Raw genomic sequence first — 142,475 nt, forward strand, 5'->3', positions numbered from 1 at the left:
GTGCCGGCACATTCGCTTAGTCCTGCTAGACATCCGGGAGTCTGCTCCGGTAAGCCGGGGGGGGGGGGGCAGAGGAGGACAGTGGCAGCATATTCCGGGGGGGGGGGGACAGTGGCAGCATATTCCTGGGGGGGGAGGACAGTCGCAGCATATTCCGGGGGGGGGAGGAGGACAGTGGCAGCATATTCCGGGGGGGGGGGGAGGACAGTGGCAGCATATTCCGGGGGGGGGGGGGACAGTGGCAGCATATTCCGGGGGGGGAGGACAGTGGCAGCATATTCCGGGGGGGGGGACAGTGGCAGCATATCTCGGGGAGGGATGACAGTGGCAGCATATCTCGGGGGGAGGACAGTGGCAGCATATCTCGGGGAGGGAGGACAGTGGCAGCATATCTCGGGGGGAGGACAGTGGTAGCATATCTCGGGGGGGGAGGAGGACAGTGGCAGCATATCTCGGGGGGGAGGAGGACAGTGGCAGCATATCTCGGGGAGAGAGGACAGTGGCAGCATATCTCGGGGGGGAGAAAGAGTGGCAGCATGTTTTTTTGGTGCTTTTTTAAAGAAAAAAACTTTTTCTTTAAAAAAGCAGCAAACTTTTAGGGTGCGGCCTATATACGGGGGCAGCCTATATACGAGCCAATATGGTACATATCATATCCCTGATCATAAATGGAGTTTCTGCAAATAGTGCAGGAGAGGGGCCCCCACCTTGCCTCCTGCATCATCCAGCTCAAGAAGTATTGTATTAATTCTGTGCATTGAAGAAACATACATAACACTGCCCCATGTATGCAGCAAGAGGGGGACTCTTGCCATTTGGGACCCTGGGGCAAATGCCCCATTTGCCCTGTTAACCCTGGCTTGCCCCCTGGGCTGAATGGTGCCAGCCCTCATCTGACAGAGTGGGACAATGACGGTCTGTCTGTTGGAGTAAACAGATTATTATTATTGCTATTAATTTCAAGTAAGATAAACTCACATTCACAGCCAACTCATTAACATTATCATTTCCATTATTGTTTCTGTTGCACAAAACAATCAACAAAATATTATGTTTCATTTTTTAATGCCAAAACCGCATGTGATTCATTTCTACCTCTCAAAGAGTCAATTATTTAGCCTTTTTTTTTCTTGTTCGTATTTCCTTCATAAACAAAGTAATTACTAGAAGCAATTTTCTAACCTTTTTTTCAAGATATTGCTTAGGCTGTACACTTTTTTAATTTTGAAATTTGTGGTTGTGTAATATATATAATTAAATATTTTAATGTGCCCGCTAACATAATATGACTTAATAACAGATATATATATAACATTGGGGTTTGCATATCGAAGTAAACAGATTACTTATAATTATTATTATTATTAACATAATTTGCAAGTATGGTAAACTCATTGTACAAAAAGCTGAGAAAATCCAAAATTTTGTTTAATTCCACATTTATTGAAATTTGCATTATATTCCAGGCCACAGGGTAGTGAAAGGCCCTAGGTTGTGCCTCTTGTTTTTTCTTTCTCCTATGAAAGGAATCTTTGGGGCGCGTGGAGCAATCGCCAAGTAGCTCTTGTGCACCTCGTAGGATCCGGGTCCTGGTGTTTTCCCAATTTTAATCCAATCACTTCTCCCTGTCGCACCTGTCGCACCAGCTTCCCGGCTGTAAAGGGGTCCTGCATGATTTTTGGGTTGAAAGTCTACATGTGGCCCCATGAATTTAGGACATTGCACCGGGTAAATCTTCCTGCCCTTTTCAAGAAAAGTCCATTCTTCAAAGGTTATGTTTGTTTTAGCCACGTGGAGCAGGGATTTTTCAACCGGAGGGCGAAAAGCCAGTTGGGGAAACCTTTTTTTTGTTGCCATGATGCAGATCACAGAACAGGATGATAATCTGTGTTCACCTTCACAGGGCTGACACTTGGCTAGAGAGTGAAGGTAGACTGCATTGTATGACATCACTAGGTCTCTCATGATGGTGTCTCCAGCTGTTACATCACCTCTGGGACAAACAGATCTTTTTTTTTTTTTAATTATAAACTGTTTTAAACCTATTTTTGCATCCCTATAAATGGGAGTTTCTGATAAAAATCTAACTTTATCTAGAACTGAAAGAGTCAAGAAATAAGTTATCTCTGTCATAGACAAAATAGTTACTAGAACTGATTTTACAACCTTTTTTTAATATATTGCTCAGGCATTTTTTAAATATTAAAACTTGTGGTTGTGTAATTACAATCCACCTCTAACATACATATGTTGTAATAATGCCATGTACATTGTAACTGGCCATTTCATATATCTTCAGTCTAGGAAGATTCCATACACTCTTTAAACACAAGATGAAGAATGCTGCACCACTACTGCACCCTGCTGAGCTCTCACCTCCCATGGGCACATAGAAAGGAAAAGAGCTGGTTCTGTTACCCTGCAGGTGAAAGTCCTAGGCACCAGGGTGCAATATCTGGAGTTCCTGTTGACCTTTCAGCCTAAGGTCCATGAATGGGTGGATGAAACTCATATGTCCAGTGCCTGATCAATATACAAAGAATTTGACTACCGAAATGAAAGGCATATTTGATTACTAAAGAAAGCTTGTTGCATATGTTGATGAAGAGACTAAGCAAAGCAGGTGCAAGCAAACCTTAGCACCATTACTGCATCTGCGGCATCAACATTCTCCAGGGGATCTGTTAACCTAATGCTGTAGTCACTGTCTGATCTGATATTAGGTCTCGGTGTCATTGTTCTGCTGGGTTTAATGTACAAGATCTAGAGATGCAACTGTGTAGCTGCTTTAAGGTATCAACACGGAGCCAGATCTCATATGCTCACAATATTCTGTCCATGTTCTATAGGATATTAATATAACACAAAGCTTGGAAAATACAATTCAGCACAACAGACTAAAGGGAATTAATGCTAGTGCTGGTCTGTTGGTTTGCTAAAAGGCATTTTGTGATGGCAACATTTTGTCTAAAACAGGTCATGACTTTATCAATTACACTAATGGAAAAAATCTGCTTAAGGTCTCTATGCATACCCCCATCATTTCATCCAAATCACAATAGCTATGGTGGAGATGGACAGGTCCTAGAGGTTGGTGGGTTGGTGGCCCCATTGTTAATCTGCCCCGTGTGTGGTGCATTCTTTTCTCTCTTATTGTTACACCTTTCCACAGGCTGGTGCTTAGAGGATTTTTTAATAAAGCATTGCTATTGCTGTCTCCCGACAAACGCATAAACTCAATTGAATATCACAGGAGCAAAAAGCTTTAGTGACTGGTGTGAATGCCCGGAAGAATTGGACATTTTGTTCTGGGAGTTCTATTGCTGTGCTCCTGCGTTTGTGCTTTGAGTGTGATCGCTTGAACAGATTTAGCGACGCTGAGGTTTCAGTAAGAGTGTGAGGGTGGCTGGCAGCAGTGTACCCTCTGCACCTGTCCAGCATTAATCTTGAGCCCATAGCCTTCAGGTTCATCCTTTTACAAATTCACTTCAGAAATATCAATGGATGCAGGAGGCATGTTTTTATTCATGTCATCTGATCAAGTTTCTGATCAGTTTAACAACCTGTTCTCCTAACAGTTTGCTTGCTTTACGCCAGGTACATTTACAAAAACAAATCTTAGAATTACATGACTGAACAGCTGCCCTGAGACTAACAAATGAAAAATTGAGATAATCCTCTTCGGGGATTCACTCTTCCTACCTTTATAACCACAAACATGTCGTTGACAATCCTCCCAGGGGTCCCACACCTTCTCTGATCCCAGCAGGTCCAATGCGACCTTGACTACAAAGGTTCTCCAAGCTGCTGTACTCAAGAGAAACTGAGGACAATGAGAGAAGCTCTGAAATCATAGGCTAGTAGTCAATTTTCTGACAGGACTAATCAAGGAGCACCCAGAAGTTTCTAAAAGGTATTGCTTTGATAGAACTCAGGGCTTGGTGTTTTCTTCATATCCTAAAGTGAATTTTGTTTGCAATACATTGTCAAATTACAGATCTCATTTCCACATATTGTGTATTTTTTGTATTTGACCATCGAAAGGGCTCATGTCGGGTTGTAAGTTTGTGACTTAATTGTTACCAATATAGTAAAAAACATATGTGGGTGACATATCTTAAAATCACTAACATGCTAACATGTCTGTCATATTTCTTCAATCATATTGTGCAGAATATTAACTTATACAATTCTGTAAAATAAGGATGACATCGTAAGGAACTTATCGTAAAATGTAAGTAAATCAACAAATAAAAAATCTGTGATCTGATATTTAACACCAGCATTGCTCGATGTATCCTCTTAAAAATACTTTTTTCTAATACACTAGCAAGGCACACACCACAACGCCCATGTAGCACATACCTAAAGGAGCTATCCAATAAATTCAGTAATTTACAAAAAGCAAGCTTTTTGTACCGGTATATGTTTTTTTTTCTTGTTATATACTTCAGGTTCTAAAGATTTGACATTTAACAGGAAAGACAAAGCTGCGATGAATTGTGGATTGCCTACCGGTGTGTTTGAGTCACCTAGTTATTTGATGCAGCTCAGCACACCAAGCAATAGACCGGATCAAAGATATGAAGTTATAATGGAGTTTGGAGAACAATACGTAGAGTTTCTTTAAACTCGAAGGTTGTAAATTGAAGGCTTATTGAGAATAGGCTAAACCTATTTTCGGAACATGGCAAGAGTTAGAGTGGCAAAATAAGATGTGCATCTCAGAAGAAGAAATTTATTTAGTAGATGTAAATTGCATTTGGTTCATGCAGCGAGTTACTGACTTAAAGGCAGCTCTGTACTCCTGAAGCTGTATTAAAAAAAAAAACATTTCTAGCATGTTATCTCGATACAGCATTTTTGGTAGTAGTGGGAATGTTTCAACAAGTTTTGAAACTTAAGGAGGATATATATATATATAAATATTATAAATATGTTTAAGTCCCAGTTTTATGAATCACTAAACCATAATGCTAAATAAATGTAAAAAAAACATAAGATGAAAGCAAGAAAACACCAATGACTGATTAAGATTTAAGTCTTTATGTCCGGAAAACCACGCAGAATAGGTGGGTCAGATGGTTCTTAGCTGTAGTCAAATTCTATGTTTCTAGGTAACTGGTACTCTTAATTGGTTATACATCCTCAAAATCTGTGCACTGCTGTGTGATTTTCATTTTTTTTTGGCAAATTTGCCAATATGCGTACTTACCTTTTTCCATGTATTATTTAAAAATTGCTATAGTTTACTGTAAGTAGCATGCAAAGTGTTTGGTGGCTACCACATACCATAATTAAGGGTTGGCCCCTACTCTTCACCATGGATGTGAATGTCACCAGGCCATAGTCCAAGAAGCATGGAGCTCCTAAATCTCACTCTTCAATTGACTAGCTCAGTCTTTCACTAGACTACCAATAAAAGCCCCCCTAGACCCCTCCAAAGTCTCAACACAGCTATGGAAGCTCTAAAAGATAATTATAGGGAACATCCTCCTGGCATGAAGCTCTTCGGGGATTAGCTAGAGTATAGCCCCACAGAAGATCTGTTTCCATTGAAGCAACTTGCAGCTCTGAAAACAACCAACGAAAACCTCAGAAACAGGATATTTAATGAATTTGTAATATTCATCATTTTAACATCTGACCAGCATAATTTTTTGAATCTAAACTGTCATCTTTTTATGAACTAATCCCTTAAAATGTGGTTTATTTATTAAAGATTGAGTTGAGGGTAAATTATGTGGAGTAGTTACACAGCTGATAACATTAACAGTTCATTAAGAAGTGCATCACTTTAACCCTGCTTAATCCACAGTTCATGGTGTAAAATGAAGCTCATTGTTGTTTTGTGAATAAACGCTAAAAGTAAAGGCTACAAAAGTCTCATGATTGCTCGGTTTATTTAAAGTTGTACCAATACAGAACAAAAATGCAAGACTATCACAGCAAAGCCATTTTCAGATAACAGACATGAAATGAGTATTGGTTTTTTATGTGCTTTGAACTATACTTTTATTTTAATCCACAAATATATCATATTTCTGTGATATTTTGTGAATCCTGATACAGTATTATATTTTTTTGTTGTTAATCCAGAATAGGTTGATGTGCACCGATGTTCCTCTGATTATGCATGCATAATTAACATGGTTAAAGGGGAGATGAATGAAGTTTTTATAGGTAGGAATTTTCCATTTCTTGTGTTATTCTAAGTAGAGTATATAGTAAAGTGCTTGAAATCTATTTTGTACAGCTATAAATACTACCTCTCTCTTTTGGGCAAGTCCAATGGAATTCAGTGAACATTAAGATGGTGATAAACATTTAGAACTTCATATCAAGTGCCATGTACCATCGGATAATCATGTATTTGTACTTCTTGACCATAACATTGCTATATTATAAGATATCAGGAAGTCTGCTCCTTGTTGGGGTTATTTGGAGTCACATAGAAGAGCCACTCCCCTCAAGGTCCAATGGTCAGGGACTACTGTGGTTTTTAAATACAAAGAGAAAATGTATGTGAGGTCTGTCCTCCGAGGCTTCTTGTACACAGGGCAGGAATAAAGGTTTCCCAGCTGTTTCTTAGGGTCTGCGGGGGTCATGGTGCTCACAGCGTAGACATGGACTACAGGCAAATTTGTGAACAGAACCTAGGAAGAAGAATGTCACAATATTACATCATTTACAAAAGGTCAGGTGACATTTTAGCATCATGTTTTATATTGCTCATCATTTCACATTTGAACATACAGATACCTACTAAACATACTGCTTCTGGTTCATCGCTTACTGACCTGAGCTGGCCACAAGATCTGACTGACCTAAATGAGCTGTGATTTTACATATTTCAAAGGTTCTTTGAGCCCCCTAAAATGTGCTGCTTGTACTTTGATGTCTTAGGGAGCCTCTAAATATATGTCCCTATTGACAGACCGGCCCCATTCTTGAAAATGAGCACTGTAAATACACAAATCTTTGATGATGTGTGGTTTTGAGATTACTGATATTTTCTCAGATTCCAATGGTTTTCAGGATTCCAGTAGTACGTATATCCATACCTGGGAACCTCTAGGGTTGACACAGAGTCTCTAGGTGAAGCTCTACTTCTCTGGATCTCAGGTCAGGGGAATAGCATTTGGCCACGCCCACTCTCCACCCACAAAAGGATGCCTGGGGCTATCCTCATCCCTATAGATGGCTACCCCCACTCTTATATGTGGCTAGCCTTGGCCCCTCATGAAGCCACTCACTCAGAGAAGGGATAGCTCTGAGGAGCCTACCCTAGGTAGTTCCCGGGTTATGCATATATCCTGTATGAATATATCTGACTGCTGCGAAAACAAAATGTGTTTTATTATAAAACATTATGTACTGAAATCTAACAGTGGATTATGCACCAATGTATTTAAAGCTTAAGGAAAACATAGGAAGTTTTCAGTAAATCTGAATAGCAGAAAACGTTATGCCACTATATGATCAGCCTGGTTTGGTGCCTTTTATATCCTGTAAGCAGGGCTGATTAACGGCAGAGCACACGGAGCAATTGCTCCAGGGCCCCGGCAATCTGACATGTCTATACTTCTTATCTGTCCCATGAAGCGGCAATCTGATTGTGTCTCTGATGTGCGGCAATCATCCTCCCCCACTGACTCTGTGCGCAGAGAAGTAATGCCATTTCCAGGTGTGCAGCACAGCAAGGGAGCTACAGGAGGGACGTGAAGGATATTCAAGATACTGTTTATATATATATATATATATATATATATATATAGATAAATATACACACAGTATATGTATATGAGTGTATAACTATATGTGTGTGTGCGTATATACTGTATGTGTGTCTGTGTGTATGTGGGGGAGGGCAGAATAGAAAGAATATGAAAAATATACAAGCCAGACAAGCAAGAGAGAAGAAAAAAGCGAGGGATGGCAAAAGAAATTGCTAAAAAAGGGAGGAAAGAATTGAACAGAAGGAAAAAAACGCAAGAGGCAGCAAACAGGGAAAAATAATTTGCTAAATGCAGGAAATCGAGACAAGGGGCCCGTTGCTCTGTAATTGCGCCACATCCAAAAGCTCCTTAATCTGTCTTTGCCTATAAGGAATGTGCTATTGAATATTTATCCTTGATTACAGGCAATGTCTGGCACCTCTAATGGAATTGGTATTTTTATGAGTATAAGTATAGGCATATCTTGGAACTCTCTGGGTTTTTGCCCGGAGAATCCGGGTGAAGCACGGCTTCTCTGAGTCACTGCAGAAAATCTTCTGGGTTTCGCTGAGGTCCGCCCACTCCCCGCCCACTTCCCCTCCTACCACTTATCATTTTTGTGCATTTAGGGCTAGCCTTGCATGCAATGTCAGCGGTCCTGCCAATGATGTCGGCAGCCCCATCTAGTGATGTCTAGATCCGCCCACTTGCAGCCCAACAGTAAGGGCTCAGGGTAGTCTGTATGTTCTTAGGTATGAGTATCGATCTTCATAGAAAAAGCAGTTCCAATTACTCCAACAACACTAAGCAACACGGTTAATTACAATATAATTATAAATATTAAAATTGCCAAAAGAGTCAATTATTTCTGTATGCTGACAAGTTGGCCACAGCCAGCTAGGGGTGTTTGAGACATATCTTGATTAAAATCTCAATAATGGGATATGTGGATGAAAGACAAAAATCAATTGTTTCATCAACTCCATCTCCTTTGAATGATTTTGCTGCTACTGAATATAGATTTGTTTTTTTGATCCATCGCAACACAAAGTTTCAGAAACAGACCAAGCAATGAATGAGAGTAAATCAGGGGCAATAATGCGATTCAGCCATAAATTAAGATGACCTTCTTCTTGAACAAAATAACACATGTATTGTGTCTAATCCTAACACCAACAGTTCCCCTCAATTGATGTTAACGTAAGGTGGTAAGGTGGTCACCAGTTGGGACATATAGTATAAGTCTTTACCTCTGGGCTATCACCCAACCAACTCACCCCAAGTGAAAAGACCAACAGGTAGACCAAAGCTCCAAAGCCACTCACTGATCAAGTATAAGAAGTGCTTATATCAGCCACTCCGATCACTGGACTCTTTACTCAAATATAAACTCTACAGCCACTCCTCAACTATCCGGGGAAAGATTGACAAGAACTGTTCCAAGCAATTGTAGCCATGTGTGAGTTTTCTGCTTTCCTTCATACACATAAAATTTGAGAAAACATCCAAATTGTGAGAAATCCAGAGACACACAAAACCATATGTATAATAGAAAATACAATGAGAACCATTTACAGAATTGAGTCTTTTGTTTTAATCTGAAAAGAACGTATTAGGCAATTTCAAAGAAACAGCTACAGATCGGATGCATCATTTATGGAAGCCTTAGGTGTGAACGATACAGCCCTGTTCCATGTGGCCATTGAATAAATCTCAGCCCAAGCACTGTCTGGGCATGTCATTTCAAACTGACAGTGCTGAATGAATAGAAAGCGAAAATAACAAAGTTTAAGCATACACGGAGTGATTTGTAGTCAGTGATCCTTCCTAAATAAAAAAAAAAAGGAAATCTCCTTTCTTTTGCCGCAGCTTAGTTATAAGAGGTACATTCTCAGGGCATTTTACTGACAGTACTGCACAGGGCCGGCCCAAGACTTAATGCTGCCTGGGGCGAAGTTTAAAATGCCGCCCTCCCCCTGCCGACGCCGGGGGGGGGCAGCATTTTAAACTTCGCCGACGCCATTATCTACCCTCCCCCTTTGTACTTACCGTTAAACAGTCCAGCGGCGAGTCTCTCTGCTCTGCCACGGTGCCGGCTTGTAATGCTGAGTGCTGGAAATTGACGTCACTTCCGGCGCTCAGCATTACAAGCCGGCACCGAGACAAAGCTAGAGGGCTCGCAGAGGAGAGAGAGGGGCGCCGAGCGGGTAAGCGAAAACCACTCGGCGCCCCTCTCTCTCCTCTGCCTCAAAAAAAAACAACAAAAAAAAACCGTGCGGGGCGGCAAAGTGCCGCCCCTTCAAAAGTGCCGCCTGGGGCAATTGCCCCACTTGGCTCCATTGTAGGGCCGGCCCTGGTACTGCAAGTCATCATATCAATCCTCTCCCCTTATTTAAGCCATACGGGCTACAGAGGCATATTCACATGCCAGGGGCTTTCTAAAGACGGCCAACCCAAGGCTCTTCAAATTATAGCGATTTTATAATCATGGCAACCAAATGGTTAGAACAATGAGCCTTGTGCAAACCATCGCTTGTCTGTAACATAATATGGTTTAAATTAATGCCAGTGAGATGCTCGGATATCATAATTGAATATAAAGAAGTCAACTCCAGGCTGTCTGACCCTTTGAGCATATATATTTACAAGAGGTCATAATCTAAAACAAGAGGATCAGAGGCATAGATGGCACGTAATTAAGGCTTAGATAAGCGGAACTGCCTCCCAGCAGTGGTAGACGCTAATTCAGTAAGGGAATTTTAACATGAATGGGACAGGTGTAAAGGACTGAGTAAAGTTTGAGTTTTTACATCAGGAAAAATGTTCAGACTAGATGGGTCGAATGGTCAAATGTTATTTTTCTATGTAAAAATCCTGAACCATATCCATAGGGATATATAGATAGATAAAATTGTATTTATAAAAAATATATAAGCTTGTAGTAAGTGGGTAGAAAATTCTTTCACAAGATAGCCCATATGTGTTCCAGCTGATTCCTCTAATCCCTTTAACTAGACAATTGGCACAAGTACTTAGCATAATACGGCTTCATAAAACTAGTTATAGTAATACCAGCAGGGACAGAATGAATATTCTCACAATAGCTACGATATAGTTTAGTTTCTATCTATGGCATAGATTAAATAAGTAGCAGTAGAATGGTAGAATTTTAATTATCATGGTTTTGTCGTAACAGGGAAAATCATTCAGGCTGGGCAAACTTAAATGTCCCCCCATAATTTTTAGCAGACATTACAGGGTATATGGTACTAAACGTTGTGTCCACCGGCTGGTGTAAGTGTGAGGATAATAATGCGGAATTGATTGTTTTGTTCCAATTCCTGCTGGTAACTAAAGAGCATAATGTTCACACGGCATGGTTAGAAGACTCATGACATCTGTGTATATATGTTTTACTTATGTCTCATCATGTCACTCATTCCTTCTCAAGCAAATAATTCTTGCACCTAAAACAGTGATGTGCAGTCTCTACCACAAGTGAAGAAATGGCTGGGGGGATGTAAAAATTATTGTGCTATTTCAAACACAGAGTATGGTTCATCTAGGATGGGCTGACCTTTAGGAGGGCTACCCATACCAAATGATTCTCATCTCATTAAGTGATGCACAAAGTTTAAAGTGCATGGTAAAAATATCCTGAAACTGACTAATTAACAACAGCTTAGAGTCAGACTTGCACAGGCGTGTTATCCAACTGTTAGTGTGTTCAGGCTCTTCACCAAAAAATGTTTCCAAGGGGATCTGATTGAAAATATGAAACAGTTCACAGCTGCTCTACTTTAGTCTAACTATAAAACTACTATTTTACGTCTTGGCTTTTATCCTGCAAATCCTAGAGTGTGACATTTTAGTGATGGTCTTCTTTATCTACACATGGGACCAGAACTTTAAATAGGCACAACTTGTCTGATGTCACCAGTATCCTTCTGGTTAGTGACTAGGTATTTAGAAAGGACAATTTTGTTTACCAGGCCTGAATGGTTAGTGGATATGCTGACATGGCATGACGTAATCAGACATGAACTGCGCATAGTAAAATAAACGTTTTCAATGACAAATGCTCTTTACAGAGCATTTTATTAACACTGTATGACATTGTCATAGAAATCTAGATATACAGAATCTGATGGAGCATCTATTATGTATATTTCTCCTGTTGAAAGAAGGTAGGTAGCAGCCCATTGGTTCATGGCTCGACTGATAGACATTGACCCCCACAGCATGTTTATCAGCCCCATTCTGCTCCAGCTATCGTTGAACAAAATTACAAAACTTTCTTCTTCAATATAGCAATCTACCCTACAAAGCCTTTTGCATGCAGCTAAAATATGGACAAAGGTTAAAAAACCTTCAGCTCATCAGAAACAAAAAGAGCGCTGTGCAATAACTTTATGGCTACTAAACTAAACACATAAACTATATATATATATATATGTTCAATACACTACAGTTTTTGAGGCTCAGTATCTGGATATATGCACAATTGTTTATGATTTTGGAGATTTCCCTTTAAAATCCAATCCCATTTATTTTGTTACCTTAGGGGAAGATTCCATGAGCTTTGTGTTTCTGCGATCCCAACCAGCACCATCAAGAAAAAGCCCATAAATGTATACGCCACCGACATCAGCAGGAGGGGGGGCATTAACATCTTCTTTCATCATTCTTGTGACATCATTATGTAAAATGACACTGTCTAACGCCCAGCCTTTGGATAGGTTCATCCGAGTTGTTTCCTGTCTCATGGCTGTCAAAAAGCCCTGTGAAAAAAACCCATAGATAATGGATAAGTTAAAGGCAATGGCTTCAATGCATTTTTAAACCAGCTGCATTATAGTAAACATTAAATCCTTTCGGCATATACCCTATAGCCAAGAAACAAGGCTGCTATAGGACTGGTCAGTTTAGCCCACATTATCTGCCCTGGATCCCATTGATCTGGTAGATCTAAAGCCATGTTGAATATACGTAAATTATCCCGCTCTTTTATGAAACATCTCCTCTCTACTTAGGGCTGCTTAAGACTACCATGATCCAGGAAGGAATATTTTTGGCCCCTCTGAACTAGAATTCTTAGAGGTTCTAAAAGAAGTCTTTAAACAGATTTATTCTGAGTTTTGGATGGAATGAAGACACTCTAATTCCACCCCAAGATCTTTGCTGACTTTTTACAATGCTTAACATGGAGAAAGAGAACTAATGTGCACCACCTAAGGCATTCATGGCATTAATGACTTCAAAGATATTTTAATTGCTGAAACAACTTGCTATATGTGAGCCCCAGGTTTTTGTCTAGCTATTCTCTTCCTGTAGACTGCAGACAGTGCAAAATAAACACAACGCTGCATGGCATGTGCCAGTGTGTGTAAGACTACGGCTTGCTAGGAACAAGTAGTTCCAGAGACAAAGAACGGTGGGATTGAAGTGTATGTGAAATATTAGTAGTATGTAAATTATCTTACTTGGGGATTAAAAAATCCTGTCATCCAGAACTGATTAGGTCGGCCTTCAAATAACCAGCTTCGGAACTGCTGGTTCCTTTCCAGCAGCTCGGTAAACCAAAACCCCAAGGTGGCTGACTCCCAGGAAATCTTATACCACAGCTTTGGAATCCTGGCATCATACATGTTATCCAGAGCATCTCGTAAATCCTCAGACATAATGATGGTACCTGAAAGGAGCAAAAATTCAGTATTAAATAAAATACTGTGGATTCCCTATGTCATTGTTTCCTGGCAGCAAGCATTTTACTCAAAAATGCACTTAGTAGCAATATACCACATTCAAGGGCATTTTCGTTATAAAAAAAATACTGCAGGACCCTATGAGCAAATATACATATGATCCCTCTGATACATCTGAGCACGGCTCCAGTGCATACCAATAGATGACCCTTATAGAGTATTATATTAGGAGGAGAGTGTTTTATATGCTGCCCTGAATTACACTAAATAAAAAAATACCATAGGGGATGAATGGCTGGAAATACATGTAGGGGTGATGTTGTGTATATATATCTTCCATATGTTCCAATGTTCTGGTCTTTTCTCTAAAGACCAGATTCCGCTGTAAGCTTATTTGTGTGAGGTTGGACCCATAGCAGTCTTTGAACATGACTGAGGATCAGATGTCGGCCGTGGGTGTTGCAATGTGGCCTGAGAGTGAAATGCGCTGATATAAATACAGAGGAGATTTACAGCTACACAGGCCTGAAAATCTCAAAGCGGCTAGTAAACAAACATCAGCACACATGAGAGATCAGTGAGTTATACAGAACCCTGTATGACTCAAACCAGGCACAGCTCACAGTCATGTCTAAATAACCCAGTTCCAGTAGATGGGACACGTGGTCGATTTCCAGCAGGCTCCCTTTAGTATGCGTGACATAATTGCATGATTAGTGTACAGGATCAATTAGTGCAAGCAAGGACTCCATAAACTTCTCTCATATCACAGAATTCACCTCTAAGTACAGCGAGCAGATTGTAAAGGACATAGTTGGTTTGGATCTGGTGGTCCTTTAGCACTTATTAAAACTACAGCTTTCATTCATCCTCAACTAGCAACTAGTTACTATGTGAATCTGGCAGAAGAATAAACATTTACCACTGACAATTCAGGACGATGGCAGAGATAACATGATAATGACACCTCTGGGAGAAGTATCTAAGGTATATGCTGTTAAACAATTGTTTGTTAAATGACACATAACTAGGAGAAAAGAGGTATCAATTAGATTTCTGTTTGGACAGCATTTTATAAACATATATAAACTGCACATTGGATAAACGTCATTGTTTTGAACATTTTCTGATTTCTCTTTATTTTTATACTAGTATTGTACATCATAGCAACATAGCAAGAAAAATCAAATAGAGAGAAATAGGAATTGAGTATGGATGGTCATGAGGACCAAACTACTGAAAGAGCTTTTGCACCAGCTCGGCTGTAATTGACATTCCTCCACTCTCGAAGAGACAAGGCTGGGGTCCAGCAGTAGTTTTCATTTTTGGTGAGGCAGCTGGCAAGATATGGTTATATATTAAAATGGCTAGCTCTTAACATTGGTGCTTACATTTACTGCATGAAAATGAGGGGTCTATTTGTGTAAACACTTATTTTCCTTTCCAGAATGAAAGGACGTGGATTCAAATCCCATCCATCATATCTCTCATGGGAGTCTGTAGAAGCCAAATGCAAAAAGAGGGAAGATCGACTGAAAAAGCAAATGTATTTTTAAAATCCTGTTAAAGTCTGACCTTCGCAGGCTTCCATAGCTATGACGCTCTGCTTGAATGTGCATCTGTTAGCTGCTGATGCACATTTGAAGCAACTGTGAATTCTATCATGAAAGCAGCCTGTCAGTGAGTGTAGTTTGAGTCATGGTAATGGAACGAGGCCACTCAATGCAGTTTAACACAAGTGTAACAAACAACACAAGTAAATGCATTGATTAAATCCACGCCTAAGAGCATCATCACTCTCTAAATGTTAGTTATAGTATATAAAATGGATATATGCCTTTGAAGAATAGACTAGGGGCATGACTGAGCCCCGATCTTCTTTCCATTGTCATCAATTACACATTATTTGCTCCTCTCATTTTAAGTTCCCACAGAAAATAAACCGTGTAGAGGTTAAGTATAAAAAGTAACCCTGGTGCAAAGTCTGAAAAAGTGGTGTTATCACCATAGCAATCAGTGCAATGGCCCTGTGATCTTTGGTTGCAATGGTCATTAGACCACTTTTCAAGCTTGCGCCAGATGCACTTTGTTTGATACATCTGTGCTACAAAAATAAAAACAATGCCTTGGTAAATGGTGGAAGAAAACATCAAAGATCAGAAAAACAGGTCATCGGACAGACAAGCAAAAACACATTTTGATGAGGGGAACAATTTTACATCTAACCAAGTAGAGCATGACAGGGGTGCAGCAATTATGGAGCCAAGTACATACTCAATACTTTGAGTGTACAAACCTGAAAGTAAAATAAAAAAAACGATATATTCAATATTAAACAAATGTCTCCTCATTGTCCTCGCTCCTCACTTCCATTCCATCTTACTTAATTTACCTTTCACATTGCATAATTTCTTAAACTTTCCTCCTGATGAATGAAATTTAGGAAGGGTACTGCTTACCCTCTTACCTCTGCCTGCAGGCGCCCTGTTTTTGGGGTTAGCATTATTGCGAATAATCACTTTTATGGATATTATTTACTCAGTCGTGTTTACGGAGATCACCCAAGGACATGCACTGCACTTCTTTGACCATATGAAAATGTACTTAAGGTGAACATATTTTAACAGATTAGATTACACTACGAATGTAGGGACACACAAACAAACATTTATTGTTATGTGTGGCTAACAGGTGTCAATGTACGGAGTCACGTCAGAATAATTCACATAACTACAAAGATCAGAGGAATCTCTAGGTTTTTTGAGGATCCTTAAGTAAAAATATGTACAAATAAACACAGGACTAGACAAGAGAGACTCCAAGAGTACCATTACACTGGACAAACCTCCATCAGCATATCTAACTTATACTGCCCACAATGGTGGTTTAGAATCAGAATGTGAGGCAATAATTATCTCCACGAGAGAACCATTTACCTAATGAAGAAATGTAGTTTTTTCAATTTCCATAGAAAACATTGGTGTATTTAAGTGCTGGCGTGCAAAATGTTTCCACGTCAACTTGGCCAGGAAGCTTGAATGCTCAATGGGGACCTCACAGTACCTGGTCCTTTCTTTGGCCTTTTCCAACAGAGCAAAAACCATTGGCAAGTGGTGCTGGGAAAAAAGGTCCTAAACCCAGTGGCATATTTAGGCCTAAACTGACTAGGTCTAGGTTGACTAGGCCTAGGGCAGCAGGTTAAGGGGGGGTCCTGCTATAAAACACGGAGGCAGATCAACCTCTTGGGTGTTCAAGCGCCCCGATGTCAGAGATTGCCATAGTGATCATTAGAAAATAAGATAGATGCTTAAATAGCGTACCAAGTTTTAGCTCACATGTGCAAACAAAAATCTCTATCAGCATATAGTAACATAGTAACATAGTTCATAAGGTTGAAAAAAGACCAAAGTCCATCAAGTTCAACCTATATACATATTGTGTCCCTACTGTGTTGATCCAGAGGAAGGCAAAAAACCCTTATGAAGCAGATGCCAATTGCCCCATTCCAGGGGGAAAATTCCTTCCCGACTCCAAATATGGCAATCAGAATAAATCCCTGGATCAACGTTCTGTCCCTATTAATCTAATATCCATAACTTGTAATATTATTGCTTTCAAGAAACACGTCCAGGCTCCTTTTGAACTCTTTTATTGAGTTTACCATCACCACTTCCTCTGGCAGAGAGTTCCATAATCTCACCGCTCTTACTGTAAAGAACCCCCGTCTGTGCTGGTGTAGAAACCTTCTTTCCTCCAGCCGTAGAGGATGTCCCCTTGTTATAGATACAGTCCTGGGTATAAATAGGTCCTGGGAGTGATCTCTGTACTGTCCCCTTATATATTTATACATAGTTATTAAGCCGTCTTTTTTCCAAACTAAATAACCCCAATTCTGATAATCTTTCTGGGTACTGTAGTCCTCCCATTCCCCTTATTACTCTGGTTGCCCGTCTTTGAACCCTCTCCAGCTCCACTATATCTTTCTTGTACACTGGTGCCCAGTACTGTACACAGTATTCCATGTGTGGTCTGACTAGTGACTTGTACAGGGGTAGAATTATTTCCTTGTCGTGGGCATCTATGCCCCTTTTGATGCACCCCATGATTTTATTTGCCTTAGCAGCAGCTGCCTGACACTGGTCGCTAATGTCTCCCATGTCTGGGGTTGTTAATTCCATTTTGTTTGCCTAGCAATTTGGTTGTGAACTGCCTTCGTTAGTATACTAATGAAGATTACCCTAAATCAGGATTCACTATGATTTAAGATTTGTTTGTTCTTGGTTAAAAACTTGGTCTTTCTACATATTTTCTTCCTATGCAAAAAGATCTTCCCAGGTGGGGATTCATTCTGTACACACTTTAATAAATACACAAGTCGATTTGTTTTGCAAAATGAACTCTGCTATAATCCCATGGAACATATCTGCCTGATTATTCCATAATTTTAATATGTATGAGCCACCCATACAGACGTTACACCATCCAAAAGGATACTAAAGTTAAGAATACAGACAGCCGAAATGTAGTGAGAGAGCTCACCAGGGCAATAAATGGTAAGAAATTTCAAAATACAGAGGTGAGAAAAGTAGAATTTGGTTTAAGGAAATAATAATAATTAAATCGGTGGTTTCATCTTAAACATGAATTTTCATGTTTTTCAGTACAAAAATCGATCAGCAAATAAAAGCCTATGTGCCCTTTTTGTTCACAAAGTTTGTATGAACTGAAACAGAGAGCCATCTGCTTGCTAGCAGACCGGTTGGCTGGTACTTTGGCAGAATTTAGATAGCTAAGAAAATCAGCAGATTACCATATGCTCCAGCTGTTCTAAACAGTCACCATTTCCCCACCCGTTACAGCTAATCCATCTAAGCTTTCGTGTAGGAGGCAGAGGAATGAAGGGATCCTCTCCAAGAAAGCTCTTTGCTCTATGCATTGGCAGTGTTGTGCTCAGCAGACATTAAGAGGGTAGACTGAAGCATCTTTACATGCAGTCAAAAAGTAACGCAGGTCATCTCAAAAGCTATAGCACCATATTACACTGTGATGGAGAAGATTAGGTAGATAGCAACACATGCTTGCAACTCTCAAAATCAAATGGCAAAAGGTTATCCTGCTTTCATATCAGGCACATGCTAATATTTGAGTAGAAGATGGATTGTTGGTTTTAAATGCCTTTTTATGAATTCCCTTACCATCGTCCTGTAATAAACAGGCAGTGCTGCAGACTAAAGCTCTATCTTTTCATCCCCATCAAAATCAATCAGTCGTTAAAGTGAGATAACACTACTGCCATAAGACTGTCTCAAACTCTGATTGCTAAGTCTCCTGATCTTCCGCATTTGTGGACTTTCTCTGCTGAAGTAACAGAACTGACTAAACAGATTTAATCTATGTATGCAAGTTACAGCAGCTGTCTTACATTAAGTACTATTTATACAAGTTAGCATGAGCTTTATCCAAGTTTATTTTCTCAAGGTAACCATGAACTATCTAGGTCTCTTCTTCAGGCATATTATACTGTACTATATACCTAAAGAAGAGACCTAGCTTGCAATACAGGGAAATTTGTGAAATTTAGAGTACCACAAGTAAGCACTACAATGCAACTGTGTACACATTTCCTGTTCCCTCAGAAGTGCATGTTGGCCAAAGAGCTCCCTTAGGTCTTAGGGTCCTCTTTAAAAAGGGGTCTGTAACAGCCATCATTGTGCCCGTCCCTGAAAGCACAACCTGTTTTGGACCGAAGTATGCTACTTCATTTTTAAATTCTTCAGTGGAACGGTTACTCAATGAAAAGAATCTAGCATGAGTTACAAAGAATGTTTATAATGGTAGACGCAAGAATAGGTGTGCCCACCATGTAAGCATTCTGTTACTAAATAAGGTTCGATGCTTTCACTAAGCTAAAGCTGAAATCCTTTGAGAATAAAAAGACCTGGCAGCTGGACTGCTCCTTGAAGCTAAACCGTTCCAGCAGACAAGCCTGTGCAGTGGCACTAGCTCCATCCCCACCATATATTAACAGCTGCTCATTTTGGCTAACATTATGGTAATATCTTTGGGCCGTGTGGAAATGATCTGTATGTTTTCGATATTCATCAATCAAAATAAAACATGCTTATATGTGTATGGTCACGTCTGAAATGAGTCCTGCTATAAATCCAAAATGCACTTTTAGGATTCTAGGGAGACACATGGACAATGTGTGCCACTTTTTCTTTCCTTACCAATTGTAACATTATATTCAAAAATAACCACATTTTCATAAGTGTATTTTATTTTGGGGGCTGTACTCTGGTGGAGGTCTTTGTTCACTTTGGTTTACCCAGGGGGCCAGGGTGACATAGCAGGGCCAGCCATATTTCTATCCTGATGGGATCTCACAGATGCGCTTAGGCTTTCTAGATAATGCATTGTGTGCAATGTATAAAGTCAGTGGTGATTTAAGCCTATCTTGAGGGAAGAATGCTACAGACCCTTCCATAGAGTAAATGGGCTGGTTACAGGGAAAATATTTGATCTTCATTTAATTAAACAATGTTGAAAACACTTCATCCTTTCCACAGTGGACTTGACTTTGACCACCATTTAACAAAATGCAAAGTGAGTGAACAGAAGAAGAATTAATCAAAGATTGCATTTTGTTAAAAGATAGAAATAAACTATTAACATGTCTATTTTTTTTTAAATCACACCTGACTAAAACTTTTGCACAGCACCGTATTTAATTCCTTGACATATTTGGACGCCTGCTTGCAGTGACCAGGAGAAACAAGTAGGTACCACCATCCTTTCTACAAACTAGAGTCAACCTTCTGTGTTAGCAAACATGATAACATTCGGCATTCAATGTTTCTTTTTTTCAGCCTGGAACGAAGCAAATATTGACAGCACAGACCTTGACAGTTTCATCTGCAATACAGCAATCACCAAGCCACACACATTTGTCAAACAGTTACCGCCATCATTTCAACTTCAGTTATGACTGCGCAATTAGATTTCTTACTATAAAGAACATCGATCACAGCATCTTTTCAACAACTCATTACAACGCTGATAGATTTCTGTTTTGTTTACAGGACAGATTCATTTTGAAATCATAAGCATATTATCCTAAATAGAGTTTTACATCTATCTGTTAGATTGGCTGTTTTATACATGGGAGAAAACACGTAATTATGCTCAGATTTACATTTACATTATATGTCCGATATTTAGGAAATCTGAGGTTATTTGAAAACAAGATATTCTTTGCAGTCAGTGGTTAGAGGTGCTGTTCCCCTTGCTTGCTGAATTTAACACTCTTGTAGACCCCCAACATTTCAGGTGTCCGATTTGGGAGACTTGTGTTGGGGGTGTAGATAGAGGTGGCTGTAGGCATGGTCAGACCCAACAGACGTATTTGGAAATGGAAGTAGACATGCCCACGGCAGAACCGCTGCCCACCATACTGAAGAGCGACCTTGCGGCACTTGGTTTCAATAAGTATTTGTTTTTATCTTGTTAAATTTCGTCTCATTTGTATTTTGTGCCGGGAACACTTATTTGTCAGGCGACACAAAACCAGTATATTGCTGTATAAACAGTAAAGGTATCTCAAACGTTTCTGTGTTGTTTTTATGTGATAAAAGAGGAACATAGGCTGTACATACAGCTATGTTAACTATGAAACAGCTATGCCACATATCTCTGCTTTCCTAAGTAAAATGTCTTAAAAGCAAATACTACCAAACCATTTACACAGATAAAAACCCCACATACGTGTTATGGGTGCCCTTAGTACATCGATTATGCCAAACCCTGTGTATTAGATTGGTAGAGTATGTCATTTAAGGTGAAATGTTTGTCTGATGCTCAGTGTAATGTCTGTAAGCTTCATCGTATAGACATAAAATGTGGTTTCTGCGTCCTATATGTAAAGCACACGGCTCTCTCTCCACTCATGGCATGTCTTCGATGTTTACATGTTCTGACACCTTTGATATATCTAAACATTTCTCTGTGCTTTACATTATAAGTGCATGACAGGTAACTTCCATTTTATTAAAGAAAGCTAATAAATAGTAAAGAATACTAGCAAAGTACTAAACTACATTCTACATACATACATACATACTATGATTACCTATATATTTGGACACTGTTGTAACAATTAACCAATTATAGTCCCATTAAATACCGCACAGCCATTTACGTTATGGTAACTCAAGGCAACGTTAAGGAAACAAACAAAGCTTAACGGCTCTGGCAGTAGTAAGTACAAAGCAGGAGAGAATGTAACAGCTGCCGTATACATGCTGTACTGCATGACTAATACATGCCCAACTATGCACGCTAACACGCTTACTGTGAATATAAAAAGACTTAAAGGTTGCCATGTTCCTTAAATAACTGTGGATTTTTTTATGGCATACCACTGCAAACATAGCAAGCATCATGTAGCTGTCTCCATGTACAAACAGCAGCTATGCCTAGATAGTGCTGGATTCCTCATAATGCACACTAAACATTAGGGGGTGTCTTACTCCCATCTATCCTATAAGAATAGATGATCAAATCGATTATAATACCAGGACTGGTTTAAAGCAAAATAACGTCCTAAAAATGAGACACAATTATGTAATGTGCATAATTAAAATAATCTTGGTAGTCTAGCCTATATGTTTAATAGCACTAAACATTTATGTACTATTTTTAATTACTAACTATAAATTATTCTTATGATGCCACAGTTTTCTACCTCTATAAGTCCTCTATAGTGATCTGGTGTGTAGTATAGTGAGGTAGACGGGCTAGGAGAAACCTACAAGCAGAGCGCGCACCTTTGGATATTAGGTATGGGAAGAGTGGTCAGGGCTGTGCCATTCAGAAGAGAATGTGTTTTTTTTGGGGGGGGGGTACGGGGTCCCTAGCAACTTAAGACAGTAAATAACTTTATAAAGGTCTTTTTCATCTTTTAATAATGTACATTCTTTTAATAATTTTTGCTATTTAGAGTATTTTTAAAAAGTGATCCTGGTATAAAGTTTGGACAATGGCTTTATTACTAATGTCAGCAGGGATATTGCATTGGCTGTTATAATGACAAGAGCGCTTTTATGTGAACATTTAGATCTTGAATCTTAACCTACAGTAGTATTTAAATACGATTAAAAAAGGGCAGACTGGATGAGCCAATTGGTTCTCTTCCATTCTTTGATCACTACCTTTGTCTGCATGTAGCTGTTAATACAGCTACCACTAACCATTAATTACACTAATACAGGTTCCCTATTTTGAAGAAACCAAGTATACGATGATAGCAACTTGTAGACGTTACTCTAAAACAACTTGTTCTGAAAAAAACCCAGAACAACAGCTGTCTACAAAAATGAATCTATTTGAGGTGAAATAAGATGTTTGGCATAGTGACAACAGAAAGTGTTCAGACGGTTCTGAGTGTTCCAGCAGGTACTATTTTATGGGCTTAATGGATTTTGTGGTACACTCTTCCCACCTCCTGGGAAGTAAATATGAAGCCAATCTACAATTTGTCTTTACTGCTTCAAAATTTCTGCAGACAGATTGTGAAAATAGAAAAATACTAAACAGGATAAAAAATATAAAGTTACAACAGGATCTGAAAAAAAAAGGTTCAGCTAGCACATGTTAACGTTCTAAATTCATCCTTTTGTAGGACATCTAGCGAGGTACTGCGTGCTATGGAACCTGAGCTGGCTTCGTAAAGTACTTCATATTGTAAATGGACCATATCTCCCATTGTTTCATTATTCCAATAATTTTCAGCAATTGTTAATAAACTCTTCTTGCCTTTAGCTGCTGTTTTATGCAGGGGTGTTACCAGAGGACCAAACCTCAAAGTTCCTAGTCAGAGATTTACCTAGAGTATTTGGCACCCGGGGCAGATCCTATATTTGGCACCCCCCCCAAGTAACTCACATACACACACATACTAACACACACTTACACACACACATTCATTCTCACATACAAACATTTACACACATATGCTCGCACACTTACATAAACACTTCCATGCTCACTTATACATGCCCATGCTCACACACATACACATCCATGCTCACATATACACTTCCTTGTTCCTATACACTTACACATCAATGTTCATACACACTTCCATGCTCACGTGCACTTGCATTCACACATATATCCATCCATGCCCACACACACACACATTCATTTTCACATGTAGAGCACCATCAGATTCTGTAGCAATATTTGGATATCCCAGGACTGGCATCTCAATTAAATCTCCATTAAAAGGTTATTAACTAAACTATTTTCAAGCAAGGCTGCACTGAATTATTGACCTGTCTGTGGTCATTAAGACATGATGTTAAAATCCACTCCCTTAACAGATTCTGAATTCCCACCAAGCACAGGTATTAGTAAGTATTATGTCAGAGCAGAGTGACATATATGGGAAAGGCTGAATTTGAATGACGGATGTCTTTTTTCAGCCTATGTAACTACGTAACTATGTAACATAACCTTTCCTATGTCTATAGGGTCTATGGAAATCTATTAATACATATAAGGCAGTTTTGTGTGAAATGCTGCTACAAATACTTCTCTTTTTTATGGTTCCAAGGCAGTTGACTCTTAAAACAGGGGAAAGGCACATTCATAGAGGTAGAGGTACCTCTGCCCAGAAAAAAACCCACAATATTACTTACCATCAATTGCCAGCTTCAGATCAGTAAGTGTACTCCTGACGCGTGCAATCACTCGTTGCATGCGATCAATTTCTTGGCGTAGAAATATGTTCATTGGCTGTATAGGACCCATCTTTTGAAGTCGTGCTTTCACCTGTCATAAGAAGAGGAGTAAACAGACATGTTTTTTTAAATATTTTCAGTTAAATATTAGTAATCTATGTTTTTCTTAAATTCATACAATGTGTATTTTAAAAAATAGGTACCACGTCAAATTTTCATTAGTCCTTTCAGATTCAAATCTATTTTCAAGAAGGCTGCTTGAGAGTCCAGAATCATAACATTCTTAAAAAATCTCTGCATGCCACGTGCAAGCTGAGTAGGATGCGTTCACAACAAAAGGAAAGTCCTCATGTTTGAGCAGGCAAGGCTCCTTCTCAATCTCCGACACTCTTTAAGAGCCAGGTTAATACTGGTCATTATCAGCTACCTTTCTACATAGTCTTCAATGTGCCCTAGTCAGCCAATAGAATTATGTTCATACAAATATACTTTTTATCACCTCATTATGGTTTCCATATGGTTCTGTGATTATTTTTGTTATTTGTTCGTTTAGTTGTCATTGACAGGCACAAATGCACGAAACAGTCTTCCAGAAGATTGGGTGATAAGTGGACTAGCGAAGAAATCCAATAATTAAACGCATAGGCAGAAAACAGTGGGGACAGACGCTAGCCGTGCCAACTGGCTTCTTGGGACATTGGACTATAAACACATTCTAATTGAATTTCAAAAGCAGCTTTTTAAAATATGTTAAATCAAGCAGGTTTGTACTCATTTGGGTGAAGTCCAAATTATGTTGCGTTTATTACTCTGCTGATCTGCATTTGAATTGTCCTTCTCCTTGTTCTTTATGAAATGCAGACTGTTCCTGCCAGTGATGAACAGCTACTTTCTGTCTTCATAATAGGACTTGATTTTAATTACTTCACCCTACCTTCACAGTTTGCTTTTCTTCATTCTCTGCATCTAACTATATCCCAAATTTTCAAATCATGTAATCTTTTTTACAGAAATAGATTTTATTCATATACCGTAATTTGTCTCAACATTCAAGACAAGTTGGATCAGGGAACTCCCAAAACATCCGTTTGGGGTGTAGCGCATACAACTGATTAATGAATCTAATTAATTTACAATTTCCCACATAGTAATAAAATAGGTTTGTTATTACTAAGTTTGATCATATTTACTTAACAATACATGTCTTATATGAGGGCTTTTTGAGATAAAATACGTTTTAAATCATTTTGCCACCATGATCCCCATCCTGCTGGCTATGAAAACTGTATTTATTGTCATATTATAATACGCAATACGGGCTGCAAAATATAAAAAATATATATATATATTTTCCAAACATAACACAATAACAGTGGGTGGCGATGTCACGAATTACCAAAGTGTGAAAAAAGCATTACAAATTATAAAGCCATAAAATCTAGAAAATAGAGAAATGAACAGCATGTTCTGCACTTGATACATTATCGCAAAAATCAGTATATATATACTGTATCATGTTGTATCTGAACATATTGAGTTGTCTGCCATGTTGCTGATCCAAGAGGTATATGATGTGTCTGAAAAGGCTTATGCAAATATAGTAAGTAAAATGTAACCTCAGACAGCAAAACTATAAACCCTTATACATGTATTCTGAGACCCCATGCATGGTAGACTGCTGGACACAGACACACAACAAGATCACAATGCAGTAACTTACCTCATGGGGAATGTAGTCCTCTGGCAATTTCTCAAGCATTTCATTGGCAAGGCGCTGGACAATGGTCTCTCGTGTCTCTCCTGCACCCCCTCCGCTGTCCTTGGGCTGGATATTAACTATTGTGCTTAAGGTCTCATTAGCCATGTTTGTTTGGTAGGTGATGTCTGCATTTGAATGCAATCCAAATACCTTCAAAATGTAAAAATGTATTTTAAATTAAAAAAAAATGACGTATGACCCTGAGGTTTGACAAACAGGAGAGTTCAGGTCCATGTATTATTGGACACAGCCCACATTAAGTACTAAATTCAAAGATTAGAGGACAGAGGTAAGACTCAAGCTGTTGTTGATGTATCACCGCTATAATCATCAGTACATAGGGTAGCAGAGAATTATGAGAGTTGCAGGTCAACAAGTGTTTTGGAGCAGCCGGTGGACCCTCAAAGAGCTCATTTTGGAAGTAAGCTTAAGCTGAAATCATTTTAGCCAATATAAATCTGAACCAAGCCCGATTTCTTGTAAAATCAGATTCCCCAAAGCAATACTAAATAAGCAACCAATTTTGTCAAAATACCTGCGGAATGTAGTGATTTTCTCAAATTGACCTTCACTTTTCTAACAGTCCCTTTAAACAAAACACATATCCCATAGACATTTTAGGTTTGTGCTCAAGGAGGTTATACAGTATATATCATTACCTCAGGTGTGTCTACCAAAGGCAGCTGCTCTATGTACTGGAGGAAGTCATCTACTGTTTTGCCTTTGGGAATGCCATAGCCTTGGTAAAAGCAGAATTTATCAGAAAACATATGATCTCCAAACCACACTCTGGAAAAGGTGTTGAGCAATGTCTTATCTAGGTCATCTGTCACACGACCACCATACTGGACTTCTCCCAACATATAACGCAGGCAGTTCCAGTTCACAGGACGTTTCGTGCCGATATCATCCAAATGGTTCTGAACAAACTGCACGCTAGCGGCAAAATCGGCCTGGTTAAACTCGTATGGAATGTTCCAGCCTAATGGACCAAACTTCCTCCTCTCCTAAAAGGCAAGTGCAAGAATACATATTTGAATTAGAAAGGAGTTTGTTCTTGAAAAGTAGAAAAAAAATAAAGTGCTACCAATCTTGGCATCTGCGGAGGTGTATAGGACCTTATGTAGCGTGAGTGCCCAAGAGGGGGAACTAATATTCACTTTTGGGAGCACTTGCAACACTGCATGTGTTGCATGTAAGCCAACAGAACCACAGACTATATTCCCCTTCAAGTGAAGCACTGATTAATAGAATTTTCAACACAATTTAAGAGATGTAAAAACATTTTTAATTGTTAAAGGGGCAGTAAAACATATAGTCACCTGCACAGTTGTGTGGAGAAATCCTACTGCGTAGAGCAGTGGTTTCCATTGTGTCATGTTGGTTACATCTAGTAGTTCCTGTGACACTCCAGAATAGGTCCGTTTCAATCCTGCTTTCACACCTACAAAAGAAAATAAAAGAAATTATAAAGAAAGAATAAAATTGAATATCCTTGTTGCATTCCATTATGTAATCCCTTAACACAGGTTTATTTCCTTAGAATACCAATAAAACATTCTGAATAATCTAAGACCACCTCAATCTACTGAATCTTTTGTTCCTGTCAAACACAGATTTTACAAAGCGTTATAACCATGGACTAAAAAAAGGCAAACATTTACATTTACTCTGCTCTCTAATTAAAAGAGGAATGTTTTAGAAAATGTGAATGAATCAGATATACGGTAAATATTATCAGCTGCATCAACATACCCGGGAACTCTCTAGGTTTGACTTAGAGTCTCCTTGTAAATCATTGTTTCCCTGGGTCTCTGGGTTTTCCCGGCAGAGGGAGTGGGATTTAGCCATGCCTATCCCCCCACCCCCCACCTAGTATTGAGCCCTACACAGCTAACCCAACCCATACAGGGCTAGCCCCACCCACACAACAGATAATCCTGCCCCCTCACAAAGCCACTCCCCCAGATCAACAAGTGCTCTGGCTAGCTTGCCCTGGGAAGTTGCCAGATATGTACATCAAGCTAGAATGCATTTAAAAAAATGTCAGAATCAAGTTAAAAAGTAAAAAATACCACAAAACTACTGCTATTTTCTATGGAGTAAACTACATTCAGTTCCAATGTGTAGGTTCTCCTGATAAAAATATATGTTCACTAATTGCCTTTTAATGTCTGGAAATGGGCTTGTGTGCTGATCTCAGTCACATAAGATGTGTTTAACTGTAGTGTAAAACAGGATTTGTGTTATTTTTCAACATAGCATGTTGTGCCCTGTGTTTGTTGCATGCTTGAATAAATAGAACTGATTTTACATCAGCTATTCTTTGTTTGTTTGTGATTTTTGCTATGAAATTGCCAGCTGTCAGACCTTATTTACAACAGAGCTCATCTGAGCCGGCGATCAAGGTGCCCCAAATTTCTTTTATATAAAACTATGTGGAGCAATCACAGTTGCTGAATGTTCATGCTGGTAGCTACATGTTTAGCCCTGTTCACCATGATTGAATCAACACAATTAGGGACCACTGTGACCCATGAAAAGAAGAAATCATTTTCCCCATAACACATCATCATCATCACTCCTACCAGCAAAATCACAAAGCATAGGTTTGCTCTAAGCCCAGGGTAGCTAGATTTAAAGCAATAATTTCAGGGTCACACATTTTAGACGTGCTTTCTTTATATTTTACATTGATTACATGGCCCTGCGGTCACCAAAGAGATTATTTTGTATCACTAATAAACGATTTGGATAATTCCAACTAATGCAAACGGAGCAAGGGGTCACCTTTTTTGAAGTTCATTTTTTTTTCACAGTAGCTTTTCACTCAACATATTTTTTTTCCTTTTAGATATTTCTGGATGATTCTGCTTACTGTTTAAAGTAGAGTTGGTTGGTAAAATGCAACAACAAGAGTGCGAGACTGGCTCAGCTAAGATCTGATGGCACTTTAACATCACAGCCCACCAAAGTCTCAAAAGCTCCATCAACATTTCAGATGAGTCCAACCAACAAGAGTGATACAAAGCAAGCTGCCACTGCACAAGGAAACAGCAACCCAGATGCACAATTCTGCCTTTACTAAGCCTCCACAATGAAGTGCGGTTGATATCCTGGTAGGTACAGTGAGCAAGGAGGTCCACGTTTGGACTTACCTTGACACCTGATGAGACCCTCAAGGGAAAAATACAATTACAAAAGGTCAAAAGCAGCTCAGTCGAGCTGACAACTTCAAAAGTCTCAAGGTCTGTTCATTTTGAAGCCTTGCAGGAATGGACAAAACCCACAACCCAAGACCAGGTTACATAAACGGCTCTGTTACAAAACGTACAGAAAAATGGACTCTTACATCAAGCTTTTGTGATCTTAATTATAAGCACATATGGACTAGGTGAACATTATTAGTCATCTAACTTTGCCCTTCCGTTGTTCTTGTTCAGTAACAATATGCCACAAAGGTTTATTGTTGTAAGCCAGAGATTTCTGTCCCAGTTAATATTACAGTTTTCTCCTATGGCTCAATCCCCTGCTACCAGCTGATGCTTTTCTAAAAGGCATTTACGTCTCCAAAGAAAACCTTAGGCGTTTGAATTAGAAACAGAGCAGACTGCAACAAAGGAAAAACAATGAGCAAGCGCATGCTTAAACTTTACACAATACACCTACTCCATTGGCTTAAATATTACTATATGTACGCTGGGCACATGGGTTAATACATTTAAATAGCTAATATAGGATGTTGTATCTGAAAATGTTAACACTGACTGTGACATTCAAAGCTATGATTATTCGAGAAAGAATGAGCGCCAATCACATTATTATCAAAATCAACTGGATTAACTGTTATAGTCATACCTGGGGAGATACCATGGTATGCTGTCTGGAGTCCTCCCTCTTTTGATGAAGTGGCTTCCCCAGGCTAGCCCTAGAATACTTTAAATTTGAGTAGAAGGGAAAGTGAATGGAGTATGAGCTTTATCAAATTCTGCTCCCCATTCAAAGAAAGTGACCTGGAGAGTCCCCACGGTAATGCTTCATGCAATGGTAGATGCAAAGATATCTTTCCACCATGCCTGGATTACTGGTTTCTAGGTTATAAGGTACCACTATCACTTTTTGGGTGATGCATTTTACATTTTCTAGTCCAAAAAACTGGACTGGTTTAGCTCTTCCTCTGGACACTCAGCTGGTCACAATACTATACATGTGCTCACTGACTTACAGAGTCTATTTAGTGCTGTTGTTGTATACAAATCGACAAGTGCATAAAGCAGTATATATTCTGTAAATAGTTTTGTAATCAGAACCTATTCAATGGCTACTGCCCAAAATGTATACTTCTTTGCCCCATGACTGGCAATACGTTTGTATTTCATTCTTTATATAACATTGTTTGATACACTACCCTGAGGTGGTTCATTGGTGAATTTTATAGATGACTGCAGGAGATTAATTGGGAATTTGGGATGGACTTCTGTGGTGATCCAGGTCCTGAAGCCTTCATGGACAGCTTCTGTGATGGTGATCGTATCCAGAAGTTCATCCAGAAAATCCAGGCCCAAGTGGCAGTTCTGAAGAAGGAGCCATCCACCATCTTGCATAGACTGGCTAAGTAAGCGCCTAGCATGGACTTCTTGACCCTGGCCCATGGAAATTGCACGGCAAGGAACGTTCTGTGAAAAGTCACCATTAGAACATTTCTGAGTCATTCAGACTTTTATTCAATGGATGCAATATAGAGCCTCTTTTAAAGGAGGATACTTTTCTCCCTTTTTAAAGAGTTGACATACAGTTTGCATGATTACCCTACTAGTGCCTGGGTATAAAATGTGCTCTTTCACATTAACTATTTCAAATATAGCACAAAAGTGATTTCAACACCACAACAATAAAACTACTATAAAATTGACATAAAATCAATTTCGATTTTCAAAAGAAATTTCTTTTTTTTTGGAAAATACATTATAATAATTGGACGTAAAAACAAGAATAAACAGCCTAAAATAGACATATTGCTACTAAGGTGGCTATGGCACTCCCAGACCAAGCCCAGATTACAAAAGCACTGGTTGTCTAGCACCTGCAGGTAAATGCACTGTGCATCTCGAACCCTTCAAAGCACTTTTCTTTTATCACCACCTCTAGGGACTTTTTTTTATATGTCTGCTTAAAGTGCTGGGGCCAAAGCGGCACTTTTTTGTTTTTCTGCATGTTTTCATCTTTTGCACAATTTTTAATCACTGAAAAAGCCATGGTGGAACCAGATCACCTAAAGATTAGTTTTTTTTGGTGAGGGAGATGTGACAGCCTTTGGTCTACCATCTCTATTAAAACAGCAATTCCAGTGGTCCTTCCCTTTGTGAGAAAGGACCAAGAAAATCTTTTGGCCGAGGAGGGAAGGCGCTGCATATTCTTTCGAGGAGTGGGACCCCTGAAGACAAAGAGTGGGCGATCTGGTGTCTGCCATGGCTCTTACAGGACACCACCTACTTTTTTTGTCCTTCAAAGCAAAGCACTGACCTTGGGGCTTCAATAATAAAAAAAAATCTGGAGATTTATTTTACTGATAAAATAATTTTGACCATAAAAAAAATATGTGGTTTTGGTACACAATTTGAATGAATCACATTTCTAATTGGGAATGTAACAAAACTGGCTAACATGTTTGCACCTATCACTCAACTGGTACAATGACAGATACTTAAACTTTAAAGAAGCAAAAGCAATTAGCTAAGTGAAATGTGAACAGAATGAATTTGCTAATCTACTAATCAGACACAAGATAAAGCATTCAACAATGATTTGTGGGTCATGCTGGCTAATTGTGGCTGCAGTATACCGGAATATATTTGTGTTACATTTGCTTTTACAAGTGCTTGTAATGAGCATTGGGAAATAGAAATTCTCCATCAACGCTACAGTTGGTATTCGCAGTGGGTGGCTTGGTGATTGGGGTGATTACAGTGTGTAGAGGGGGCCACTTGTGTCATTACAAGTACTGGTAACAGATCAGCTGGCGGCATGTTGCTGAAGGTTACAGACAACCATGTTAGGCTACCTGTCTCATGGATTTTTTTTTACATTCACTTACACTCATTAGATGCTACCCAACCAGCAGCATTCTCTTTCCTCAGAATAGGACCTCACTTTTAAGTGACAATGAGATAAACCCACCTTTATGGAGATCTTACAGATGAGACTTCCATGGGAAAATAAGGGAAGCCAGCTGATGGTTAACTCAGTTACGTAACAGAAATGATATGCATTCCACAGAATGCCACCACATACAGTGTACATGGTTAACATTCGGATCCAAGTTTGCCAGAAGATTTACTATCAACGTTTTATTTTAATGGGCCTTGCAGCTGATCACTGGATGGGTGCAAATTCTTGCATAAATACCATGGCACAAAGGAAGCATCATGAAAATGCATTGCTCCTACTCAATAAGCCCATTTGATATCCTTGCCTTGTATGCTGGTTATGTGTGAACAGGGAGAAAGGAAGATCTATGTGGGCTAAGAGATAAATGCCCCATGCTTGGCATTTGCCTATGGAAATGTGCTTGCTATTTGCCTATGGAACCGCCGTGCAATGGATAACCAGGTGTGGATGGCCCCAAGGTGCTGTGGTAAAGAGGAAAAGCTGCACCTGCTCTTTACCTGGGATGTTATATAGATTCTGGAGAGTATTGTAATATATGACCACAGAAACTAAAAAGGCTTTATTGTGACCAATTTATTAATGCTGCCTTAATGTATTATGATTATTACGGAACCTACAGGTAACACTAAATTATGAATGCATACTATTTACAATGATATATGTTTTAAACCTTTTCATAAGATATTTATTGCTGGGAGAGATGCATGTACCAGAGTTGATTAAGGATAGCCCTAGAGATATATTTTATTTTGCATGTGAATAGGGAAAAGACAAATTAATATGTTATGTACAGCTACGTTTTATGTTTTAAACTGATTAGCAACACTTTGTCTGCATTACAATTAGGCTAAGGAAATACACTTCATAAGGATGCTGTAACTTTTTCCAACAATGTCTACAAAATAGCTTATTTTTGCAACTGTCCAACAGCAAACCAAGGTAAAATGAAGGTAAAATGTACTCAGGGACAAAGCCCTTTATTTTTTCAATGTATTTAATATTATTTAAATTAATGTATCTATTTAGTATTATTCTTTTTATTTATAATATTACGTGGCTTAGAAACAGTGTTGATTTAGTCAAATCCATAATTCCAGGATCATAATTTTGTTTAAAAAAAAACATGAGAACCAAAGAAGTAAGAAGAAATACATTGTTGATATTTGGTAATTGTCAGTGTTCCTTTCTAGAAATGTGGGATTTTTTCCCCTTTTCTTCTCATCCATCCATCATGCACTGTTAAACCATACCTTTGATTTGGCCAGGCGTTCGATATTTTCAGTAGGATCGGACCCCATTGACAAAAAGCAAACCATAGGAGTTCTACAGTTGCTTTCGGCCCACATGGCTTCCATCTCAAGGATGAAACCTTCAGCGTACTTAACACCTAGAGATTCAGCAATATAATGACGAGCCTATAAAAAAAATCACAACATTTTTAACATAACTTAATCTTAATGCAATTAAGAGTACCGGTATATATAAAGTACCAATGATAAAGAATCATTGAATTGAGGTAGAAATCGATCCAACCAGAGATTAGACGTTGTCAGTTGTTTTATAAAATAAATGTAAAATCTATTCGTAAAGCAATAATATAATGGTTATAATTGTACCAGAGCTGCAGAATTCTTTTATTGAACCTTTTAACAAGCAGCTATTTTTTTGTTTAAACAATCCCCTACATTATACTTTCAAGTGGGCAACACATATGTGTAATTAATATGTTTATTTGCCAAAGTTTATTCAAAGAAATGTCATATAAATGCTATGTTAGGCTTGACCTCTTAAAGGTCAGAGTGAGCAACACTGAGTAACACTGCAGTATAGCCTATGACTTCAAAGTTAATTCTGAGGCCTCGCATTTAAGGTTTCTCATGATCCATCCAAGACATGAGGAAATTCCTCCAAAAATCCAGATGGCGTCCAGTCAGCAACAAGCAAGTATGTATTTTCAAGCCCAAAGTCTAAAATAACTAAGAAAAATACTGAGAAATGCATATTTGCTTTTTGGTACTTAGGAGTGATCATAAAAACCTGTATTAAGAGAATCCTGTACAGCAACAAGTTAAGATTTACAATTAAGTAGAAGAATGGTAATAAACTGAGTTTCTTAAGGGGATGATGCAGCCCATATCTAGGTATCAGAAAAAGTTATACATCCAACAACAGTCACCTGTGCGATAGTGCGATCTGGACACCAGCTTCGGATAAGAAGAAGTTTTCTGAATGTATCTAGCAAACTATCATATCCATCAGGTAATGGAGCCTCTTCTGGAGCTTCCACATCAAACCAACTCTTCCAGGCTTTCTCATTTCTGGCCACCTGCCCCAGGAGATTATTAAATGGTGGCAGATTGGACAATTGCACTAGATTAAGCCAGGTCATGTCCAGTATCCATTTCTTTGGCTTTGGTTCCACTGAATTGAGATCTAGAGTTGCCCCCCCTAAAAAGAAAAAAAAAATATTATTTTGTGGAGATTCTGGAATTTCCTTGAAGAACCTAAGAATGTATTGTTAAAAATGCCTAAATAGCTAGTGAACTGGTTTGTCCCTTTAATTTTCTTTCTAAAAATAGTTGGATAATACAGTAGTTTTCCTAGTGGCATAATATTTAAATTGTAAAGATGTTATTTGCATACCAATTAAAATCAAGAATCTACTATGAAACTTAGTGAACAAGTTGTATACAGATTGATAATTCATATGTATGACAGAAACTGCTGGGACAATCTAGTGCAAAAGGACAGAACCATGTCCAGCCATTGACAAATTAGATCTCTATCGACCCAGTCTCATAGTCTTTGAAGATATAAAACTTTATAACGTTAATGAAGAAACATAAACACTTTCGAAGTCGTTAAATGACAGAAAAGCGAATTGCATACCTTTGATGAGTGTTTGGAATTCATTATGAGAAATTTTCTTAGCTTGTAGGTCTATCTTTAAAGCCATTAGCAATGTAAAGAGAAACTTGTGATTCTCATAAAGGCCACGCACTGTGTACTTAAACACCTCAAAAGTGAGATATTCTATAATGTTGGCGATTCTTTTGGACGTGAGTTGGGATTTTGCAGATCTTTCCATCGACAGGTCAAAGATGCCCAGGAACTGCCGGAGCGACGTCTGATACATCACATTCACCAAACTCATTTCCACAATGAGAAAATACAGAATGCTGCCGCGCGTGGCTACGGGACGATACTCCTCGCGAGCTGTATTAATCTTCACCTCCGTCTCTGCTGCAACAGTCAGCTTCTCACTGACCTTGAGGAAGAATAATGCATATATTATTCATACAAATGAATCGCAGAAAAGCAGGGTTCTGTTTTTAGACGTTTTTGGGTTTTTTTATGAACCCGAGGCTATTTGCTTTTATAGTGGCCAGTCTACTTGATTAACCCTTTCTGGAGTGAGGGGGTACAGGCCTGGCTTTTTCCTCATTTGTACTCGTGTCCCCTCAGGAGCTAATTATCTTTTGCTAAACACACATGATTGACTCGAGCTAAATTGAACAAAATTGAGGTCTACATTTTTGTCAGATACACAAAGCCCAGGGCTTGCTAGCAGAAATACTCCTATCGTGTAGAGGTGGGTCACCGAACTCAGTGTAGAAAACTCAAGATACATTTTCAGTATCATAATTTGGATGGTTTTTACGCAAATGCTGGTTCTGAATGACTAGTACATAGCACAACACATTAGGTCATAGCCTAACGAGGAGAACTAAGTATCTTAAAAGACGCAAAGATTATTGTTCGACGTTTCCGTGTGCGTGAGGACAATCCTGTCAAAGATGTTTTTGACACACTTATGTCTTGCAGCGTATGGTATGAAATACTGCCTGATGGATGCCAGTTTTGATGATGTCAATAATGGTCACTGCCCGTGGCTGTGCTTATGTAATACAATATATTTTATTTGGCCAACACACTGTATGTTTCATTCTTTCTATTTAATTTGTTGACATTTTGAACCAGCACAGGTCATCAACAATGTGTTCAAACCTATGGATCTTCTTTTACATGCTTGGCTAGGGAGAATCAACCAAAACGTTTATTTTATTGCCATATAGAGTTTGCAAAGACAGGCACTTCAGCCTGCATGGAAAAAAGCTGTTATACGAGAAGAGAGAGATCACTTTGTATTATGGGGCAGCCATCTTTACTGACCTAAGGATCTACAAAATTCCTCATTATTTGTTGAATGAAAACTATTTGTTTCTTCAAGAATTTTTGAGGGTTTGGTAAGGACAGGGTCAGAACAGGATACTGATTATTATTCTAGCTTTGCCAAATTCCCTGAATTTAAACCAAATACCACCATTTTAGCATTTACCTTTCATTTGTGTTGTACATTGCAGAATAAATATGTCAAACTAAAAGTAAATACGTAAATGAAGGTTAATGCTTATATGTAAGCAAAACATCATCATTGAGACGAGACAACCTGGTTGTCCTTAAAATGAGGTCTCTTAACTCTCTGTTAGGAATTTAACATATTTTGGAAAATATAATGCAGAGAGCTGCATTCACACAATTTGAAAAATAAACCAATTAAGGTTAATTGAAGTTAATGTTTATAATTGTGCTGCAGACAATATATTACCCATAGCAGAAATGAATTTACTAACACTGCAGCATTTATTCTGAGGTTTCAGGTTGGCTCACCCTGTGCTCAGTGATTTATGTATTAGACAGAAGCCAATTATAACTACTCTTTAGGAGTCTTTATCAAAAGTTTAGAGTCTTTGTCAAAAGTCTTAGCGAGACCTATGCCCTTTGGCATCAGAGAAGTAAAATGTATTCATAAATATGGTATTATGTTGTTGCTTTCATGCACAGTAATTCTGCGTTATTGAGACCAAAACAAGTCCTTAATTTATGGTGATATATGGGCGGTTTATAACAGTAGATGTTGTACCTCCTCTGAAGTTGATTTTGTTATCCTGAGGACTTCAATCAGGGACTCATCCTCCACTAAAGACCCCTGGGTACTGGTGAGACGGTACAGAAGATTGTCCTCAAGTTCTTTTGTCTTCCTTTTGTTTGAAGTCACCTCTTCCATTAATTTAACTCTTTCAGCCTCCAGTTCCTAGAAATATGAGGTTAATATGGGTTCATAAATGGGAACAAATACTATACTGCATACACCAGGGCTGGTAAAATAGAAGTTAAGAACCAGATGAGATACACCTATAGAGATTGAGATAAAAAGGTCGAGCTAATAATCTAGGAGCCAGGGCTACCTGGATTCCGGGATTATTTGATACACTCCTGTAGGTGAATTATTAGCATCCTTAAGATTCCATTAAAAGCTGTTAATATACGAATGTTTGTGTGTGTGTTTATGACATTAAACTGTAGATAAGTGTGTATGATTGTGTGTATCTGTTCCTTCTAGAGAGGGGCAAGTAATTAGTTATGCTGATTTTGTCAAAGGTTAGAAGATATTCCACGTACTTCATTAAGTAAAACAAAATAGACTACAAAAGACAACATTATGTACAACTCAATTTTTCAGAGGGGATGTTTTTAGTAAAATTATAGAATAGTTTAGAATAGTTAGCATAGTATTTAAATATAAAGTTCTGAAACCACTGCTTTTAATAAGACTCATAAAGCCCGGTGGTACATGACATTTGTTGTAAATTTAACGATTAGGTTACAGTTGTGTAAACTTCTGGTTTTATAAAATTGTTCACTACGATCAATACTGCTTGGAATCACCTATTTAAATACACTGCTATCCGAAGCTCTATGCAATCTGTATACTCACAAAGGAGTATTCCTATGTAGCAATCTATGTTTCTACTGCACATTAAAAAAAAACATTTTCCTATGGGGAAATGCTGGAAGTAATTGTTGGTACCCTGGACAGCTCCTGAATATTTATATTAAATAAGACTACGGCAGGACTGGGTAAAACTATAGGTAGGCTATATATGAGGACAATAAAGCAGAAAATTAAAGTTTATCCATCCAACACTCTTCTTACCAAACATGTTATGTTATAATGTTATAATCGACACTGATACATTCAGGTCCTGTTCTTTTTAAAGTAAACTAATTGGGGTGTTTTAAGAGCTTAAATACATTGTTCACGCAAGGGGTTTAAAGTCAGCTCAAAGCTGATCTACTTTAAGGTTAGGGATACGAAACACAGGTTAGGGTTTAAAAAAATCTTAATAGAATTAAATCAAGTACACAAAGCCCATAGTTTTCAAACTTCTAAATACCCAGAGTATGTTTATGATGGGCCTAAAGCAGAGGTGTTTACAGTTCTCCTCACTGCCGCAGTAAATGGAATATGAATTGTAGTGCCAGAAGCACTGAACATTACGAAGAAATAAGTGGGCAGATGGAACACAGTGGTATACTTTGATCCTTTCAATTGTTCCGTTACAGAGTAAAAATCTTTATCGTACTGCTGTGCCACGGTAAAATGAATAATGGAAATAAATACTCAAAGACAACTTCCCGCAAGCTTTCCTAAAATGTGGAAGAATATGTTTTTATTTGGAAAACACATTTCACAGATCGACAATTATTTTGCCTTCCGGAACAGCAAATGACCCTCTGATTGATGCTATTCAACTGGCAAGTAGGGATATTAAACTTTGTACACAGAAATGTTGTTGTCGAATTCCATGGTGCTAATATTAAAGCATATATATATATTTTAATTTTTTTTTCTATATTTTGCAAAAATATAGATATTGAAAATCCAAAATACATGTTTATTTCTATGATATTTACATATGAAACCTTAGATAAAAGTTATTTTTTTTTTTTAAGGATCCCTCAATAACTAACATTTAATGAGTTTCCCTTAAATTAGTTCTCAGTTTATCCCAGACTTGTATATTTTCTTACCTGCTTTTCGGTGAGAATGACACGTCCAAGGAGCTGGTCTTCCAGACCTTTCATGGTTACGGTAAAATCAATGACGGCTGTCTTTGCACTGATTTCAGGGGTATAAGCAGGATTTGCCAATTTTGTAGTAATGTAAAGAGTAAAGCCTTTCATTACGTCTACCTCTTTATCTCCAACTTTTACCTGCAATGGAGATAATAGAATCAGTAACTTGCTAAATCAGTTATATGCGAGTATGATACTCTACAAAATGAGTAATATTAACTATAAATTAACCACATGCCTACTACTACATTCCTATTCAATTTCAGTCAATTACAAACATCTCATAGGCATGAGGTGGTATATTCTGACCAAGGCCAACTAGGGCCAAACTAAAGAGAACAGGGGGCAATTGGCCTGCTTAGTGCACCACAGAACTCAATGGGTTAGGGAGATTGGAGATTTCCAGTAAAACCAACCCTTTTATACAGAATTTTTCTGTATAACCTAAAGCAGAGTGTTGGGATATGACATCATATCCCAACTCTCTGCAGAAAAAAAAACAAGCAGAAGAGATAAGGATGGTAGGTCTAGGGGCACTGTGGAGCACTGATCTGGGTCAGATCTAGGACAACAACCCCTATTAGTAGCTCACAGGCCAATGGCTTTTCGATTCAGTAGGTGTCCATGCTTCATTTTATGTTTACATTAAAATCATGTTTACATTAAAATCAGCTTACTTTAAAAGTGGATCCAGATTTTATAAAGTTCTTCTCCAGGACATTGTCAAGTGCAGGATCAAGCTCCTCTCCAACATCTTCTATCATCAGGGGTCTCCCCAAAGAAAGGCTGTCTTCAAGGTGACTTCTAAAATACTTGTGATTCAAAGATGTGACCTGTACAGGAAAATTTTACACAAGCATAATGAAATATAATGACAAAAGCTGTGTTTTATATCATTAGATAATACTGTTTTAAAAGTACTTCATTCGGAAACTATATGTTTTATAATCTAACCATCTAAGGCAAGACTTTTGAATTCATTTTGTACCCCCGACTGGGGGTAACTATTATGTATTATGGGGATACAAGCAGCAGTACGGGTAAGTATTTGGCCCTCTCAGCCACCAGTCCATCAAGCATTTGCCATGTGGGCCAAATGGCAATCCAGGCCTGCCAGAGGTAAATCTAAACATTCATTGGTGTTACAATGGACAAAGCACAGTCCATCGCTGTTTGAAATGATATAAATGACATTATCAGAGAAGTCTGTGTATCTTTAAAAGCCATTTCCACCAGGTAAAGTATATTCTCAATGCAAAGACAAAAGAATGCATGCCAGCAGCTCTGAGGATAGCTGTCTGCACTGCTTGGCTAATCTACCAAGCTGTACTTAAGGTTTAACACTATATAACTACATTCTATGTGTTGTAACAAAGATAAATAAAATCATAATTTAGATTTTATGGTTATGGATTCCTGCTGGATTTATTAACAACATATGGGCAATCACCATTCAACTTTAATTACCACTAGCAGGCATGCAATTTGTAGCATAAAGGAATAACAAAGAAACAGAAGAAAAAAGAGTAAGAATAAATACACAACGGCATGGATATTTTCCTATTGAAATCATGGCGCCACAAATCAGCAATCGATAAAGCTAGACTTTTTTTTACCTGAAGTTCATTGTTTTTTTCTTTATTTTTAATCCAGATTTTTCCTTGACCTTGTGGGTCAATCAGCAGAGGAAATCGAGATGCTTTTGTAACGATGATTCCATTCTGGATAGAAAGATCATCGTTTGGGAGTCCTTGAAGGTTCCACTCCCCAATGGTGGCATTGTCCACAAGCATTGAGATAAGGTTGAGGTCCTAAAATATAATTAAAATCAATGTTATGAAAAAAAATATATTATTAAGGGCCTTAGATATGCAAATTACATAAACATCAGCATATCTCTCTCTTGCTCTCTCTCTCCCCCCTGAAAGTGCTTGTAATATTCAGAAGCATTCTAAGAGCCCACATACTGTATATATAGAACTCTTAAAACCTCACTCCTATTCTAAGGTTTTGTGTCTCCAATCCACCACCTCATTCTCAAAAAAGTCATATAGCTGTGGTGTCAAAAGTTATAGGCCATTCTGTACTTTCTGATTTTCTAGAAATCAATATGATAAGTCACTTTATTAGAATCTATTAAACAGAGGCTAATGTTTACTTTTAGTTCGTATTAAGCTACGGTAAGAACAGTTGGCAGCTAAATTGCTTACAAAGAAAAAAAACTCCAAAAGGTATCACGGATTTGCATCTATGAACCTCTGCTATGCTCACAGGAACTAAACGCACAGGAATGGTTACCTATCCTAAGCTGACAAGAATTATCAGGATAAGTAAGTGCGCATTAAATAGGATTCCAAGGCTAAAGTCTAAGGGTTTTTCATTAGGTGGTTAAAAAAGCTTTATAAATTCACAGTCACAGACACAAATACATGACTAATCTGTGATCACTTGAATGCCGGCATGAAATGCTCCCCATCCACACACATAAATAAATAAATAAAAGTAGATATGTCAGCCACAAAGTCATGCAACTAAATCAATCGTATTCATCTTATCTCTCCTGTTTCTTTTTATCTCTCCCCTTCCTCCCTATCTCTCTTTCTCATTATCTCTTCCCTTTCTCTATATTTTTCCCCTTATTCATTACTTCTCCTTTGTCTCAATAACTCTCCACTTTCCCCCTCTATCTCCCCTTATCCATTATCTCTCCCATTTCTCATTATCTCTCCCCTTTTCCCCTATCTTCTTTCTCATTTCCTCTCCCCTTTCTTTCCATCTCTCTTCTTTCTCATAATCTCCCCTTCGCTCTATCTCTCCCCTCCTCATTATCTGTCCCCTAAAGCTTTCTCTCTCCATTTTCTTACTATCTCTCCTCTTTCTCATTATCTATCTTACCCTTTCTCCCAACCTCTTACCTTTCCTAAGTCATGTAGTAGGAGCACGAGGTCTGTTCCTACAGACCTCTGTTTCAGTAGGCAGGGTGCCAGACACCACAAATGGGGCACCTTGCCGACCCCTGATTGCTGCCCCTATCAAAGTTTGACCTGGGTCCCATGGGACCGCCAGGACCCATGTAAGTCTACACTGTTGATTTTGTCATGCTCCCAATGTATCTACAATGTTATAAAATCCCAGACAGAGTCATAAAAAAGTTATAGAAAACAAAAGAAAAATTAAGCTGTAGACCCTGAAATAGCTTTGGGAATGAGGGCAGCTGAGCGGATTATAACATGTAGAGGATGGCGGTGGAGCTTTGTGACTTACATTTTGCCTTCTGGTAGAGAAACGGCACAGTCAGGATATGTAATGAAGATTACTGATGATAATTGGTAGCCGGACATGCTTACGTGAATTACTCAGTGTTATAAAATGAGGCAGGGGGAAGGGTTGCTGTTAAATTAGTTTAAAAAACATACACGATTATTTCCATTTGATTTTTTAAATGCCGCTCTAGATCTGACAGTTTAAACTTAGTTTGAGGATGAAGGATAACACGCTTTGATGGAAACTCGATCTAACTTTTCCATTACAATGTCATATTTTTGGTCCATAAACCTCAAATGTCATTTATTTGAGTCTTTGAACCACAGCAACTACTGTATGCTTTTGAAACCAAAAAATACAGAACTGACAGAGAAAATGAATGAATATGTCCTGTTTTTAGACAAAGCTGGAAGTGACACTGATGGCTGGACACTTTCAATCACTTTTCTCCAATATAAAGTGACAAAGAAATAAGTCAGACAGCTTGGGTGCTACTTCTCAAACACAAAGTACAGCAGTCATTACCGAAAAAGAGATTATGATTTATGGATGTTCCTTTTTTTGCACAAAGAGAGAAGTTAAACATGTAACTTTTTAAAGTATCAAACAGGAAAAGCAAAATGGTTGAGACATGGACCCTTATGCATTGATATACCGGTATATATATATATATATATATATATATATATATATATATATATATATATATATATATACTGTAATATCTCGGTATAATGCACACGACGTACCCCATTTTCAACAGTTCAGAAATGGGATGTGGGTATTACATAAAAACCCTCTCTATCAGTTTATATATCCCTCCATGTGTTTAAATGCTGGGATATCACACCATTTCCAGATGCAGGCCGTGCGTGAGGACCACGAGGGACCAGGAGAACAGTCATGTCATCAGCTGCTGGATCACACGAGATGGGCCCATCCTGAGCTGACAAAGGTAGGTAAGCTGGGAGGGGGTCCTAAATATAGATGTGAGCGTGTGCATGTAGTACGTCACTGTGATTACATGTAAATGTACCTGCAAAACTGAGTATCAAGTTATACCCATATTATACACTGGTGAGTATTATATCCAATATATATCTATGATAAATAAATGGAAGATAAAACAATATCTATATATATCAGGATATGAATATGTGCTGTGTACTTTAATGGGTTTAAACTGGGATTTAAATATTTAAATTGGATTGCATGCTGACATACAACAATCCGGATGTGGGGTGCACAGTAGGATATAGTGGCACATAAAAGGCATAGGGTAGGATGTACAGACGTGAATGTGGGTTGTACATGGGACATTAGGATAATGTTAGAATGGTACAAAATCAAGAGAGAGTCCACTTCACTTATCTTTGCTTCTCTTAAGTGAATTGGAGTCTCGCTCAGTTTTTACGATATCTATTGGGGCAAGAAGAGTCCTTGGACAGTTTGTTCTTCCACTACAAGGGGAGTATTACTCTTTGTATATCCTGTCTTTTTTGGTTCTCTTTAACGTGAGAATGCGGATATATAATGTGGGCTGAAGATACAGTGTAGTATATAGTGTGGTGGGGGGGAAATATCACCAAACTAATCATCAAACACAATAATGTACACATTTATGCAGACATTAGGAGTTATACAGTCAACTTTATAGGGAAACTTGATTTCTTAGGCAGCTAACAAAGTATACATCCATAGTGTTGCAGGCTTGCAACTCTCAGTAGTCATGACTTATGGGATTTGAGCAGCACCAAAACTGAATATGTTATAGGACATACACGCAGACTACATATTCTTAACATGGAGAAAGCTTTTAACGGTAAATAATACTGAATAGGTATTCGGCTTCTAACACACATACAGTATACATCATCACATGAAGTCTCATGTCATGCTGATTCTTCTCAATAAGATAAGAAAAAAGCATTAAAGTGCTGGGAACATACGCACCTGCATTACTGTGTCACTGTGACCGCTTGTCCCATGCTATTTTGGACACTAGCCGAACCTTTGTTTCTTTGTGAAATTCAGTGGATTTCAATTAGATTAGGTTATACTAATAGTAGAATCATATATGGTATCGAGACAGCCTGACATTTTATGTATCTGTCTCTTTTTCCCCAAAATGCTTGTCCTTTTTAATAATAATGTGTATTGAGTCAGTGTGACAGCCTGGGTACAATACCGTTTGCTTGTCAGTAAAGTACAAGAAATATTTTAATGCCTTTTTAACATTACCCCCAACACAGTTAGTGCTGTGGCAAGATAAGACATGAAATCTTCTCAGCATGTGCTTCCAGAGCTAGGACGATTTTTATTCGTATGGATACTGGACTTTCAAAAATACTGAGAAAATTAAACCATAAGAAAGAAAAGAAAGCCTATAGCCGGCATGATCCACAATCTAACTCTACAATCTCCTTTGAACCTTGTTCACAAAATCCAGATTAACTGTACCAAAAAAAATCCCCTTACCGCTAAAGCCGGCACTGTTTTGGATTTCTTAAATTGTATTTTAACACTTTTGACACATATAAAAAATATCACCTGTTCTTTTTTAACTCGGCAGAATTTATGAGTTTGTTCTTCAAATGTTCTTGGCAGTTGAAAACCTCCAAATTTAGGAAAACAGAGTAATTCGTTTGAGGTGTCAATACCCATTAAAAAAATTCCTATAATGTGTAAAGAAAGCTATGATGATTTGAGTAGTTATCTCTCCAGGTAGTTTATTACTTCTTTTTCATTTGTTTTAACTAGTTTCATTCAATGAGACAGTTTCTCTTTTTCTTACCGTAGTTTAATTTGGGGAAAAAACTGAAATCAAGGCAGGATTGCTCCCTTTTATTACAAAAGGAGCCTAAATTCTCAGTCTGGAAGAGCCAGCCACATGCATTTCATGGAAAATGAACGAAATTCAAGTTCTGATTTTTTAGGCAATAAAAGATAGAAACGGGTGCTGCTGTAAAGAAATTATGGGTAGGTAGGCAGGTTAAAGTTTAGACTTGAATACCATCCCTTGATCTACACATTGTACGGCTGTTGGCAATAGTACAATTTATAGCTTGCCTGTGTCAAATCCGTCGTGACTACTAATTGTGTAACTTAAAAAGTATATGTCTTAAGCATTATGTATTCTGCCTACCCGGTACCACTAAAGGTGCCTCATTACACCTTAAACGTATGCACAATTTCTCCACTTACTGCGTGATTGGCAGGAAAATCAATAATTGATGCTCTTGACGCCTACCTTTTCAGGCACCGTATTCTTAAACATATCCACGGAGAAAAACTTATATTAATGGTCTTATTGTTATTCTGCTTTCAAGGACAACACGTTGTTATGTCTGCAGCAGCACTAAGGAACAAATGACACCGCATACCCGGATAGATACACTACTTTATACTACTAAGACAAAATAATGCTACCTCTCCCAGTCACGCTGAGTTGTGCGAAGCTTAAAGATTGACTAATGCATTTTAGAAGAGCAAATATCTTTAAAGATTATTTGTCTTCAAGGTGACAGCATATTGCAAAAGTGAAGAGAATTACTGTGGCTCAGCAAGCTGATGACCAGCAATAGTAAATTAACTGCATTATTATTATTGTTGTTGTTGTTTTATATAACGCCAACATATCCTGCAGCACTGTCCAATGGGTCATAGCTCATCTTTGCATCTGAGGGCCTTTGCTATACTAAATACATCAAATGTATTAATGGGTCATTAACCTCTACTTTTTTATTTCATATTCGTCCCGACGCTATGTAGCCATAGTACATGACAGCTCTCTATATCTATCTGACAATAGGAGTCCAACTCTTTATGTATCACCATCCCATCACATGCATTGGATGAGGATAAGGATAGCCTGTATATAAGATGAGGCTAAGTAGCGACTAGATTGTCCAAATGGTTGTGACCTGAATTCCTGGGAACTCTCTTGCCGGGTGAGCGCTGCTTCTCCAGTTCTCCGGGTCAAGACCCGAATCCTCCGGGTCGCGGGAGCAGGGTCTTGACAAACCCCGGTCCCCGACCATTTTCCCTTTAAATGAAAGTGTTTCCCGCTGACACCAGCGGGAACGCCCCCAACATCAGCGGGAACGCACCCAACGCCTGCGGGAACTCCCGTTAACGTCAGCGGGCAGTCCTGGCCGCGTCCCAGAAGGGAAGGCTCCGGATAGCCGGAGCCCAGAAGTTTCCAGGTATGCTTATCTGTCATCACATTCTATGTTTCTATTAGCTTCGAGCTGTGGCATTAAACATCCTGTAAACATTTTTCTTATCTCTCAGACTTAGGGCAGATATATATATATTTTGCAATTAAACAGCAAAAGTGAATTTCTTTTTGGGTAATCAAAAAGTCTTTCCATTTTACATATACACAGAATGAAACATTTATTCTCACTACTCTTAAGCGGAAAAGAAAGGAAAATGATTAATACGCTAAGCCAAACTCTTTCCACTTCTCCTTGAACACAGCCTCGAGCACTGACATTTGGAAATGAGGAGGTGCTCATTTCACATGAACAATGGATGAAATACAGATTTCTCAGCCAAAGGGAGAGATAGCAGGTAAAGAGATAAAGTGAAGGGGAGCTGATGAGATAATGTATGGAAATGTCATCTAAAATACTTTGAGAGGTACTGGGAAATCAGCAGATATAACAGCCATGTGGCTCCTGTGGGGTTCGGCTGCTTAAGTTTACTGGCGTATGGATCTCTAAATAGGTGATTTAAAAAATTAAAGGATCCTACAATGATCACATTTTAGTGCATCCTAAATTAATGAAGTACAAAAGCTGGTTTTTTTTAACACAAGATGCTGTGGTTTTTAAGACAAAAGGCCATGTAACATGTTTTCTAAGTGATTTAAAAAACAGGGAATAGAAATAAGTATTCATTAGTGCCCAAAAGTAGCTATAGAAGGGCCGTAAACGTCTATGGGGCAAGAGGGGCAGCTGCCACAGACTCCTCAAGGCAAGAAGTGTCCCTGCGCCCCCTTCTGCCCCAGGCACCAAGAGCACTAACTTATGGCTCTTGGCAAAAACATCACAAATGGTAGGCAAAAATATCTCAAAAACTGACATTTTGTGAATTAAAAAGGTAACATCGCACTTAGGCGGTTTCATGCCTTATAGCTCAATGTCAAGTTTTTGGTGCCAAAGGCAATTTAAGGTGTTTCAGATTTCCCCTATGTCTGTCACGCTGCAATCTATTAAATCAGGTGCGCGAGTGTGCACAGCACGTCGTATTGTAAACAGAGAGTTCGTCACTGAATACAATTATTCCTTGAATGTGTTACAGCAAACGGTAGCTGAACGGCATGTCTTTTCTGGAGAAATCAGAAACCGTCTCAAGCATATACAGTGACAGTAAAACATCTGCAAATAAGCTGCTCAGAATAAGTAATGCCCAAACTAGTTCCAAATTCTCTTTCAAAGTCTGTTACCATGTTGGTCTCCTAGAACATTCAGCAAGGATAGATATGTAACGGAATCATATTTAATTGAAACCATAAATGGCACACATTATACATAGTTTAAATTAAATGCTCACAAATGCTGTATACAAAGAGTATCCAATATGGCCTATCCAGAAAAGGATCTTATAATGAAACAGGCTGTAGGAATTGTAGCCCGTTGTCTACTGAAATGACCACGCTGTAGACCAAATATCAAGCCATTACATTATAAAATGAACCTAATTCTAACCTGGTAAATACTGACGTTTCCCTAATGCTATGTGCCTTAATTGGCCTAACCCATTGTACTAAATGGGCTTATCTATACAATTTGAACAGATAGCCCATTGTCCATTGATGAAAACATGGTTCTTATGGTACGCACCTTGCCTGACGTACACAATACAAACTTCTGTGATCAATATCACTTCTTATTTCTGGCTCAAGTTAAAATAAATCTTTAGTAACATAGCAACGGAGACTACAGTAAAGTAACTACATAGCTACTGTATATTCAATATTTTCCATGGTCATTTTTATTAACTTGAATCAGAGCTTAGACCAATAATGGTATTTCTCACCGAGGCCTATGAAGGCTGAAACAAGTGTCTGGGGTTGCTTCTCATGCAGCAGAAAATTGCCTCATGTTTGGGTTCTGGTTTGCCCTTGTGGCAGTATCAGTCTAATGTGTAAATGGCGCTAACATTTGAGATGATTCCGAGCATGTATGTACCGTAGATCAGACTATTAAGCGGCTATCCATCCTTGGTGAGTTAATCTCTTTTTGTATAGTCATTTTGATTTATAAACATGGGGGTTGGGTACCAAAGGGTATTCTTGCCTGAGGGTCCACTAGGACTGGACTTGAGTGTCTGCTCTTTAATACTTACATCACTGTATGGTATTCTGTTAGTGTTCATCTCCCTCTTCCACATCTGAAGCAGCAAGCTTCTGTATTCTTGGTTAAATGGACCACTGTAGGAGAGGAAGCCGGTAGCCAAAAGAACATCTCCCACTAGTCGAATTATTTGATTCTGAAAGCTTTTGCTGCTTTCGGTCCAACGTATCTGGGAGCAGAAACAATAGTATTACATTTTACTCACATCCATGTATATGGCTTCTATGGGTTTTTGTTTTATGTGTGTTACATAGCCTCCTAAAGCATATGCTGCCAATGTGTTGCTTATTACTTTCTCTTCAATACCTATTTGTTAAATTTCTCATACCCCTGAAAGAGAAAGTGAATTCAACTAAGAATAAGAAAGAGACAACCTACTTAGTGATCCCTGCAAGAATAGCTAAACGAACCCCCTGATAATGCACTTCTAATAACGTGAGATGAGCGTTTTTATGTTCAGCTTAGCACTTTAGGAGCGTGTCTAAATCTCCTGCCGCTTCTTGTTTTCTGCACCAGTTATCAAACATTCTCCTATCTATGCAGGCGATAAAGTGACACTAAGTAAACCATAAAGGTTGAGCAAAATAATGATGGTTTATTTAATGACAATGAACACAGAAAAGGGTCATTCTCTGGGTCGGTAGTCAGATCCTTACTTTTTCTCCTCCAAGTCCTTCAATTAATGCAGTTGCATTGACCATCTTCCTGCGACAGGCTTCAGCATCATCCACTAGAGCCTGTTTCTCCCTCATGGCAGCATCGTACATGGCCTGCACTTCATCCAACTCTTTCTGCTTTGCATCAAGCTGCTTCTGTGCATTGTTGAGTTCTTCTTGGGCAGCTGCGAGTTTGGCTCCCTGTAGTGCCAAGTTAGCCTACAAAATATATACTATAATTAGTGTTTGCAGCGATGGAGAACTCTGGCTAGCCAGAGTCTGGAGGTTCCTGAGTATGACAGTTAGGATCTGGTCTGCCATTAACGTAGCTATCTTTTTAATGTAATCAGAGATACTTTTCTCTGTAATGGCTTACGTGAGCTGGGGACTTCTCATACGGAAATGGGATTTGCTATTTCATACTGATCTCTATTAAAACTTCCCTTGCAGTATAAACATTTGCTCTCACTTGAACATTCTATATTTAATGCTGAAACATGTTTCTCCGTTTACATTGACTGCCACTGATACAAGAAACACTGTCTGTCTGTTACATAAATCAATAGAAATGTGATGGGTAGCAGGATGAAGGATGAAGTGACATTTTGCATCATCTGCACTAAACGAGATGAATCACAAAGTATACCAATAATCAATTGGAATACACAATCATGAGGCAAATTAAAAAATATCACCTCTGTTCCTGAATTTATGAAAGATGTGCACATCACAATAATGTTTTATCAATGCACATATAATGGTAGCTTTGGTATTGTCAGATTTCTATCCCGATCCCTTTCGAACCAAGCCTTTTTTACACTTTCATACCAAAGATGTTTTTTTTCCATCTGAAACCATATTCATACATATAAAACAATATTTTATAGCGCTAATGTATAAAATACACACAATTAACAATTTGTGTTGAGTAACATTCCTCAAGAACAGTAACCTTACACATGCATAGTTTTTTTTAAAGTTTTTACACATTACTTGTCCATAGTTTCATGGTTCTATGGTTATGGTGTCATGGCTCTAACTAAGTCCTAAGGCTATTTTTATGCTTTTGCCAGGTGTTGGTACATGTGGAATGCATTGCCCTTCATGTTGTTAGAATACCTACCTTCAGGGGAAGGACTTCCTTGTTAATTCCAAAGAAATATGCCATAGCCTGTGTCCAAGAACACAAGCCAGCCACATTGCCACAAACTTTTTTAGCAGACTCCAAGTTGTAGTCATCCATGTCCAGGTAAGGCTGAAGCAGTTCAACCACCTCTCCAGTGATTGAGTCCTAAAATGGCACCACATTATTGTTATGTGTTTACAGCATCAAACAAAATGTATATATACATAAACAAAAGGTTAGTCTACTGGGTTATTGGGTTCCATTATCTTTTTTTTTAATCAAACAATGAACATAATATGGACAGTTGTTTTATAAACAATAACATAAGCATGTCTCTTTAATAGTGTATCTGCTGTAAATAACCTAATTCTGGTGTGTTTCCTTCAAATAATGTAAGCTCTCAATACACATTTAACGAGCTGGTGTGTAGGTCCTTCAAAGAAGTCTCTAGCACTAGATGATAACTTTTATTAGGCCAGTGCAGAAAAAGATGTAAAATCACATTTGTTTTTGGACCTCATAGATCCTCTATTCAGATATAGGTGTTTACATATAAAACAAAAAGACTTCTAAGGTTCCAAAATCTTGTGTGACTTTACATCTAAAGCTTTGATCTTTGTGAACTATATCACGATATCCATTTTCCCTTTCAGGGATTAGAGTATACCACTTGGTCTTTAAGGACTAGACCACTTAGCTTGTGCTCCATTAAAAAGCTATGGATCACTCATTGTTTTAAAATGATTATGACGAGTAGTGCCATAACTCTATACCCAATCTGGCACTGAAAATATTAAAATGAGAAAAATATGGGACCCAAAATTTACAAAGCACATGAAGAGTTCTGGGTTGTGAGCAGGAATAAGCAAAGTGTCCATACAACAACACCAGCGTCCATGGCAAGGTTTGTGAAGGTCCATAGGACATCATCAAATTGTCCACCATGAGCAATGTTGTTGCCTACCCCTGGTTGTGAGAATCAATGCCTGTTATTTTATTTTCTTTGCTTTTGCGGTCTAAGCTATTGAGCTATTCTGTGTCTGTTAATGAGTGTGATTTACTTTTCAATATCAGAGTAGATACAAACACTCATTATCTCCCATAATACTCAGTGGTAAATATTTGCACTGTGTGCCTAGCCTTTTGTAATTTTGTTAGACAAAGCGATTAGTAGATTTGACCTTATGATTTATTTTCCTTCATCGTGAATGAGAACACACTTTCTTCTTAATTATGCATGGTTAGGATTTTTTCAATAATTAATCTAGCTAATATGTATTTTAAAGTAAGGCGGTAGTTTTTTTTTAAGTAAAACCTAGTGGTGCTGGTTGACATCACAGGGGTAGTTCTGTGGGGCAGTTCTTTCCAACAAAAGCTATTGATCCTGCGCAAATGTAAATATTTAAATGTATTATATATTATATATATATACTATCTCTACTTAATATATCCGCTTGTCTTAGTCTGTCAATTCCAGTTTTGTCATACCCCTTGAATATATGTATTGTAAGAAGCACTGCGTAAATTGTTGGTGCTGTTTAAATAAAAGGTAATGATAATAATTAGAAAACAGAATGAACAATCCCCACCCAGCCAAGACACCCATCTCTCTTGTTGCACTGAAAGTTTAGCTCCAGCTACTGTTTGCTTCATAATATATTATTTATGGCACACTGCTGTTTCCACGGTGTTGTTTTTTTTAATGCTGACACAGTGCATTAGCAAAAAGATAAATCATACAATTAAACTCAATATCCAATTTTCTTTGCCCATAATCTAAGAAACATCCTTTGTATTACTTACTGATGATATGTCAAGTACTCAAAGCGAGGATTTACTACGATCATAAATATATATTGACATAGTCTAAAAAAGATAGAGATGGATGAAAAGATTCATCTATAGCCATTATTATTTAGGTGCACTTTTGGCATTTCCATATTTAAGAAAATTACCAAAAAAAAGTTCCAGGGGTAATCAGGAAAAATATTTTTTTCCGTTAGATATTCCACTCCTGTTTAGCCACGGGGTATTTATTTTAGTTATGATGTTAGTTTATTACAATACAATAATGGTTTTATTTTACTTTTTGCCCGGTTAGGTACAGTAATGATTTGTAATGTATTACTATGATGGGCAGACTAGATGGGCCAAATGATTCTTAGCTGTCTATATGATCTGTCTTAAAATGTTTTCACTATCTATTGTTTAGTTGTATTGTTTTTTATATGCTCTGTTATTCAAATTGGTTTCTGAGGATGTTTGAAACTTGACAATACAATATGCTTGGATATGTTTGGATAAACACTAAGTAGAAGGAAGGAGCTTTGGCTGCTAGCATAGACTGCTTTGGGTTCCATTGGAACAAACACCATAAGAGGCAGTGTATCACACAGTAGATATCATTGGACATTCAACAACTGTATTAATAAAATGTTCAAATATTCATCCCGTTCATAAAACAAAATTGGTGAGTTAGAAAAATGACCTGGGTAAACCAAGGTTTGATCCTCCTTGGGTAGACCAAAAGAAAGACACACATCAGCCATTATATGCAATTTAATGCATACGATACCTAAGTGCCACCTTATATTTGACCATTTTGCATACTCAGTTTGTTTTGAGTAGACAAACTCTGCCCAAATCACACAGAGTAGAGGGGGCAGTATGGTAATATGCAGTACTTTAATATGCATTCATCATTAAGAAGGTTGTTTGTGGTAGCCAACTGTCCCTTTAACTCAAGCCTACACAGTATTCTCATGTATTAGTCATAATCTACAATGGTGTACCATCCTTTTATTGACAGATGGTTATATAGCTGCACATTCGTTTATAACTGTCGGGCAACTCTGACACACTTACCTTTTGAAAAGTAAGCAGGGTATTAAGAAACCCAGAGTTATTCATTAGTTTTAGGGCCTCTCCCCATGAAGGTTTGAGACACGGTCGTTCTGGATCAAGTGTCACCGGGTCTATTTTTCTCTGGAACAGGAGCAAAACGCAGTCCATGATTCTCATAATTAAATGAGGAGGTCTACCCAGTTTGCGAACTGTTGCTATGTCAGAAGGCTTTATGGTCTGAAAGAAATTGCAAGACAAATAATTAAAAGGATGTATTCGGCGCTGTTTACCTCTGTAATAAAATCCAATAACCAGCCATTTGTACATTTGTAAAAGGCATATAATCAGCGGACATGGCTAAAAAAGGGTAACTATCCTTTGGTTATAGATCTAATATTCTGGAATTTAATTTGACTAGAAGAGTGGATACGAATATCCTGAACGTGTGTTGGATCATGTGCATTCAGGGAAACTCTCCTCAGTCATGTGTTTGAATCTGAAACATGTACAGACATTTTAAAAGAGTGGTCCTTTAATGTACAACCAATGAAGAAATATAAATGTGGTGCATAAACAAAAAATCTGTTTTGAAATGTACAGCATTGCTCTTTTATAGAAAAGAAATTAATATTTAACACATTAAAAGTATTAAGATGTGTTCCATGGTTTGTTTACTAAGGAGTCAAAATGACAGCTATGAGTGGTCTACAACAGTAGTCATTCTATTTTAGTTAGTTAATTAAGTATTTTACAATTATTGGCAGATGTGGCCCATGAGCTGTTTGACATTCATTTTAAAAGTGTATTTTTGACAAGGTAGCAAAATCATGGTTAACCTAATGGATGATTCCAGCGGCTTATAGCAGGTAACTTAATTTTGCTGATCATGACAGAACCTGTTTAGACCCTTGATTATTTGTCCATACAGATGCTTAGTACATTAGGTCAAAAACATCTAAGTTTAACCCATATTGGTGTAGTAGATTTAAACATTAACTTAATGACTGTCTTTTAGTGAATAAGCCCCTTTTTCACGTTGAACACCCTTTTACACACGCCTCTTGTATTTAGCATACTGTATTTATCTGTAGTGGGTAGCACTCCTCAATTTTACCTCCAGAGCTGCCTCTGCCTCCTCCAATGCAGGCCTCGCCACTTCAAGCTTCTCCTCAGCAGCCGCCTTGTCAATGGCAATCTCATCGACAATGGCTTGGGCCTTGTCTTTGACCTTTTGCACTTGCATCTTCACCTTTTCAGCCGCTTGAGCCTTAAAGGTCACTTCCTGCAAAACCTCATCTGCTTTTCTTGAGGCGACAGCCAAGTCTTTCTCTTTCACGGCTAATTCTTTAGACAGTTGATTCACTGATACTTCTGCCTCCATTAACTTTGCCAGACCTACAAAAAGCATAGAGCTAACTCAAAATGCAAAGTTGTATATGAACTTGCGCCATAAAAGGGCCAAGAGTTCTGCAATGACATATGTAAAAGCTAGATTCTAATATACCACTTGAATACAGGTTATTCATTCCCCACTCCAATAATGCTTCATTCTGACCAGACTGGCATGTGATCCTTTATATGTATCATGTGCAAAACATACAAGCATTCAAAGCAATCTCAGGAGATTTCCTCAACCTTTGCTGAATTCTATTACACACAATTTTTATTAGTTTTTGTTCCTCAGATGTCAAGAAAGAAAATAAAAAAATCAATCGGGTGATCAGGCCGATAGAATAAAGAGCACTTTTCTAGCTGCCTCCCCTCACTAATAACCTTGGTACAGCAGGCTGGCATTTCCGCAAGCACAACCTATTGCCAACTTTTTCAGCACATGCAGTGGCCAAAAAAGCTTAAAGTTCAAAAACATAGCATAACTTTTTATAGGCCTGAAACCAAGCCTGACTAGAGTTTAATAACTTCTTATATTAAAAGCCTGCACAAAGGCTTGGGGACTAAAACAATGGGTAATACAGTTGTGTGAAAAGAAAGTACACCCTCTTTGAATTCTATGGTTTTACATATCGGAACATATCATCTGTTCCTTAGCAGGTCTAGAAATTAGGTAAATACAACCTCAGATGAACAACAACACATGACATATTACACCGTGTTAAGATTTATTCAACAAAAATAGTAATAATAAATCATATGATATGTAAAACCATACAATTTAATGAGGATGCACTTTCTTTTTCACACAATTAAAAGTTGAACAAATGCTGTAATGCCAGCTATCCATGAACTACTTACTAAAATACAAAAAGTATATACAAACCAGTCAAATGGCTACTTACACACACTCATGAACTAGAATATCACAAATCACCCCAATCCTGTCTTTATAAACAAAGTACCTGTTCTTTGAGATCTTTATGAGATAGTTTTTTTTGTATATCTGTACTACTGCCATTAGAAGTCTATGGAAGGCATGAACTACCCTTCTTACATTACCCAGACTTTTCTTCATCTAGCTAGGAAATGCATATATGTTTTCCAGTAGTATTATTGATAAAGTATTTTCATGATAAGTAAAAGGGGGAAAACGTACCTGTCTTCATACGGTTAGAAAGGTTACCAACGTTTTCATATTTCTCTGCATAAATGGACTTGTAGCCACTAATGAATGATAGGTATGACTTGGGAGTGACGTACGTCTGACGTCTATATCTTTCAAAATACTCAACACACTTTTCTGCTACGATGTCTTGAAATGTCCCCATGGTATTAACCACACTCTGCTTCACCTCATCAGTGCATTCAATCTTGTAGGAAACTAGGAAATGATCAGCCACTGCTACCAATGCATCTTTTGGCCAACGCTGGAACCAGTCCATGGTACAACCAGAGATTAGGCCAGGAAATTTTAGTGCCCTTGTCCTGAACTTTTCCCCAACAGGTGAAAAGCACAATACTACATGTAAGTTACTGCGAACACGGGAAAGAAAATAGTCATAGAGGTTTTCAGGAGTTGGAGCACGCCGTGGATATTCTTTCTTCATAACAGGGATGAGATCTTGTGTGATTTCATCAATTTCGTCTCTTGCAAACAGGTTTGATACTTCCCCAGAAGCCAGCACATTGTTCATGTACTCCAAAAATGATTCATCCTTGATTTCATTGTCTGTAAATATGAAAGTGATTCCTTTTCCTTTCTGACCAGCTGTACGGTAAAGGAGTTTTAGATCATCCATAAGGTTATTTGTACCATAGGTTCTGTAGGAAAATTGACAAGAAATACAAATTAATATAATAACATACAGTAGCATTATTGTTTTAGGACAGTTGTCCAAACCACAAAATAAAACATACTTTAAAGGGACATAAATAATGCAGCCCTACTTTTTAAGTACTTTAATATGCATTGAAAGTGTTAAAAAAACAAAAATAAATTAATGACTCAACTTTATGGTCCCAATTTCACCTTACTGATCGGATACTTAAACCAGCCAATCAATAGCAGAAAACTGCTTCTATTGATTAATGGGGACATTTTCTGCATGTGCCTAAGCCCTATGGATTGAGGAAAGAGTCAAATGCATGTGTGGGGATCACATTAAAAATTAAATTGGAATTAAAGTGCATATGATGGCTGGAGTGTCCCTTTGACCATTGGTGATCATAAACCAGTTAAGCAAGTTATTCAGAAATGGACCAGGATACAAAAATAAAAAATTGAGGATTTAGGGAAATTTTTAAACAATTTTAGGATAAATTCTTTAAATGAATATACAAAATGAAATACTTAAAATAAAAGTAATTAAATATTATCTATTATATGTTGCTGTACGTGATATGTATCATTATATATTTAGAACTCAAGGTTTATTCATTGATGTGGAAATCAGCACTTTATAAAGAGCACACAGTTATCAGTAGTAATATAAAACTATGTAGCACTATTGTACTTGTGGAGCAACCCCCATAATCTGCACATGTATGACAGTCACATGTTACCAATCCCTGCAGTACAGCTTTTCCTTTTCACTTTTAGTTGGTATTTTCAAATACATGCTTTTAACTTTATCTGGCCATTTTCTTACTGTTATTAGTCGTAGTATAGAAAAACAGCCCAATTCTTGTTTTCAACTCATAAAAACCAACAGCCCTATCAATCATACATGAACCTACAGACTCATAATAGGAAGTAGTGACATCATTCCTACCCCCTGTCGTTGAGTCTAATATAGAGTTTCACAATGTGAATTATTGACCCGCAGTAGATTTTGTCTTCAGTAGAAGTGATTGTGCTTCATGCACGTTTTCCAAAGTGGCTCAGCATGAGTCAAGTGCTTGGGAAAATGAACTATAGAATACTGCACAAACTGGACATAATCAATACTTCACTTTCTCCAAGTTATGACGTACAGTGAGATAAAGCATGAATCTAATATCTAAACTGATCTGAGATACACAGACCTGCATTTTGAAAATGCATCAGCATTGAACAGGATCGAACCAGCCCTAATTAGTTCCCTTTAGTCTATTAATAGAGTTTTAATATACAATGTACACAAGTTATTTTAGGGGAAGCATTATGATATCTTATTATATATATATATTACATAACCATAAATTTCAGGATGTAAAGCCTGAGCAATATCTTAAAAAAAGGTTGCAAAATTGCTTCTAGTAATTATTTTGTTTGCGAAGAAAATACGAACAAGAAAGAAAAGATAAATTATTTCTTGCTTGATTGAGTTCTAGATAAAAAAAGATTGTTATCAGAAAATCACATTTATAGAGATATAATCTACAAAATAGGTTTAAAACAGTTTATAATTTAAAAAAAGGTCTGGTGTCCGAAGGGTGGTGTAACAGCTGGAGACACCATCATGAGAGACCTAGTGATGTCATACAATGCAGTCTACCTTCACTCTCTAGCCAAGTGTCAGCCCTGTGAAGGTGAACACAGATTATCATCCTGTTCTGTGATCTGCATCATGGCAGCAAAAAAAAGGTTTCCCCAACTGGCTTTTCGTCCTCCAGTTGAAAAACCCCTGTTCCACGTGGCTAAAACAAACAAACCAGATCTGGACTTTCAACCAAAAAATCATGCAGGATCCCTTTACAGCCGGGAACCTGCATATGACAAGCACCATCCCATCAGTGCAGGTGCGACAGGGAGAAGTGATTGGATTAAAATTGGGAAAACACCAGGACCCGGTTCCTGAGGTGCACAAGAGCTACTTGGCAACTGCCTAACGCGCCCCAAATATTCCTATCATAGGAGAAAGAAAAAACAAGAGGCACAACCTAGGGCCTTTCACTACCCTGTAACCGGGAATGTAATGTAAATTTCAATAAATGTGGAATTAAACAAAATTTTGGATTTTCTCAACTGTTTGTGCAATGAGTTCACCGTACTTGCAATTTATGTTGATAATAATAACAATAATAATGATCCTGAATGATGCTCTCTGTCCAGGGATGACTGCCACCATTTAGCCACCAAAAGCATAGTATGAATGGTGTAAATGGGGTGGGGCTGTGGTTGGACCTTTCAAACCTTATTTCTCACCCTTAACTATTGGATGTCAGAAGGTGTGATAATCCCTTAACGACATCAGGATGTATTGTTATGTCCTATAGAAAATGGGATGAGGGGAAAACTTGGTCCTCTGGCCTCAAGATTGCGGTAGCTTGGAGCCCGAGGTGCCCTCTTCGAGCCCCCAGAGCACAAAGAACACCTAACTCTTATGGGCTCATAATATGAGGATTTTTTTAAAAAATCCAGCCAAGGCTGGGCGACTGGATGCTTTTTTTTACCTTAACTTCACACATTGCACTTGTTTGTGTGCACATGTGACGATGATTTTCTGTAAATAGATTTGTGTGGGGTTTTTCTTTGCAAACACGGAATATGGAAATACGGAAATGGACACTGATTCATGGATTGAGCACTGCACCGCAGTGAAGCTGGACACAGCTTTTTGGTGGGAGAGGTGATGGATGCCTTATGGCTCCACATCTCTTTCTTATGGTTACAGTGGTTCCCCTCCTGGTACTGGGAGGGGGACCAAGAAGAACAAGCCCTTCTGCAGGCCTTTTGGCCGGGGAGGGAAGGAAGACAAGGCATATCTCTAAGGGAAATGCCTTGTCAGAAGATCTCTGGAGGTCCTAGCTTCTGCTGTGGCTCTTAACTGAGCACACAGAGCACCCTCACAGTGAAGCACTGCACCTCGGGCTTCAAAAAAATGTAAAAAAAAATAGGACATAATAATAATATGTCCTATAGTGTTTTCCACCAGCAGGGACATTTCAAAAATATATCTTGCATTTAAAGGAGTATGTAAATATGTAATGTGTCCTACGGACAAAAAGCAGAGACCGAGTTGATACAGTATTCCCTAATAAAATGTAGGCTCACCATATCCTTTGCGAAACTAATCTTCCTTTAGTCTGAAGTGTTTAGTTATACAATTCAACAAGACTATCAAGACATATGAAAGCTTAAGACCCAAGATTAAACCATACAAAATACCAAACACATACAGCTTCACTTTCCCCATGTTACTGGGATTAAAGTGGCCTCCAGCTGTTGTCAGAGCTGTGGTTTCTCTTTGCACTGAACTGACTTGATTATTTGCTTGTTGTTATATTTGTTAGAAAAAAAGTCTTGTATTAGTTTGCAAACCAAAATCAGAACAATATAAATGCCCCAATCCATTTCCATGGCACTTGACACAATGATCATATCATGAATGCCAAAGGCAGGTGGGCCTGTACAGCATACCATGGATAAAAATATATCAGAATATATTTCCCGGAAGTCATCTCAAAAAGAATCAGCAACCTATTTAATATAATGCCTTGTTAAAAAACGTATTGACTGTTCCTGTAAAAACTGAATAAGACACATATTTTATGCAATTTTCATTTTAAAAGATACAAATATCACTGTGCACTGTATCGCCCAAAATTGCATTAATCACTTGAAATACGTCAATGCATTTTAAATTAATAGACATATATTTATGCCTAGAACATCACTTTTCAGGAAGGTATTTGTATAATCAGTAAGTGCGATGCAAATACAATATTATTTCCTCATCCCCAATAATTAGACTTGGTGACATATTACTACAGTACTATTTATATGTTAAAAGCTGAAAATGTGGCTAATATTTTATAAAATACATGAAATGCTAATGAATTATCATTATATGACCAAAAGTATGGGGACAACCCTCCCAATTATTTAGTTTAGGTGTTTCCGTTGCACAAATTGCTAACAGTTGTATAAAATCATGCACCTAGGCAGTCATCTCCATAGACGAAGATTGGCAGTAGAATAGCTCAGTGCCTTCAAACGTGGCATAGGAAATCATAGGATGACACCTTTGCCACAAGTCAGTTCATTTCTGCCCTGATAGATCTGCCCTTGTAGACTGTAAGTGCTGTTAGTATGAAGTGGAAGTGTCTAGGAGTAACAGCTCAGCCATGAAGCAGTAGACCATGCACACTCAGAGAATAGGGATGTTGAGTTGTGAAGCGTGTAGCATATAAAAATTGCCTGTCCTCTGTAGCATCATTCACTACTGAGTCCCAAACTGCCTCTAGAACAGCGTTAGCACTAGCACTGCATCGGTTTGTGTTTGTGAAATGGGTTTCTATGGCTGAGCAACTGTATACAAGATGAAGATCACTATCCGCAATACCAAGCATCAGTAGGAGTGGTATAAAGCACACCGCCGCTGGACACAGGAGCAGTGGAAACATGTTTTTCGTGTGGTTGCATTATACGTCACTGTCTTTAAGTCTGATGGACAAATCTGGATTTGGCAGATGCCAGGAGAAGGCTATGTACCCAAATGCACATTTTAGACAATTGTATGCTTCCAGCAATGTGTCACCAGTTTAGGAAGGGTTCTTTCCTGTTACAGCATGACCGTGCCCCTATGTACAAAGCAAGGTCCACAAAGACAAGGTTTAATGAATTTAGTGTGGAGGAACTTGAGTGGCCCTAACCATAACACCTATTTTATAATAGTGATATATATATATATATATATATATATATATATATATATATATACACACACACACATACATACTATACCATACTAGGTTTCTTTATTTTATGTAGTGCTGTGAAGTGAGTCACTGCTTATGCGGAAAAAATCCTTCTGCACGGTTACCAAATGTTTCATGATATTTAAAGATACATAAGTTTACTTTAAAGTCTCTGAAAGAGATATACAAAAACTCATGTAACTTAGCCAGTAGCAATTCTCTGTTTAATTCACTCTATGTTATCGCTTAATAATGATGGTATAATGAAGGCATTTTCCAGATCTATGAAGGTCACCGTTATCTACACCAGCATTATTCGAATGACCCTGCTTTTTTCACTGTCCTCCCTCTGCTACTCTCAAGTCTACTAAAAATCAAGAGATGAAAGAAGCTTTGAATTGCAAGTTCAATGCACAAAATGTAGATATCTAGCTAAAATTAATCAAGGTTCATCTCTAGAGTAAAGAACAAATGTTCGCATTTAATATTACTTGAAATGCAAATAGAGGGTGGAATACATTCCACTCAGCTCCAAACCCAAGGGCATATGTTAGGCCATTACAGTCATGGATAAAAGGGACAGGAAACGCTATGAGATGCTTGACCCCTGCTTGTCATCACCATGATCCATGATATTTTGACAACATTCTTCTCTGATAAAGGTCATTTCTATTTAGGAACACATCACACGAAGAAAAGACTTAATTCAAGTTTTGAGTATCTTTTTCTGTGTATTTTTTTTTCCAGAATGTATGGATTGACCAAGGTGGTATCACAGGATTCTAGACAAATACACACAAAAAAAACCCACTTTGTCTGCAAAAATCCATACTGGGATACTGCCATATCCCCTTTTTACTGTTGCTCCAAAGATAAAGGCACTAAACAGAAGATTCATTCAGATAAAGTCAAATACTTTTAAGTAACATCCTCTAGCTATCAGAGTGGAAAGATAAAATAATAATAGCTCTGGTAACTCAAAGTATGCATTGGTTGACGCAAAATAAAGATCACAGAGGGAGGACAAACTATGTACCCCTATTTATCGCTAAGAAGCCAACAGTATCAAAAGATACGGGGCTACTTAACAAATAAACACATATATTAAAATCATTATAAATAAATCCATCTTGTTATCCTCTGCTGTATAAAATATTACTGATTGGGTGCTTTACATAACAACCAAACTGCAACGGCTCCACTCTGAATAAATTATTCATTGCCTTTAAGTTAAGCTACAGCCTTCCATTACATTCTTTGTCAGTTCATATTTTGTAAAGTAAACATATGGCCCTCAAACACTTATCGATCTCACAGTACAGTTTGGCGGTAAGCTGATTCATGAGGTCTCTTGGGACACCAATCTGTGGATCAAACAACCCTTTGTGGACATCCACGACTACAGTTCTTCATCAGATAAAACTGGAAAGGTAAGATGATAGTAGATATGTGTGGCTAGAGGTCCTCAAAGCAAGGTGCAACATTATGGGGGAGTCTCAAAAGTGCGGCAAGTGCAACATAGGAACAAGGAAGATATCACACTTAAGAAGAATGAGAGAGAGAGAGAGAGAGAGAGAGAGAGGGAAGGGGTGAATTAGCAGCCATGATAGATACTTCTGCTGTGTATAATACCACCATTTTGGATGTGGTGGTTAAGGTTGTTATTTTTTTGCTTCAAATGCCTATGAAATATTTATATAGGACATGCAGCATTTTATATGGGAGATATTTATTCTGTACGTAAAGAGTTTATACAATGTCTCTGAAATGTATTTTTATACATAGAGAGTGAGTGGTGGAGTATGTAACAAGGAGTTGGAACTAAGTGAGAACCATGGATACAAGTAAAACAACCTCTATTGTTTGTCTGGTTATATTCTCTATCATTGAAAAGAGGATACATTTCCATTCGCTGGAATCATAAACCAACCTAACAATTGTTTCAATACAAAAGTTTATTTTCTTAAATTCTGTATAGGTGTAAAGATTATTTTCAATCAGTTCTTAAGAACATTGTTAAACCCAAATTAAATCATAGTTTATATTCTCCTGCATGATTAATGTACGCCAGAGAAGAAAATAACACTGCATCTCTCAAATCTACTAGTATGTAAAGTCACAGGCATGTATATATATGTATATATATATATGTGAATGCATTGTGAATAAAGAAAATCCAAACTAAATTTTACAGAGAATAAAATCTTTTTCTGGGTTATAGTAGTCTAGGTTGAGAAAAGACTTGCATCCATCAAGCTCAACCCTTTTCCTATTCCTTGTTAACCGCTGTTGATCCAAAAGAAGGCAACAAAAAATGTCAGACATTTCTAATTGTGCTTTCAGTGGGGAAAAAAGTCCTTCTTGGCTCTAAATGCCAATCAGATTTCTCCCTGGATCAACAAGCACTAAATAAATATTAATTTCTATACTATCATACATAGCCCTTCATTAAAAAAGTATCCAGGCCCCTTATAAAGGCATCTAATGTATTTGCTAGCACCACCTCTTCAGACAGTGAATTCCATACTTTTTTTGCCCTTACTGTAAAAAGAACATTACATGGTTATTAAATATTTCATTAATGAATATGGAGCTGTTGCCCAAAAAGGGTTTTTATGGATTTCACAAAATTGATGCTATTTCCAATGTTATTATTACAATTCGTTTTTTTTATTTTGGGGGCTATGCAATTATTGTCCAGATTTTATTTTACTTAAATGTTTGACGAATATAATTACATTCTTTGACTTTTCACGAGCATAAGAATTTTGTATACAACAGGGTCACTTTTAACACAATATCCATGGCAACGTGAAGGTAAAATAGCTCCAAATCAACATTATACACCCACTTCCCTAACCCTTGATGTTGTCGTTAACAGCCCATCGGTCAAGAATCTGTTTTCCTTCCCTTTACTACGATTAAAATGAATTAAGACACCTGTAATTATCTGCAATTCTGTTGAAGAAGCACATCTCATTAGGAGGCTGAGATGACGGAGCTGAGATATACTGCTTATACGTCATGTTGCTTTTAGACAACAGCCAAAACAGTGTAAAGTGATGCATTTGATTAAAGTAAGTGCCAAAAATGTAATCAAGACTTTTGAAAACATTTCTGATGATGCAAGTTATATACATTACAAATATAAAAGGTAGTGCTTGACATATGCAAGAACATATGATTTAGACGCAACTACGCACTTTGAAGGACTGACCCTATTGCGTTTGATGGTGGGATCAATTCATAAATTAGTGAATCAACTCAACTGTCTACATTACAGTACATTTCAATTTAACCAGCATCATCCAATTTATTATGTTTCAAGATCAAAGTTACAAGAACATAGGCTACATCTCTAAGAATGATCAAATTATGTTAAGGTTCCAGTTGGATAATATTTTACCTGGTCAGTGTAATCTGGAAGCTCTGATAACCAGCAATGTATGAAGCCAGTCTAGTTAAACTCTGCTTGCCGGATCCTCCAACACCAACCAGCAATGCATTTCCTTGCGGGGTCCTGATAATCCGGGAGATCTTTACCAAATGAATCATTGCATCCTGCAAGAAAACAGATTGTAAAGCATCTTAGACTAGACAGACCTTTATACTATTCAAGTTACCAGCTCTGTTGAAAAAAGTGAATTGAAACTATACATGTCTGTATATTTGTTATAAGAAAAATATAAGATTTTTTTTTTTAAAAAACGACCTTGTCTTATAATTGAGGTCGTTTTTTTATTCAGACCTGAGATCCACCTTACAGCCGACGAAGTCTAGGGCTTTGTCACTCCCACTTTTTCACACACGCACTCTCTCATCCCTTCTTACACTCTCTCATGCTCTCTCACACTCTAATTCACTCTCTCATCCTTTCTTACACTCTCTCATGCTCTCTCAAACTCTAATTCACTCTCTCACACTCTCATTCACTCCCTCTCACATGCTGTGTCCTTTTTTTTTTTTTTCCTTTTCTGCATCTCTGCTTCTTCTTGTTCTTCTGTCTTATTTCTTCATCTGCTTCTTCCCAGTATCAGCTCTGTTATCAGGTACTTCTGCAAAAAAGATGGAACCTCCACGCACACACTCTGCCCCGACTGGATTAACTTCATGGCTCTTTTGCAGAAATACTCCAAGAGGCCAGAATACTGCATATGGATATGTGGAGAAAGAGAGATGCAGAAATGCTTCTCTTTCTCTGCACATCTGTCTACAATATTGTGGCCTCCTGGAGTGCTTCCACAAAAGGGCAGAGCCATAGCACCCACAGCAGGGGCAACATCTCCCCTCATTCCTCCAATTGGGAAAGAGGATGTGCCTTGCGGCTTCACTCTTTCATGGAACTACCTGGATAACCGAGCGGATACCAGAGAGACGGGGCACGAAGAAAGAAGACAAAAGACCAAGAAGAAGTGGGGCTGTGGTAAAAGAGACAAGGAGAGAGTGAATGAAAGTGTGTGAGAGAGTGCTAGAGAGAGTGAGAATGAGAGAGAGTGAGTCTGAGACCTCCAAAGAGGTCGTCTTCTATTCAGGCCTTTTCTTTCTTTTTCATTAAGATCCAAAGGGGAGTCTTCTTGTAATCAAGAAAATACAGTATGTTTATCCTGCCTTGAATATGATTAGTAGATTTCAGGCAAGCCTAGATTTGCTTTAATGGAAACATACAGGCCAGCACAGAATGACTGATTAATACACAAAACAATGGTAAAACACTGAAATCGTCAACATCCAGATTGGCCTTATAAAAACATTAAAATTTGAAAATATGGCAGGGATGCTGCTGCATTTTAAGTAATACAAGATAAAATGACATTTTGATATTCAGATTATATATTCACTTTTTTCAAGAAGAAAGAGCCAAAGACAGTTTTATGGTACCATGTACATTTGATTTTTTTTTCTGTTGTGCTCTTTGTCATGCATTATTTAAGAGATGCTGCCAGCAGTGTATTTGTAAGCTCAAAAAAAGTCAATCTCTGTTATTTGAGGACAGAGATTTAGCAAATTTGAAAAATCCTCTGAGCCATAGAAGGGACTTTTCTTGTTTTAATTGTTATATCGTGCTGTCTGTGAGCATCAAAGAAATACTATTTTGCAAATTGGATTGCACTTTTTCATACACAGATCTTGGCAATGTTCACGTTTATGGAGAGCCATGCATGAAAATGTGATTAATACTGAACATATGCTTTGCACCTTTGTTAATGCATTTACAGTAATGGCATGAGCCATCTGCCCTACCAGCAAACTCCCTTTTATAATGGGAAACAGTATAGAGGAAAAATTACATGGGGAAGATTTAAGAAAAAAATAAATTACAAGATTTTTGGCTGCTTCTCCAAATACACAAATATTATTTCTAACTATTTACAATATAACAGAGGCCTGTTTTACTTGGCAATGTTTAATACTATCCTCCTACTTATTCCTCAATGCCCAGTTGCACCTATTACCATACATGTTACTTTGTTTAGTTTTACTATATGTTTTTGTATGTTAAGTTGTTTATTAGTAACAATGTGTCACTAAAGGATGCTAAAACAATATTTTATTCATGCATATAGCATTATGCGTTATTTTACCCGGAAAAACACTAAGTCCATCCTAGCTCCACGGACTGCCTCATTGTACTGTTGCATGAACATGTCAAGTCTCTCTGAAAGATGTTCAAATGAAGGGATAGGTTCGTATATTTTAGGAGCCTCCAAATCAGCATCATCTGGTTCTTCTCCTGTAGCCTCAGGAGCATCACGAAGGAAGTCGACAAAGTATGCTTCTTCCAACGTATTCTGTATCAACTCTTGGCCATGATCCTCAACTGCAATCTGAAAGAGAAACATGCTAACTATACATTGTAAGTTTGCTTATTGTTTCTGTTTGTCTTATTCTGTCATTACTAGTGTTGTCATACCCTTTGAACGTATGTACTATAAGAAGCGCTGCATACATTGTTGACACTATATGCTGTAAATGAAAGATAATAATAATAACTGGTAGGAAATAGGTTTGCTTATGCTACCTGCATGGCCACTAAAACTGACCATGCTGAGAAACATAAAGCAGAAACCAGCAATGGCTTTTTTTAAAATATTACATATTAAACATAGTCTTAGCATATGTTTTGGGGCATGACTATTTGACTTATTTGTAAAATGTTTATATCTCATGATAATATTCTAGAAGTGTGAAGGGGTTCATTTCCGATGCTTCTATCAGTGGCCTTATTATTTGATAAAATATATCATTTTTGAGGGGTTATGAGCTTAATTAAATGCCGCCCACATTACTTCTATGTACAGTTCTATGAGAAGTACTTTATTTTTCCTGAAAAATCTATTGCAGAAAACGGAAAACTAAGTTCTATCCAGAATGTAAGCCATTACCTTATGCATTGTGTGCTCAAACCAGTCTTTATCCTTCTCATCAACAAATCTGTCTGCAATCACCCGTCTGCATTCATGTTTGAATAGGGCTACCAAGATTTTAGTGCTCTTACAAACATCTGATGTAACTGTGAGTATCCCCTGCCAAATACGGCTCAGATCTCGTAAGTTAAATATGTAATGAAATTTAGCCGGGGTTGGTAGCATCTGTAAAACAAAATGATGAGTTAAGAGTCTCTTTAAAACCTCATTATGCGTAATTAACAAACAAGCCTAGAAGGACCCACAAAAGAACCATCAATCTTTCGTAGTGGTAGTTTCTGGACTGCTTTAGATCTAGAAGCCAATAAGTAAAAATATCTGCCTTAACCAGTCTGGTGCCAAGTGGTCCATACCCAATTATCTTTATTCTACTGACAATACAGGGCAGATGTTCCTCCTTCATTTCCCGTTTATATTTTATTTGGCACATTTGTACTTCACAAAAAATGGCAGTTTCAAAGGAATGAAACAAGACACATCAAAAAAATAGAGTTTTGCAAAACTATCCTGAATCTAGGAGAAGACCAAAGATTGATCTTTGAGTCTTTACATCAGAAAATGAGAATGACTGGCTAATGACTGGTCTGAATGACTGTTCTAGCCAGGGGAATAATTGAGTTGTTCCAAGATTAACATGATCCACACTGATCTTTAGGCCACTGGATTCCATTGCTCCGCCTCCAATGCAAATGGTAACAACTGAACTTGTGGAAATCCACAGAAAATGGTAAATTGGTTGAGCAAAACGCCTGGCTGAGTGAATAGGGCCCTGTTCTGCATTTAAACATATTTTTATTTATCTTGGGGCAAATGGTCTAACCTCATGGAAGTTACTATTATTCGATTATTCATTAGTATTTGATTGTATAAAACAAGTTAGGATCGTTTTGTGTTTCACAGAATGGTGTTGACTTCAGCCCATATTAGTCATGTTTGGGGCCAGAGATCTTGGATCTTACCTTTATTTTAGTGGCCTGCCAGACTTTGCGGGTAGAAGGCACTAAGACAGATGCCAGCTGGCAAACATCTAGAGGGAATCCTCTCTGCTCACAGAAATATCCTTCTGCTACTGTTCGGAAAATTTTGTCAATGGAAGAATTTGATGGGAGTGTACAGTTAAATGTAGTAAACTGACGCTTCAAACGCTGAGGAATGTCATTTCGACCACCCCCTGGATGTATCATAGCGGCCACAAACTGAATGTCGACTACACTTGTAAATTCACCAGGCTTCTCCAAGTTGTAGAAACCTTTTTGCTCCATGAGCTGTCGAACTATTTCATTGGTGATCTGTAAACAGAACCACAAAAAAGATTGTTGATTATACCCTTTGTATAATGTTTAGGACAATACGATCTGCGTGATATATAAGTTGTTTATCTGGACAATATTGTCTAAGATCATTCTACAGCTTATGCTACCTTTGTGTTTTGGTTCTGGCTTAACATTTTCAGGGCTTGGCTGTTTATCTTCTAGGGAACAATATATGAAGGCATTAAACAATTGTCACATATTACCTGATCCCCCCACTCGTTGATCACAGGCATATTGATATCATCAATAAAGACTGTCATTTTCTTCCCAGCAGGGGGGCCGTACGTGGACCCCATCCGTTTATCAATATAACTTTCAATACCCCTCTGGAACATATTTGGCAGAGTGGCAGAAGAAAAGTTCAAAGACTTTGTGGCATGATATTCGGGATCATACTTGCTTGTGTAGCCCTTGAAAAGAAAACAGCTTTTTTTTAAATCACAGAAAGCAACGTGACCACGGAAATCTCTGCATCACATAAACCCTCCAGCATGGAAGATGTTGGACATACTGTATGGCTCAGATCCTAATACCATCTGAAAATTTTAACACTGAGTCATTTAAATCCTGAAAGGCCCACAGCTGAGATTTAATAATGTCAGCCCTTTATTATGGTTTGGGATGGCCTCCAGCAAAGAGAGAAGTGGCAGCTGGTGTGTGCAACAGAAGCAGGTTTGGTTAACTGGAGTCTAAGTCTTCTCAGTAACTAATTGTACACTGATCTTTAGGGCGCCAGATGGCTCCTAGATATATTTTGGATTATCAGAAAAGAAAATGGATGGTTTGCAAAGTATTTTATGTATTAGATGTAACATTTGTCGACAGATTCATTCAGCCCATATTGTATGCTCATTGTTGGCCTGGCGCAATACCTCAACTCTTATTTGCTTGTTGGTCTTGTCTTAGGTTCAGGATAACCTTATTCTACTTGTCATATGCTTCAAATGAATGATTTATTGTCTATTAGTTATAATTAAAATAAATGTACGTGTATGAAGAGTACATGAGACTATGTTGTTGTAGCATAATACCTACATAGTTATCTATGTAAACTTTGGGAACCATCATTTTCTAATTCTAACCATGGCATTAAATCAAGTTCAGGAGCAGGTCCATTACAGAACAACCGTATACAAAACCCGGAAAACCTTTTGTTATTTACTAGAAGACCAATGGGAATCTTCGGAGAGTAGTAGCATTTGTTTTGGGTTTTTAAATATGATCAAATGTTATTGGTTATGTCTGCTATAACAATGATTAAGTAGTATATTATATGCAAGAATGGAAGACCACACTTTCCACTCTATGAATATTTCATTTGTGGTTTATAATCGTATCAGCCATCATGAAAACTACAGCTCCATCCGAATAAACAATTCCTTTCAAACCGTTTTAGAGACAGAACAAAAAGCATACATCATTTCTTACAAATACAGGGTTGAAATGTCGTTACATGGAATGGAAAAATGAAATCTTGAGAGAGCTATTGGACATTCAACTACACTGGTGTTTCTAACACTGTGTTTAGTTACAAAACTGTTCAAATTTAGCAGAGATGGTGGAACAGCACCTTTAATATGATAGGATATTGAACCTTTCATGCAAGTTTAGCATTTGAGGGACACTTTTTTTATGAAGTCTTTCAAAGCGATTGCATATTCTCTTACCTTAATCATGACTGTTTTTGCTGTCCCCTGCTCACCTATGAGCAAAACTGCTTTCCCTTGCTTCATAATGGTATGCATCAGGAAATCTGTTCGGACATTGTCAACATTTGGGACTAAAATTGAGGCATATTCCGGAACGGAGTCCTTTGGATAAACATATTCTGGGACCTGTTTTGAAGGTGAACAATTAAATGCCATCCTATTGAAATCACATTTTCTTCACATTTTAAATGTGTAACTCCTATGTCTCAGTCCTAATGCGATATGTTGTTTATTTATCTTTCACTTTAGTCCTAAATTATAGTGGCATGTTAATTAATGCTATTCAGAGCCTGCTACTCCATAGATAGGTATGTAGATAGATAATAGATAAACTCAGAATACTGTGATTCAGAAAGTAGAAGCGCAAAAGAGTGTTTATCTGCTAAACTACAGTTGCAAGACCTGATAAGTATCCATAAAAAGAGCAATTACACCTTAATCATTGTTTAACATTATCCTATCCTTTTCCCCCCCGAGTGTAATTTCAACATAGAAGGATGATTAAGTAAATACACACCCTTTTGGACCAGTGTTCCCACTGCCCATTTTCATTAATTACAAATTCAAAGATAGTCTCCTCTCCATTCACTGCAGGAAGTTGAAGAGGAGCGGAATGATTGCGAAGGAATATTTCCATCTTCAAACGGTCGTCTAGCTCTAGTAGAGCACCCACTGACCACATGACTGCAAAGACAAATAGGCGGGCTACATGTTCCGGGCCGGGCTGTTTTTCATCCTTGTCATGCAACAAACCCTAGAGAGAAAAAAATAGCTTTTGATGTCAGATGATGAGCCACCATATGTACTGGTAGCCTTTAACGTCATCTGATGAACCATCACCTACTATCTTCATACCTGGAGGAGGTCAATGGCCTGCTTAACGTACATGCACTCCAGTATCTGCATCTTTGGACTCACAACGGTAAAGACGAAATTAATCAGATCCTGCAAAAACAAAACAAAAAATGACTTTAATATAAGACATAATGAAATCAAGGTGTTACAAGATGCTATGTCACTGAGGCAAATCCTGGCTTGTGTTCGATTTTCATGCTTTTGCTGTTCAATATTTCCTGGTGGTCATTCTTTTCTAAAAATGTGATCTTTATTTTCAGCCCGTCATCAATCAAACGGAGTTTAACGTGTCGCAGCAAGCTCCTCCGAAACAGCAAATACAAGGATACATATTATCATTTTCATACATTAACTAGCCATTATCTGGTGGTCATTTAAAAAATAATAACACAGTTAAGAAAAGTATTTTAAAGTAAAAAAAATATACAATATCTCCAGGCCGTGTGTTCACTACAGACTGTGACAAAAAGGCAATGTAATGTTTCTGTGGGGGAGGAGAGGATAAGTATTTTCTTCTGGCATTTCCCCAAATGTATCCCTTTTCCTGTTCTGCTAAGATATCTATGCAGATATCCTTATTAACAGCACTATTTCTTGTTTTTTCTGGTACTGTATGTTGAATTTTATCTCAAAATTTGGATATCTAAACTTAGAACAGCCCCAGGGCTGATAGCTGTCTGTCAATATGGAAATTGGCAGCAGAGGGGGCAGCTGGGGTTGGGTGGTGGCCCTTAGGAAAAGCCTCTGGGGTAGTTGGGGTATATAGTGCTCCACTCAAGAAGGTGCCCCATTGTGCGATTTGGCTGTACTGACAATATTCCCGCCTGCCCATCCCCTTCTATATGTTGATTCTGTGTAAAAGCGGTTGTTTATGCTGGCATGGTGCAAGGGTGTACCACCTTTAGGTGTGGTTGGCCTCATGGTGCACAAGCCTTTGGCTTAAATGGACACTCCTTGGACTGGGGTCCTTGGGATTCCAGTTGGTAGCATGGACTGCTGGGCAAGAGACGCCGGTAGTCACAGCAGGGATACTGTTGATATGCCTCTGCCAGCCATTGTTGATTAATGACGGTTAAAGTGGTTATTGTTTCAGTGTGGTGGATTGTTGGTAAATAAGTAATGGAATTATCTAGACATCCAGTGCATGGTAATGAGGTGAAAATTCGTTAATATATTACGTTACGTCTTGTTATACAACATATGGTTGTAAGTTGATTTGAAATTACATTGTGGTTAGTGTCACCGTGTGGAGATACAAGTTGGACTGCACCGTGGACTAAATTTTCCATAGGTGACTTCTTATTTTAAAATAATAATCATAATAATAATGTAAATAAAAAAATAAATTTGTTAAATATTATTTATGGTGTACATTTGTTTATTTGAGGTTGGGGGGATGCCAACATTGTCTCTCCTTTAGTCATTAACAATCTGCTGTTGGCATCTACAATAGTCATTTATGGCATTAACAAGGTCTGCACTGTATTTCTGATCCATTTCATGTTATTTTAATGAACAAAATTGGCTTTTCCATTTTTAGAAAATTTCTAAATGGCCCCAAACTTCTGAACGGTAGTGTATACGTATTAATCATACCAGATACTTAATTTCTTTGGGGCAGCTGTCAAGAAAAAGGAAGGCGAATACATTAAATATCCATATTTTAACTCGACAAAATGATCAAACAAAATCTGTGATTCAAAATACAAAAGTATCATCTTGATGAACATGTCACCATGCAAGTACACTTCTGCATGTGATAATTAACTAATCATAGAAAAGAAAAAAACATAATCTCCCTTAACCCCATCTGTTTTAAAAACTGGGCAATAAGAGCAAAAATAAAGCCATTGTAAATATCTATCTTACCTTAGAGAATGAGAAAAAATAGAATGAAATGAATAATATTAGTGACGGGAACAAAAATGTCTTTTTTTTTTAATGACTAAACATAATTACATTAAAGCAAGTGAACAATAACAGTCAGAGGCAATGATCAGAGGCTTGTGAAAAGGCAAAAATGTCAAGGGAGCCCAGAGACTCCATTAATGTTTGCAAAATGCTGGCAACTCGAAATTACACTTTACTAAACGTAAAAAAATTTTGCAATATTATAGCACTTGATATGTATAGACACCATTATGATTCTATTATAATGGATATTCTCAAGAAATTGATTAAAAACTTAAAACATATCTCTGCTGTCTCTGCTACATGATTATTTGCAATGAAACAGAGGGACGCAGAGACAGAATCACAGGGACAGAGAATTGAGGAGCGTTGAGGCAGGATCATGGTGAGTGGGATAAGGAGAAGTTGATGGGATCACCAGGAAGGGGACATGAAATGCCACATGGGCATGACCATTGAGGGAGGAACACAAAGTCGCAGAGGGCAGATAGTTGAGTCAGCAAAGCACGGTGGGATAAAGAGTGGAAAAATAGGAAAGAAACAGGACACGTGAGATCACATGGGGAAGAACAGAAAAACATCAGCTCCAATACCAAAACGAATATATAACTATTCAGTAAAATAAGCATACTCAATACAGTAACTTCTGGGCACAATATGTCGGTTTATGAACAAATGCCATTCGCAAACATTTTAACAGAAGTGACTTTCTAAATGAGAATAGGTAATCTGTGTATGCACTTACATCTAGAACATTTCATTATGACATCATACTTTTGGCTTTTAAGAAAGCAATTTAGTCCATGATAAAAGAAATTGGTTTTGTCACCCAGTCACCAAATTGTACTACATGGAGAAGATATGTATGAACAGCAATTTATGATCAACAGTTGTTGGACATTGGTTTTTTTTTGGTAGCAATGCTACAAAAAGGAACAGAAAGTATAACTGTCGTTATGAAATAAAATGCCTCGATCAAAATGTTGTGCTGTGCAGTGCCAAACCTGAAATGCAATGTGCAGAATACTGTGCACTTTAATACATGTACTCCTAAACTGGGGCAGCAAAACCATGCCAGTAACAGGGCCAACAACTCAGCAAGCTGCTTTTTGATGACTACCAAATTATGAGGGCAAAAGAAAAACATCAGGCCTATTAAAACTGCATTATGATTGATTGTGCCTCAAGCGCCATGCAACTAGCATTTGTATTTCCCATAACAAACCTTTTCTTCAAAATCAATTCATCCAGTATTTCTATTGCCTGTATTTTAATTATATTGTCCCCGGTAGAGCCCTCAGGACAGTTGAGATCAGTGGGTCTTCAAAAGTATGATGCAGAATTATTAAGTAATGGTTAGCCACATCCAGTAATAAGCTCCTGTCATTTACAGATTAGATAGATAGATAGATAGATAGATAGATAGTCAAAATGAACATCAAATAGAGCAAGAAAACTGTGACCAAGGTAATATAATGAGGTAAAATGTACCACAGGTAACAATGATGCCAACGCATTGATAAGAATATCTGAAAGGCTGCGTACCTGAAAGACTCCGTTAAAGCAATTCCAGAGAATCTCGTGGTGGGCAGCCGGAAGGGTCTGTAACCAAGCCTTTAATATGGGTCTCCAGTCTAGTACTGAGGAGCTCATGAAGACCATGCCGTTTCGGGACACGGTTGCTGGAGAGGCGTTGTCAATGTTGTGAGGTTCAAATACGATTTTGCAGTTTGGTGCCATCGGGATACGATCACCATTGGCCAAAGTGAGAGTTTTGTTATCATCTAAGACAGAATTTAGGTTCTCTATCCAAATGGCATCTACAGGCCCATCCAAGACAATCCATATATGTTCTCCCTGGGTTGAAGAAAAATAGAATATACATTTTGTTAATGAAGAAGGGGCCCAAAATCATACACACACACACATAGAAACATATATTATCAAAAACCTATATATAAATAAAAATCATACACAGAAATAAAGATTACACACATTTTTTATTGTTTACAGAACTCACCTTCTTTGCTTTTAGAGTCTTTCTCCACAGTGTTGAAAATATACCATCTGTCCAGTCGTTTGTGGCCACATCGAGAGTTCCAAACATCTGGGAGGCCGTGATTGCTTTGGGGTTCATTCTCATTTCCTTGTGCGGTGCGCCACAGTCCGTCATGGCCTTCATAAGGATGTTTATACATTTGGTTTTCCCTGCACCACTGGGGCCCAGGGTCATCATTCCTTGAAAAACAACAAATCAAACTATTATTTGCACATACTAACCAAAGCAGACTTATAGAATGGATTTTTATAGGCATTTAACGGTGTCCATAGCTTCTTAAGACCTTACTCCTGAGATGTGGGGGTCGCCTAGCTGGAGTTAACAAACAATGTCCTCCATTAGTCTTACCTTAATTTATCTCATCTCCTAGGGTGCATATCCTTTGTAAAACAGTGATTACTCAATAACTGCTAAGAATTTTATTAAAACCAAAATTGAAAAAACACCCCATCCATGTTAATGGGAGCCTTCGCACTGCACTACCTAAAATACATAAATGATTAAAGTACCTAATCAAATTCAGCTGGTAATAATACTAAAAATGATGAGACCTTTTAGAATTATCCTAGTATAATCAGGCAGTACATCAGAAATCACTAATCACGTAGCTCCATGGGGAAAGCTGTGAAAAGTCCAAACTTTTCTAATAGCAATAGCGAATGCGTGTTTAAAATCCAATATAGTTAAAGGAGCACTTTAGCCCTGTTTTCATGTTAAACTCAAATTTGAGTCCATTTTGCATGAACTCCATGGACTCCAATGCATTTACTGCATGGAAATCGGTGCAGGCATTCGTTAGTTTTTGGAGTGCGTCTTGCACATATTCAGTAGAGGTTCCATTATAGTGTTTGATGGATTGCCGAATATTCTCACCATGTCTGACCCTCTGTGTCTCGTACAGCTGAATGAGTTTTAGAATCCATGGTGGATGATGGATAAGGCCTGCTTCCTCTGTCTGCTTCTGAATAGCAGCTTCTAGTTCTGGATATCCGGCTTTATCAAGAGTAATACCCGGGAAAAGATCATTAATCAGACTCATAAATAGAGGTTCATCTTCATCTACCTGTAAAATGAACATTAAAGCTTAGTTTAGAGAACTCCCATATGTACTCAGAAATAATGCATAGGTTCTGCATATTTATAGTCATTAAATGGTAGTGCTTAATAAATGTCAAAGAAAGACTATTATTCAATTTCGTGGAATGAAGAAAAATAATTAACATGTTCTTTCCCTAGCCTGGGAAATAAATCAGATTATAATTATAGTTTTAGTTTGATACCACTATTTAATGTTGGTTCACCTTGCAGAAAAGGAACAGACAGTACTTGGTCTCACTGGTCCTGTATGTACCTTATGCTGACATGCGTGGGAAAATCTATATGTTTTTAAATAAAATCGTTCAGTAGCTGGGACTTGTTGATTTTACCGGCTGGCAGAGCCTCTCTGTTTACATTTTAAAAGGGCTGTTTCATCAACTTGTGCTTCTAAAGGCAGCATTACAAACATTATTCCTCTTTGGGTTAAATGCCCAAACCCTTCACAGAAATAATTCTTCAATTGGGCAAAATTGTTCCTCAATCAGAATTTTTACTGGAAACACTTAATTGTCATATGACACAAATGGCAGTCAGTGATACGGTGTTGCCATAGAAACTGAACATGCTTACATGTAGTTAAACTTTCAGCGGAAATAACAAAGGTACATCTTCCCTATGGTTTATTTGCTTAACATACGAGAGAGTGGAATGAAAGTAGAAAAGCACCTTTATTATATTATATTTCAAATAGTATAACTAACACCTTCTTTGTGTTCTCATGGTGTTTTATAATTGATTAATTAAGCGCTATTTCGTAATAACACCTTAAAAACCTAATGGGACCAAGTGATAAAGATAGTTTGTGTTTCATTCCCAAGAAAAAAGAACTGCTTTCGGTTTGTTTGTGTTTGTGGAAAGAACTTGTTTTTTAGTTAAAACAAACATTTAGTCAGCAAAGAAATGGAATTATATACTTAAATGAATATAATTTCACTGGTGTGCTACTTAGGTCAGTATGTTAACTAGTTGATTTTTAGAACCTACCAGCTTAGAAAGATTCATGTCACGGAGGACCCTCATGACAACGGTTTTCTCAGGTTCATTGGGATTGGATCTCTTTACTGCCCCCAGTGTCCGGAGGACTGATAGAATATTTCTCAATCCAAAATCATAATGGACCTAAAGCCATAGGAGGAACCTGTGATTAACTTGTACAAATGGTTAACAAATAACATATTCTCAAAATATACCTTTTAAATAGATATATGAGGGTTTTAAAAAATCAAATTTTGTCATCAAGCTGAAATGCTTTTAACAGTGATGTCCTTGTTATTTAAGCTATAAAGCTATGTGAAGAATTAGGTGTCAACTTCAGTTTACCCAATGACATGTATGCAGAAGGTTGATCTAAAGTTTTGGAACAATATGTTAACACAACTTACTTTAGTAGAAATATTATTTAAAATGCACTTTTATTTTATAAGTGTTATTGTAATTGGCAGGTGTGAATTCTAAATGACTTTGGATTTGATACTGGAGACGCTTTGTAATAGTCAGAGCCGGCCCTTTCACTGATCCTAGGGGGTCCATATGACCCAGGATCGACTTGGGGCAGCAATTTCCCTCCCCAAGGCAGGTTCTTTTGGGATAGACGGAGCCACAGGGACAACCTCTCCACCATTCCGTAAATTATAGGATAGGGTGTGCCTCAGAAGCTCCCCACTTTTGCAGAAGTGCGCAGGAGCGCAGGTTCACAAAGAAGTGAATGAAGAAGACACAAGGAGAAACAGACAAAGAAAGAAAATAAGAAGAAGAGGAAAGAGAAGACGTGGAACTGCGGGAAAGGAGATAGGGACACAGAAGCATTTGGCAGAGAAGGTTGGACTGAGAGAGTGAATCAGAGTGTGAGTGAGTGACCCAGGCAGCACAATGTCTTGGGCCAGACCTGCCTAAATGGTCATTATTAAATTTGAAGAGAGCATCGAAGGGGCCACTTACTTGTTTGGATAATTGTTCCTCACACAGCTTGTAAAGAGTATAAAATTTGCGGCTGAGGATCTGGTTATCCCGGAAGCCGGCACTGGCCAATTTTACCCTCATGATGATAGCACGATCTGGTACCATCATAGCCACTGTTCGGAATTGGACTTTTAGATTTTCGGGAAGCTCTTGCCGGCCTGCATAGCCTGGATTCTGAAAGACATGAAAAGAAATGTTACATGCAGCACATGGTGCACAGACACTAAGCCTAAAACAACAGCATTTTAAGAACTTTTTAGCTCCACAGTGTGTATACTGTATCTATACAAAATTTATCATTGACAGATGATGGTGAAGACATTAAAAAAAAGTTATTTATTGCTCAGTAAAGTAGACTCACCATGGTTAAGAATATACCAAATTCTCTGTCCATGTCAACCACGTCACCGTCAGTGAATATAAACTGGTTCTTCTTATTCTTCTTGCATTGTAAGACTATGTAAATTTGTTGGGCAGCCACTGAAAGGACTGGCAGCTCAATGCGGTTAAACTCATCGAAGCAGCCCCACGCACCAGACTGGGCTAGACCTGAAACACACACAGACCGAAAACAATACCCGTGTTTACAAAGAGGTCACCAGGGGGATCACGGACTGGAAAAGTTCTACGATAAGATACTTTGCCACGGAAACTTCGCAGGCTCCTTTGAACGTGAAGTCAGAATTTGGATTTCAACAGTGTCATAGAACTTTGTCTTAATATACAAACTAGATCCACTTCATCTCTTTAAAATAGATTTAATTTAAAAAATGCCAAAATCCCACACATTCAGTGAGACTCACAAGGTCCCTGTGCTCTCAAACACAAGTAATAAATACTGATTCGCATCTCTCAATGCAGCAGATTCTAAGTGGATGTGGAAGTTTCAAAGACTACAATCCAACTTTTAACAGGCTCCTCTTGGGATTCATCTCATGATAACATAACCTTGAATGTTTTCCTTTTGTTAAAAAGCAAAAAGCTTTAACATACAGTCCTTAAACTCTTAAAAAGTTTTGTCGTTTTAATGCAATCTCCCTGGTTTATAATTCTGAATGCATACAATTATTACATTTCACGTAATCCCTTCAATCTAAAGAAAAGTCGATTAATGCCGTTCTTCAACATTTTGAAGGTTTCCAGGTAGTCAGAGTATTATGACTACAGATCACTTGGAGAAAACAGAATATTTGTTTTAAAAGAATATAGTCATGGCGGTCTTAAATCATATAATTACTTAACCGTGCTGTTTTGTCACAGCTTTTTTCCCCCGGAGCAATTCTATCAGACTACATTTCGATATTTTCTTAGTATTTGAACAGGATGCTAGCCACTGAATTATTTATTATTATTATTTTATACTGTGTTGTCATAGTAGAGAATTTTTAAATTGCGTGGGTTTTTTTTAAGACGGAGTGAAGGTTACTTTCATCTTTCAATACATATCTATGTAACAACTAGAAGTATTTCCTAACTAGAAGGCATTACATGATGCACCAAAACAGCACTATATTATTATTATATGAGAAAAAGGGTAGAGCAATAAAAAAACAGATTGTTTAGTCGTATCTTATTTACATTCCAAGAACTAAATCACAGATGACGAACAATTCTTTGTAATGATGATGTTCACACTGATTGTTCTAACATATGCATGCTATTCTAAACAGAGATAGGTCTGATAGCAAATTAATCTTTTTCATTCATACGATTTTCTGGAATCCCGAGCGCACTGCACAAGTTTTGAGATTTTCTCTTTTTAATGTATTTTGATCTTCACTAATTAATTTCATTATGCCTGCTCAGAATAATTTCTGCTTAATTAGTAGCGGGGCACCGTTCTGAGACTCACAGAACTGTCTTGTTTTCTGCTGCCACCTGCTGGCCACAAATGGATTTCACAGGAAAAAAACCAATGCAAATATATCAAATATTTTGGTTTTATAGTTTAATTTAACTCATTCTCAGTTCCTTTTCATGTCCAAGATGAAGTATAAATGAATTGATGCTAAAATTCTAAAACACTTTTTATATCCGTAGAATTTAAATCAGCATTTACCATAAGCACAGTTTCATAACCAGCACAGTTAGTGCCTACCTTTGTAAATGCGACCCAGTCCTCTATAGTCCATCTGATCAGAACAGTTGAAGACCACTACATACTTTCCAAGACATTTTCCCATGTCTTTGGTGGTCTCCGTCTTTCCTGTTCCAGCAGGACCTGCTGGGGCTCCCCCCATGCTCATCCCCAGGGCTTGGGATAGTGTGATGTAACATCTGTCACAAAAAACAATAAAAACATATGGATTTGATATATATATATATATATATATATATATATATATAAAAATACATTTGCTGAGTCGGACTGTTTCAGATTGTGAACATTCCTTTGCATTTTGTCTACACCAGTTTGGCCTCTACCTCCCAAATGTCACTTTTTAAGGGGTGCAGTTCTTTCTTGGTGCCTACTAAATCCTTCTGTCTTTCTATCTCCCCCAATGAAACACTCAGAGCAATAATATTCTACAGGTATAAAAGTCAAAATAATGTGTATGAAAAAGAGCAGTGTGACCAAATATACATAAACACCCCTATCAGAAAGACATAAAAAGTCTCAGTAAAGGCCTGGCTAATAGCCACACATTCAACCGCACCTCGTGCCATAGAAAACATTGAAAGTTATAGTTTAGACTTGTAGGCAATGTGCAGTTAATAAAATGTAAAACTTAATTTAAAAGCAAAGTGTAATGCTCATGCCTCTCAATGTTTTATGGGACTAGGAATGTATTCCTTAATTGTCTGCTATTTTATATGCCATTGTGTACAATTGACTACATCTTGTACATATTGGTATGTATAGAGACATCACTGCAGCACAAAGGCCGTCACGCGTTCCATGTTAGGTTGCCCCATGTGCTGCGTGAGGGCCAAATCCTACCTGTCCGTGAGAGGGGTGATGACCAGCCTGTCGGTGCAGCCCAAGTACTCATTGCAGTAACTGAATTCCACATCTGTGATTTGGATGATGCATTTATCAATATCTTCAACAAAGTAAAATCTGGACTGTTTTTGCCATTCAAAATCAGAAGCAGATTTAATATTCATGCGGACCTGAAACAAAAAGAAATAGTTTTTTGTGACCCAGTGCTGTACAATAGGCAAACAGGACATGGCAAGTAGTGGATCTCAAAACTATTTTGACTGTATTATATAAATTCTAGCACAATAAAAGTCAAAGGTTTCAGATCCCCCAAGCAGTCCACTTATTTACTAATGAGACGTACAATAACATTAGGAATAATTATAGATGGCAAGATCCAGATTAAGGCAAACTCTTGAAGCTTAGCCAGTTGATTGCTGGGTTACACTCCATGCAAGGACTGTTGGTGGCACATCTGTAACTTTGATGCTATCTTCTTTAAAACATTTTATATCAGGTATATTCTTTTAATACTAGTTTTATCAATGGGGTGAGCTAAACTCCAGCCAAGAACTTTGCTTAAGTGTGTTAAGTTTGCATAACATGAATTACACATAACTCAGCTAAGTGATGAAAAACTGGATCAATAATAACTTTGAGGACCCTCAGAGAATATACTTTGATTTGCTTGAGGACCAACCCAACCTTTACCATCATGGAATTGTGCCTGGCATGAGACGTGTAAGAAGCTGTATTCCAACACAAGAATATACAACGGACAACTTGCTACTTTATGCAGCGTACATTATAGAAATACTCAACGAAGGCGACTTTAGAGAGGCTACTTCATTTCTTGGATATAAGCTGACACCATGAATATGAACATAAATAACACTTTAAACAGTGAATTATTGAACGATATATCTTACCAAATCATCGAAGATATCTTTCTGGTGAACGTGAATGGTGATTAAAGTCTCGTACTTGGTCCTCTCCATCTTTGTTAGGTCACGTGTTGTCATATCAATCAAATCATTCAGCAGATCGAGGAATTTCTGATTCGTTGTTTGCATAACCTATGTATAGTAAAGAATAGACAAATGTAGGTTCATGTAATGATTAGCGGAACACTAATCATAGGAGAACTGCCCCATAAAAAAAGACATTATTTTCTCATTAATTCTCATATCTCTTCATTAACTGATAGCAGCAGAACATTTTGCTTAATTGGCTAAGAAGCAAAACATAAATTACAGTTTTGCAAGGCTAATCTGCAGAACGCATTTATATAACTTAACAAACTATCTCTTTAATAAAATATATGGGAAATAACACCTTTACTGATATGACATAGCTGGAATTTGCTTTTTCTGATAAGACAGACCTGTCATGAAACGAGGTTGCAATACTTGATGAAAGGTGTCTTCACACTTTTCTTGCGTTAAATTTAGATAGTTTTCTTACAAATTGGGCATTCTAAGAGTAATTCAATTATTAACAGGTGTGACTTTGGGGAAAAAATCTATATTTTTTAATAAAATATGCTATAAAAAATCGATTTACTCATCATTCTGAGACACTCTGTGCCAAAGTAAGAACTCCATACTACATGAGAATTCTTCCCTTTATGCACCACACTGGAAGTGGTTAAGAAGTTAGGCAGAGGGACACACAATACACATACTAACTAATGTTGTCTTTAAACTGTTAATTAGTACCTTTTTGTCGATTTTAGAAACATTTAGGGCTTCCTCGGCATCCCTAGTCCAGATCATCTGAATTCCCAAAAGGCCAATCTGTGCGGGGTACATAGCCTGGAAATCATACAGCTTGAATCCGGAGTCACTGATGGCTATAGATGCTTGTTTGATTATGTTGTGCAGAGTCTTCTTCACTCCATTAAGGAGATGCCCTAACCAAATCTCCACGTTGCCCTTGAAGTGAAAGGCTTAGCAAGTTAGGTTTCATGTAACATTTACAAAAGGGTATAAAATAATAAGCAGGCATTTCTATTACATTACCTGGGCATTGACAGGTTCGATAAGGTTCACTCGTTCACCTTCTTGGGACTCAAAATACAAAATCTGGTCATAGTTCTTTTCGTGGAAGCCCACTCTGTTGACATTGTCAAACAAACTTAGAAGGTGTGCCTGTAAAAAAAGTACACCACGAGTAAAAGGCATATAGATGTGTGATCAACTGCATTTAAGTACTTTGTGTTATATATTGGATATATCGGTCCCCTTGTTTTATCCAGCTACTTTGCCCAGGTCTTGGCTGTAGCTGCTTTAATAACAATCTGGAAGTTTTATTGCAACTAAATAAACAACAGCTGTGGAAAATGGATAAAGTGGTTTCTTCTTGAGTTGTTAAGTACAACATAAATATCTCCCTTGTGTTAGTATGACCCATAAGGATCACAAAATGCTCTAGCAATGCTGCTGAAGATTCAGAGTTAGGGCATTATGTCCTTGGGCTCCTAAGTGGTGATTTGGTCCAAAGAAAACATTTAATCTTACTTTTGTAAAATGATGGAGAGCCCTCAGCAAGTCTCAGTGGAGCATTAATACAAGCGTCGGAGAACTGGGCACCATGAGTATTCCTAACGTCGCTTTCTAAGTAGGACTGGGTTAAAAATGCCCATCTCCTAAAATGGGTGAAAGTAACACCTTATTTCCCCTGGATTTTTGCTTTATTTACTGACTTGTTGTGTTACCTATTGGGTAACTAATTTTGTATTTATTTTATTCCACATTTTCAAAAAGGTTTCTTAATACCAAGCTAAAGACATTTGGGAAAAAATACTAGGGATATATGTTGGTATCAGTTAATTTTGGACAATGTGGCTGGAAAAACTATGTCACTTGTAGGACTTAAGATCATGAGGAAATATGCTATATATATATATATATATATATATATATATATATATATATATATATATATATCTTTACAACAGCCATGAGTTTTTCCATTAACCTTTCATCCCTGTCAATGGTAAAATGCTATTCGCTTTCTCTCAAAAACACATAAATAACTGAATTAATCGCAAGGGTAGGCTTTCAATACACCTACTTAGTAATAACAGCCCACATGTCACAATATATGGTTTATATTTCACATTTCCAATGACAGATTCATTCGAAATCCACAATGACCCAAAATAAACCCAGACATGGTAGGTCAATAACTTACAGTCAATATTCTTGATTAAACAATCCAGTTTCTAACCTATAAGTTTGTTTTGCAGTTAAATCTACTGTGCTGTATTGTACACTGATACAGATTTGCTGTATGTCGTTTATTTCTTACCTGAATGGTGTGCGAATCAGATGCTTGTCCAAGGATTTCCAGAAGAGCTGGGTCCGAAACAAAGAAAAACCTTGGAAATACCAAACGTTTCTTTTCTAAATATCCAGTGAGGGATTTCTGACACATCTCTAGTTGTTCTAATAAATGTGGCAACAGCTGGGCCAGGGTCTCATCCCCAACACAACACTGTACGATGTTAGGGGTCTCGTGTGCCTTCTGCATTATCTTCTGCCAGGACTTATCAATGTTCTGGAACCGCTTTGCTTCCTGAATGGCATGACACAGACAACAAAATTAACATGTATCCAGTAAATTCTGTTAATGGAAAGAGTAAACATTTCCACGGTTCTCTGCGAGAAATGGCACTAGATATATATCCAATATATAACACAAAATACTTAAATGCAGTCGATCACTAAATAGTTTATTACAGAAACCTTCTTTCTAAATCTTTGGTAACCTACAAGTAGCTATTTGTCTTTAAAATACTTGAATGCTAACCAATGCTAACCAATGTCTTAACCACATATAATTGGGGTCCGCCGTTGCTTATAAATAAGATAAACACATTTTCCCATAATAAATTATTAAAATGTCTATTTTTGAAAGGATTCTTAATGTACATGATTGTTTGCCATGGGACAGTTTTGGATTTAAGTTCAAATTCTTGCCGTTCATAGAATAATTCTGTTGCACATTGATCACTTTATAGGAACAAAAGCAAAGGTTTTGTGCCTTCAGTTACAGAAACCAATTAATATTTTGAATTGCAATCACTACAAAAAATATCCAGTACTCTTTACTAAACCAAGACATGCAATTGTCACACCATGATTTCAGCACAACAACTCAAGTACTTTGATAAAAAGATAAATGGGTGTTACACGGCTGAATATACAGCCCAAGCCAACATCTGTAAAGAAAGCAAGATGGGTTGGCTTTATATAAGCTTAACATTTAAGTTTGGGGCTCACAAACATAGCAGGAAATATAAATATACTTAAAGGAAAACACTATGGCATTCTTAGTTGGTGGCTGCCAGGAATGCAGTATTTGTGCAAAATAGAGCAATATCCTCTATAAGTCGCTTCATTCTATGTTGGGGCTATAGGGCTGACATAGCTAGGTTTTGGTGAATTAATAAGTGTACCATTCAGTGATCCATATCTTGGAAGTGATCCTAGATACGATGGCACCTTGGGAGAAACTCTGTTGCACAACCTCCCCGCAAGGTGATTAGAAACCAAGGCCAACAGTGAGCAATTCATTCAAGGATCACATTTGGCACTAGAAAAAGGTCTTTCTTCAAGCACAGCAGAGCATGAGCTCTTTAATGGATATAAAATCAAATGCTGATACACAGGTGCTTGACATTTTTTTTCTTTTGCCCCAAAGTATTTAGTCACTGAGCATTTTGTGTTGGCTCATAAAGACTATATGCGGATTAAAGTTTCCCAGTGGTCTTTTGATTTACTCTGATCCCTCCTGATTCTCCATCCTATACCTTGTATTCCTATACTTTTTAGCCTCATATTCAATATAATTTAATTCAAGTATAACTACAGAGCACAACTGCGTCTGTAAAATCCACTTAAGTTAAGATGAAAATGTGTACATTCTGGGATTATACACATTTTCTTTACAGCGTTAAATATTATTATTATTATTATCATTTTAATGGCATTTGAACATAGTATTTTATAGAAATATAATTCTAAGACTCCGACACTAGTCTACACAATGAGTTTATGGAAGCTAGAGATGGTCAGATTAAACCCATGCTGGCAACAAAGATGCCATAAAGACGCATCAAATTGTCAGATGGAAAAAACTGATTACTTTGCAGACTTGTTTGAAGCAGCCATATTAACCTGCAAAGTTGTGGGTGTCATTGGAATAACATCATACAGTCATCTATCTATCAGACCTCTGGAACACCACTGGAATCACTGGAATCCACCACTGGAACACGTGTGCACACTTAGGAGCCAAACCTTACTTACTCCCATTCTGCCAATTGGTGTGTACAGATAAATTAACGTTTCCTATACCAAAAGTAACGGCTATATTTCATACTATACATATACATATATATATATATATATATATATATATATATATATAAAACTGGGGTGTCATCTATAATCCATGGGATAGGCAAAAATCTATCCTCAATCTAAGATGAGACCAAGGATTGATTAAGGTTTCAGTCTTTACATCTGTAAAAATGAGCCAAAAGGTTTGTGCGTGTTAAATTCTGTGTTTCAAATTCTAGTCCATCTCAAATGGAGATATATTTGGCTGAAATGTTGGGCTATATTGGGTTGCCAGCCCCGCTGTCACAATAACATGTTATGTAGTGTTTTTATCCTTTAGCCTAAACTATGCTGTATAGACATACAAACAAGGTGTGGCTAAACTTGGTCTCTTTACAATGTACCATGTGGCATATCCTTTTTTGTGTATGCTCATTAACCCTTTTATGGACATTCATTTTCTATGCTGCGCTTGTGTGGACACAGTTTGTTTTCTTGACCGTTACCTATTTCTCTATTTCTGATTATTTCTACACACTTCAGGGCTGGTATGGTGATACACGTATCCAGCCCACGGCAGTAAACTAAAGGACAGGATCCACTGCACAAATGCTGTATTTTAGCTACATGGAAGTGCCATTGACCAGTTTCAGTATTTATTTCACATACAACTGTAGCAGAGTTAACTGAACATAGCCTGCCCCCCCCCCACTCTTGCCCTCACATACGCACATTTGGAGACATAGGGTCTACCAATGAATGGAAGAGTGAAGCACAAGTAGATAATACAATTTATCCAACCTATCCCGATTTTACTTTCTTTAAAAAAACATTTTTTTCCCCAGAAATTCAAGTTATTTTACTTTTCCTGTTGGAATCACTGCCTTTATACTGTATACTATTATCTTATTGTAGAGGCTTCTATCAGTTCTGTGGCTGCCACCGTGCGAAGAACTCTGGAGAAGTTTAATGATGCTCTCTGAGCTAGCACTCCCTGTAGATCTTGTTGGTTATTTTGGTGACTCTGTGATTGACCCCTGAAATCGTCCAATCATTTCAGGCCTAAAAATGTTGTCATGAAAAACTACCAATAAAAGCCTTATCCAAAAAAAAGTTCTAAAATCCCAGAAAAGCAATGTATTACGACCATTGGTGCAGAAAAGTTTGTGGCCCGAGGTAACATGATGTTCCAGTAGCTTCGATATGCGTAATTCCAAATTTCATCTTAATTTACAATTTGGCAAAAGCTCATCTAGAAATGGCACGCCTGGGACTATCGTCAATACAAAAACCCCAAAAGGGGCCTCCAGATTACTTTATACCAGAAGTGAAGCCAAGAAAGGCAACAGCTGCTACCTCCAAATATACTTCTAACTCCAAAACCAATTAAGTATAATTGCTCGTATTACTTCTGCAACGTTCCCAAAGCCAATATTAATAGCTCAACCAATTTTCAATAAGTACCTTTATGGGGTTTCGACACTTTTGCATTTACTGCCTCTTTGGGCATTGATGATGATAATACGAGTGCTATTTAAAACCATCCTTCAAAGGCATAGAATGATGTTTTATGCATATTGTCATGGCATCGTATTGAACGAGTAACATCTATGCTTGCATTTTCAGTACACTTGGGGAATAAATATAACCAGATTGCGTCAGGGATTGTACAGAGCTGGACAATTAAGGTGAAATACATACCTGAGGTAACTGCTTTGCAATGTCACCTCCAACAAATACGGCTTCCAGGTAAATCCACAGATTCTGCACGGTGAGCCAGTTCTCAATGATCTCTGTGGTGTTGGACAGTTTCTGGACCCATTGTTGAATGGTTGGCTTAAACGGTGCATTGTACCTGTGTACAAAAAAAAAAAAGGATCATGTGGACAATGTCGTGAAGATCACTAAATATGGCATCATGAAATACACATCAAGATGGGCAGCAGTAATTTTAACGCAAGCCCGTAGGATACATGTCACTGAAGTGACTCCTTCATATTCACACATAGCCACTGGGTCTCCATTGAACCTTTAGATCTCTTTCATGGCAGGCCAATGATTGAGCTAGGCAACTAAATATGTTATTTACAAAAACACTGCGGTATTCAAATCCTGGGAAACACTTAAGGCATTAGTAAAAAAATAAACTAATATTAAACTAAAATACACATCTTCTTCAACAGCACTGATCCTATATGTATATAGAAATCAGAGCTGTCACGCTGCCTACAGTATAAATGAATATATAACTATATGAATTTTCTCAGCGGGCAGGCGGCAGCCACAGCGTTCAGCTCCTCTTAACAATTTAGCATGTCGAGAGCTTTACAATTTCACATTCTATGTCCTTTGGCTTTGATTCTGTTTTCTATAATAGAATGGATTCACATTTAAGGCATAACCTTTATGGAGCTACAAAGGTCCGCAATGTATGATCTTATTTATCATCTTGAAAAGAAGTGTAAAAGATTAGCTTGCGAGAATTTCATTGGAAAAAAAAAAAAGCATTAGAAGAGCGTACAAAAAAATCCACTGAGCTTAAATACTTATAAACTTTCTTTTTGTGAAAAGTTACACTTTAAATAATAAAAACACTTAACAATTGTGGATGGAGTAAGAAATAGGGCAGTGGTGGATTGTGGTACGAAACCGCAAGTAATTGTGGTCAATTTAATTTCAATGTAAACAAATAACACAAAATAAGTATAAATTTGGCCGGTTTGGTAAAATAGGATTGTATTGCAGTTAGTTTTACATGTCTGCTGGCCATGCACGGTATTAATGCCCAACTGCCTAGCACTAACGTGCCTAATGTTGTCTGTTATTCACCTTGCTGTATTTATAGGACAACTCAAACTATTAGTCTGTGATTGTCCGGGTCAGTACACAATACATGTGGGGTTAATGTGAGTGCAGCCAGTAGAAAATAAGTAGCCCATTATTTTGGGTCAAGGAAGGTTTTTTTTTAATTCTTTAATAGATCACAGAGAATTGCATTAAATGTATGGTCGCTTCTCATGGTAAGCTTGACATTCCCGCAAGCTATATTGTATACATAAAATATGCCCTGCATAAGTAAAAGCGTGCCTTAATTTACCCGGATTTATTAGCTGTGATTCTACATGTACCTCAAATTGCCATGAGTGTTTACCTGTTGCTCATGATGGATCCCAGAATCATAAGACTGTCTTCCATTAGTGCAATTTTTTCTGATGTATCTGACCCCTTAAGAAGTAGCTCCCCTCTTGCCTTGAAGGGGGCAAAAGTAAATACATGGGCACTCCATTCATTGACAACATTTTTCAGCTTGGCTTCAATATCTTTTTCCTTCACAGCACTGATGCAAATGTCCTAAAACAAATAAATAAAATGACATCATGTATATTTTTTGTACTTAATCATTTAGGTGATGAATTATTATTAATTGAGCATAACACTCAAAGGGATCTAAATAACCTCTGTGTGTTACAATGAATACCCTGCAAAAATAATTTCACCGCGCTGAATCCGATTTACAGCTATTTCAATTTTAATACACCTAAAGCCCTCTCACGTTAAATCAAGTGGCAGTTAAGTGCTGCTTTCTTTCAACAAATTAAAAGGAATAAAAAAAAAACCATGTGTGACAGTATTGGGTATAATAATAATACTACGTATAACTGGATATTTGTGTTTCTTGAAAGAAAGATGAAACAATTTAAGTAAATCTTTGCTAATTAAGCCAATCATGGAGGAAACAGATAAGTAATCATCATGATATCCACCCTTAGGTTACCATTGCATTTAAATAAACTGTAGATAACATGCAGTAAATGTGCCCTATGGGAAGTTTACGATTTACTTGCTCGGAAACATAGCCCTCTCATCCCAAGAAGCCTGATGAAGGCTATTTGATTAATGATGGTGTGTCTGTATTCCACATGCAGGAATGATAAGACATTTTGATTATTTGGATTACACAAGAGTACACACGCCAATCAGCCATAACATTATGACCACCTGCCTAATATTGTATAGGTCTCCCTTTGTGGGGCCTCCATGGACCGGACTTGCTTGTCCAGGACAACTCACAGATGCTCGATTGGATTGAGATCTGGGCAATTTGGAGGCCAAGTCAACACCTTGAATTCCTTGTTGTGTTCTCAAACCATTCGTGAACCATTTTTGTTTTGAAGAAACTGCTGAAAGAGGTCAATGCCTTCAGGGAATACCGTGTCCATTAAAGGATGTACATGGTCTGCAATAATGCTAAGGTAGGTAGGACCCAAGGTTTTCCAGCAGAACATTGCCCAAAGCATCACACTTCCTCCGCCGGCTTGCCTTCTTCCCATAGTGCATCCTGGTGCTATGTGTTCTCCAGGCCTACCATGACCCTGTTGCCGGTTCAACACTTCTTCCTTGGACTATTTTTTTAATAGATACTGATCACTGCTGACTGGGAACAACCTCACAAGATTTGCAGTTTTGGAGATGCTCTGACCCAGTCGTCGAGCCATCACATTTTTCCTCCATCAACTAATATCTCCCACCCAGTGACAGGTACCACGATAACAAGATTATCAGTGTTATTCACGTCACCTGTCAGTGGTCATAATGTTATGGCTGATCTGTGTGTAGAGAGTATATGATCAAAATGAATGCCCTGTACATGGAGAATGTCACCACGGCAAACTTATTTCACTGAATATTTTGTTAAGTCAAGCTGTAACACATCAATAACAAAGAAGATACCAACTAACTGGAAAGATATTACTAGAGATAACAATTGGAGTTATGTATCTCAGAACTTCCCTGGGTTGGCTACCCAGAGCTACCCCTTCTTCTGAAAGAGCGCCTTTGCAAAAGGGCAGGGGTGACCATTGAATGAGGTGGTGCTAGCAATGCACCAGACCCCACACTAGAATTTGAAGTTACATTTTGACTGTCAAATGACAAATAAAACAATTGTATTGTATTGTAAATTGTTGTATTGTTGCTATGATAAATACATTTACTTGGCCCATTATTCACTTGAAAAGAATTTACTCTGTCAGATTTTCTACTTTTGTGGCTGATATGACTCCTACTAAACACTGCAGTAATAACAGAAAAAAACAGCACACACTGGTTCTGGACAGCGTTACAATGTTATTTTTTATCCAAAAGTGTCAATAATACAAGATACATCTACTATAGAAATATAACAGTTGACCTCTTGTCTGTTAAAAGATGAGCAAGGTGACTACAGCTTATGAGGAGGAAATAAGAGAGACTTATACATGAATAGAACCAAATGTGGAAAGCAGAGGCGTATTCTGGCCTATGCCAACTAGGTCCAGCAGCCCGTCTGCCACATAACAGGGAGCTAATAACTCTCTTGGGCGACTCCCTGTAACTCCACTGTTCAATGGACCTGTTAAAAGGTAGATCACTGATCCCCCCCAACCAACCTATCAACACTATGGAGGGCTGTGCCGTATCTACACAACCTCCATACTTTATTTTTGGCCGACATCAGACGTCCAACAAAGCTATAAGTGACCTGGCAAGGGGGATTATCCATGGGGCAGCTCTTATGAAAACATTTTGGGCTATTACCTGATGCATGTATTTACTGGGGTGCCTAGAGTAACTAGGGCTTAAGGCAGCATTACATATTAACTGATCTCTTCTGTGCTCTGTTTATTGACTTTCTTTGAATTTCCTTTTCTGTAGATTTGTTTTGGACACGACTACGTAGTGTACATTGAGCCTATTGTCTTGTCTTGAGCTGCTTTATTACTTGGTCACCTGGTTGGACTTTACCACCGTGCTAAATGCTATAAGCCTTCCCCTGGCTGTATGTTTTACAACAAACAAACAAAGGGGTATACATTAGGAAGTATATACTGGGCGGACTGGCAGAGATATACGAAAATTATTCTATTAATGACTTGTGGCCTGACAGTTTCTCCCGTGCTACGTCCTATTTGTTGTTTCTTACCATATTGTGGACATATCTGGAAAATGATAAACATAGTAAAGATTATTCTACAAAAAAACATAAATATGTGCACAGTATGGATCATCTTTATGGGACCCTGGAGGTTATATTCCAAAGAGCACCAATCACTGAGGTCTGCTACAAGATAATGGGGTTTGCATCTAAAACCCAACAAAGAATAGCATCCACCATCAGGATGATTACCTCAATGTCCTCTTTATACTTCAGCAAGGAGGCTTCCATTATATTCTTTAAGGAGAATGTTTCTGACTCTACATCAAAGTTGTGGCCAGTTAGCTGTGAAATTCTATCCCAGTGTCTTCTCATCATTGCCTGTTTATAGAAAACAAGAGAGGAACAAAATATCTTTATTGGCTGGAGACTGTACATAATAGCATATTTTATGCATATATCTATAGAGTTATAACAGACAAACAGTATAGGAATAAATTATACAAATAACGTTGCACTTGGATTTGAACAATGCCTATTATTGTACTTTTGATTCTGTTGCCCATTAACAAAATTACCTTTTACTCCATTAGTGCTACCTGTATATATTGTATGACTATGGAAATATGGAGGTGGTCTCTGTTGGTAATATGTTGTCTTCATCTCCATACAATTGTGTATGTCTGAATAGTGAATACTTCTCAATCTTTCAGATGACCAAAGAAGGAAGCTTTTGTTTTGGAGGGACACCTGGGAGATTTGTAAGCGGTTGCTCCTTAATTAAATATGGATCCAGCAAATAATTTTGTGATTTATCTTTTGTTTAACAATTGGATTGTCAAAAGGAGGTGATGTTTGAGGAATATACACAGTTAACTTAAAAATGACACCAGTTGCCCCCAAAATCAACATATTATGCAAAATGAAACTAATATTAAAAAGAAATGTACACTATATCAATAACATACAATTTTTGTTTGTTTTGCGGCAGAAAGCAGTACATAAAACCTGCAGTGTGAGTCTTACTTTGTTGGCCATCATTTCAAGCAAAGGGCAGCTCTCACTGAAGTCATCAATTTTCTTCTTCAAGTCGTTAAAGGCCTGCCACTCTTTCAGAGCTTTGGGCAGCTTGCGGATTCTGAGAACCAAGGGACAGTACACCACGTTATTGCGGCCCAGGGAGTTTCATTTCAAGTCACCAATCAAATTAAGACGACATTCAAAGTTCAGAAAGAGTTCAAGAAAGTTTGAGTGGAAAATAAACACTAAGCACCATTGCAGGTAACTATAATTCATCACAATATCTTTGATGATACTTCTCATTTCATTATAATCTTAGAGAAGATTACATCCTAAAGAGTCAGGTACTTAATATCCACCAAGAAAAAATAATCACAAAAACACTCTGCTCGTGAAAATAAATTAAAAACATTTAATTAAAATAGAGGGTGCATTACACCACCAGAAAGTCTATTAAAAACTAACTATGCTGTAGGTATTACCAAAAAATATGCAGGGAGAATTATCTACAGCTTGGAAAACGCTGAAGTGGATTATGCTTACAATTAATAGCGGAAATGTTACCCTAGACATAATGCTTTTTCTTCAACAAATGTTATTTCAAGAATTTCAAATGATTTAACAGTAAGAGAATTTAAGTTATTTCCAAATAATCCCAGAAAATAATTAAGAAAAATGAAAAACATGTATACCGGTTTTGGAAGTCTAGTAGCTCATTGTTGATTTTCTCAATATCGAGGTCAGTCCAGAGGATATCATAATATCCAGTAATGCTGTCTATGACTGAATTATACAGGCCATACAGTTTCTGAAGCAAAGACAGCTCACGCTTTATCCTTTGCAACTCTGGGTAGTCTGGAAAAAAAGATAACATTGGATAAAGCATCCTTATTTTATATCTATTTTCATCTTTTTACATCCTGACTCATCTTCTGAGGACAGCAAGGCATGAACTGCTTATTTCTTAAGTATCGGGGCTGGTTCAAAAAGGGAAAACTTAGAAACATACAGTTTGAGGACAGATCCGAGTTTATTGGCTGATCTAGTCTGCTACTAGACCATTGTAACATTTGTTTTGAAGTGTTAATGAGCAAATGTGGTTTGCCTTAGGCAGGGCAGAGGTTACATCATTACATACAAAAATAATTATATCTTACCTGTCATAGAAAGGCCAAAGAGTTCTTCTCCGCCAGAAAAAGTGACATATTTCCTCCACAATTCATCAAACTTTGCCTGGAAAACCTGCAATCTGTCACTTGCCTCCCTTGGTGGAATCCCTTCCACACCAGGACCACTAAAAGAATGGGAGACGTTGCATCTTTATGGAATGTATCGATTTGTTAACTTTTTATGCTAATCTCATCATATAAATAATAGTAGAATCATTTTTCAACTTGCAACAGCAATCTTGCAAGTATAATAAAATTAATAATAATAATAAAAATAATAATAATAATATACACATCTAGAATAAGTTGACTTAACCTGTGGTACCTCAAGGGAAATGTGTAATCAAGGGATACTTGAATACCTGTTTACCAATGAATTTGAAAAAAAATTAAATCTTAAGTGTACTTGCTATGACACAAGGAGAACTTCATTGCATAGAACATTACTAGTGTAAAAAAGACTCTGAAATACCGATCTACAACAGATTAGTGCAAGAGTTTTATTAAACACAACTAAGCGGTGCCATGATATGTCGTCATATACGAAGAGGTCCACAATCAATAAAGTGGATTATTATTGTATTATATAGTACTCCACACACTGGGTGACAATATATATCTATCTATCTATCTATCTATCTATCTATATATATATATATATATATATATATATATATATATATATATAGATAGATAGATAGATATATAATATCGCAGGTCATTTTGGTTTAATTTGCTTGTAAGGTCGTAGAGTAGAACACGATTATATCCTTAGAAATTATAAATACCGATCACTGTCACTAAATCTAAATGCTGGCACTAGCCGTGAATATCGTGAATCTCCGATCACAGACTGAATTATAATGGCATTAAAATACATAAAAAGAAAATCGTGTTTCTGTTCCACCTTGACAATTAAGTTAATCAAGGTGGTACTGACCTAGAGATATTGACCATCACATTAAATGAACCGTGTTACTTAGATACTCACGACAAATCGTAATCTTTATAATATTCTGCGGCATCGACCTGAAATCTCTTGACACCTTCTAATAAATCAGTTTTCATGGCTGGCTGCACTTTCATGAGCAAATTTTGTGTTTGAACAACCTATTAACATAAACAAGTCATTAAGAATACAAGAATAGTGAACATGTTTTACTTGCTAATGGTAGACATTGACAAGAAAACTATGAGCAGGCTCTAGCTTGTAAAGCTGTATTCTCTCGGTCAAGACCGGATTGCGTGAAAAAAAGGACTGAAAAAGGACTGAAGTGCCTAATGTAATGGACTGAACCCAGTAGACAGAGGGGGGAGATTGAATGGACATAGATGGGTCAAAGGGAGAAAAGTCGGCCAATATCTGGTGGCACAGAGAGAGAAGAGGGCATACAAAAAAATGAGAGCGGAGGAGTAGGTAGGTATAGACAGAAAGAGTGAAATGAACCATTGATATTGATGTTAGCCCAATAAAAAAGCACTTTTATATACTGCAATATGTGTACTTATATTGTATATGGATATGTAACACAATACATAGCATGTATTTAAAATCAGATTACCTGTGCGTTCAGATTCTTCCAGGCATATGCCAACCCATCCACTCTCTCTGCATTGCCATCTTGGAAAAGCAGTTCGTATTTCAGCAGAAGGCTGTATGATTCCTCAATGGGTCCAATCATCATGTCGATTTTTATCTCCGTGTCCCTTATCTCTTTCAGCCCATCCATAGCGCCACGCACATCATCCAGATCGTTAATTGGTCTGTTCAGTCTCTTGCTGAGGTTATCAATAAAGGAATAAATGTCATCCATGTCTGTAGCAGCTTTTTTATTTAAAGCTGAGCCAATCGCCCTTTTCCATCGACGACATTCTTGGACTAAAGACACTTTTAAACAGTCAGTGGCAAAGTCCACAGGGCCCACGATGCAGTGACCGGAGAGTTCACTGATTTGCGTCTCCAGTTGCTGTTGAGAAATTAAGAACCGTTTGTAACTTGATCTACAGGTTGTGGGTTGTATTGCAACCGTTATTTTGTGCTTACCGAATAATAGCTCAATTGACTTCTAAATTCAGACATTACTGGGTTGGTTTCCAGGAATTCCTTTACTTTTTCTTCTACATCCTGTAGTCAGAATAAAAAACAGTTTTATAGTGAACAAGAAAAGAGTGTGTTTACCTTGTGGAACCCGTGTTTGGATATATTTCTACCTGTGACTGGTAGTTATCATATAAAGGAACGACATTTGGAATCGCTATATAATTAAGATGAATAAAGTACTAAATTCAGCTTTACAAAGTCCCATAGATTGCCTACATTGCAGTTTTATGTACATCAAGTATTTTTCTTTTTTACCTGGTTCCAGATCCCAGAAAACGTAGCAAAACTGCTAAGAACATCAGTTGCGTCTGCCTTGAGGGACAAGACAATGGTGCTTAGCTGGATGACAACTTTGCTCACATCTTTATGTTCAGTGATTTGTTTGTCCAGAGGTTTCAGCGTAACCATCTTAGTGAGTTCATCGCCCAAATCTCTGGCAGCATTCTGTTCCATCTGAGAAAGATATCAGAAATATTTGTGAAGGAAAACATTAATCAACCCATAAATAAATTAGTGTCAAATTATTTGAATAATAATCTGTAAAATAATGTGTTAAAACATCAGTATCAACATCAACTTATCCAACATATCCAGCTCAGCTAGTAAGCCTCCTGTTTACATGAGGCCAGGGCTTGTAATTTGTACCAAAATGTTGGATTTATTAAGGATGATGGCCTTCATCATCGAGTGGACTTGGGGCTCTCTACATTAAACAGCTGCTCTGCCCTCTGCAATTGTAACTTGGTTTAAGGAAACAAGCATAAATCAGCTATTTTTTATTGAATTTAATTTAATAAATTACCAAAAATAGTTCAGTACGTAATTAGATAATAAACTGCTATTTGAAGAATGACAGAACAGATTAATTTCCTAGTACAAAATAGAAATAACTGGAGTCGATTATGTGAAACCATCAAATGTTCTTCTATTTCATGAATATTTTTTTGTCATTATTTTCAAATAGTTTAAATGAAATGCTAATTTTAATTTCTCTTCCAGTGCATTTGTGTTATCTTTACTTTGCTAATTCTAACATAATTTGTAATTGTAATCAGAATTCTCCACTGCATGGAGACTCAAGAGGCATTTATAGAAGTGCATGAGATGAGCCCACATAATGAGAAACATTCACACAATAATGCTGGGGTCTGTTCACCAAAGGGTTTACCCAACTGAACTTACATAGCCCCCATGCACAAATGTGGGTATTCAATGAGATATGGGTATAATTATGTGTCTTTCTTGCACCCTTTGGGTGCCAAGGTGGTGGACAATGATTATTAATGGCCACCTTTCTTGGGGGATTTAGAGGAAGGAGATAAGTAGGGTATTATTTTGTTTTGATTTTTAAAATATTGTTAACCCCTTTAGCATAGGGGATAGGGCAGAGGAAGAAGCACAAGTGACATATTTGCCCATCAAAAGGGCTAACCCACTGAGCAATGGATGGGAGTAGGGGTTAAGGTAGGATCCATCAGCTGTTTACTTTTATTTAGAATGAATATCTGCCATTCTTATGACAGATGTATATACACAAAAATAATTATATATACTGTATATATATAATACAAACATTATTAAAAGAAGTATACTGTTATTATTTTATTCAATGCTCACATCATTCTTTCTCTCTCGCTTTCTGAATTAAGGGTCACTCAAGACCATATTCTCTTTTGCTATTTCTGCATTATCAGCACTATTTAATCCCCCTGGTATCTATCTATCTATCTATCTATCTATCTATCTATCTATCTATATACTGTATGTCTGCATTGTCAGCCTTATTTAAACCTTTTCTAGTAACTTGCTCTCCCTCCCACAGAATGTAGAATCTTCATCTGTTTTTTATTCACTAACAGCTGAACTGACAGTTTTCAAATAATGCGGCTTTCCAATAAAACACTTTATATGCCCCACTCCAATGGCAAGGTCTGCAGAGCTGCCATCCAGCAGTATGTAGGTCAAAACTGTGACCCAACTTATCTACTCTACAACTGCAGAGTGAAAGCAGCCATCTTGTGTCATCTTTTATAGCCCATTAATATTCACTAGTGTAGGCAGACAGCACATGCTGGACAACTTAATGTCCTGATCAATCTTCTGTATTGAGCATTACAGATAAATAACACAGCATGTGCCTTACCTGCTGCTGTTTGTGGTGTAGATGTGCAAATTTCCATAGAGGGATATCCTTCGCCGACGAAAGTATTACATTAATGGCTTTGTTTACGGCACTCTGAGAAATAAATAGTAAACACATATAAAGTACATCAATTATGGTTTGAAACAAAGGGGCAGAAAAAAGTGCTGTAATGCATCCTATATCCAAAACATCCATGAAGAGTATTCATGTACATGCCCCCTTCCACCCAGCAGCCATTTTCCAATCTATCAAGCGAAGAATGACCTTTTTTAGGTTTTGTTTATAGCATTTGTTTTTCCATCTCCCATCCCACTGGACGTGGAATGGGTTGTGGATGCCTCCTTAGAACAAATTCTTACCATTTTGCACACAAGACAAAGGCAGTGGGATGTACTTACTGCCTCCACTTGTTAATATGGGGTCCTTGGGGCTCCTCTTTTTTAAAGGTTTTTAATTTTTACATTGTTTTTTAAGGGGACTGAGGGTTGTTAATAATATGCCTCCTCTTGAGGAGAAATCTGCGCATTTGAAAATTTTCATGAATTCTGAAGTTGTTTTTCAACTTGTATTAACTTGATCCTGCTGCAGTAAAGTTGGCACAAGTTAGGTATAGTTGAAGTTATAAATGCTTATCAACCATTAATGAATGGAAGCATTTGTGCCTATGTTCAGGACCACATGAAATCTCAGGAAGATTCCCAAGTACAGCCTAAATAAAACTACTCTTGGGAATTTGTAAGTGTCAAGGAATGAACCCGCTGAGTGAATCGATTCACACATCATCTAAACATCACGTGAGTTCAGTCTGCATTGATTTTAGTGCAGAAAAACCTACAGAGAACTTCATAACTTGAATGGTAACAATTCTTCGGCAAGCAGTTGATTTGACTTCACAACAGACACAAATGTTTCCTACAAGAAGGACTGATATAGTAAATCAGAGATAATGCACTAGAATCAATGAAGCTTGGTAGCTTGGGCATTTCTTAATCCAACTCTGTGCTTCCAAACCTCTGTAGGATGTAGCATTTCAACTGTGCACAAAATGAATTTCCATAACAGAGAAAAGGCTGAAGTTAGTTGTGGTAGGTGTGCTACCCTAGAGGTTTGGTACTTTTGTGAGGCAACGGAACAGAGTTACATTTAAAAGTTCCTTTACTATTCCTTACTTGTATATCTTCCAGGCTTGGCCTCATGACAACATTTGGAATAGCGAGCTGAATTTCAGCTTTAAACAACGGGGTTGAGCCATGATCTGTTGTAAGCTTCGTTGTCTGGTACTTAGAGCTGGTGGTGTGCAAGCGACGCTTTAAGGCATCTAATGAAACTTTGGTACCTAGAAAAAAAAATATGTGTTTGACCACTTGAAAACCCCACCTGGAAAGTAGTACAGCTAATCAATATGTATTGAGACCAAATCACTAGCCTCCTACTATGCATTTTAGTGTTTCATGCCATCGTTTAACATCTGATCCATAGCGTTTTAGAAAACAGCATGATTTTAGGAAGAAGTACACGATTAGACTGATTTAGGTTAACTAAAAGTTCATTTCTAAAATGAGCATGCCTTTTTATCTATGGATAAAACCAGATAATATTCTACAATGCACAGTGCTACGGTATTAAATCTTAATTTTTTTTTACACTGGGTGACTCGCGACCACATATATCTAGAGTTAGTAATACAGATTATAATAATCTTATTTCAGGAAGATCCCCTTGGAAACTAAAGGCAGTTTAATCAATTCAATACATTTAATGCAAATGTTCACAGACGACATAATAAGAGAATGAATAACAGGACCTACATTTGACCAGTGAATCGGTATTCTTCTGACACAAGTGCCCTATTGCATTATAGTAGCTACAGGAAAGACACTCCTGGCAGCGAGTTTTTAGCTTTGTATCAAGATGCGCACAGGCAAACAAATCCTACAACATAAGATATGACACAAGAGATTATTTCATACAAACACACTGCCCGCAAGTTATAGCAAAAGGTTTGATATATTGAAGTAGTGGTGTACCTAAGAGGTAGCGGGCACTATTATCATCATATATGACTGCCCTGATGCTTACTGCATGCTAACTACTTCTCTTTTCACTACACGCATGATGAGGTTGGTGTAAGCACCCTTCCCTGGTGGCACAAGCATATGTTTGCATGAGATCTGTTACTCGGATGGCAGAGATCTCTGTCCACAACCCCCAGTACGAGAATCGGGTCAGAATATGGCCAAACAGAGACACAGATTTCCTGCTACCCAGCAATCTGTATCCTATATAATCTAGTAGAGAAATGTCCTTGTATTTTCTTACACCAGTATTATAACCTGATTGCTTAAACTGTTTTATTACTTTTCTATTTGAATTATCCCCTCTATGCACCATATAATTGTGATTATAGTGTGGCAGACAAAGTCACATGTATAATGGTGGAATTACCACCAACCAGTGAGGCATATGGGTGGAGATAGAGTTCTATATTTCTATATTTGTAGTGTAGAACAAACATGAGACTACGTGAATGCAAATAAAAATTCCACCTTCCCACCTTAGGTCAAAAACAGTCGGATCCATGAATTAGTATAGCGAGAGAATGAGAACATAAAACCGTTACCTGTAGACTATTTCTATCAGCTGGTTTCATTTTACTTTTCAGTGTATCAATCATTTCATACAAACAGAGCTCCACTTGTTTGCTCTGCCTGGAAAACAAAGATGCAGAGTGATTTTATGAGAAGAGATACATCTTGGAGTCCACGATATCGCCGGAGAATGATACTAGCATTTGAAGATTCTTCGCAGTCAGCTTTTGTTCTATTGTTATCTAGTTGGATACCTGTCTGGCTGCACCAACTGGACAACTTTAATGCAGACACAAGGCTGTTAGTTAATGGACAGTGCTAACAAGTAATCAAGTACCATTGCCAAATAGCTTCTTCAAAATGACTGGACTGAAAGCAATAGTAACATACTTGATCGGTGTCATCTCAGAAAATTAGTATATCTTTTGGGAGAGTGACAAAGCATTGAATTAATCCGGAGCAAACATACGTGCACAAGGTATCCGCAGCTTCTGCTACGACTTTTTCTGTCCCCTCCAGGAAAGCGGAAACAGCAACGGTGTTATCTTCTGGTAGATCCACCAATGAAGTTTCAGAGATGCCCTGCAGCAACTTCTCGATACGGCAGTCCAGGGTGTCAGATGCTTCCTTGCAGATCTGTTCTACTTGTTTCAGGTTTCTGTAGACATTTGCAATATCTGTATGAATGAAAAAGAAAAAAAACATGTTTACTTAATACATGAATACAAGAATAAAGCAACAATTACATGTAGTGATGCGTATATAAATATCAGTTTAAAGTTTGGCTGGGTACGTCCAAGACACTTCCTAATACGAAGTGCGAAAGAACCCGGAGACCTTCAGCTGGACACAAGTTATAAGAAACATACAATGTTACTACAGATAAGAACCATACGGTCCATCTAGTCATCCTTGTTTTTTTCCGTTGTAAAATGAACCAAAATGTAAATAAGTTGAGGAGCAAAGTAGAAGCAATAGTTTGACCCAACATGTCTTTAGTTCTTACATTTGTCAATGTTCAGGGATGTCCAAGAGAGTTGCGTCAAGCCTGGTGACAGAGCTTCTTCAATTTCTGTGATAAACGGCAGCATCAGCGGCTTCAGCAGTACAGGGATCCCATTATAAAATGTCTTGTAGTCCTGCAACATATCTTGTAGCCTGAAAACAAAACCTTTGTTAAAGGACCACGCTCTCTCTGTACATTTTACTGCATGCAAATACATGAATGCATTGTTGTTGGCATTGGAATGTAGGACTTCTGTGTTCTGTCCCATTTGCCTCCTCTCTCTGGTAATTAGGATTCCGAGTAGTGCATTATAGTCCACTCTGTTTATTGAGAGTTGGCCTCTCACTAACTTCAATCTCATCTTTATTTAGAAAAAAAATTCACATCAAGATGATGTTTTCAGAGCGCTGAACAATCGTTTCTTGCATGTATATACCGACATGTCTATAATGCCTAGTTCTTGCAGTTGTAAAGACCAATTATATCTACAGTGTGTGCAGGATAGGTCTTTATAACTTCCTGTTCAAGATCCTTGCACTACTTTACCTAAACATGTGTATCAAGTACTAATTTCAGCCCTTCTTTGTGTTTCCCACATAGTAACAGTACCATTCAACTTCATCAGAAGTACGCCGCTAGGTGTACATGTTACACATTAGGAAATGTCCCAGTCAGCCAATGGCACTAATTTTATCCTGTAGTTTCTCACCTACATAGTGATAGAAGAAGTCTAACAGCCCTGAAATCAGTACCCTGAAATTCAGTAGCCCTGAAATTGGAAAGATGCTATGTATTTTCAGTATCGGTCATATATAAGCATAATGCACCAATCTTAATTGATAAGGCATCATATTAGCGGTGGACAAGCTCAGAAGTCCATCTTATGTGAAGGCAGAGCCAAGCTAGACAGGGTAATTCTAGGCATCACATTTGGGCCTCTTTTATCACTAAGCCTTCCAGGGTTTAAAAATGGATAAAGTTGTAAAAGAATCTTTTTTTAAACGGTTTTGATTTTGCTTTCCGTTTAGAATTTATTTGGGATCAGGTGGCCATCTTTGACTAAGTATGAGGTGTCTTTTTTCAATTAGGATATAGCAACCTCAACTAGCCACCTCCACGAATATATCCAAAAAAGAAATCTCTGTTTCACCTGCTCCCTTTTCATAACATGAAAATGAAAAGGTTGAACATGGTTTGACATTGCTGCAGACAGCGCCACACTTCTGGCTTTCTGTCAAGCGCTAAAGCATGTCTAGTTATCCAGTTGATATGAGATTGTGTTTGGCCCCACGGGAAGAATGAGGAGAACAAAAAAAAAACCAGCAGAGAGATCACGGTTTTCTGCCCAGTGACCTGAAATTAATTATAACACTTAGGGAGGTTTTTATTTGTAAACCTAGTAAGTATAGGTCAGACTTTTTACTGAGAGTCTGCAGCCTTCTTCTCCTTGGTTGCTCATGTCAAATGTGGTGTAAATCAAATACTGCCTGGTGCGTCTCGGTTAGAGGCTGTTGTCTAACTGGAAGAGACTGCAAGTTTGCTTGTGTCTGTAAATTACATAGCCTAGTCTAGTTTCTACGCAGGTGTCCAGTCTGTAAATAAGCATGTGCACGTAACCTTCAGATTACTGAGCAACGATCCTCCAAAATGATGAATATTTAACCTGAAGCATCTGTGTCAAGTTTCTTAATGGTGGTAATAGAGAGAGAGAGAGAGAGAGAGAGAGAGAGAGAGCAAGAGAGAGAGAGAGAGAGCGAGAGCAAGTGAGAGAGAGAGAGAGCGAGAGAGAGAGAGCAAGAGAGCGAGAGAGAGAGAGAGAGAGAGAGAGAGAGAAAAGGAGAAAAAAAGACTCTGAACTGGCTTGAGGCATTTTCATTTTCTGGAGTACATTATGTGGAAAGAATGAAATAAGGATGATCATGCAAATAAACCTCCTCATGCATGAAAACATTTCAACAGTAATAGTGTTTAAGGTTAATCAAAGGGTCAGTGATATGGTTATGTAATAATGAAAATTGGGTTTCTGGAAAGGAGACCCCCTGGTTTGAACTGGACTATTAAATCACATAATGTTACTAAAATTACTAACAATGAATAGATTATATAAATTAAATATAATGATATAACTCATACAAACTATGAGTTATATCATTATATAAATTAAATACAAGGCCTCAGGGACAGTAACTCCCTTATGTCCCCAATTTATCATTCACGCCTGCAGGTGATTTTCTAATTTGAAACTCCGATAACGTTTGCCATGAGAGCCCATGTATTAAAATTTATACAGGCTCTATCACAGTATCTATTTTGTAAGCTATGCAGAATGTAGAAATTGATGTTTTCAGTTTCTATGGCAATAACCTATTAATGCCTACTTTTCTGTCACATGGCAATTAAATGATCCCGACAAAACAATCTCAATTAGGAACATGTTTTCATAATACCATGAGTTATACTAGGAATTATGTTATATTTATGTATTAAGTTGCAAAAACATTATTCAAAATTGTCCTAGATGGGTCGAATGGTTCTTATCTGCAAAGTTTTATTGCAAAGGTGAATTGGAAAATTGGAGGTGAATGTGAGAAAGGGGTTTATTCGTGAGGCAGATAAATACATCAAACTATTACACTGTTGGTTCTGCATGTTGTATACAACCAGTATATTTTCGAGAAATATCACACCGTCAAGGAAAAAAAGAAAAAAACCCAATCTGAACAGGAGCACTGTGACATAAATTAATCTGAAAAACAATCTTGTATTCTTTCTCTTTTGTTTGGTTCTAAAGGATGAGACAAATTAATTTCATGAGCATGGTGCTGGTTTCCAACCAAGACGAAACATAGTCTGTCCTGTAAATATTTAATGAAGCCCTGAGGATAAAAGAAATGTTACTATTTTGTAGCTCTCAACCTAGACAGTTTTAGTTGCCCAGAACGTTAAACAACAGTGTTGAAAAATCATCAAACACTGCCATCTGAAGAAAAATTGATTGGATGGACTTCATTTAAAATGACAAGCTTCCTATGTGTTCAAATTTTTGAAAAACCTATCTCTACTTGTCATTATCAGTGTGCAAAAAAAAGATAAACATTTAGGACACTAGAAATTTGCCTCCATATCCGACCGAGCAATGTAAATGGCAGCAGAGACTCCAACCACATCAAACCAACAAAAAAAAATCAAAGAACCATGGGCGACACAGTCTCAGTGAGATTTATTAAAGCGCCATAGCCCCAGTGAAATAGATTGGGCGGTATTTACCATAACAACAGGTTTTGGACTTGCTGTCCTACTTGAGAAATGCTTTATTTATATAGTGTTTGGCTCCAGCCACCATGTTTTGCCCATTCCCCAATAAAATTCTGATTGAATATGAGGGAGGCCGCTCATGTATGGCTGCTCTGTCTTTACAACCTGGCTCCACCATCTAATGACTCCCATAGAGAGCAGGGAACTCCTGGTCAGTTGCCCTGATGTAGGGATGGCTGGGGACTCTCATTTCTGTTTTAAGGGAATTTTCACACGTCATATTTTAATAGACAATTTAAGATAGTCTGGTACCAATCTGTTTGATGGTTGAGGAATATGACATTTTTCATATTTTCCCATCCATTCAGCTGTCACCCCTTATATTAAAAAACCATACAGAAAAACGTGTGGAAATCTATCTAAACATGGCATTCTTCAGCTTGATTTTACTCAGATTTTTTTTAAATGTAACAAAAATAATGAATTACATTTTTGGAATTTGAGTTGTACATTGGGAGCATTTTTTTGTATGTTTTGCATTTTTTTTAATTATATAATTCCTGAGTAAGAGTGCCATGGCATGAGGTGACATTGGGGAAAAAATATAACGGTACTCATTTTGATAAGTGCAATAAATGAATACATAATCCACTATCTCACAAATGACTGAATTTAGCAAATATTTTAGAAAAAAACAACAAAAACAGAATAGTCACTAGAATTTTGATTGTTTGCTATAGTTCACACATAATTTAGATTTTTTTTTTCAAAACTTTATACATTATCACCTTAATATATTTCACGTTAATATATATCCTAAAATCATATAACTAATGAAGTTGAATAAAATTACGTCTGTCAAAAATTCAAGGGCAATTTATCATATATGCTTACAAAAACACCACCTCAGAATTGAATTATGTCCATTCCTTTCACTTCTTCTTCTCTAAGGTTTGTCATCTGTCCAAGTTAATTTCCAAACCACAGTTTCTATTTTGCTGAATATAAGATCTGTGTGCTTACTTTTGATCCTGTCATTTTCTTGAGTAAATACTTTGTAATTTCTAAAGCTTTTAGGCATGGCAAGAAACATCCGACATCTTTACTTCAAAGGAGTTGGCTTAGAATTTTAAAGAAGAAGAAAAACTAAAACCAAAGTATATATATCTAAAGGATATGGCTTTCTTGGGTTTCCTAGTACCGCAAATAGTGTGAACAACTTTACATATACATTTATATTTAACTAATAGTGTTTTGCAAATGGTTTATTGTGCATTAGCCTTTTTTTGTCTAAAATGTAGTATTATTATTTACTTGAAGAGGACATTAGGCTAAAGGGTTTACTTAACCCTGTTTGTTCTTGTTGTGATTTTAATTGTGATTTTAGCAAATCATTAACGTAATCATGACAAGGTCTAGAATTCCAGATGTCTGCATTTTTTAATAGCTATTTTAGTAACAAAACTAGATATGTGAGCAGATGTGGGTTCAGATCAAATGCCTCACTGGACCTGGCGCATCAGAAAAGGAAGATGGCAAGATGGAGCCACCTCAGATAAAATGCCTACTCCATTTTGGTTTTTTTGGTTGTAGTACAATATAATAAATGTATTACTCACTTAATTTGCTGCATTTTAATTTGGTTCTCCCTTGTGGCCATATCAAGTATGACATCTGGTACTTCAAACCCCAGTTTATGTAGGTATTTTGTTTCATATAAGACTTCTAACACCATAGGGTCGAGGTTGACGTACAATTCCTGTGAAAGGAAACACGAATATTATGCTTTATTCCCAACAGGCACATTTGTGAAAATATCAGTGATTTCACGTGACATGCGGTAGAAGTTTAAGTACTGCTTAAAATTAAAGCTATTTTGACATTTTGAATTCACAGAAGAAGCACAAAAGACCAAAGCCCTGTAAATTCTATAAAAAGTACATAGTCATAGCCCTGCAGACCAGCTTCAATAATCCAGATATCTAGAAATTCACACTATGAAACGTCATTTGCAACTTTGTCCTGTTCCGTAGAAATGTTATTTTATGACCTTTTACGCAGAACACAATCAAAACAGATATTTACAGCGACTGAAGCTACTTGCATTAGACTTGTCAGATGATCTTTAGTGCTTGTACATGTTTGTTTGTTGTTTTGGGTCCAATTAAATGTATTTCCAACATGCTGGAAGGTTCCCACGCACAGATTTGTTTCATACAGCCCACCTTATACATATTTTCCGAAAATGAAATTAACCATTCATATATATTGTCCATCTCAGGGGACAATGGTTTCCTTTCACCTTATAATAGTATGGGGTGTTGCAAGTGTAGCATAAAGATCGTTCATTAACAAAACATGAAGCCTGCCCATAATCTACCATGGTGGGGGGGTCTTTGGAATTGCACTCGTCATGCCACAGAAAGAGAAGGGTGGTATCAACTAAACAAAAACTAATAGGCAATCTTTTGCACCCTTAATCACTGCTAGGTATTCCAGGAGGTCCTCTGGAGGCATGACCCCATTTGAACCTCCTACCTGACATATAAACTGTTAGAGCAAGTGTAAGTCTAGATTTTGGTCAGACTTCACACCTCAAAGCAGATCTGGCCATTATGAGCATCTGTTAAGGAAGCTGTCATTTTTTTTTATACATTATAAAGTAAGAGTCCTATTAAACACATGTAACAGGAACATTTTATGTTGATTACTTCCAAAATGTAAGTTTCCAGGCTACTTTCCTAACTATAGAAAATAATATTTTTACTCAAAAAGTCTTTGCTGGTTTTCGTATGCCCCCTTGTGTCAGAATTGGATTCATACTTTCTTCTATTGTATCTCAAGTAATGCAAGATACAACATGATAATACATTATGTTACTATTACTCTATCTAAGTTCTTCCACCAACGTGTTGTGTTACATGTTAATTTTAAAATAATACAATGTTCAAAGCATCCACATGCATCAAGGTTTTTACTTTAAAAATTACTGGAAAAGGAGCATAAAGAGCCTATTACCTTGGTGTCCGGATGTCGTACAAGGAGTGATGCATGCAGCCCGTTTTTGGCTAGTTCTGCACATTTGCACCACCCTCTGTGGTACAAGAGCTCAAACTCCATAAGCACTGATGCCATCTTGTTGTAGTTCCGAATGATCTTTTTCATTTCTAAGCCCTAAAATAAACACTTTCGTTAAAGCGTAAGACCTATAAGAATTTTACAAAAACCCCTAGTAACTATAAACAAATTAATTAATAAATAAACTATAAATGTTTGTAAGCCAAAGGTCCGATATTAGTGTGTAATCTTATCTCTACAAGTAATAACCTTTAAAAGTTCTGGTTTCGTTTTGAGGAATTTCATTGGCTGCTCAATTTTTCTGAAGAGTTGACGAGCCCACATAATCTTTCCTGTTATCTAAAGAAAGGGAAAAAAAACCAAAACTTGAGAAATAGAAGAAATTATACATTTAAATAAAGCTATCTCTTGTGTTGTATTTACATACTTACAGGAGGCACATTACGTGGTATTGGTGGATTTTCTTTCTGCTTTTGGTAGAGTTTTCTCACCATGTCCAAATCTCGATTGTATCTTTGTAGCACCACCATGTATTTTTCACCAAAGTCAAGATGGTCCTTGCCGATTCGTTCAAATTTCATCAACAGATTTACCATTTGTTCCGTCTTATGCACATAAAAGTTAAAAAAAAGAAACAAAAACCATCAACGTCAAATTATCAGCTCAATGGGTTACAATAATGAATACATAAATATTGGAATGGTCTAGATTTCAAAGGATTTCTAGGACCAGAGGATATTTTGTTATTCTACTACCCATTCACTTAATTTCCCAGAACAAGCTGCTGCAGCCCTACTATCACAAGGTCACATAACACAAGTTATATGACCTTGCTCAGTGCATCTGTGGCCCTTAGCATGTCCTTGGCTTCATACCCCAGAAGACGTTTGCTTTAAACTTATTATAAGTAGGTTCCAGGTATTTCCTTTAATTAATCTTTTGTTCTGTTGAACAGAACCGTGTATTGCAGTTAACACTATTCTGAGAAATCTATGTTGTGACAAGATGTGATGCTCTTTGTTCCACTGCTAGATGCAGACCACCCGGTTGTGAGTGCTATACTGCTATAGTGCTATAATCTGGGCCAGTTTTTGGAGAAGATCACTCATGCAGCTAGATGCGGCAATCACCTGCTTTTAAAACAGTAAAAAAATTAAACCCTGTGAGCCCAATTTGGGGGACAGATACTTTATAGCTCCCATGGCAGTGAGCACCATGTCCTAAGAAGGAAAGACAGATGATTTAGGACTAGACAGAGTTTAGCTGCCAGTAACAAGGATGTTCAATGTGAAGTGGTAAATGGTTTAGCTGTCCATCCCTTAAGCTAGGGTGAAAAAGTGAGGCAGACTTTAAGGCAGCAGAAGTGTTTATTATTTTTGTGATCATATATTGTGTTTACTAAGGTCCACTGAATCAAAGTGGAAGGCTCAACTTGTCAAGAGATTGGAGATCATACGAGTATTTTCTGGACACAACATACTTACAGTCAATGGTTTTTCAAACCAAGAATCCACAAACACTTGCAGTGACTGGTACAGCCCCTCAATTTGATTTTTGAACTCCACATAGTCTTTATCAAACTGAAAGAAATACAGTGTGAGCAGAATATCGTTAAAGGCTTTGATGTACTCAAGCAAAATTGGACAGGACACATCTAAGGCGGTTAAAGTGAGTATTTATCCTACAAAACCAATTTGCACATAATGCATATTATTTAAAATAGTTTGAACCATAAAGATAATAAAATCTATGCTTCTTACTAGCACAGAAGCTTGATGGGTTCAGCAGGTTGGTCTGCTTCTTGCTAACCTGATAACGTTATTACCTGATTTGGGCTTTATTCTCCTTTATAAATCTATAGCTGTTGATCCAACAACGAGCCCTTCTTTTTGTGTTCATCTCATTGTGGTGGGCAGTCAACCTTCCAATGTAGCTTCAGATAACTATGATCAATGCATATCCATACGTGGGCCTTACTTATTAATACAAGGTTGGTTATCGTATCTATAGTTTTACATACCTCCTGCCTTCTATGGTCCAATACATCATAAGTCTTTGCTTTGGTGTTGGCAACGATAGTTTGGTAACGGATGCTGATCTTCTCAATTCCCTCAGTTCTAATGTTCTGAAGATCAGCGAGGCTTTCCAAAATATTGCTCATTTCAGATATCTTCTCTAGACGCTTGCAAAAAGTGTCAAGTTTCCCAAATATGTAATTCTCACTGAAATTACAATTGCACAAAAATAGAAGTGATGAGAACATTAAAAAGCAATATTGTAAAATGTGGGTTTTAATAGCTTTACTCATTCTTGAAACTAGATTATTAAAATGTCATCGATCTTATTCTTTTCCGAGATGATTGAATATATTACCACTTTTATTGCATTTAACAGAATTATATTTCAGTACTGAACAGAATCATAAGCACAAATGAAGAAGTGTAACAATGTTGTTTTTATATGCATTTTATTAAGACTTTCCTTAAATCTTGAACAGAGAAACTAAAGCTATAATTCATAAAACAGAGGGAAAATTCAGCATGGTGGAGAAGGAATTTGTATAATATAATATATCGCTAGAAATCATGGGACCCAAAGTTTATGATTTTCTTAGTTTAGGAGATTCAGAGTCACAAGAGCATTCAAGACCAAATCAATCTCTTCCCTGGATATACTGTAAGCACTTGTTTGTTCTATAAATGTGATGGACCATTGAAACATATTACAAACATCTAAAGTCTATCTAAAAGCCTGCATAAATAATAATAACAAAAGATTCTACTCTATTAAGGACAACTTGTAAATCAAACCATTATGAACAGATGGTTATGCTATACGGTATGAGTTCCAATCTACTTTTGTAGGAGGTTTTTTGAAACTGCAATGCGTGGAAGGTCTGCAGAATGTCCTTTTCTATTGATTGCTACAAATAAGTCAATAAAATGACTTAACTTAGGTTAACTCCACATGAGATTATTTCCAGGTGAGCAAAAAATATATCCATAGCACTAAAACTGTAATGTGCCAAGCTTGTGTTAGCTTGAGAGCAAAGTGTAATGACAATACTAAAAGAAAACTCAAAGCTCCCTAACTGTCCAGATTTCCACGGGGCAGTCCCAGTTTCAATGCACTGTACTTATAAGCTGTCCCACTATTTGTTGGCAGTGGTGATCATGGGTCGGTGGAGGAGATCAGGGAATTCCCTTGACCAGCCCAATAGACAATGGTCTGTGTTTTTGCCGCACATACATTTACAGTAGCAACCTTACAACTTATTCAAGAGGAGCGCCAGGATATAACGTCATATGCCAACATTCTGCATTTTTTTAAAGACCTGTCTCTGACCATGCACCCAGTCCCACCTCTAGACCCACGTACCTCAAATGGAAGTTGCAGGTATGTGGACAGAATATGTACATAAAATCAAGAATTCTGAATCCATCCAACATTTTACTATCCGTAGGCATTTAGAGGACTGCAAGCTATATTATGGTTTAAATTACTTTACCTAAATTCAAATTGTCTTTCATTTGGGGTTTCTTTCAGCTTCTCCTTCACCTTATGGAAGGCAGCTTGATATTGCTCATTCAGATAGGCACATTCCTGGATCCTCTTGAGAAGTTCCTCCCTTAAAAAAAATATACTGTCATTTATTATGTCCACGAAAGTCCTAGTTGATTTAGTCTGTACATTATGATTTTGTTTAGAATTTTTAATTTATAGCAGAAATTAATTATGATATACAATAAAAATGGCATAAGGGAAACAAAGGATCACCTCAACCAAGAAGCCACAGAGGCACAACCTTATTTTTACCCTTTTCATTCATTCTTTGTTGGAGAATGAATGGAGGGAACTGACAAAATGGTCATAAGAACCAGGTATGATTGCCACCCAGACATAGCTCCCAGGCATCTTGCAGCACTTGGATGGCTCTAGCTGGGTTTAGATGCTTGACTGTTGGTTAGATAGCGATTGCAAATGACTAGGACAGTGTAAAGCATGAATCTTTCAGTTTAATTGGTATGCAGCATACTTCAAGGCAATAACATAACACTCACAGGAACGGTCCTTGCATATCCAAAAAAAAAACTAGATTTTCAATTATACTAAAAAAATAACCAGCATTCAAACACAGAAATGCAATTAAGAGACAATGCAGGAATGTCAATTTTAAAACAAAAGACAGAATGGTCTCTTTCTTTGCCATACCTGTCCTGATCCCAGATTTTTGCAACCCCTTGGTTCAGATAGTTCTTGCATGTGCCAACAATTTGATTGGTGACCTTGAGGAAAAGTGATGTCATATGCTCTGAAGTGTTGTAATACTGTGACGTGCTGTAGATCATTCGGATGCTGTTCATTAAGCTTGGGATGTGTTCAACCATTGTTGCCTAGAAAGTTGATTTTTTTATATACTTTAATTTACTTTTCTTTAACCTTCTTTAAATGAAAACAACAAATAGATAGATAGAGAGAGAGATATGTGCCATATAGATAGATAGATAGATAGATAGATAGATAGATAGATAGATAGATAGATAGATAGAGATAGAGAGAGAGAGAGAGAGAGAGAGAGAGAGAGATATGTGCCATATAAATAGATAGATAGATAGATAGATAGATAGATAGATAGATAGATAGATAGATAGAGAGATATGTGCCATATAGATAGATAGATAGATAGATAGATAGATAGATAGATAGATAGATAGATAGATAGAGAGAGAGAGATATGTGCCATATAAATAGATAGATAGATAGATAGATAGAGAGATATGTGCCATATAGATAGATAGATAGATAGATAGATAGATAGATAGATAGAGAGAGAGAGATATGTGCCATATAAATAGATAGATAGATAGATAGATAGAGAGATATGTGCCATATAGATAGATAGATAGATAGATAGATAGATAGATAGATAGATAGAGAGAGAGAGAGATATGTGCCATATAGATAGATAGATAGATAGAGAGAGAGAGAGAGAGAGAGAGAGAGAGATATGTGCCATATAAATAGATAGATAGATAGATAGATAGATAGATAGATAGATAGATATGTGCCATATAGATAGATAGATAGATAGATAGAGAGAGAGAGAGAGAGATATGTGCCATATAAATAGATAGATAGATAGATAGATAGAGAGATATGTGCCATATAGATAGATAGATAGATAGATAGATAGATAGATAGATAGAGAGAGAGAGAGAGAGAGATATGTGCCATATAGATAGATAGATAGAGAGAGAGAGAGAGAGAGAGAGAGAGAGAGAGAGAGATATGTGCCATATAGATAGATAGATAGATAGATAGATAGATAGATAGATAGATAGATAGATAAAACTGCTGTTATACTGTGTCCTTAATTACTTACGGGTGAAGCTTTTCCAAGAGGACCAAAAAATCTATCAAGAGTGTACAGGTATTTCACATTGTCTTTTGCTTCATTGGCGGCATTCGTAACATTACAATCCTGTAAAAGAAGACGAGCGACTTTTAAAAGTTGCATGTTTATAATGCTTATCATTAGTACCTCACTAAATGGTTTTTAATGGTAGTAATACCGTAATAATAATAATACAAAATATCTCCTGGTCTTTATATTGATGTCATAAAATACTTGACATCTTAATGCCAAAATAAGCTAATATTTCTGCAGGTTAAGCTAATATAACTAGTCAAGGATTTAGCTCTAAGGCAGAAATAACTCCATAACGGACATTTATTTAAAGAGGGGCGGAAGCTAAAGTGATTTTATTGCAAGAGTGTTCATTTACAATAAAACTTTATGAAAGGTTTTATTGAAAAAAAGTACTTCTGCTCTCATTAAATCAAAGAGAGCTACCACTACTTGTACTATTCTAATGAATATATAAATAAACTGCTGCCCTTAAATTTAACTAATGGTTTAGGTCTCTTATAACCCATATGTTTTACCCATACACTGTTTTGTATCAATGGTCCCTAAACCATTATTTATTTTAGACATTTTTACAAACTATGGAACGATTCCCTATATTATTCTACAATAATTAACACAGAAAGTAGAGAATTACTTTGTTTCATCTATCTTTAAAACATTGCTGTACAGTATGTTACGCATTAATCAGGCAAAACATCACAGTGAATTTTTTTGGAAATATGTGTATATTGTTAAAATTTTTAAAAAATACTCGAAAATGTAGTATAGGAGAATAATTTGAAATGCCAAGTCATCTGAAGGAATTAGGCATTAAAGCTGTGAATTGAAATGATCTCCTGGAATATTTCATGAACCATCTAAGGATGGCCACCTAAGGAAATGTAGGCATGTATGTATATAGTTACAGGAGACAAAAGTGGTGGAATCATTTGATACTTCTGATGATACACCTATTTCTAACAATGCTTCACCCATTTTAAAATACGCTTTGACTGTACCCCACTCTCTTTCAAAATGCCCTTTTCTATGTTTCACCAATAAAGCTTTCTATTAGTGTGATGTAGGGCACTTTAGCCTGTTAACAATAATTCGAGAAATTATTTTTTTCCATATATTACATATATTCATATATATAAAGTGTATGATATATTTTTTTTTAATATAAAAGGACACATTATAGTATGATTTCCTGTGTGAGAAACGCAAACCCTCAGGTTCTGAAATATCCACTAACACTATCGAAATGAGAGGGCGATATGAACTAGGATTAACATTGCTAAACCAACTACGCTATCTAACATATTCTGCCAAACATAACAATAAACATTTCTATACCAGTTCTTTCCACTGTTTGAGAATCCTGGATTTCGCAGCTTGTAGAATGCTGAGAACTTTCTTGACTCGGGGACTTTTTATCTCATCTAAAAGACTGAAGAATAAACAAAGGAATTGTATCAAATGATGAGCAATAGACAGACATAGTTGCTTGGTCATACCCATAATGAAAATCAAGCAGATGGAATTTTCAGAGTGACACATGGCAGACTAATATAAAAGTTGATGATTTCCCAGCTGCTACAATAAAGAAACCAAAGGAATTGCACAAACTATAAAGAAATAAAGTTTGCCTAAAACTCAAGAACGTGCCTCGTGTTCAACACTAAAATTCTTATCCACAATTAAGTGCCATTGTGTGCAAAGCATATATATATATATATATATATATATATATATATACATATATATATATGTATCTCAAGTGAATAAAAGACCATGTTTAGTTCCATATAGTATGTACATCTTTATGGTGTGTATGGTATATAATATAATATTTTTTGTTCTTTAAAATAAGTAATATAAAATGCCCTCACAAATCACACCATGCGGCCAATCTAAACACTTACTGTATGAGTCTTCACTAATTCCAATCCAGTACCATAGCAATAGTAAATAATAATAATAAAAACCTGTTAAATGATGACATCCGTGACTTCCAGTGTTCTAGCTCTGCAAAGGGGCCAATGTCATCGGCTTCTTTCCTCATCTGCTCACTCTCAGCAAGGACCTGCTCGATTTGTTTGATCCAAACCATCAACATCTTCTCTAACTTTTCAATGGTTTCACTGTTACCGCCTGGAAGACAACACATACATTGAAGTTAAATATCTAGTGTAACTTTAATGGCTGAATACTAAGAGCAATATTTATTGTTGCACATTGAATACTAATGGAGGACAGCTTTCTTCTCATTCTGTATCAGTGTGTCTTAACATGTGTTTATGTGATTTTGTATGTCGTCTATTTAAATGGTATTGTTCACTTTTATTCTCCCCTATTGTAACAGCTCTGCAGAATCCGTGTAATGTTAGGAGAGCAGTTAGAAAAAGTAATTTTTGTAAATGGTGGGTAATCTTTAACATTGAGGACCTCAGGACTTATGGAGTGCATTTGAGCTAGTTCTTGCTTGGGTTATGTCAAATTACATAGGCATTAAGTACCAAAAAACAAATATTAAATAAACAGGACCACTTCTTCCAATTTGTTAATGAAGAAAAGGATAGGCCCAGTAGAAACTCAAAATGGTAACAATAATATGGGTATAGAAAGCCATTTTGATTTTTTGATGAGATTGCTCCAAACTACTACTAACCTGCATTAAGGAAGTCTGATGGTTCGTTTAAGTTATCGAGGAAATTGCCGACGTCAACTTTCTTAAGTTCGATTTTTCCTTCCAAATTGCTTCTTGCAGATGACAAAGTTGCAACAAATTTATCTAGAGAGTCCAAAAATTCTCGTATTTGTAGATTCTGTAGACCTTCCTTCACGGCTCCCCAGTTCTAAATATTAAAATGAAAATGTCATGAAATCCAGTCTTATAAACACCTTCAAAATAAATAGGCGGACGGCAAAGCATTGAATACAAAGCACACTGAATGTGAACTACAAACAAAAGTACAAAAAGCATTAAATTCTGATGAGCCATTCCTATTATAAAAACCGGGGTCAACTCACTCCAGAATAGACATGTATTAATGAGCTAATCAATTTAATAAACCTAACTATATAATTTACTTGACAGGATCCCCATACAGATTGAAACGTACTAATTTTTAGTGTTTGAATATGCCACCAAGTTCCTACTGAGGTTAGTGGATGGATCACTGACAAAGTAATACTACAGGTTATGTCTGATTTCCTCCTAATTGGAGAATATACCTGTATTACATACTACCAGGGAATACATCTATAATTTCCAAATAAATAATTATCTTGTGATAGGATTCGGTCGCATGAGACGACAAAACACACACATGCAGAATTTTGGTGTCCCAGTTGGTTACTTATTTTTCACCCACACAGTAACAATGGATACAGCAATAAAACATGGAAGGCTAAGCAGATAAGTAAGAGAGGAATGGTACTCTCAATAGACTACAAGCTGTCCTTAAAGGAACTTGTCTTCTAAATTCAACAGTATTTGTGCAAAGAAACAGTAGTGAGCCCTGGGGTCATGTATGCCCCCATAGAGTAATGTAGCTTGATCTTCTGGCCTTAAAGCAGAAAGTCTCTGAAGCTCCTAGGTGTTTTTCATTTTGCACCCAGATTAGTCCAGGGTCTGGGTGTGTGCACAGGAACGTGTCTAACACAGCACATTATTTTTGAGTAAACCAGAAAATCATGCACCAGACCTTCCCAACACTTTTTCTTTTTTTTCTTTTACTAGCCGCAGCCTTTTAGGGTAGACGGCGGTATAGGAACTTTAATGACACCTAGTCTAGCTGCACTTTGTTTTTATGTACTGTGCACAGGTGAAATTTAGTTTTTAACTACTGAAAATGCCCACAGTGGAACCAGAGGATGTGTTTTTTGGTGAAGGAGAAGTGGCAGCCTTTGGGCTATCCCCTCTCTCAGAGGACAGTTCCAGCGACCCTTCCCCTTGTGGAGAAGGGCCAAGAAGATAGACCCTCCAGCTGGCCTTTTGGCCAGGGAGAAAAGGAAGGGGTTGCATTTTCCTTCAGGAAGTGCAACCCCCAAAGATGAAGACTGGGGGATCTGGTGGCTGCTTTGGCCCTTAGGGGCACCGGCATAATTTTCCAGAAGCACTGAATCTTGAAGCTTTCAATAAGAAATAAGTGTAAGCTACTAAAAGTCCTAAGAAGACTTGGAAGAACTCTGGAGTTATAGTTTATCACAGCTGGAAAAATATACTTAGTGCAGCTCTTCTAGATTGTAAACTCATTTTAGCAGTTTGAACTGTTTCTGTGAGTCCAAATTTTAACCAAGTTTGCAGGATACTGTTGTCTTTAGATATAGATTAGGCTTGACCTCAGGGGAACAGTAAGCTTGCGAGCAGGGCTCTCTTCACCTAATGTATCGGCTTGTCTTAGTCTGTCTATTCTAGTCTTGTCATATCCCTTGAATATATGTATTGTATTAAGCACTGTGTAAATTCTTGGCGCTATACAAAAAAAAAGATAATAATAATAATAATAATAACAGGGGCATCAGCATTGTCACATTGTATAGCACACATGGAACTATAACATTTTTTTAATGCTAGTCCTGGATTTATTATAGAAAATCATAGCTGAACAACTTACCTCTTGACATTTAAGCGAAGGCACCAGAACCCGAGCAAGTAAAATTTCCAGGCCTTGCAGAATATTGCCATTTGTGCACTCAAACATAGTGAAATTGACCTCCTGAAACAAACAAACAGTTAACCAAGCGCTTACGTTACAAATAATATGGCAACAAAGAAATATGTGAGTTACTCCAGATCAAACAGCAACCTTTTACTTATTATGCATTTGCATTACATCAATGTTTCAATCCTCAAGGCGATACACAATAAAATATTATGTGCCTGCAACCAAGTGTGCAGAATCAACAATGAAATCACTTCTCGTGTTCCTTTCAGCAACAAAGTATTCGGTTTCTCGAGTTGCAAAACAATAAGGCTAACGGCTTTAATTAAGAGCAGTGTGTCCACATGAAGAGAAATCAGAAACGTCACATTAATAAATGTCAATCTTGTAAAAAAAATATAGATTAAATGACATAAAAAAACAAAGATTAGATTGATATGTCATATTGAATTTACAATGGAATAGTTACTTTTATTTACAGTATTGTTGAGAAGAAGTTGTGTTAATCAGACATAGCATCTAATTTACCTTAGGAGTATTTCCATGGCAGGAAACTCAATTTATACAATTAAAGAAAAACACAGATCAATCTAACTCCTGCACCATTTCCCTACAGCAAGTTTACCTTCCGTTTTCTCATTCTGACAGCAATCTCTTCATCTTAGCCTTGTTGCATTATATATTTTTTTTATGATTCAAAAGAGCCCCCTGGAAATCTGCCTTATAGCAGCAATCGGATTTTGGAAGTGAGCGGGGCATATTTGTGCATTTTGGTGGGCTTTCGATAGCAGCTAATATTCTTCTAGACAATTATTTGTTTGGAAGTACCACTCAATCAAGTGTGAGATATGGAGTCAACATCACACTGAGAACACACAATATTCTCAATTTGAGTACCCGAGATCGAGTACTACTGAGACCTGGTGTCAAATCCAGATATAACAAACACCTTCCCATCAGCTAATAGAAAGAGTGTATAAATCATCCTCTATGCTTGTGTTTCATTACAAGTCGAAGAAATGAAGAGGGGGTAGACTGAATAATAATTAGCACTTTCCCATTTCCTTTCCCATTTCCTCAAGGGTGGAGGTTTGCAAGTTGGTACAAATTCGGCCTAAAAATTTTGGTCAAAAAGTTTTGGTCTGCATGTGAAGAATGTGAGGTCATAGCCGAGCCTTGGTCCTAACTTGGTACTGGCTCAGCTCCAGGGTCAGTCTAAGCACTAGACATCCCAACCAGCTGGGGCACCTGGATCATCAGGACACCATCACACTCTTCTTAGTGACCACCCCTGGGCCATTTACTAGGAGCAGATAAACCCTACTGGTACTTTGCCCTACTTTCCTCTCTTGATATCCACAATATTTCTTAGAGATCAAAATGTTTTGTGTAAACATACAATAATCATTTAAATACATCAGAGAAAAAAATAGGTGTAAGGCACAGGGCCGGCCCAAGGCAAAATGCCGCCTGGGGCGAATTTTAAAATGCCGCCCCCCCCCTTTATCTACCCTTCCTCTCCCTCCGTCCCTGCCGCCCCCCCCATTATCTACCCTTCCTCTCCCTCTGTCCCTGCCGCCGCCCCCCCTTGTACTTACCTTTCAGCAGTCCTGCGGCGAGTCTCCCTGTTCGGTCTCGGTGCCGGCTTGTAATGCTGAGCGCCGGAAATCTTCTGGCACTCAGCATTACAAGCCGGCACCGAGACCGAACAGGAAGACTCGCCGCAGAGGAGAGAGGGGCGCCGAGCGGTACTGACAGCTTGGTAAGGAAAAACCACTCGGCGCCCCTTTCTCTCTCTTTCACTCGGCTCCATTGTCGGGCCGGCCCTGGTAAGGCACCTGAGATTCCTGTCTGGGATGTCATCTGGTATAGGGCTAGCTCAGCTTTGGCTCACTCACCTCTAGTTTTTATTTGGCAAGGAGGCTCTATCGATTCATTTGTACAATGTTATGTCTACCAGGAACATTTCGGAACATACTTTTGAGTACTTGGCTAAAAATTGGATTATAGTTTGTCACTTACCTGAGAAATGTTGGCCGTCGTGATCGATTTATCTGTTGTTCTCAAGAAAAAGAGGCACGTCCCTGTAAGTCCCTAAATGAAAAGACAGAACAATGGCAAACAAATGAGTGTGCCTGCTGGGTTCAACAATAAGAGATGGTTTCTGAAGGATGCAGCAAAACACTGACTCGTGATTTCACAAACAGCAGGTAACAAGGGTAAAAAAAGTTTAAGGGTACTTGTGTATTATACGGGCATCACCTTTACGTGTGTATAATCCAGGAGCCACCTATGCTTGTGTATTATCCGGGCACCATCTATACTTGTGTGTTATCCGGGTGCCCTTTATAGTTGCGTATTATCCTGGTGCCACCTATACTTTTATATTACACCGGCACCATTTTATTTTTATTACAAAAATAGGCGGTGCTCGGATAATACACAAGTACCAATTTTAGTTAGATCGGTGGATCAATAAAAAGCTTAATATTGTGATTTTTTTTAGTCATATAGTGTTAAAGTGGAAAAGTACCATAAAGCTAGATGGTAAGCTCATTGGCACGTTTCTCTTGTTGTGTCTGTATGTGTGTATTTGTTATGTATGGGTTAACCACCATATATTTAAATTGTACAGCACTGCATGATTTGTTGGCACTGATTAATAATAATAATAATAATAAATGGTAAATTGCCACTAGAGGGCACTAATAGTATGCCTGATCTAATTATAATTCCTGAACATGAATTCAGGGTATGAAGCAGGGATATAGAAAGAAAGAAAAAAGAAAGAAGGAAGGAAGGAAAGAAAGAAAGAAAGAAAGAAAGAAAGAAAGAAAGAAAGAAAGAAAGAAAGAAAGAAAGAAAGAAAGAAAATGCCAATTATGTGTCCTGCTCTTCTTGCAGGAGAAGCTCACTGGGGTTGAGCCTTCATAAGTCCACTGTAGTGAATAAGCCCCATTGTCAATATCATCAATATGTAGGTATTGTTATTAACATTTATCAGCAATGGAATGTCTACGTTATACGTGCAGCATGAGATCTACCTCAGTGGAACCCATCGTAATAAATAGCTTCTTCTGTAGATGTGCATAGGAAGAGTTTAGGTTTGCCCCATCAGACCACATGGAAACACTTGACTTGTTCGGCTAGAGAAAAAAGAAAAAGCAAAAATGTTAAATTAATGACAACAGCAAAACTAGTATATCTAAGGAGCCATTTATTTAAAGATATTTTACCTGAGCAACTTCTTGGTAGAAGAATATTAGCTTTTTGGATCCGTTTGGAGCAAAGAAATCAGCCATTAAACTAAACTGCAAGGAAAACACACAGAATGATTCGAATATTTTATACATTGCATATTTTGTTACAGAATAAAGTATATTACAAATACAAAATGAATGAATGGGATCTATTATGGGCTACTGGATGGCAGGATATTTACATCAATATACAGTATTATTATAAGAGCTGCGTGATTGATTTTGGTGATTATTATTCTTTGTGAGATTGCTACTGGGTTAAGGGTCCGTAGTAGCAGTTCCTTGCAATTTTACCTTATCATCGGAAATAAGGAAATCCTCCACTTCATTTTCACCAATGCCAATGCCATCAGCCAGTTTGGAGATTAAATATTTGTGCCTAGCATCCAGTTGTGCTCGTCTCTCATCCTTTGTGACTTTGGCTAACTTGGCCATTTCCTTTCTGGCTTCGTTGGATAACACAACATTCTTCTTCCCTGCGGGCTAAATGACAGAATACATTTTCCAGTTGAACATTCTCCCAATCTTAATAAATTAATATCTTAATGCATATATGCTAGTTCATTTTTGGGAATATTTTTTTAAGATCAGACAGAGGAGCATTCTGAATGGATTTTGCTTCACCAGAGTTAGTCACCTAATTAGTTGGTGACTTTGAAGAATAACATTCAGTGATGTACCCTTAACATACAACCATGACATGTGGCATCCTGCAGTTTTAGACATGTGCCTACTCACATAAAATCCAAAATCCAAATCTCTGCAATAATATGACATTTCGATGTGAAGTATAGAATATGGCAAAATGTGCCCTGGTCATGATTAATGGCTACTTACTGGGATCACTGTAGTAGGAGATGAAAGAGTATTGGCTGACCCTGGAGCTAAACTTGGTCTCTTCACAGCTCCCCGCCGCCTGTGACCTTTGACTTCTGTCTCTGTAATAAAGAATGGACAGGAATATGTTCATGCTCAGATATGATCAAACATGGAATCGGATGAATAGACTAATAATAGACTTAATTGTGCTATACCAAGAACATGAACCCTACAACTGAGATAGATACCACGGTAATGTACTTTTGCCATTTGGAAAATACAATGTATTTCAGTGTCTACAAAACAGTATAGCAGACTATTGTAAGTAATTACATGTTGTGATATTATCAATACGTTAAACATACCAACAAAAGTAGTAATAGTAGTAGTAATAAAGCTAAAACACTTATACGATTATCAAGTTGAAGAATAACCCTTACTGTTTTATTTGCTCATATGTTTACCCTTTGTATAAATGAATTCCTTCCAAGTAGAAGATATCTTGGCTGGAATAGGTCTGATGCACCCGGGGATGATGTCCTACATGTTCTGCTAGGTCATGTCAGAAATGCCTTTGTTGTTTAAGTGCTGGAAATGTCTGGGTTGATAATTAGCATAGACGCTGCACACGTAACCTTGATATTTGGATTCCAACAGTGTTAAAATTAAATAGAAGATTGGAGCCCAAAATATAAAGTGAGGCTGCTATCTTTGTACACATCTCCATACCTTACACCAGTGGCTTATGTTGGCCTAGAACAGCCTCCATACCTTGTAATTTGTTTTAAATTCTCCTTTTCCTTTCCTTTTTTTCTGCAAGATTACTGGAATAAAATTTTTATATATATATATATATATATATATATATATATATAACTTTTTTTCCATTGCCTTCTCTATATGATATAAAGAGTCAGAGGCTACTTGGTCCCATGTCTGATTATCTAGGTCAGCAACGCTTTGAAGCCACCCGTAGAGGGACTTCTTACAACCATGGTTTATGTTATGCATAATATTAGTTGTCTTGGTAACCTTTAGAAGTTGGCATATCTTATTCCTTAGCCTCTATAATCAAACACCAAGGCTGACACTTTGATTGCGCTTATAAAAGTCACACACTAGTCTATGAGTCATTCCAGACTCTCATTTTTTCCATTATGAATATATTAGATTATTTCCATGTTTAACAATATATTGCAAGCTAGGGGTACAAGCAACCTTCTTGCCCATCGCAAGCAATTTGAGGTTTTGTGCGTACAATCGATGGAACGTGTGGAGGCCCAAAAATAACTAGAAGAGTTAGAATTATTATTTTTATTGGCTTCACCAGTCTCACTTTTTTTTTTTTTTTTTTTTTTATAATATGCAACTGCATTTTTTATATTTGTCTTTTAAGGAATAAAAAATATGAAAGAGAAAAATCTGGAGTGCAATTCAGTCTATTTTAAGGAGACTAGATTCTTGTACCCCTGTGTTCTATTTTCAGCATTTCAAAGCACTTATTGGAATAAATAAGTGATTTCAAGACATTTCCCAAAATTACTAAATAACCAATACACCCATTAAAGAGGAACTGAGTTGCTCAATAATTAAACACACAATAGTTATATACAGGAAGAATGAGTTAATTAAATAGCGGTCCAGAACCACTATGCTAAAAAATAATACAAATTATAATAAAATATGAATCAGTCATCCAAAAATGTGTCTTAGTAGGGTGCACGAGAAACCCATATTTACGTAGGTATATGTAACCGCTTTTTATACAAATGCAAATATTTGGGTGTCTGACACCCTACGTAGCGAGATCCCTGGCCGATGCCCCTGCGAAGAAGGACTGATTGGGGAGAAAAAAAGTGATAGTCTGGGCCAAGGCAGTGCGAATGAATGCTGTTTGCGAGGCGGAGAGTTGTCAGTAAGGGATAGGGGTCATTAAACTGCTCCTTTTATATACCGCACCAAACTGCTCCTTTTCTTCCATTGTTTGGTGCTGCTAGGAAAGGCAAACAAACACTGGTTGCTCAGCTCGCAGCGAAAGTCTCCTGGGCAGTTTAGTACAATACTTTATACCTCGTGTCTGGCACTAGCCGTCTGCACACAACATGACACGACTGACACAATAAGTTATATGTGGGATGATAACCTCTACCGTGTAAATATAAAAGGTTCTGGTACATGAGTATCAGAACAAATATTTGCATATTTATATTATATATATATATATATTAGGTATATTAGGTATACCTTGGTATACCTAATCAATAAAGTGACCCAAATCACACGTAACATACCAAATAAACATTATCATGTTGTACACACATCCTCTCAAAGGAACAGCACACATGACCTATGAATGGAGCACATAAAGGATCCAGACATGGTGTGAATGGTGCCTAATGTTCTTCTGATGTCTACATGTGGAACAGAAAGTAAAAATGCAAAGCTCTTGAGCTCAGTTTGCTTTAGACTTAATGATGAATTAAGCATTATAAATATTAGGTTCAATAAATATTTTATCGGCCATGTTTGCTTTACCTGCTGCTTGAATTTGAGATGGTGTCGAGTCTACATGCACTGAATTTTTCATTTACCTTTATTAAGAGACACCAGTGGTGGGGACAAGGACCTCTCCGGTTCCACTTTTGAAACAGTATTTGTAGAATCTACTTCAGTTTCCTCTTCTACAATAGGGAGCTCTTCACCGTCCATCTCCGTCCTGCCGCTTTCTTCCATCGGAACTATTAACACGTGTATTATTATTATTATTATCATCATCATTATTATTATTAATAGCTCAGTTGTTATATAATGTTATTCATGGGACACAATGCACATAGTATATATATTTATTTTTATTGTTGGTTGATTTAGGATTTTTTAAGGTGGAATATCTCCAAAATAATAAAAACCAATGTTTGTGGCACCAACAATAACGCAATAACGAAGCTCCTGGCAATAATGGTGGGCTTACGAGGGCCCCCGTGCATGATCTTCCAATCCAAAAGCTAAACTGCTAATAATCTCAAATCTCTAAAATATTATAATGTACTGGTGTTTATACAGTCAGCTGTACAGTCGTCGACGGAAGGGCAACAGTGCTAAGGAACCTAACATTCGCATGTTTTTATAGAACGTCCTGTCAATGCGTTTTAAAAAAAAGTGCAGACTCGATTGTAAGCTCACAAAAACAGGGTCCTCTTCTCCTTTTGCACCAGGTTGTTATTGTGTGTGTGATTTTAAACTGTTACCGACTTGTTTGCTACACCGCTATGGAATCTGCTGGCGCTATATAAATAAATGTAATGTGGAAACGTATCGCTTAACATAATCTGTTCGCCCAGCAGTTTTATGAATGACCTCATACGAGGTGCCTTTTACCTATTATCTGTGCACCCCAAAAAAACATGATATTCAAAAATATATATTCTCTCGCTTATTTCTACAATTTGTGCATTTAGTAAATGACTTCTACATCTCGGCAGGTGACACCTATGTCGGTCTAATGTGCAAAATTCTAATTGTTTAGTGTATTCAAAACATACCTTTGGGAAATTCTGCAGAGGTTCTGTCTCGAGAGCTGAGGCTCGGATGAGACCTACGCCTGCTCTCACCCCTGTGTGTGACTGTTGCGGATGGTGTCCCAAGTTTGGGCTTCTCTGCCGTCCTTTCACTTTAGTATTGAAATGATGTCATAGCAACAGTTGTAATGTGATCTGCTTCTCTTCTGATCTGCTCCTTTGATTAGTAATCTGTAAGAAATCTGTCTAAACCCGTAGCTCGCAATGCCTCCCTTTACCTGACGCGTGCTCTGGAATCTGATTGTCGGATGGGCCTTTAAAAGGTGGGCTCTGTATGAAACATAAGTGGTCAGCTTCTCTGTATGTATTCGGCTGAGCTCCCTGCTCCGTTGCTATGGCACAAAGTGAATGGAATTGTTCACTGACTCAGAGGGGGTATGGCTATTTAACTGTATCCCAGCAATACGGCTTCTTTTCACCCAAATGCAAATCCCCCAAGGGCAGGGAGCACAATGCACACACCTTTCCAAGCAGGTTGCTAACTGACACAATGGACATTTCGTGAAGCTATTCCGAGTTATTCTGTGCCGACACAAAGAAAGAGGACGGCGAATAAACACAAACAACTCCCTCTTTGTTCATCAAACTACTCCATTCACACGGATTCATCATGGGGTCTATTCAGAGTTTGCAGGAGAGTGCGTTTCAGCTCCTTGACTTCATTATACCTTATGAAGGGCCAAGCACAGCACCTCTATTTTATATCAGATGAGAATAAGACACTTTGTCTTTAGCACGAACTGTGTAAGGGATAATGTACACGATAGCAACAAGTGTGAAAATGGCAAAACTTTTACCAGTACAAAAAATATATTTATTTTACTCTGTGAGCAAAACAAACCTTCAGATATATTTCCAAAAATAAATCTTACAAATAATCGACAAAAATCATTTGCAACTATTTGATACTTTATATATTAAATGTCGGATTCGTCTTGTGGGGATAAATATTAAGTGATGAGTCCTTTGGGTTCTTGAAAAGGTTAAGTATGAATATGCTGGCCGGCTAACAGGTTTCCTAAATGTCTAATGCTGTGTAAGTAGAGTATGAAGACACCTAGGAAAGTGCTACTGCTAATGCTTCTTTAATTACTTCCAGCCACCAGGGTATCTAAAATAACAATGACTTTAGGCAGCATTTTCATCCTGAATAGATCCTTTCTTTTATGAGCTTTCTTTATTTCGTTGGTGATTGCATGTCCGTCAGGATTAGAATGAGATCTCCGAAGGGCTGAAGGGTGCCAGACTGCCAGTCCTTCCTTGTATCGAAGATATTTCTCCTCCAAACTCCAAAAGAAGGTATTTAACAGATCAGCTGTCAGGGTCAGTAGTAGACACTTAGTGCCATGGTTCCAAAAAGCATTCCAGTTAGCAAACCCTTCATCTTCTACTGAGCCCTGGTTTCATGATTAACTCATATAATGTAGTGGATGCATGGAAGGGTAACCCAGCAGAGGTGGTTAGTTTCTTTGTTTAAGCATTTAATGAGTTCATCTGAGGTTGATTTAATGTGTTTCTTTGTGCATGCCCTGTGTATCTGTTCTGGCTAGAGGTGTCATCTTCCCAAAGGACCCCTGTGGTGATTCATGGCCCAACAGATAAGGATCCTGAGTTATAAGAATTCCATTCCTATCTTAAGTGCAGGGGTTTCCATCACCTTTACCCCACCGTAACTTATTGGCACATCAAAGATGGGACCCAATTCTTGTCATATAATCGGTCATGTGGTCAGAGGAGCGTTTTCTTGCAAAAGAGTCTGATTTAGGGGCAATGTATCGACCTCAGAGCAGAACTCCATGATAGACTCTGATCGGAACAACATCGTAAGAAACCATCTGGATTTAAGGAGTTCCCACAGGCCTACTTATTGGAGAAACTCGTGAGTGAGGGTCCTGTGTTTAAGTCTCATTGTTTTTAAGAACTGTTTGCTGTTTTCTTTTTCTTTTGTATGTCTTGTTTTTGTAATTCTGGCACTGTGTAATCTTTGTCTTTTTGTTATTAAAATATTCATAATCCAAGTCTGTCTTTGGGCTCTAGTATTGATATCCACAAACCCTAAGAGAGGATAACGCGTTACCGTATTGTTATTAAGTTCTACAGGATATATATATATATATATATGTTGGTTGCCCGGGGTGGGTTGATATATATATAGACATAGATGTTCTAATTTGGATTTCTCACGAATCCGGTATCAAAATCTACCAGGCAGACTACCTGGGGATACAGGCAGGATTTGGGGTTAATTTGGCGTAATTTATGCCTTGTTAAGGGGTGAAGTTAGTAAATCCAGAGGCCTGGTGCTATTAACCCCTTCATGCCCACACCCTCCACACAGTCACGGCTTGGCAAGTAGTCTTGACCGTGACACCTGGGGCTTTAAAACCACGGAAATGCTTGAGAGCTCTGGCTTGAAGTATATATTTTTACAATTCACATAACCTTGCTAGTAGAAATAAAGATATGCTTAAAATAGGGATATTTCTTTCACACACACACACACACACAAATAGATTTTATTAACAAAACATTTCACTCTTTCAATTTGAATCTCATCATGCTCATGACCCATGGAGCGGCCATAAAGACTGGATTGGTCTCGAAATACAGACATTTTATGTAGAAATGACTGAAAACCAAAATATGGGGAGGAAAAAAAAATACTAAAACTAGAGCCAGTAGGGAGAAGAAGGAAAGAAAAAAGTTTTAAAAGGCCACAAAAAAAAAAAATGGGTAAGCTTAGCACTGACTGCACTGTGACTGCTTGATAATTATTAGACTTGGGCACCAGGGGGCTCTTCGTGTTCGTCTTCGTACTCGTCTTCAGAGAAAAAAAAACCTTCGTATTCCGCGAATATTCGCCCGTTCCCGTCTTCTTTTCGGGCGAATATTCGTGGCCATTCTTCGTGCTCGTTTCATCTTCGTTTTCTCCCGGCTGCGTAGCAGGGGTTATTACGGGGTTAAGAACACATTGGAGCAGCAGCAGCAGATGTGTTCGCGCCGTGAAGCTACGTGTGTGCGACTCTATTGGTCGCCGGAAGGGGGCTGGTCTGGCATCAACAAATGAACCAATAGAGTTGCACACACGTACCGAGGTGTACTGTACACAAAATGACCTAGACAAATGCTCCAAGGAACTTGGCCTCCGTTTATCATACACAGTCACACATCCATAGATGTTTAATAAAAGAATAGGGATTATTTTACATTTTTAAATTGATTTTGGACCACTTTACATGCCTAACGTTTGCTACCTATTTATAATGGCATACTTTGCAACAACCCAACTTTTACTGGACAGGACTGGAAAAAAGCAGGACTGGCCACGAAAATGTTGGGTGTGTTGGCAGGTATGCGAATGGAAAAATGTTGGACAAGAACTAAAAAATAGCTTAGGGTTAATGTACGGTTATTTTTAAGATTATTAGCAGTGCAATGTTTTGGTTAAAGATGTATTATGTCTAAATAATAATTTAATTTTAATGGGTTTATTTAATTTTTATCCTAAACTTAAATGGTGTCGCTGGAATGCCTCGATCAGGAGGCATCCAGCGACACCAAACACTTACCTCTGGATGGACCATCTTCACCATAGCAAGATGGCGGCTGCCCTGTAAAAAAAAACAATCAAGTTTTAAAAGTTCGCTAGATGGTCTCCAGACCCTCTAGAGAACTCTGGCTTGCAGGTTGAATACAGGTACTGCATTCAACCATGCAAGTCAATGGAGCCCAGCTTTCTAATCACAATGTGATTAGTAAAATGTTAAAAAAAAAAATGGGGAAAAAAAATGTGCTAACATTTAAAAATAATTATGCAGTGATGTCACCAGTACCAGCAAAATGTGTAAAAAAATATTTAAAAAAGTATTAAAAAAATAAAATAAAAAAATAAAGTTTATTATTTTGAGCAAGTGCTAAAATTTCTCAAAAATCTCAACAAAGAGTTAAAATAAAAGCACTTCAAATACCCAAGGGGTGTCTAATATAAAAAAAAATGGCTGATGGGGTAAATTGGAGTGGCTGAGCTCAAAGATAGGGCATATCAGATAGATACAGACTGACCAAAATGGAGAAAAAAAGCGCACTTCCCAAATGTGGTGTTTTAAATCTCAAAAAACACGAGAAACCCATGCATGTGGGGTATCACTGCACTCAGGAGATGTTCCTGAACACACATTGGGGTGTTTTTTGACAGTGACATATACCAGAACCTGTATATCTATAACTAAAGTACAATTTGTGTGAAAAGAAAAATAAAAAAAATTACTATTACAAAGTTTGACAAAGTGTGGTTGTATAATGGGTGCATGGAAAGGGTTAAAATTACAGCATTTGAAATACCCTGGGGTGTCTAGTTTTCAAAAATATATGGTTTGACGGGGTTAAACTGAGTTAACCGGCTTCAAAGATATTCCAAAGAGGAGATGGAGGCAGACTGACCAAATGACCACCTGAATTACGCATGCCCCAAAAGTAGCCTTTTACCAGCCAAACAATCTGACAAACCCATGCATGTGGGGTATCACTGTACTCAGGAGATGTTCCTGAACACACATTGCGGTGTTGTTTGACAGTGACATATACCAGGACCTGTATATCTATAACTAAAGTACAATTTGTGTGGAAAAAAAATAAAAAAAATTACTATTACAAAGTTTGACAAAGTGTGGTTGTATAACTGTTGTATGGAAAGGGTTAAAATAACAGCATTTGAAATATCCTGGGGTGTCTAGTTTTCAAAAATATATGGTTTGAATGGGTTAAATTGAGTTAACCGGCTTCAAAGATATTCCAAAGAGGAGATGGAGGCAGACTGACAAGATTTGTTAAAAAAGGTTTGGAAATCATAAAACGCTGCTTGTACTTATTGCCCCATAACTTACAAAAAACAGCAAAAAAACATAAAAACATTGGGTATTTCTAAACTCAGGACAAGTAGTAGAACCTTTTTAGCTAGTTTTTTTACTTGCTTTTTTAGGTGAGTAAAAGATTTTTCAAATAAAAGTCATAAAATGTGTTTTTTTCAATTTTTCACCATGTTTTTTGTTTGTTTTTTAATAGTAAATAAGATGATATGATCAAAATAATGGTATCTGAAGAAAGCCCATCTTGTCCTGAAAAAAACAATATATAACTTATGTGGGTACACTAAATGGGTGAGGAGAAAACTACAGCTGAACACAAGCACCACAAAAGTATTAAAACAGCCTCGGTCCCACAGGGTACAAAAAGAAAAAATTAGCCCGGTCCTTAAGGGGTTAAAGTTATATTTATTATTATTTACTTTATTATATTTATTTAAGGTTGTAGTGCTACCCTACCCAGCTATACCTACGTGCACTAGCATACCTAGTTTAGCTAAATTTGATGGAACAGGAAAAAAGCAGGACTGTCCCTGAAAAAGTTGGGTCTGTTGGCAGCTATGTGGATGGAAAAATGTTATAGGGTGAAGTGTGAGTTATAGCGTTAATGCTAGTGAGTGTAGAAGTGAAGGCCAGGACAAATAACAAGAGGAAAGGTCCTTGTGATTTGTGAATTGTACGTGTGTGTTATGTGTGTTATGTCACTGTGTTATTGTGTTATGTGTTGTGTGTGTGTGTTATGTGTTATGTCACTGTGTTATTTGTGTTATTGTGTGTGTTATGTTTGGTAGGTTGTGTATCAGACGGAAAAAAATGAAATGGAAATGGAAAAGGAAATGGAAAAGGCGAATGAGTGGGCAATTGGCGACCCGCTCACCTGTTTCACCCCAGGGCAAAGCATCCAAACAACTGTCAGTCCTAGACGTTTGGCAGCGGACTTCCTGAGCTCAGACACAAGGCCCTAGCGTAAGCTGGCCACTCCGGCAGAGGTAGCAGGCGTTGCCACACCGCAGACAGAGGCAGCCAGGGGGGAGAAACTGCCCTTACCATTAGGGACATTTTGGGCATGACTCTAGCCAGGAAGGGAACTGGCATTAAAGAGACGCTGGCACCACCACCACCACCAGCAGCATTGGGAAAGGCGAATGAGTGGGCAATTGGCGACCCGCTCACCTGTTCCACCCCAGAGCAAAGCATCCACACACTGTCAGTCCTAGACGTTTGGCAGCAGACTTACAGAACTCAGACACAAGGCCCTAGCGTAAGCTGGCCACTCCGGCGGAGCTAGCAGGCGTTGCCACACCGCAAACAGACGCAGCCAGGGGGGAGAAACTGCCCTTACCATTAGGGACATTTGAGGCATGACACTAGCCAGGAAGGGAACTGGCAGAGAAGAGACGCTGGCACCACCAGCAGCAGCAGCAGCATTGGGAAAGGTGAATGAGTGGGCAATTGGCGACCCGCTCACCTGTTTCACCCCAGGGCAAATCATCCAAACACTGTTAGTCCTTGGCGTTTGGGAGTAGACTTCCAGAGCTCAGACACAAGGCCCTAGCGTAAATTGGCTACACCGGCGGAGGTAGCAGGCGTTGCTACACGGCAAACAGACGCAGCCAGGGGGAAAAACTACCCTTACCATTAGGGACATTTGAGGCATGACACTAGCCAGGAAGGGAACTGGCAGAGAAGAGACGCTGGCACCACCACCAGCAGCAGCAGCATTGGGAAAGGCAAATGAGTGGGCAATTGACGACCCGCTCACCTGTTCCACCCCAGAGCAAAGCATCCAAAGAGTGTCAGTCCATGGCGTTTGGGAGCGGACTTCTAGAACTCAGACACTAGGCCCTAGCGTAAATTGGCTACACCGGCGGAGGTAGCAGACGTTGCCACACCGCAAACAGACGCAGCCAGGGGGAGAAACTACCTTAAACATTTTGGACATTTGAGGCATGACACTAGCCAGGAAGCGAACTGGCAGAAAAGAGACGCTGGCACCACCACCAGCAGCAGCAGCACTGGGAAAGTTGAATTAGTGGGCAATTGACGACCCGCTCACCTGTTTCACCCCAGAGCAAAGCATGAAAGTCTGTCAGGCCATGGCGTTTGGGAGCGGACTTCCAGAACTCAGACACTAGGCTCTAGCGTAAATTGGCTACACCGACGGAGGTAGCAGACGTTGCCACACCACAAACACGTGCAACCAGGGGGAGATAGAAGCTGCTGTGCAACCCATGAGAGTGCAGGCCACACACTCTTCTTTTCATCCCAGTAGCTAAGAGGATCAACATTAGGTGCCGAAAGAACTTCACAGAGCTAAAGTTTGACCATTTCAACAGCACTACTCTCCTTTCTGCTGCTAGCTCTGTCAGATGGTCCAACTATACTCCCAAGTGCCTCTTCCCAAAACGCAGGTGCTCCACTCAGCTGTGTTGTGATGCTTGTGGCACTGCTGCTGATGCTGCTGCTAGGAGTAGCAGACCACATAATCTCTTCCTCCTCCTGCACATCTCCCTCCTCGGACAGCATTCCCATTTTACGCTGACAGTCACGCACCTTGTTGACCAATTGCTCCCGGTAGCTACTGAGAACATTAAATTTCAAAGCTAGCTTTCCCTTAATTCTTGGATCGCAAAGGTACGCTAGCATCATTTCGGGACTCTCTTCCATGCGTTTGCGAAGGTGTACTTTTAGCAGATCCTTCAGCTTCCTGACTATGGCTGCTACGTCAGGATGTAGAGTGCCACCTTGAACAGCCTCACGGTTTTCAAGGAACACATCCATCTTGCTGCCTAGATGGGAGAACACTGGGATTACCTGGGCCAGACTGGCAGTGTTTGAGCTTAAATTTTCAGTGGCATCCCTGAATGGTTTAAGGACTGCCACTAGCTGGGCAATCACTGTCCAATCCTCCCTATTCAATGGAGATGTAATCCCAATATTATGCTCTGAGGCAAGATTATGGATTGCCCTCTGCTGCTCCAAAATCCTCTCCAGCATGTCTAACGTGGAGTTCCACCGTGTACTGACATCCTGACGTAGGCAGTGTACGGGAAGACCTGACCTCTCTTGCTCTTCCCTCAAAAGTTGGCTAGCCTTAACACTATGGTGAAAGTGCCCAGCGATCTTTCTGCAGCGGGACAGAACGACAGAACTACTGCTGCCACATTAGTTCCTTCTGACATTGCTGCCTTCACTACAAGATGGATGATATGGACTGCACAGCGCACACCAACAATATGACCATCTCGCAGCGCTTTCACCATATTGGTACCTCCGTCAGTTACCACAAAACCAACTTCAACATTGGTGCCTGCCTCTGCTCCCACCCAAAGGCTAAACATTTTCCTCATCGCATGCAGAATATTTTGGGAAGTGTGCTTTTCATCCATCACTTCTGCATGGAGAAGGAATGATCAGTAGCCTGCTGCAGCAGCAGCTTCCTTGTGCACACCGAGCTGCCACCAGTGTGCTGTCAAAGAAAGAAAGGCATGCTGGCCACTAGGTGCACTCCTCAAATCTGTTGTGAAATGAACACACTGACCAGCAGCCTTGGAAAGCTCCTCTTTCACTGCTGAAACACAGGACCGATACAATGAGGGGACAATGTTCCTGCTGAAAGTGGAACGTGACGGAACTGTATATTGTGGAGCCACAGCCGCCATCAATTGTTTGAAAGGCTCCCCTTCAATCATAGAGAAGGATGCCCCTCCAACAGCAATGAACTGACCAATCAGTCGCGTTACTTTATTGGCCTGCTGTTTGGGCATTGACCTTTTGGATTGGAATGCCACAAATTGTTCCAGGGTGGGCTGGACATGCAGTGCTCCAACCTGCTTTGGTCTCTGGCTGCCAGCACTAGCTGCTGCTGCTGCTGCTGCTATTGGCTCAGAAGCAGCTGTTGGGGTTTTTAACACTAAGTTTTACTTCTGCATCTTTCCCCAATAGCACATCGTTGTGTTGAGTGCTGAGGTGATGCTTCATGCTAGCACTTGTAAAATGGCCAGACACTTTCCCTCTGCTTATAAGCTTCCCACAATGTTTGCACTTTCCATAGCGCCCTTCTTCTCCAAATTGGGGCGCGCATAGCCTTGGAGTGTGCCTTGGGTGCTGCTCCTACTGCTCGGGGTGGATGAACAGAGGCAGAACTAGTGGTGGTGGGACTGGTGGTAACAGTACTGGCCATAGTGGGACTGCTAATTGCTTTATACTTTAGATTTGGTAGGTCTTGCTGCTGCTGGTGGTGGTGATGATGGTGATGATCATAGCGGAGAAGGTGGAGGCTCAGGGGAAAATTGTGCACTAGTCATTTGGACACTGCTCCCTGAGGAATCTGATTCCTGACCACTCATCTCCTCTACTTCTGGCTCATAGTCTAGTTCTTCATTAGCCAGATCGAATGGAATTCCTGCTAGGCTGGAGCTAAGACTGATATCGTCATGAGACTCGTGACTAGTAGTAGTGCGAGCAGGAAGAACAGACTCTGCACTTGGCCTCTCAGTCTCAGGCTCCTCTGCTACCTCGCTAGGTGGAGTTCCACTATGTGTAGCCCTCTCTCTAACTGTCTTTACAAAAATATTGTAAGGACTTGGTGGCTTGCTAGAGGTACTAGGAGGACATGGCGTGGCGGTACCGGTGGGAACAGTAGGTGCAGCAGTAGTGGTGGTAGAGGCGGTAGAGGTGGGGGTGGTGGTGGTAGTGGTTTTCCCTACGAAGGAATGAGATCGCTTTGGTTTGGGAAAACCCCTCTGAGTCTTGCTGCTAATTTGGCTCTGCTTGGTACCTTGCATGCTGCTTGTGGATGGGGAAGATGCTGCTTGGGGCAAAAGGCACTTCTTTTTACTCACTGGGCTAGTAGAAGTACTAGTTGTGCTACCCTTTAACTTTGAACGTGCTTCTGGTGCTTTAGGCTTTCCGTAAAAAACCATAGAGCTTGTGGGCCTAGCCGCACTACTACTGCCTGCTTTTGGTGCCTTTCCTTTACTTGATGATCCTTCAAGCAATGCTTCCCCAAATGATAAGCGAGAGCTTGGCCTACTTGGCCGACTAGACTGACGCAAAGGCTCCATCTTAGAACTGGTGGTGGTGCTGGTGGTGGTGGTGGTAGATGGAACTTGTCCCTCCTTAGTCCCAAAAGGAGGATCCATTTCAAATTTCGTGGTTGTCAGTCTTCGTCTTCTCCTACGTTTTGCCGGCACTGTATTCTCTTCGGCGTGTCTTCCGAACGAACAAAAAAACGGCCTCTTCGTGCTCGTTTACATGTTCGCCCGAAGACGAATGCGCAAGTCTAATAATTATAATTTTTTTATTGTTTTATATATATATATATATACATATATATATATATACACACCATCATATTCCTTAGTGCTGTACAATTGGTAACTGTACAAGTAGTGCTAGTGACTGTGACTTACGGAAACAAAAGGTAAGGAAAGCCTTGCTCAAAGAGCTTACAATCTAGAAACCACCTTATTTCCCATAAAGGTGCTGGGACAAGGTGGAAATATTCCACAGCTAGCAACAACTGTGTTGCCTGTGGCATCGATAATATCCTGGCACTGAAAAGGGATATTTTTTTCTGGTTTGAAAAAAAAGAACACCCATTGGTCTAGCCATACTTTCATGGAGTCAGCACTGACAATGATTTAGAATAATAATATTTCATATAATTCTACGAGGAACGGGCATAACCAACGAACAATAGATAACTCTGTCTCTGCGAACAAATGAGTATTATAACCAGGTGGTGGCAGCCTTTACTCATAAAGTGTTACGCTGATGGTTTACTTCCAAATCCTTGGATCTATAGTGCTACAAAGGTGCTGCAGGGAAACATCTCTTCGCCTATGTTCTCTCCGACTAGCATTGTCATGGAAGACATGAGTCAAAGTGGAGCTCAATTATGGACTGCATCCTGAAACTAACCACACCATGCGCCTTCTATCGCCTGCACCTCACCGTAAGGGTAAAATCTGGAATGTACCAGAAATCGGATTCGTGCATTTGGATTCAGGAGAACATGAAAACGAGCACGGATGTTGCGCTTTTGTTGTTCAAACCGAAAAACAAACGAATGTGGTGGGTAAACGTACACGGAGATGCACAACACAAAGAATTAAGACAAAATCCCTAGTTAAGACAAAATCCCTAATCCTTTTCCCCCATACAGGTAACTGCCTTAAGTCTTCCTTGGTAGACGGTTGCCTGAGTCTGAGACAACCGCTCTGCGCAACTTGGCCTGGGAGGAACGGGGATTATAGTCCCCCAGGCACGGCAAGGTAAACCTTGGAGCAACTTGGCCTGGGGAGACCAATGGCTTTGGGGCCAGGATTTAAAAGGTCCGCAAAAGCGACTCTATTGGTCGCCGGCAGGGGGCTCGTCTGGCATCAACCAATGAAGGACAGCATGCCAGTGATCTCTCTGACACTGCAACAAAGTTGATACGTCCTATAGGGACTCCATTACGTTCCATTACGTCCATATGGTTGTGAAAGGGATAAAGAGACGGCTGAGGGCAGGGTTTGATTCACACTATTTATTTGATTTTGTAACTCATTCATATAACTGATTGAGGAATCGAGGAGAACAATGTATTTTGCTTACACTATTGAACACCATTGAACATTAGTTAACACTGTGAGTCACAAACAGGGGACACTGTTTGTGTGTGTGTGTGTATTCGTGTCCATATGTTATGTGTGTGTGTTGGGGCAGAACAGAAGTTAGGATGAAGAATGTAAAAGGCAGGCAAGATAAAAGGAGACGGGCAGAGAATAAAGGAGGGAAAAGTGCTTGCTATAGGCAGGAAATACAGAAAAAGGGGCCCTTCCTGTGTGAATGCTGCAGGGCCCAAAGCTCCTCAATCAATCAGGCTCGAGTAAAGGAACTCAACGAAAGACTGCGCGTGTTCGAGCAAAAATAAAGTTTATTGAAAAAAAAATAGGTGCGATAAACTACACATGCGCGTTCAGCGACATTCTGAGTGATACAGACCGCAGCTCTGGGTGACGTCAATCCCAGGCAGGAACCTTAGTATCAGACGCTGAGTGCCCGTTGTCGGAACGTTACCCCGGGGAACTGTAGTCACGTGGTCTCTGTTGCCCCTGAAGAGCACACGACGATCCAGCAAACGGGACACTCGGACCAAAAGGCATGGCGGAGGCTCAGCCATCAGGTAAAGGACGGGGGTTTTATGTCCGCAGCACAGAGCAAGCGTTGACTTGTAGCTTCGGTATAGGAGGCATGACATGTGCGCTGTGCAGATAATGGCGTCAGATACCTTCAGTGACTCTCCTGTAGTGCAAGTGACAGGTGTCAGCTGACCTGATAAAGCAGCTAATACTTCCTGGTCATTCATCGTATGTTATGTGCGGTTTATAATAGACACCGATTTGTAGTTCCAACCCTCAGTGCAAAGAGGGTCTTGTCTTACTTTGACTATTGTCAGTCCTGTGTCACCGCCATGGCAGCAGGACTAGCACAGCCAGCCAGGCGGTTTGTATTAGGGCTTTGCTTTGATCACATGCTGTTAACCAGCTTGGTGGTTTAAGAAGTCACTTCTAAAGGAAAGCTAAATGAGGCAAATCAAAGGTCATCCATGTTCGTGCTGTTACATATGTTCCGGCAGTGAGCTACCCATTAATAATGGAATAAAACTACATGTATGATGACACAGCATGGCTCGGGGATCCCCAAGGTGTCCCATGACGAATAAGAGTACACAGAGGATGATGGATCATCGTTTAGTACCCTAAAGTAATGGATCTGATGATATCGTCGTAGACATGGTATTCCTTTTATTCTGTGCATCACTTTATGCATTCCCACCTTTCTCCAGCGCACTTCCACGATCTCCGCAATTGGACCTTACTTATGAGAAGCTAGTTCTATGATGCTTTACTCATAGTGACTGTGGGAACTATATTTTTGTGTAATAGATTAAAGGGACATTTTTTGTCTAACTGTACAAACAAGCTTGTTACTATGTTGCAATGTCTGTTTGTACAAACTAGGTGCCCCCTTAATTATGTAGCGTTTACTAGCTGGTGTTATCTTTTGTGCGGGGTTTTTCTGTTATTTGCTATTGTAAAGATGGTTGCAAGATTTATTTTTATTATGAGTATCCTGCAATCCTGTTTTTATTTTGATCCATCAGGAAGCCCTTTTCCAGTAATGTAGTGTGAGTGTATATAAATGCCAGGCCACAAATGACATGCAGCATTTTGATATTTAGTCAACTGTGCTAAGTCAAGCATCTACAAATCTTGGGCAGAGGGTCGCCATGACGACTAGAAATAACTTTGCGGTGCCTGGGAGTAATACCTGGTACTGGTGTATCAAGCCCGGCCAGAGGATGACACAGACGCAGGACACCCAGGCTTCCGAGTGATGTGACCTCAAGAGGATGTTAGGAGGAGAGGGTTAGTGTATGAGTGTGTGCTCACGCAATTGAGTCAGTGTGTATAATTCTGGAGTGTGTGTGTGTACTATTGTGTCAGTGTGTGTTTATGTATAGTACCATAGCCGGTGTGTGTGTGAGAGAGTGCTTGAGTCTTTGTGTGTGTTGTACTGTTACTGTCACTGTGTGGGTGTGTGTATAAAGCCAGAGTCTGTGTGTGAGTATATGTATATGTGTTAGTGTGTGTATATTTTATATATGTATAGTGCCAGAGTGTGTGTACATGTTAGTGTATGTCGTTGGATAGTGTGTGCGTGTGTATAACAGTGTGATGAAATATATTAATGGAACATGTAGTGGTGGAGCATCACCTTAGAAGAGGGAGGGGAGCTATGACCAAAACTGTAAATATATGAAAATAAAAATGTGATTTGGGATAAAAGCTGGCTCCTACATTTTATGGCTGGCTTTTATATCTAAACCAAATTTGTCTGTCCCTATGCCAAGTACTGTAGGAACTACTAAATGACCTACCAGTTTAACCCTAGCTTATCAGCGTTTACAATTACATATTCTTGTTACAACAGCTGATTATATGCTTGTCTTAGAATGACCTGTAGATGCTGCGAGTCCCAGAGATATTAGCAGACAGTACTCGATATTCTCAAGAAGAGATCCACATGACAATTTTGTAAAAAAAAAATAAAAAATAATGAATTCCACTTAACCTTCATGAATAACACCAATATTCCCAGGGAAGGACTGTGAGGGGAGTCAGGAAGGTACTTGCTCCATTGGTTCCTCTGATTTTTGGGCTTCTGCCAGAACCTTTTTTTTTTCTTTTTTCTTTTTCCCTCACAATCAAGGACTTTATGCAGTAAATCACCTTGAATGTTGTGTATTATCTACGTGTTTTCTGTGCAGTCATCTTGGTACTTCTGTATCACAGGACCATTTGCTAGACTAAGAAACAGGGTTTATGTTGGCTGAAACTTGAATGCATTCTTTGCCTTTTTAGTTTTTCTCAACACATACCAATAATATCACTATTTGAATGACATATTTCCTAGAATCTTGTATTTCAAGGAAATACTTTACACATACAATAAAAGTAGGACAGTAATACCTCCAGACCCATCCAGAAAAAAAATTGTAAGGGCTTTGTATTTACACCGGTCCAAGTGGGAGAATCTGAATATTTGATATTGGCGCTCCTTGTAACTGTTTCTTAGGGTTGATTATACCCCTTTTAACTCTATTCACTAAACTGACTCCCAGTATGCAACGGGCCACCAAAGGAAAAAATATATAGTGTGAATCCAGATGGTATTGAAGCTAAAGCTGACACAAATACTTGCATCACCACATAATTTGCTTGGCTGGAAGTCACCATTAGGCCATCACTTTCAGCAATTTACTTACCTTAGCTGAGCACAAAGCTGTAATTATTTTAGAGCAACATGAACATTTATCATAATGCCTTTGCTTCCCCTAGATCGTATCTTGTATGGACCTTTTTATAGGTTTTTATTGTATCTGTTCCAAACTCTTCTACAGCCATATTTTGGAGCTTTCTACATGATTTGGTATCCAAGGAATATTTGTGCTTTCACAATAACTGTTGGTTACAAATGTTAGGCTGATAACCATTATACTGGGGAACATACAAAAATATAACGTGCTAACTAGTAGGTGTTTATGGCAATGTCAATGTTTCTATAATAAGCTGTGCGCTTTCATATTATTATGATTAATAATAATCATTTTATATTTCTTTTTACAAAGTGTACGGCTCTTAATAATGTTCTCCTGCTCCTTACAACCTTCCTATAATGATGTACATTTTCCGGTGTACGACACAAAAACAGAAGGTACAATGACGTAAAGAGGACACTTAACAAATATAATCAATCATGGTTACAAACAATATTAATTTATTCATGTTGTTATACTGTCTTTTGTCAGTCGTCTAGTAGGAACTAAAAGAGACATAGGATCCTCAAGAACTCCCGCCTTCCCCTACAGCAACCCACAGATACCCTCTAGCAGCTATAATGACTGAATTCATCCACATCCAGAAGAACCCTTCTTTTTATTTATTTAACCTTCTAATCTCAGGACCTGATACTCCTTGGCCTCCCTGTAAAGTTAAGAATATTGAGTGGCCATACCCAAATAACCGGTATAGTGATTCAGCTATGCCCTCACAATGGAACCCATTTTGTCATTTGACATTGTTGATAGAGATATTTCACCACTGTCTATTTCCAATAAAAAACGCTTTCCTTTACCCAATGATCTAATATTGCCTTCACTGAATAATTGA

The 142,475-nt window shown here is 38.1% G+C and overlaps 1 protein-coding gene across 1 annotated transcript; it reads right to left on the bottom strand.

The window, feature by feature from the left end:
* Positions 1–6,437: 6,437 nt before the first annotated feature.
* On the bottom strand, positions 6,438–117,411 carry LOC149302582 (dynein axonemal heavy chain 5-like). Its single transcript, XM_089482290.1, has 69 exons — positions 117,234–117,411; positions 116,551–116,716; positions 115,919–116,012; positions 114,536–114,634; positions 113,365–113,546; positions 112,661–112,780; positions 111,173–111,374; positions 110,637–110,732; positions 109,584–109,757; positions 109,402–109,491; positions 109,093–109,248; positions 107,694–107,833; positions 102,820–102,971; positions 102,283–102,490; positions 101,846–101,933; positions 101,034–101,157; positions 100,395–100,561; positions 99,226–99,318; positions 97,338–97,535; positions 97,026–97,106; positions 96,544–96,948; positions 95,973–96,091; positions 94,970–95,106; positions 94,505–94,667; positions 93,819–93,930; positions 93,045–93,173; positions 90,030–90,229; positions 88,580–88,733; positions 84,843–85,109; positions 83,552–83,680; positions 83,249–83,464; positions 82,460–82,606; positions 81,549–81,721; positions 80,706–80,884; positions 78,969–79,156; positions 78,587–78,781; positions 77,633–77,767; positions 76,424–76,613; positions 75,512–75,729; positions 75,037–75,348; positions 71,581–71,670; positions 71,243–71,479; positions 70,684–70,851; positions 69,220–69,426; positions 68,663–68,992; positions 67,662–67,868; positions 66,861–67,103; positions 64,685–64,839; positions 55,814–56,478; positions 54,380–54,660; positions 53,287–53,502; positions 50,419–50,586; positions 49,296–49,514; positions 48,632–48,808; positions 40,630–40,824; positions 39,691–39,846; positions 38,969–39,151; positions 37,017–37,187; positions 34,982–35,360; positions 34,269–34,540; positions 33,343–33,507; positions 30,333–30,600; positions 27,247–27,368; positions 26,584–26,931; positions 25,886–26,074; positions 24,124–24,256; positions 13,202–13,410; positions 12,278–12,499; positions 6,438–6,656 (listed from the first exon to the last, which is right to left on the bottom strand). The coding sequence occupies exons 2-69, from the start codon at positions 116,679–116,681 to the stop codon at positions 6,438–6,440; spliced, it is 12,957 nt and encodes a 4,318-aa protein (XP_089338416.1). The 5' UTR covers positions 116,682–116,716; positions 117,234–117,411.
* Between the last annotated feature and the right edge of the window lie 25,064 nt (positions 117,412–142,475).

The sequence above is a fragment of the Sceloporus occidentalis genome, unplaced genomic scaffold (genome assembly GCF_023333645.1).
Source record: "Sceloporus occidentalis isolate IW3139 unplaced genomic scaffold, rSceOcc1.0.p SCAF_18, whole genome shotgun sequence".
Taxonomy (NCBI): domain Eukaryota; kingdom Metazoa; phylum Chordata; class Lepidosauria; order Squamata; family Phrynosomatidae; genus Sceloporus; species Sceloporus occidentalis.

Coding starts and splice junctions, on each gene's coding strand:
- LOC149302582 (XM_089482290.1), bottom strand. CDS start 116,681: ATGTTGATGGTTTGGATCAAACAAATCGAGCAGGTCCTTGCTGAGAGT. Junction 90,230..93,044: donor AGTATAAAGAGGACATTGAG/GTAATCATCCTG, acceptor TATTTGTTTTAG/GACATTTGCATCAGTGCTGT. Junction 75,730..76,423: donor GACACAGAGGGTCAGACATG/GTGAGAATATTC, acceptor TTGTTTTTCAAG/GAATGATGACCCTGGGCCCC.